The 118,232-nt window shown below is 50.2% G+C and overlaps 1 protein-coding gene across 1 annotated transcript; it reads right to left on the bottom strand.

Moving 5' to 3' along the window:
- Positions 1–852: 852 nt before the first annotated feature.
- On the bottom strand, positions 853–109,234 carry AACS (acetoacetyl-CoA synthetase). Its single transcript, XM_075012846.1, has 18 exons — positions 108,488–109,234; positions 60,237–60,340; positions 57,842–57,962; positions 53,995–54,108; positions 42,642–42,739; positions 35,551–35,665; positions 34,562–34,643; positions 31,717–31,864; positions 26,647–26,727; positions 22,812–22,936; positions 18,164–18,228; positions 17,897–18,019; positions 16,071–16,184; positions 15,000–15,125; positions 11,691–11,760; positions 9,049–9,107; positions 6,395–6,597; positions 853–2,157 (listed from the first exon to the last, which is right to left on the bottom strand). The coding sequence occupies exons 1-18, from the start codon at positions 108,603–108,605 to the stop codon at positions 2,020–2,022; spliced, it is 2,004 nt and encodes a 667-aa protein (XP_074868947.1). The 5' UTR covers positions 108,606–109,234; the 3' UTR covers positions 853–2,019.
- Positions 109,235–118,232: the final 8,998 nt, after the last annotated feature.

Raw genomic sequence — 118,232 nt, forward strand, 5'->3', positions numbered from 1 at the left:
TCACACTGCTTTAGCTAAAGCAACACAACAGGTTTATTAACTGCGCAAAGAGATTTTACGTAATTACAAGTAATGAGGCATAGAAGTCAGAATAGGTTACAAAGAAATAAAAGGATAGAAGACAAATACCTAAACTGAAGCAGCCACGTGAATTCAAAGCAAATATTTCTCTCACCATATGCTTTAATAGCTTTTACTGGCAAAAATCTCTTCAGCCAAGAAACAAACAGGCACATTACATCTCTTTGTCCTTCAGGTGGTGACGATGCCATGAAGAGAGATTAAGGGAGAGATCATTTTGAGGAGTGCAGTAATACAGACCTGAGAGACTCTTCATTGCAGATGGGCTTTGTTCACTGTTAAGACAGGTAAGAGTGGAGACAATGCACTGGAATTTTTACTGGACAGAGTTAGGGGAGGTAAATGTCTTAAGTGGAGAAAACAGGGTTGACCTCTATTAGCTCCACTGAGATAAAGCTCCAGTTGTTTATCGCCATGAGCCTATCTCCATATAAACACACACTTTTGTCATGAAGAAATAGCCTGACGCCCTATTTTATTACAGGGCTGGAATATGTGAAGCCCAGGAGCACATTCTTGCAGGCTTTCTTCCACATCTAGACCCATGCACCATCCCCTACACATGAACATGCGCATCAGACACGTGCCACATGGCCAGTACTGTACATAACCCAAAGATGACAATCCTGCCTTGAAGCCCATGTGTACAACATAGGAATTTGGAGAGGGAAAGGAAGGGGAGTGGGATGTTAAATTCAGAATCAGATTACACTAGAGAAAAAGAGCCAGCCAGATGAGACAACTGAGTGAAATAAAAACCAATAATTAATTAGATCTTTCAATTTTTATTAAGTTTAACATTAACAGCATTGAATGCATTGAACACAATTAATTAAACCCATGATTTTAATGCATTAAATACTTTCCCCACAATATTCAAATAGTGCATGGGATGCTGAAGACCAGGGGTTCTGCATACCTACTGCAATTGTATCTTCTTTGTGAAAACCCGTGTACTATTGTTTCCATTTTGTAGTGACAACTTCCTTGTAAAAGTTTATTTCCCTTTATAAACTGGGAAGATAAATAAAAAAAGTTTTATAGTTTTTCACTTTCAACATCACATTTTAGTTAAAAAGGTTATAAAAACACTGGATTTTATTACATTAATACACTGGAATTGTTCAGTTAATGCAGTACTGGATTTTTACCTCCAGACTCTAACAACAGACATTAGAGCAGGACGTCAAAGTCTATCAGTTACACTGCTATAGCTCCAGAGCAATTCCACTGGAAGTCAGACACTGGATTTACACCAACAGAAGTGTGACAATATTTGGCCCCATAAAAATCTACAAAAACTTATCAGCTAAAAAGCTTAAAACAATGCGACAGTAACATCACAAAATGAAGCAGCAATTCCCTCCAAGGGTACAGTGATGTACTTCAAGACTGTACTCAAACAAGAGCTACAACGAGTTGAGATGTGGCTTTACAGAAATGCATTAAAAAGTATTCCATACTTGTGGATTTCATAGCCCTGCTGACATGCCTTTCCCCTCCTTAACAGCACAAACATCAAGTACTTAAAAGAGCCACATAACCCTGCACCTGGCTCTAACAGTTTTTATTTAAATAACTAGCCTGATATCCATTTAAAAATGGACAATGAAAGCTTTATGAACAAATATTACATTATCAACCGGAAACAGTTTGCTATTCAGGTTCTAGATATAAATCTAGCCAGAAAAAGATGCATTTGTTGTAAGTATAAAACCCCAATAGGCAGCTTCCTCTTCCAGGCTTAAGGGTTGACTCCAAGACACAGGGCATATTTAGGTGGTAAAAAATAGCTAAATTTCACTCAAGCCTCTCATAATGCACTTAATGAAATATTCTTCCTTTAAAACAACCACTGGTATTTAAATAGTTTCTTCTTTACATACAGTATTCATATATATAGTACAAACACAGAACACAGAGAGATGCAAAAGAGATTCAGAAATTCTGAAGCTCAGGAATATTTTGGTACAGGTCCAGCGTCTCTGGATTGGAGAAAGATCCGCGCTGATCAACATCCTTCCCTGCAATGATCTGCTTCACAGCCACTTCGACTTTCTTCCCATTTATTGTGTACTGCAAAATTTTTAAAAAGACAACGGTGAAGATGAATTCTATCTGGTGACTTTATGAACGGTCTAACGTTCCCAAGGCAGGAATGGAATCATTACCCCCAACAGAACTCCTCCACTGCTCCACCTGACACCAAACAGTTATTTAAACAGTTTGAAAAGCCAATTATATCTGATTACAGGTCTGTTTCATTTTTAGTGGACGGTACCATTAATCCAGCTCCCATTTACTTCCATGAAGCAGGAGTGAGTCTTTAACGCAATAATTAAAATTATTTTGAAGCTTTCCACCATTTAAAATTACAAATGATTTTCAGCTTTTTAATAAGCCTCCTCCAGTCCTACATCTTGGAGCATAGGACAGGATGAGTAAATTTTTACATCAGGACCCACTTTGCAGCTCTACAATTAGCTCCCCCCCATACACACACACCTGTGGGAGAACCACAGAAAGGCACACGTGGGGGGCACTCAGGAAGGGGATGCTGGGAGGCTCCGGGGAGTGAGCCAAAGGGGGAGAGGTGCTCAAGGGGAGAATCCCATTAGGGTATCAAGGAGGGACCCCAGGAGATTACCCTTTCAAGCTGGGAACTTGCCAGCTGCCCCTGCCACTTGACTCAGGGCCTCTGCACATTCCGGTTGGCCCTGCAGTGGGGCAGGGGAGGGCCTTCCCTTGGTGGCAGCATCAGAGGAGACTGCGTGGGGGAAAGCAGAGGAGCACTGGCGAGGCAGCAGAAGCCACAGGGTGGGAGGAGAGCCAATCAGGCTGCGCCCCCCCTACAAGATATCACGCCCCCTCTGGAGGGCATGTCCCCACTTTGCACACCCCTGGCATGAGCCATGGATGACCATTTGCCAGCATCCCCTGTCCTGGGTGATCTTTCTTGTTCTGACAAGGTGTATCCCGTCTTTTTAGTGTCCACCTTCAGGTCTCTACGCCATGTGTTTCTTGGGTGCCCTCTTTCCCTTCTTCCTTGTGGGTTCCAATTTAAGGCTTGCCTGGTGATAGCAGTGAGTGGTTTTCTAAGGATGTGTTTTACGTTTTCTAAAAATAGGTCCAAACCGAAACCCTAGATCTAAGAAACCCTGGATACGGGTGTACGTGCACATATTTTGATTCTGTAGGATTCAGAAAGAAATCTCTGCTTCTGTGGAAACAAGACTGGCGGGAGGGCATAAGATGGAGGAGTCAGATTTTCTGTACTTGGGTGTAGGTCACTGTAGCTCACAGAAGCCCTACACCTGTTGTCCAGTGAAGAGTTCCGAATCCAGACTGCAGATCAATGTAATTCTTGGGTGGTAGTGGCCAGTAGGGGAGACCTGTGTCTACTATTGGCAGGGATGGTCAATGCCCATCTGGGGGAGCACAGTGTTTTTCTATTGAGAACACGCTGGAAAAGAGCATCACAAAAAATATCATTTTGGATGCTGGAAGTCAGGCCAATGATCATCTTGTCTAGTCTAATTTTCCTGATGGTTAAGATAAGCCAAGACTGCAGCAAGCAAACTTTGAGCAGACAGAATCTTACATCTCCTTATCAGTAGCATGCAGACCAAGGAGACCACTGGCAGCTTTGATATATCTCCTGGATATGGGCTCAGAAGGACTGATTCCTTTACACTAGAGACCTTTCTGAGCAGGCCAAATGGTCTTTAGCAACAAGTTATTCAGCTATTTAGTCTCATTTTTCTTTGCTTAAATACTACATAGCTCACATCCCCTTCTACTATCCTAAACAGCCACTCTTTTTTCCCCAGTGTCCACCAGCCTGGTTCTGAGCCATGGAGGACCCTAGAACTCCCAGTGAGGTCAGTCAATGGGAGTTGCTGGAAGTTCACTTCTTTTAGAGCTAGGGAGAGGGAACTGGTCAAACAATGTTTCAAAAAGTTGGCAGTAAGGGTTTAACTGAACATATCCTTTAGCACTTTGCTGTATCAAGGACACTGTGCTCGTTCAGTCAGCTATTGCAAAGCTTTCCTAGTTCTAATTCCCTGAATGTTAACTCAGAAAGGTTCTTCCCACCAAATATCTATCAGGCAGAACACTATGGGACAGCCACACAGTTCTGTATCAGTAAGCATAAGCACAGCCCAAAGTCAGTGTCAGTGTCAAAGTGGATCAAGGGTTCTAACCAGATCAAGTGAAAAATTGTACAATTAATTTATGTTTGTGCACAGTCCTTTATCACCACAGATTATCTGTGCATGGGCAAAAACCTTCTTTAAAACAACATTTAATTATGAGTATGAAAATTTCCAAGCTGTTTCGCAAGTTTTTGGCACACCTTGTTTGATAATTTCTAAACTATAGGTCTGATCCTGACTTCTCCTTTATGCCAGTTTCAGTTACTTCCAATTTGAACCATTGTCAAATGAATTCAAGCTCCAGACTTTTAGATGGGGGCAGGTAGTTTGTTTTTATAAATGCAAATTTACTGCTATTTCTAGATATATATGGAAATACTTTTTGCTCCCCAAGTAAAGCCTTCAAAGAAAGCAAGGTGACAGCTTTGATCGTTTTACTGCTGATACATTTTACCTGAAACACAATTAAAATTCATTCAATTGTAAATTCAGTCACAGTGTGAACTCATTAATGATCTAAGCAGGCATTCCTAAGTGGCTGACTGTCAAACACCTTCTTGCCATCAACTTATTTCTGTACACTCAGGTGATTTGTGCATCTTACATTAAATGTAGAAGTCTAAAAAAAAAACAAAAACTATACCATCACTTCAAGAGGTAAGTCACAAGAGTTATTTTTACCGTTATGCAAACAAGACGTCCAGTGCTACTTATTTACAGAAGTGTAAGGCAGACAGAACTCCACTGAAGCCAAGAGATACTAGAATTGGGCCCTTATCTGAAGTACAAACCCCCTTGAAAGGCAGACCGCTCTGAGTTAGGAGCCTACATTTGGCTTTATTTAAGCATTCATGCTTGCAAAGTTGGGCCCACAGCGTTTCAGAGAAAATGCTTAAAGACTTAAGGCCGTTCGCAAATTACCTTCCAGCCTTGCCAACAAGTGAGATGCTCTGGCAGGGCTTTTAAAATGCAGTGGCTCCCCTACTGAGGTGGGAAAAGGACAGCGGTGTACCAGACAGCCTCTGGGAGCCTGGTGTACACTCACTTATAACGGGGTAGAAAACTCCACTGAAGACAGATGAGGTACTGTGCTGTATGGTGAAGCAGAATCAGGCTTGGCACTTTCACCTGCACGGAGGGGTTTGAAAATGGAGGCTCTCTCTCAAACAACTGCATAAAGGTGTTTGCCACTTTGGGAAGGCAGTAAGGTTTTCTTTGGGAAGGAACAATGTGTTCTGCTTTGCAGACAGAGCACCCCTGGTTTAGCAGGGGCACACAGATAATTATTGCCAGTGTACTCTTCTTTGGGGGAGCCCTGCTCTAGCAGCCCTTATTGGTCCTGAATTCCTGGAAGATCCCTCACAATGCTTATATTTTTCTGAATTTAGAGAACAAGCTAAATCCTGGAAAATATTTCTGATTTTCAGCTCTGTTGTATCATTTGAAAACAGAGGCAAGATGGCTCTATCTATATACAGCATGCAAACACCTATTAAGGTGCCATTCACTCACACTTGTGCTCCTAAATTAGAATATTAGATAGATTAGAGGTCATCATTAGGAACACCAGGGACTTCTCCTTGGCTGTGTTAAATATCTTATATTAAGATCACAGATTAATAGCTCAAACTGAAAGAGACTCATTTCTCCTGAGTCCATTCAACGGGCAGAGCAAAATATAATTGTGTTGCATTGACTGTGTCTGACATTAAAATGACACCAGGCTGGATACAGTGTGACCATAAATATAGACATGTTAGACACATGCAGAGAAAGGACTCTGTGTAGCTAGTGCTGTTAAAAATGTGGATGGACCTAGGCACACCTAAAAGCTAAAATTAACTTTAAACTTATTGAGAAAGCATCAAAAGCATTCTATAAGAAAATGCAACCCAACCTTCAGCTCAGCCGGGTACATGTGTATTTATAAATCAAGAATGAGTGGGGATGGTTTAAAATATGATCTGAGTTGAGGGGAAAAAAAAGAAAAAAAGTGAAGTTGCTAGGCAACATGGACAAACTATTTATAAAACTTGAAAATGCTTTTTAAGATGCTAAAATTCCCACGCGTGTGGGTTTGAAGAGTGATGACAACTACTCCTTAATTACTGCTCAAAGTGACAAAAGTTCAGTACTGTAGTGTTTTCACGACATACCGGAATGCCTTTGGTTTCTAGAATGAGGCTGGGAACGTGTCTGGCAGAAAGTGCTACACGTATTGCATTCTTAATCCTTTTCACCAGATCCTCACTGAACACCTGGTCCGACGCCATCTTCAGGAAGAGGATCACCCTCTCCTCCCCCTCTTTGTTGTACTGAGGGACACAGAGACTGTCAGAAACCTCCTCAAAGGCTTCCACTGCAAAAGAAGTGCATGAGATAATATGAAGCACTCTACTTGTCTTTTCCACTAGATGCTTTTATTCTTATTATTTCACCCGCAGACATACCTCCCATCAGCTGGTCCAGCACCGACGCAGCAAACAAGCAGATACTGACTGGGATTCTTGAACAGAATACCTAAGGGAATCAGGCACCACAAATGCTACGTTGTCATTGGCTACCTAGTTACGACTTCGAAAGACGTTTAAGGAAACCAGATGAGTGCATCACACTGAAATTCAGGGCACTCGGTGCCCAGTTCCCTTGGGTGTTTTTTAAATCCCAGTCACTGATTTTTATTTTAAGTAAATATTGAAATTTATATATTCAATAAATTCCCATTTGGCCAGGCCAAAGTTTTGATATAGTTGTTGAACTGATAAATCTTCTTGTTCAACACATTTACTGATTTCTATGATCTACTACTACAGGAGTAAGCACGTCACATTTAATATATATATCCTCAAGATCCAAGTGAGACAAGGCAGTGTTATTTTATCCCCATTTTACTAAAGGGGAATGGAGGTCCAGAGAGGGTCAATGGCTCTCACAGGGTTGTACAGGAAAGCTGTGCTGGAGCAGGGAACTGAATCCAAGGTTCCATGTCCCAGCCCTGACCAGCCTCCCGCCTCTCTCTTTACACAATTGCTTTTCAACTAGTCATGAGGCAGGGTGTCTGCAGCACATTCCACAGGGAACATCTGGATGGCAGGGCGGAGAGGCACTGATGACATGACAAGGCGGCAACTGTTCTGTAGCCCAGTGATTCCAAAGGCCCTTTAAGTCATCTCTGCAGTGCTCGGAGTGGTGTTGAAGGCTGGCAGGGGAAGGTTAGCCCCCGACTCAGTCCCAGGCCTCGCCCCCTTCCAGGAGCATAGAGCTGCTCCCCCAGCCAGCTTGCCCAAGGGCCCAGCAATTCTGTCAGCTCCTTCTCACTCCCTGGCATCTGGATAATCCAGCAGAGACTGTATAGCCCGTATTTAAAAAGTGGGGAGGCATTATCAACACAAGCTGATCACAAACTGCTGCAGTGTTCAACTGAATCCTAAACTGATTACTCACTTTACAGTAAACCCGCAAGTTGCGTTCTTGCAATCTCTGTGTAACTCGAATTTTTGAACAAGTTGAGGGGGAGAGGGACCCAAGCTGCTGCCTGCTGGTTCCCGGCTCCCCTGGGCTTGCAGAAGCCAGGAAACAGACCAGCCCAGCTCTCCGGCTCCCACAGTGGCAGGGTGCCAAGAACCAGGGAGCAGCCTGGTTCCTGTCTCCCCACTGCTTGTGGGACCTAGGAAACTGACTGGGCTGGTCAGTTTCCTGGCTGCTTCTCCTTGTTTTCCTCCAGTGGTGCGGCTGTCATTCTGAATGACAGACGTGCTTGCTGGGAGAAGACAGAGAGAAGGGGCTTTTAGCTTGCATAGCTGCCTGCTAAAAGGCCCTTCTCCCTACCTTCTCCCCGCCGTGCACAGCTGGAGGAAAGCAAGGGAACGCTTTTAAGCACAGCTAGCTGCCCGCAGCTGCAGACAGCCACACAGCTGGGAGAAGGCAGTGGGAAGGGACCATAAAGCAGCATCAAGTTGTGCTTAACTTGCACTGAAGCAAGTTATGCACAACTTGAAGCCCTGTGTTTCGAGGGTTTACTGTACTGATACTTATATAGCAAAGCCCTTGAACACAGGGAGCCAGAATCACTATCATTTCCACCAACGTACAATCCAGATTCTGACCCAGGGTATGTTCCAAAAAAGACAAGGGAAAGGCTGTTCCAATCTTAAGTAAGGCAGGAACCAAGTGAAACGTAGCCAAGGCCAACAGCCATGAACATTCTGAAAGCAGCCACACCACCCACAGAGGGGCAAACCTTTCTGATTTCACACTGTACACGAACAGCAGCGTTTGCAGCAGAACAGTACCTTGATTCAGTGTGCCAGAGGAACATGTGATACCATCACTCTGCCCCCCCTCATTGCAGCTAATTTTCTGCTGACTTCATAGAGTCATACACTGCCTTTGTGCATAGATTCACTTATGGCAGTGAAACAAAATAATAAAAAAGGCACAAGAATTTATTCCAGCAGAAACAACTGAGCACTGTCTAATGGTTAGTCTTGGAAGAACAAACCACAGAAATAAGGGATTCTCTTATAAAGTTACATAAAATGGTTCACATAACTCTCATAAGCCTTAATACGTCAATTCAACATCTTCTGAAGAAAATGCAGTCCATTTTAGTTAGCAACCTCCAACTGCGTAGATTGTTTTGGAAGGCAAGTAATTTCATAGTCAGCAAAGCAGCATTTCACTGTGAACGATAATACGCTCCTCTTTGGAAAGGCCCAATGAAAGAGCTCATATTTCCAATTTAATGCTCACATTTCCAATTTAAGGCTACACAACAAAGTTGCAAAAGTTGGATGAAAGTTCTTCCTACCTATGTTATAGATTTCAGAACTTCCAAATCTCACTCCGTTTGGGTTTAGCGTCCCATCACTGAAAGTTACACACAAACAAAGGAGTATTAAAATGCAATTAGTTTGATGATGTGAAGAAATTGTGTAATTTACTGGGTTTCTCAATATTTGGTGTGGTAAAATATGCATGGAATTGTATTAGAAACAGGATTACAAGAGATTGCCAAAAGTAGCTTTGCACTCATTAAAATGGAAGTTTTGCAGAGAGCCTAAAACCAGGGGTCTGCAACATGCAGCTCTGGAGCCATACGTGGCTCTTTAAAGACTTTTTTGTAGCTCCTGACAGTGTAATTACAAAGTTAAAAAAGCTCTCCTCATTACTTTTGATAAACGGTCAACATCTAAAAGCCCAATAATGAACAACTCATAGCTAAACAGCAAACTATAGGTAATCTTGAAACGCTGGATAACTCCCCTTTAATATGTGCAGTGCACTGTGGGATATGATACTCTATCTGTGTTTTGTTCATGTTGCTAATAAAGTCTTGACTCTGAAAAGGAAAACGAAGCTTGTAGCACTCCTGCTGTGAAGGGCAACATGCATTATTACAAACACAAAAACAAAACAAAATTAAACATGAAATAAAATTGGCATAAATAAGGTGGGTTTGGGAGAGAAAGTCAGGAAGACAGTGGTACAGACACACACATGTAAAGTGTGAAGAAACAGAATACGTAAAAAGTTTGTGAACATCCTGCAGTAAACACGTACCACATTACAAATCATTGAGTGCTCACTGTTCTTAAAACAACGAAGGGTCCTGTGGCACCTTATAGACTAACAGAAAAGTTTAGAGCATGAGCTTTCGTGAGTTAACTCACTTCTTCAGATGCTGGAGCATCTGGATGCTGGAGTTGTCCAGCATCTGAAGAAGTGAGTTAACTCACGAAAGCTCATGCTCTAAACTTTTCTGTTAGTCTATAAGGTGCCACAGGACCCTTCGTTGCTCTACAGATCCAGACTAACACGGCTACCCCTCTGATACTTGTTCTTAAGACAGGGGTTGCAAAAACTATGGTTGGATGTTATTTAAGGGCTGTCTTGTACGCACATGCATTGCAGCTCTCGAATTACCGAGATTTTACCAAATTAGAGAAAAAGTGGCTGTTCTTGCAATTTTGGTTGCTGACTCCGGGCTTAAACAAACCATATTCTTCCCGTCATTTGTTTCCTCAGTACCCCCAAAAGATTCCACTCGTACCTCTCATACACACAGGCCCTCACAAAGCAGCCACAAATACCCAGCTGCAAAGTAAGAGAACCAGTGCCTTCCGGCATTCCTTTGCCTTGCTGTTGTGTTTTCCTTGTTCCCACCACCCAGGGCAGAATATCTCCATTTCAGCAACACTTCTCACTCCCTGCAGATTAAGGACTCCAAGAGCTGGGCCTAAAAACTGAACCAGGCCTGTTGTGTTACAAGGTGGACAAAATCCTGTGCCACTAACTTGCCACTGCTGTTAAAATATAACAATGCTCCTAATCCTGAAGTTCTATTAAAAACCTTCTAAAGGGGCATGGCGACTTGGATTACAACACCTTGCATGTGTAATCTCTAGCTTTCCAAGCAGTTGAAAGGATGGAGAAGCAGCATTGTCTCACAGCTCTACAAGGAAACCGAGGCACAGATTGCTTAAAGCAGACATTTTCAGTTGCTCCATTTTCTGGGAGGTTTACTGCTGAAGCCCACTAGAATTGCAGGTCTCAGCTCTTTTGCAAATTAGGCCTCTAGCACTGCAGATTGGACACACAGGAAAAAAGGAATCCCACCAAACACAATTCAAATTAAAGGGTACTTTAAGAATTGCAGCCCAGTGACTTACTCAAGATTATTCAGCAAATCAAATGCAGAGCTAAAAACAGCCCAGTGTTGGCTCCCTGTCTGGTGCCCCAACCATTAGGCCTCACTGCATCCCATGAAATCCCAGTTTGTCAGCAGCATGTACGTTCAAAACCCAAGAGGCTGTAGTTTTGCAATCCTTCACAAGTACCTTATATTAGCTATTTACAATGTGCTATTCCTTCATTCTGAACTTGAGAGCAACGGAAATGTCAGAATGAAAGTACAGCCATATTGGGTCAGACCTAAGGTCCATCTAGCTCAGCATCCTCTCCTCTCACAGTGGCCAATGCCAGGTGCCCCAGCTTCAAGAGAGCCATCCCCTCTCTCTCATTACCAGCTTTTGGCAACTGGAATCTAAGGACACCAGCCCAGCCCATCCTGGCTAATAGTCATTGATGGACCTAACCTCAATTATCTTATCCAGTTCTGTTCTGAACCCTGTTCTAGCCTTGGCCTTCACAACATTCTCAGGCAAGCAGTTCCACAGGTTTACTGTGCATTGTGTGAAGAAATACTTCCTTTTGTCTGTTTTAAACTTGCTGCCTATTGATTTCATTTGGTGACCCCTAGCACTTGAGTTATGTAAGCACTGACATTTATGGTGCTGAAAGTAACAGGAGTCTAGTATACTTCTTCATCAGATCAGGAAACTGAGCCAAAGTGTTGAGGCATCTGAGACAGGCTGTTTGGTTGCAGCAGAACATATGCCTGCCAACTTTTTGCATATTCCCCCAGAACAGCTTTACCATAATACACCTTACCTGCGCCCTAGCATGACTATTCCTCCTGTCTCAGGATTTATTTTGCAGTAGTCGCCATGGGCCCAAACGCCTGCCAGAAGGTGGAAAAAAGGGTTAACCAGTACATTTGCCATCAAGATTTTCTGATTTTCACCACGCAACAGCGGTTTAGTTAGCAAAGACCAGAAAGGTACAGCACCAGAGTTGGAAGGGACGGAGTTGGGTGGAAGATTACAAGTCAAAGGTAGAGTGTAACTGGAAGATGACAAAGGGGATGCACAAGTATGTAGAAGACGTAAGACACAGAGGAGTCCTTTGATTCTGTCAGCAGGAATATTCCTGGGAACACACAGGGCCCTTACTCACCCCAGGCAGTACCATCTACTCCTAAACATTCCAGGCATAATTCTGATCCTGCATACGATGGTTTAACTCCACTTACTGCAACACAGGCTTGCTTGAGCAAGCTGCAAAACACGCACTCATGTCAGAGCTGGGATGCTGCCCTTCCCCCTTCAGAGAGTGAGAGGGGGAGAAAGACTGGTATGTGTGCTCCTCCTGCTCACTCCACAGGCACAGGTTCGACTCCCCACAAGGGAGCAGGGCTGGAAGTTTACAGGCTAGGAGTCAAGACTCTTGGATTCTAACCTCCATCCTCAGAAATGGGGGTGGGATGGGGCGGAGGGAGGCTAGGCTCTTTTGTTCTCTTCCCTGCGCTCTCTGGGGAGAGGGGGGGAGGCAGTCTAGTGGAGGGAAGCTGGGAACCAGGACTCTTGGCTTCTATTTGCTGCCTAAAGAGGAGAGTGGGAGTCCGGCCCAGTGGTTAAAGCAGGGGGTTTGGGAGCTAGGAATCCATGTCTTACACCTTCCCCACGGGAACCGGGGCTGGCAGTATACTGGAGAGAGGGTAGGCTCTTGGGTTCTATCCCCTACTCCTGGCTCGGGGAGAGGGAATTGGGTGATACATATGGGGTGTGCCATGAAATTATAACAAGCGCTCATGTCTGCCATGAGGTGATAAAGGTTGCTGAGCACTGCTCGACTCCATGGAGTAATTCTGGGGCAGCGGCAACCTGCGGGACTACACAATGTGCGCTAGTGTTCACCGGGGGCTCCCATTTGCTTGACTGAGTTATTCTGGCTTTACACGAGTGCAAAAATCAGAATCAAACCTGTAGAACTTGGGCCAAACACATTAGGAAAGGTGCTTTTCTCCGCTACAATGGGGTTAACACGGAAAACCCCCAGCGCTTGCAATGGAAAGGTCTCTCTTTCGCACACACACACACACACACACACACACACACACACACACACACACACACACACACACACACACACACACACACCACTCCATTCCCAAGCTGACAAGTTTTATACCAAGCTTCAGCCTGAAATACATTTCTACAGAACACAAAAATACTTCCAATAGGTCACTGAAACCAGTACTGCTAAAGGTTTCTCGAGAAAGACTGCTGTCACACACAGTGACTTGTCTGTTTAGAGTTGTGTTTCTACAAGGGCAGGCACACATGCTTTCACATGGATTCATGGGTCCCTTTTGTTCTTAAAGACCCCTTTGGCATTAATGGCCAGTTAAGTGAAATGTACTTCAACTGCCAAAGCATCAGGAGTGAGAGCATAGTACTACAAATTCTAAGAAATACCCTGTTAAAAATAAAAGCACACCTCTTTCCAGCAGAAAGCTTACAATAAAGGACAGAGGATATGTCTCTGTATTGGTAACCACTGCCATTGCTAGGCACAGTGTGGGCTGTGTTTCTCTATGCAGGCTTTCAAACTGTTGTGATACAGCAATGGAAGAACACGGACTGTGTTCTGATTTGAGACTGTGGAACCGTGTGCATGGAAAACTGTCAAAGACTGGTTTTAGGTGTCAGGGCTTTACTTGGAGTTACCATAGGATCATGCACAATGAGATCAAAGACGATCTGCTAGAGGAAGGATTTATAGCAGACTTACAAGTGTCAGGATTTCAAATTTTAACACACAGGTCAGCGACCTTTCCAAGGCAGAGTCTGAAATTTGACCTGTTGACCTCTGTGTAGGGCCTGAGTGCTGGTGATACTTTTTAAAGTCACTAACAGTCCTACGTACAATAGCCTCATTAATAAATAAATGAAGATGCAGCGCTTTGCCATTTTGTTGGTGGTTGGTAGCAGTAGCTGGTCTTTTGTTAATCCACAGGCAGCACGGCTTTGAGCAAGCTCCCAGCTGCATATAGGCGCAGAGCTGAGTTCCCACCTCGCATGCCAATTAAAATCAGCTTGTGTGCCTCTCTTGGCACCCATGCCGGGGGGTTGCTGACCCGTTTTAAAATGTGGGGTCTTGCCAAGCATTGCATCATCAAGCTATTGTCTCCCTTCCTCATTCCCAAGGTAGGGGGCTGGCCACCCAGTACAAACGATGGGGCAGAAGAGGTTGCTAACATGATAAAAGTACCAACAATAGCTTGCTACGGTCTACAAAATAAGAAAAGGGCCTAGGATTGAAACAGTCAACTGATTCCTGCAGTTAAGTGTAAGGTACCCTTCAGAAAAGGAACGAACCCTCTCCTACTGTATGTCATCGCTTCTCACAGTTAAAGGCCCTGCTCCTGGTTACGCATTCGAAACAGCTTTGCCTTTGTGAGGCTGTGATTTAGAAATGTGTCCATTTAGCTCTGAATAAAACTGACTCGAGGCCTTGCTCCCAGAAGGTCTTGCCCAACATGGAGCACAAGCTGCTACGTTCAGCACCAAAGTATGAGCAAAGGCTATACATGGACCCAGCCCTCCAGACTAAGCACAAGCAAGCATCAAACCTGCTGCAGCTCTATCCCCATAGTCTTAGCAGCGCAGAGCTGGTGTGTGAGCTGAGAAAAGTAATGTCGGATGAGATCCTTGCTCTCACCTCACACTAATGAGGTAGGTCAGAGGCAAGCCCTTAGGACTCACTTCTGAACACTAGCCAGGAGCAATCTGGCATCGGTAGAAGAGCACTCAATGGAGGATTGCTCCTCTCATTTCCTTCTCATACTTATACATCCAACTTTGTACCCTTGTGCTGTAACAGTCCTGTCTGTCTAATGACAACAGTAACAGAAAGCAAATAGAGTTTGCCAGCAATTCAGAGTCAGCTAACTCAGACAGAAATCAAAGCCCTAGGGAATAAACACCAATACATGTATCAAATATTTGTTACAATTGTCACCCTAGCAAATCTAGATACAGCTGCATGGGAAGGAGCAGACCTAAAATTTCTGAAAACCACCTCCAGTGCTACGTGCCTGGTCAGTTCAAATAATTAATTAAGTATTTCACTACATACCTGGGAATTTTGAAAAATAAGCTTTCCTGTATTTGCTGCCATTCTCGTCATTCCAGAAGTGTGTAGGCTGACAGGGCATAGGCTTGGTACAAACCAGCTCACCGCTCTCGCCCCAGACTGGTTTGCCTGTTTACAAATAAAGATTAATTCCCTTTTGTAAATTGCTACATAGAAAAGCTAAGCAAAGTGCATAGGATTGTTATCTGCATAATGGTAACACCCAGAGGACTTGTCATTCTGGGCGTGGGAAGCTAATCTGAAGAGTTTCTGGCAATGGGTTAAATTCAATCTTGATTTAACTTCAGGAGTGTAAAGTTATATGATTCCTGGGGTTACCAAAGTCCCCTCTGTTTTAACCTCCCGTTCATCGCAAGCCTCTCCCAGACACCCCTATATTCAACCCAAAGTCTTCAAATTAGACCAGTATATTTAAGTTCTCTCAAGATGAAATTGAGTCAAAGGGACAGAACAGAAAAGACCAAACTGCTACTATTGACTAAGGTCTCTAGAATGGCAGGAAACTAGTTAGATGAGATAAACCCAGATTATCACAGGAGGTAAAATCATATTCCACATCACAGAAGGACGCAAAAATATCAATTGAAGTTTAATGGAATTACATCAGTGATGAATTTAGCCCATCATCAGGTAGACACACTTTTTCAAATGAATGGGAGAGTAACTAGTAAATGCAAATGCAGAGGTTGGGATACAACCTCATCTAACACAGGATCCTGAACAGCCACCAGACTGGCTTAGTTCAGTTTCTTGTGGGACAAATTTCCACACCAAAGACCACCACCACCACCACCACCACCACATGAAAGTGTATTGAGATCACCAATTCATTTACATCTAGCCACTTTGACCTATGCTCTACTCAGAGTGCAAGGGTTTAAGTCAAGTCACTTTGCCAGAAAATGGTTGCCCTTTTGGTCCCTAGGTTGGATTGCCAGCTGATCAAGAGATGAGACAGTGTCTCTCTCTCAGTCCCATAAATCACTGTCCAAATTCCTGGAACTTGGACATTTTAACTAGAAATTCCTACAGAGTTGACTGGAAAATAATTACCTTCATCATTCCATGCTTCCACTGCCATGCCCAGGTTCCTGGCCTGAATCTCCCCTTTGTAAACTGGGATGCTAACATTCTGACCCATGAAACAAGAAATTATATCTGTTCCACCTATAAGAAAAGAGGAACACTTAGAATTTAGACCCTTTTAAAGAATTTTCTAAAACGTCAAATAAAGACCACGTGAAATGTGTCCCCCCAACCCCCCGGCAACAATACTGAAATAAATCCTGTCCACTCTAAGTAACAAAACCTAGAATACGCTGCCAAGATTGTAAAGAAATGGTAGACAATTTACCATAAAGAAAGAGAGGCTTCTTCTTACAAACACTCATACCCTTTGTATTGGCGTATACCTTAGGGAATGAATTTTTGTCCCCCACTAGTTTTACACAACTTCATTAACTCACCAGAGTAAATCCTAAATTACATAGAACATCAGTGGCCATTCAGGTCCCCGGTCTACAGTTAGATCGCAGATTTACAGATGTTTGAGATGAGGGAATTACACTGTATTACTTGGTTCCTTGAGGCAGGTTGCAGTCAAAACAGTAGAGCTGGACTAGACAGTTGCTGCTGGTTGGTCAATTTCTATTTCTTGTTCTTATGCATTAACAACTGCACTTATGTTTAGGATCTTTGCACTCATGGAAAACATTTAAGACGTAATTTACCAAAAAAAGCACTTTTCACTCAGGTAATTCAGATATTTCTATTCATCATTAAGGAAAAAGCAGACTTGCAACAAAAGGCCTCATCCTGCACATTTCACAGGACTATTCTTTGACATCAGAGACTATGAATAAATATCTTCTTAAGGTCCCGACCTGCTGCTATTAAAGAAATATTTCTTAAACTTTTTGAAACTACAGAACATGAAACACTATTTTTATGCAGAACACCTATGAAAGTTTTCTTCAAAAAAAAAAAAAATATTTGTCATCAGACCAAAAATAAATAGCAACAGATGCAGCAAAATCAAAATTAAGTAATTTAATCAGATATCACAGCACTGAATTAGTAACATTCTATCTGATTTTAATAACAGAAAATCTATACCATCAGTGTTTGATAACAAAAATGCACTGGATGCTTGCAATACACCTGGGAGTTGTTCACGGAACACCAATGTTCGGCAGAATATAGTTTAAGAAGCTATACTAAAGTCAGAGACAGAACTCCTATTGACTTTAATGGGGGAAGGATTGGTCTCTGAGGCTCTGGGGTCTATACAAAGCTAGGACAGTTCCTCTAAAGACCCAATCCTTTGTACCTTGCACAACAGGGCTCTTCGTGAGTGCAATTTTACATGAATATTGTCCAAGTGAGCCCTCCTTACACCACACTGAGCTGGATGAGTATTAATTACATACATCACCAGTGTTAATTACATAATCTGTAGACTCGCCTATTAGAAACAGGAACCTGGCAAAAGTCTCCTCAAAAGGAGTTTCCTGACGAACTCAGCTATGCAGAGAACAGTGCATGTGGTAGGTTAAACAGACTCTTCCTACTTCTCACCCCACTGCCTCCAAGGACAGCCAAGCAAAATAAACTCCTGCTTCCTTAGATCTACTTTGTCAGAATAATTCCACCTGAAAGTCTCAAAGTGCACCAAATTCATTATACTAATGCAACGACATGCTAACATTATGCAGAAAACCTGTGCACACGTCAAAGCTATTGCCATACAAGTATAACTGAGGCTGACTGATCCATGACCCCATTTTCCCAGTACAGAAAAGTCGCAAAGAGGCAACAAGGACGTGAGCTGGTTACAAAAGGAATTAGCAAATGTAAAAAGCTTTGGAATAAGTGCTTACCTGAAATGGATCCCAGGAGGACACTGCTCTTGATATGTTTATAGACATACTCGTAGCTTTGAGATTTGAGTGGTGACCCTGTAGACAGTATAGTGTGAAGTGTTTGAAGATTGTGGGTGTCACCTTAAAAAGACAAGAAAACAAAGCATTATAAACATTTCAGTTCTAACATCTTCAAATAAATCCAGGAAGTCAAACGTAACCCTCACTCACTATCTGTGGACAGGCCACAAGGCCAAAAAAAACTGATAGGGGTTTGAAGCTTACATGGTTTTAAATTTCTCTCTTCTAGCACAGCCAGCCACTTTGCACCCGTTCCAAGAATGGTGATCCTAGAGAGGAGAAAGAAATTTCAAGGACTTTGCATGTTCTGCATCTTGCAGGATCAGTCAAACACTGTAGCTGCTTACAGCTCTGAAGATTCTGTGTGTGTCTTTTTGGCAATCAAAATAGGTCACTGGAGTCATTTCTGTAACTTTGAAATTTTTCCTTCTGGCTTTAAATATTAAGCACAGCCTTCCCATCTAGTGGAAAGCATTCCTTACAGTTACAGCAATCCACAGTTACAGAGCACTCCAAATTCACTAGGCAACTGCCTAACATTAATTCGTTAATTTGCCATAATTGTCACTGCCCTGCTTAACAGAGAATCGTTGCCTTGTTATATAGTCTCTCATGTATCGGAATTATGTCATTCCTGTGCATTGCAGTGAAGAATACCTCATCTGCAAGACAGCAATCCAAGTTTTGCTTTCAGATACAAACAATTCCAACTGAAGTCAATGAGAGTTGCTTCCACATCTGAGAATAGAATATGGCCTTCAAGACCTAGGACATTCTGGAAAGGGTAACTCACAGTGAGTATTCTATATCCAGTAAACTCTTTCATATCTGACATTCTATCATCCAGAACTCTCAAATAACCAGCATTTTACCATAAGTAAATTTTAGTTACGTTTTTCATAGGTACAGTAAAGTGAAAGTAAATACAAATAAGCACAACTAATACAGTATAAGTTTACAATGTACAATATGACTGTTGCTGGTAAATAAGGTACTCTGCATAACTCTTTTTTGTTTCTTAATATCTAGTCTTGTTTTTCTTTAGTGTTATGCAGTCCTAGGTATCTCTCTATTCGCCAAAATATTTGAATATCCGTCAACCTCCCAGTCCTGGGGCTGCTAGATATGGAAGAGTTTACTGTATTGCTATGTACTGAATTCTAGAATGGAGAGATTTCGTAAGGAGACAACCCTTGGTCAGCACCCTGCCTGGTTTTGTGAACTGAAATTGATGCTACATGTGCTGAGTTAAAGGCTGAGCGCGGTGTTTAGTATCTACATTCAAGCAGTCTTTTCTTTCTCCCAGTTGCAAATTACAGCTCTTTAGGACAACGCCATCAGCTCTGCAGCATTAGTATTCACAGTACATAAGGTAGTCACACCAACAGTGAAGACAGTGTGAAATAAATATTTACATTAATGTAAAAAACAAACAAGTTACATAGCTGGAAAATATTGTCCAATACAAGAAACAGAAAAGGCAGTTTAAGCATCAAGAGCATAAATTCCTCTCCCCACACAATCAAATTTCACAATATCTATATGAGTTAAACAATCTTCTAATATCCATGGGATCAGGTATTTAGAGGCAAAGTGACTCACAGCCTGTACCAGAAACAGAACCCAGGAGTCCTGGCTCCATCCCCCTGATCAAGTTAATGGACTCTAGAGGCATAGAAGATCACGCAGCAATACGGAAAGAGAAATCCTTCTCTAACTTTGGAGATGTAACAGTGGGTGATCACTGTAGATATAACAGTCTGAAAAAGTTAAACTCTCCAAAGTAATCAAATGAGGCTTAATATCTACATTTGTCTACATTAATTAAAACATAACTGGGGCTGAAATAGACTCTCAAGAGCTTCATTTGCCTTCTGCTTTAATATACGACTTCTGAGAGACCATTAATCTAACCAGGAAACAACAGATTTGTAAATAACTGCATATAACTCACTTTAGCTGTGTCTACACGTGCACGCTACTTCGAAGTAGCGGCACTAACTTCGAAATAGCGCCCGTCGCGTCTACACGCGTCTGGCGCTATTTCGAAGTTAACTTCGACGTTAGGCGGCGAGACGTCGAAGTCGCTAACCTCATGAGGGGATCGGAATAGCGCCCTACTTCGACGTTCAACGTTGAAGTAGGGCCCGTGTAGACGATCCGCGTCCCGCAACATCGAAATTGTGGGGTCCTCCATGGCAGCCATCAGCTGGGGGGTTGAGAGACGCTGTCTCTCCAGCCTGTGTGGGGCTCTATGGTCACCGTGTGCAGCAGCCCTTAGCCCAGGGCTTCTGGCTGCTGCTGCTGCAGCGGGGGATTCATGCTGCATGCACAGGGTCTGCAACTTGTTGTCGGCTCTGTGTATCTTGTGCTGTTTAGTGCAAGTGTGTCTGGGACGGGCCCTTTAAGGGAGCGGCTGGCTGTTGAGTCCGCCCTGTGACCCTGTCTGCAGCTGTGCCTGGCACCCTTATTTCGATGTGTGCTACTGTGGCGTGTAGACATTCCCTTGCTGCGCCTATTTCGATGTGGTGCTGCACAACATCGATGTTGAACATCGACGTTGGCAGCCCTGGAGGACGTGTAGATGTTATTCATCGAAATAGCCTATTTCGATGTCGCCACATCGAAATAGGCTACTTCGATGTAGGCTTCACGTGTACACGTAGCCTTTCAGTACTCAACACAAGAATGAAGAGCAAGCATGTTCCCACACACCAATTAAAAGTTAAAGTGAAGCCTCCCTCCAACTCCATCTATTGCTGGAAGTATTAGTCTGATCAATACATTAACCCTCTTCAAGAAATCCCACTCCCACATAAGTAATGCTCAAGTGATTTGTGGCGGCACCATTCTTTTTACTTATTGGCAATAAACTCGCTTGAGGAGATGCTGAAATGTATGAAAAATATTATTTATGCAAGATGCTTGTTTAGAGAAACACAAATGTACAGACTATTGCAAGAGTGCCCAGGGTATGGAATGGGCCTCTATTAGCATGAACAGTATGTCGCAATCTCTTCCCTACTGCATGTAGTGACTGGCATGAACGCATTCCCAAGGGTGGAAGAATGAACAGCTCCTGAGAAAGTGGCAGAATATCAGAAGCTGGATGCAGAAGTCAGCTTTTCCCACAACTGAAGGTACTACTTTGGTCACTGAATTCCCTCCTTTTTCTCACCCCTTTACTATTAGATGATCAAGTGCACCTAAGACTGTCATTCTTAAGTAATGACAGACACATTTGCACAAATACTACACTCTGACAGAAAGTTACGAACTCGCCCCAGGAAATTTTTCCTGTGGTGAGATAACCAAGCAGTCCTTTGGTGAAAACTCGTCCTGCCATTGTGGTGCCTCATATGAAGTATTTTTACCCTTACATAGTATTTTACTTACTGGCATCCTGAGCTATTTATTACATAGCAAGGATACTCTGTGCTTGTCTCGCTTTTAGAAATTTGTAGAGTAACACCCCCTCCCCTCTCACTGCATTTGACAGTTTACCATCATTGAACCCCTTAGTATGGGATAAACTCAGACCTACCGAGGAGGTTTTTTAATAAAACCAGCCCATTCAAGAAGTTCTAGTTATTCAGTATCACCAATATTAGGGTAAACAATCTCTGAGAGATAATAATAATACAATGTGTCATATCAGTTATATGTAACATACAGCATCTTCATCACAGGGGGTAAAATAACATTCATGTTAGCTGTCAAAGGCTATTTTGGAAAAAACTACATTAGAAGTTTAGCAAACAATTGGCTGATGCCTTCAGCAATATTACAAATATTAGACTTTTATGAAAGCCTGAGCTGCTTTCATTTACCTTCTGCATACCCATGTGATGCTCAGAAATAATCTGTTTTTTTTTTTTTTTGGACTCACTTTTTGCCCCACTGGCTCTGTTCTTGAATCCCTACATTTCACCAGATTTTATTTACCTGCCACTAGAAATAATTTCACTAAGATATAACCTTTAATTATAATAGTCAGTGCCAAAATGTCAAATATTATGCAGCATGAAAGGCAAAGCTGCATTTTAATAATTGGCAAGGGTTAGAAATTAAAGTGCACTGCATTCATTTTCTACCACAAATGTATTAAAATGGAGCACTGAGTAATTTAAACACTCTGAGTAATTGAACAGTAAAAATTTGAAGATTTGCTGTTGAATTCCAGTTTGCAGGATGGTATAATTATATAAGATATATCAATGCCCTGTCCAGTGTGCACAAAGGTAAATTATATCCAAGGATCTTAAAACTGCCTTTGCTTGAATTTTGATATTTATGCACCAACAGAGGGCACCCGCCACCTCATTATGTTCACCAGGGATATATGACAATTAATAAATTGCTTGACAAAGAATGAAATAGATTAGAAAGCAAAATATGAAAATACTTGCAGCCCTGCTTTCAAATTCTATGAAGCACTGTGAAGCTTTACGCTGTGTTGTCTGAAATAAAGGATTATTATTTCACAAATTCTGAGCGCACTGAGAAATTACTCTTTAGACTGCTCCCAATTACTGCCTTTTGAAAAGGCTGCTCCTAAATTGACTATTGAACTGACATTCTTTGTTTACTGGGAATCCAAATGCCTGAATGAATTTTAAAACACACCATTCAGCCCAGTGTCTCTTTTCACGCTCTCTAAAATAGGCCATTTCAGTCTAAGATATCAATAGTTTATCCTAAATTAAGCCAAAGTTTAAACTATGAAGGCAAAGAGCCTCTAATTAAACTTGTTTTTATGCAGGATTAGTAACACACTAATGAGTGAAGACAGCCATTTCTAGGACTTAAAATGAGATGTTCTATAGTTCACTTTAAGATCTTGTTTACCTACCCTAGTCGGTCAACCAAATCCCAGAGCACATTGGGAGAGGGAACAAGCGGCGATCCATCATATAAGACCACTGAAGCTCCTGTAGCAAGTGCAGACACTAACCAATTCCACATCATCCAGCCAGTCTAGAACAGACAAGACTCCCATGTTATTCCTGTTTTTGTGAGCTCATGTACTCTGACGGAGAATCTCTCCCAGCTACTTACTGACCCATGTTTTCAGTCTCTCAGGACTTGTCTACACTTGCCCCCAATTTCAAAGGGGGCATGTTAATCAGAGCGATGGCAGATTATTAATGAAGTGCTATGGTGAATATGCAGCATTTCATTAGGCTAATTCGCCCCCACAGCAACTTCAGAGCGTCAGACTTCGAACTGATGGCATGCATTTAGCTATGGGCACTTCGAAGTATCCGCACAACTTCAAAGTGCCTTTACTCCCCAAAATTTTGAGGAGTAAAGGCACTTCAAAGTGCCCGCGGCTACGCGGCAGAACGTCATTTGTGAGCTCCCATTGCCCTGATTAACATGCCCCCTTCGAAGTTGGGGGCAGGTGTAGACCCAGCCTCAGTGTTTCTTGAGAATACCAGTGCATTAAATTTGTTTACTGAAAGTCAATCCATCAGAATCCATGAGCTAGTTTCAACTGTTACCATCATTGTAAATCCAGGGTAATGCCAGTGAAGCTACTCAAGATTTACACTGGTTGCAGCTGAATCAGAGTCCAGCCCTTGGTTCAGTGACCTTATTTTGGGTCTTCAGAACAACAATGTAGGGCCAAAACTGTGTTAGTTTTAAATTACTTCAATAATATGTTTATAGGTTTAAGTATACAGGGACCATTACCTCAGGGGTGCGCAAGGTGGGGAGCGGCCCCCAAGGGAGGCGGGATACTTCTTTCGGGGAGCTACTAGGGTCAGGCTCATCCATCTCTTTAAAAATGTTGAAATATGTTATTTTTACATATGCATATTCACAATTATATACTGAGAAATAAAGTTTTTTACATTCTACATACTTATTTTCTTACACATACTGAAAGGGTTTTTTTTTTTCATATGAATATAACCAAAATTTCCATCAGTTTGAATTACATTAGACAGGCTGGGGAGCCCTGCTAATTACAGGGATGAAAAGTGGAGCCCTATGTAAAAAGTTTGCTTACCCTGCATTAGATCGCCTGGCCTGATTGCCTGTATAAACACACCAGCCAGAAAGTTTCATCCAGTTGCACTTGTACCGAGCCCAATAACTTGCATGAAATTAGTGCACATCTACCAAAATAGCATCCTGTCTTGATCTGAAGACATCAACAGATGGAGAATCCACCACACACCAAATACCAGAGTCCCATGTATTTATACCCTGCAGTAACTGTAATGTGGAATAAGACCTATCTGCTAACTACCATGCAAAAATAGAGTGCAGTCTTATTTGGTGTAGCAACTGTCACAAATACTTTAGGTGGTACTTAATTTGGTATTTAGCCCCAAATTCTTCATAGAATGTATGTGACAGCAGGTAGCTGACAACTAAAATACCAATTCTGAAATAGTCCGTAGTATTCGTGTGTATTTGATAACAATCCATAGCTGTTTTACACTAAACCCCACCATATGGCCAATGTGATGACTATTTTTAAATTAAACTATGGAATTTCTAGGGTTCACAGTACATCTGCATCTCCTTGTGCAACACAGGTGTGAAGCTGGTGCTTTGAAACACACACACACACACACACACACACACACACACCCCTTGTAGAAAAGTATTCTTTCCATCTCCACGGCCCAGGCAATGAATAGGACACCAGTAAGTGGTCCCATCTGCCCAACTTCGCTGCAAGCCCCAGCACACAGCTCCTGATATGAACGTGTTCATTGCACTGAGCACTAGAGATCATGCTTTTTCAGAGGAGCCTGGAAGAAGGAGGAGTGTCTCTAATTTTTGTCCAGGCCCACAGCAGCTCCTGTTCTTCCCTTCTCATTTCTCCTGCCTCAAACTGTTACAGCCTTAGAGTCTAGCACGAAGATGTGAGTTTTATGCACAACTTTGCAGATCTTCTCTACTTGTATCATCTTGTTTGTCACTAAGGTTTGAGCCTAAACAATAATGGGAGAAGACCCCAACTCCTCAGCAGAGGCTGGTTGTTTCTGCCACAAGTTTCTACAGGCACTCAGGAGGGAAAGACAGCATAGTCAAACAACAATTCCTTTTATACCACGTGCAGTATTACAGACACTTTCTACGTTGCTACTGCTCCAAAATTCTACCCAGACGCTAGAACAGATCAATTTAAACCTTCCTCCACAGCATACAAATGATGGTTGGAAGTACAGAGAGCACCATGATTTACTACGGTATCAAGTGCAAGATGGCAAGTACAATATCAGAGAGCTCTGTATAGCCAGTAGGGTGCCCCAGAAAGACACTGCAGTGGCCCCCTGCTGGAAACTCTGCTCCTTTCCCTTCAAGGAGGGGCAACAGCAGGGAAAGGAGTACAACTCCAGCAGCTCCTCTGGTGGCTGGACTGCCCCTAGTCCTGTCCTCTGGTGGGGCTGCTGACCTGGTACACAGAGGGAGAACAGAGATGCAACTCCGTGGAGCGGCAGGGGCTTCTGCTCGTTCCTCAGCTGCAGTTGCTGGGAGAGCCCTGGCCCAGTGCTTTGCTTCCCCAGCCACCATGTCGCTCAGCTTCCTGCCAGGAAGCGTAAGGCAGTTCTGCCCCCTCTGCCATAACAGCACAGCAGGGAGAGCAAAGCTGGGCTGAGTGCTGGGGACTGAACCCCTGCTGCAGGTGCCAGCCCCTCCCGCATCCCTCTGCTGGCCAGCCCCACCCCACCACGCATTTGAGGGGCATGTGACCCCTTGTATTCTCTCTATACAGTACCCAAGCTGGTATGAAATGGATTTTACTTGCACTCCCATTTTAGGCTTTTGTTTTTTAAAAAAAAAAAACAAAAAAACAAACAAGTCACTGGCAAACCTAAGCCACGCTGTGTTGATTACACTTGCACCAAATAAGGACTGTTAAACTCTAAGGAGTCACAAAGCAGCTACTCCATTTTTTTTTCCTTTATATTATTAGTATTAGAACTCACAAATATAGAGCATGCCTCAGACCAGAAGGTCCACTGCCTCAGAGGAAAAGTGGGTGGGGAAGTCCCAGTGCACTTATGGGGATCCCAAATGGGGCTGAACAAAATTGGTGCATGCCCCAGACCAGGAAGGTTCATAATAGCTTTCTCGCTATCCCCTACACCAGGCTCCTAGAGTGGCACAACAAGAAGTCCTGTGGCACCTTATAGACTAACAGATATTTTGGAGCATAAACTTTCGTGGGCAAAGACCCACTTCATCAGATGAAGCGGGTCTTTGTCCACAAAAGCTTATGTTCCAAAATACTGGTTAGTCTATAAGGTGCCACAGGACCTCTTGTTGTTCTCGAAAATACAGACTAATACAGCTACCTCTCTGATAGAGTGGCACAGATTCTTTCCACTCCACCAAGATAAACAGGTTAAAATCATAACTCATCTCCAGCATGGCCAGATCCCCACATGATGCAAGAGTGGCGCAGTTGAGGATGTCATTGTGGCGAAGTCCATAAAACCCCACAATCCATTGCTTTCACTAATCAGAGGGGACATTTAATACACATTTGGCTTTTCAGATAATGCCCAATTGCATTCTATTAATATATCTGATTTTCCCAACCCAATCCAAGATCAACTATCCTTCGAGGGAACACTAGAATTATGAAGAAGTGAATTTGGAGTAACTGTAGGAAGCACCCTCCCTTTTCACAAAAACAGTGCTTAATAAGCTGTACTTACTGTTGTATAGTACATGATAATATCATGGCTGGTCATGTTGCCATGAAGAATGTGCTCCTTCAGGTGCTGAATTAGTGTGCCCTGAAAAATAAAAGTGAAGGGAAAAAAAGTTTAAGATCTGTTGGCAAAATATACTTTTCAATACCCTACTGCTGCACAGCCCTCATCACTGAGAATATGGTTATGCTAGCAAGTTTTGTCGACAAAAGCTGGCACTTTCGCTGGCAGCGTTCTGCCTCTCAGCCAGGAGGCATAACCCTGCTGTTGACAGACTTTGTCGACAAAAAACGCTGTGTGGACACTCTGGAGAGTCTTTTCTCTGTTTTGTCAAGACAGCAGCTGGGCAGTCTGTCTGCTCTGTCAACAGAGCGGATCGCACTTCCAGTTTGTGTGCGCGCGCGCACATGGGCACCCTCTGTCGACTGATGTTTTGTCAGGAAATGTCTACCAACAACGACTGTCAACAGATCACTGTAGTGTAACCGTAGTCTGAATATTTCAGCATTACAGACATATGCTGAATTGCTCCTTTCCAACTGAAAAAGAGGCAATAACTCCCACCCCTATACACCTCAACACGGATAGCGTTCTCCCCTCCCCTTTCAGGAAACTTTCCATCTTCCTTCATTAGATCTCAGCAGTACCTGTGCTTAACCTACAAAAAAGGGAGCAATTAGTTTCCTACAGAACTGCAGGATCTTTCTGAGGCCAGCCACTAGAATAGCACAGCGCCCTATGTAGCCAATAAGGACTTGTCTGCTTGGGGAAATTGATCAAGAGAACTACAGCAGTAGAGCTCTATTCATGCGTGTGGTATACCACTTCAGTTCTGCTAGTCCATTTCTCCAAGCGGGTAAGTCCCCTGACAATGCTTCATGCTCGCAGTACACCCAGCTGACTGGAAGGCGTGAGGAACCCAAAATTGTTCTGGACTTCAGTGTCACAGCACAAAGCATCCACACTGTATATGAGTCCACAACAGTAGCTCAAGTTGTCTCAAATTTTAACTCTTTACAGACTGCAGACAGAACTAATTACATGGAGACCTCCTCTTAAGCATCTGTACAGCTGGCAGTGTGGAAAATTCCACTGCTCCAAGCAGTGCTGGCAAAGGACGACACACTGAGCTATCCTAATACATAAAAGCCATATTATCTGACACTTGCATAACCTGCAAGTTCTGTTATCCATCACCGCAGCCCAGGAAGCCGCTTGGCCGGTCCCCACTAAGGCTGCCTGCTCTGCCAGCTGCAGCGGTGGAGGTGGTCAAATAACAGGAATATTTGATTACCTGGCAATCACCATTCCCTGGCGATGCTGGATAATCAAGCTTTTACTGTACTTATTTTTCTGGTTTGCTAGAAACGTGGCTACAGGACTTTTTGGATAATCATTCAAGAGAGATTTTCCATGATCTATGAATTTATAAATGATTCCTTGTGTCACTTTACTACAGTGACACATTAACATGGTTGGTTTAAAAACAAAAGCTGTGCTTTGCATTTTTCCAAGTGTTCACAGTAAAGCTATTGAGGACTTCACATGAATCAAGCAAAATGTGTGTGTTGAAAGAAAATCCATTATAGATTAAAAAATTTAAACAAAAGAAACTAAATGTAAATTGCACATGCTTTAGGAGATGGAAGGGGGAAAATATTCAATACGAGTATACAAGCAAATCCAATTTTCCCGTAATATCACACCCAGCCATGTGCGGATTTTACCTGCTAATGCTCCAGTGCACTGATGTTACAATGCTGCCATCTAGCTACTGACTCATTTTCTACAGCCTAATTTTAAAAGCTGAATTTGAGGCATCACCCTGTCACAACTTAAGAGCAGCTCTGCACAACACTTATGCATGTTTAATAGGACTATTCAGTGTGTAAGTGAAGTACAGGCTTAAATCTTTGCAGGAACATGGCTTTTAATGGAAGCCTTATTGCAGTCTTGTAGAACATATTAAGACTACATCCCCATTGGATAAAATTCAATTAAATGTTTGTTTCCTCCATGCTTGCCAATTCATAACTTAAAAATTTCACTCTGATTCTCAGGAGTCAAAACAGAAAAGATTATCCATTATGTGGCTCTGTCTCCAAACTACAAACCACTACTATACAGAAAATGAAGCATAAATCAGGTCAGACTGGTAGAAGACTGCTAAACTTTTAAACAATCTATCCCTTTAGGCTTGGCTTCTAGCTGAAGAGCCCAACTCTCCTTGTGTGTGAAACCAGTGTAAGAAACATTAGAATTAGGAACTATGTTTCTAAGATTTAGGAATCCCTCTCCCCCTAAAATAAGTTACTGGGTAACATGTTAGAGCCACAGTGTCTCAAATGCTCCTTCTTCACCACATGTGGTGAATGTGGCTTGGTGGGCTGGTGCAATGGCTTGGGCACCGGCTCACACAGTGGCTCCTTGGGCACCACACGGTGGCAGCAGCTTGGGCACCATGCCGCACAGCTGTGGGAGCTGCTCAGCTTTCAGTTGACGTGGCTCTGGCTAGTCACCAGGGGCAGAGGATTGGGTGCCTGGCTGCAGGGGCAGAGTGCCTGGCTGTGGGGGATGCCTGATAGCAACTGGGTGTCTTGATTTTGGATATTATTGTTAGAGGATTAAAACAAAAGGCCTACAAATAACCTACATGGCTCCTTAAACAGTAAATACACTACATCTTTGCTTCTAAACAAAACCATATTCTCTCTCTCACACACACACACACACACACACACACACACACACACACACGTTGTTTCTGCCAGTAGCATAATGTATTTTAAATTTAAAAGCTCTGGCTTCCCTACGTTATTTATTTCTGTCTTTTAAATATACATCACAACACATGCAAAGGAAACATGAGTTTATGACATTGTGCACAACAGGGTAAATTAAGTTAAAATTACAAGGAAAACCATTCTCCAACAAAGACTGAGTGGATAACCAAGCTATACCACATCCACTGAAACCAACTTTAATACACCTTGTCTCCTCTTGCATTTTTTTATTTCTAAACTAAATGTCAGCTGGCTCAGCACCACTGAGGGGCTCCAGCCAAGCTGGGAAGATGAGGGAGAAGAGAAGTGAGATTTAGGGCAAGATAAGCAGCCATGTAAATAATCTGGGGATTAAAAGAGAGAAAATTCCCTTCTCTTCCGTCTTCTAACCTGTCCATCTGGTCAACTGCATTTATCACGTTTGACACCTTCTCTGCTCACTACCAGTTCTGACAAGTGCTTATCCTAACTTCCTGACTCCTGTGCAGCTACCAAGAGCTGCCTAAGTGTCACAAAAATATTTACTTCATTCCTTCCCACAAACATTGGACTTGCTTCCAAAGCAACTGCTTTCTGCACAGAATGAGGCTCAGATGATCCCCAGCTAGTAGCGAACCGCAGGCCCAAAGGGTTCTCCTCTCTTCAAATCCTCCACTCCTTCCCACCAAGGGGAGATGGGAGAGTGTGGACATGGACACTTAGGCCAGTTCCAAACCCTGCTGAAGTCAAAGGGACATCTTCCTCAGGTTGCCAGGGCTACACTACCACCTTCCGCTGGCAGTTTAATACAATGTAAAAGGGAAACAAATACATGAGGCATAGAAGCATGGTCTACTCTTAACCAGATGTGCTCTCATTCATAGTTTACTGCTCGCCTATAGATAAGAATCATGCAACAAGTTCAGTAGCTCATAGCTCTTCCTTTTCTAAGTCAAAACCCAGCAAAGGCAGCATTTAATGTTGGCAAAACTAGAACCAGGCCAGATTTCAAGCCTCAAACATATGACTTTTCATTTCAGCCCTGTCTAGATAAGTTTGGTTGGAATTATTTTTTAATTCATTTTTAAGTAATAAGAATATTTTCACTGATCAAATGCAAACATGGCTGGTGGGATCTTGCTCAGACTTAACTGGTAGAGAAGTAGAAGAAAAGTTCAGCCCCAAACACAAAAGAAATATTAGAAATAACAGATGATTTTGGCTGAAACTTCTTTGCAATCTGCACTTCAGTAGACAGACCCCAAAGTGAAATATACTCTGAAATGGAAACTTGTGGCTCTTAAAAAAATAAAATTAAAAACCAAAACAGATCAAGGCCTAGTATAAACTAGACCAGAAGTCACAACTTTTCTGTGGTGGAGTGTCAAAATTTGAGCTTCTGACCCCTATGTACAGTTCTAGTGAAGGTGACACTTTTTAAAGCCACTAGTAGCCCTCCTTACAACAGCTTTATTAATAAATAAAGATGCAGAGCTTTGCTGTTTAGGTGGTGGTTGGTAGCATTATCTGGTCTTTTGTCAATCCACAGGCAGCATGGCTTTGAGTAAGCTCCTGGCTGCATGGGAGAGAAGGGCAGGGCTGAGCTTCCAGCTTCACGTGCCGATGAAAATCAGCTTGCACGCCACTCCTAGCACCCTTGCAAGGGGCTGCTCATCCCTGAGCTAGACAGATAAGTCAATTTAACCTCATCACTCAGGGGTGTGGCAAATCTAAACCAGTGTATATAGTTAAGTTGACCTAACCCCCAGAGTGGACAGTGCTAGATCAATGGAAGAATTCTGCTATACTGCTGTAAGGCTTAACTAAATTTAAAAAACTAAATGAATTTACTAATTAAGATTGTTCTGGATTGACATCTCAGGTGGCTGAAGTCTTCTAGTCACAAAAGACCAGCACTGGCAAACTGCCCCATGTCATCTCTGCAAAGGAGACTCATACCTGACCATGGTCTTCAAGGCTCATTCAATCATTTTCCTTTACCAACAAGGGCACAAGCTGTGCCAGCTGTGGTGGTGTGATGGATACGTGGCCACAATGAAGTGCACCAAGGCACACTGTGATCACAATGAGCTCCAGGTAGTAATGACTTCTGGTGTCTGCTGACTCATATCTTTCGACTACTAACCTAAATGTGATATGTTTCACAGATTTATCAAAAGCCACTGAGCCAACCAGTCCCCCTTCAAAACTATCAGTATTGTTACATCACCATATGCCTTTTAAAGAGGATGGACCTCAGGTGGTTACAGACATACACTGTGGCACTGCAGCCTCAAGAGGGAAGACCTACCCCAGCTGAATGAACCATGCATTTTGGCGCTCCGGTTGTGCCAGATGAATACATAATGAAGAGAGGATGACTAAAGGGCAGCTGTTCGAACTCCAGCTGTGGGGGCTGGTCTCCTTTCCCAGTAGCAAGGAAATCCTCTAGAAAAACACTACACAAAAAAAGAGAGGAAAAAGCAGCTACTTAATTTTGTTTTTAAAGCGGAATTATTTTTAATTGCTGCATAACCAGGCAGCTAAGATCATTTTCACACACAAACCCCTCACCCTTCCTGCAGCACTCTTCCAATAATACATTCTGTATCTGTAACCCTACTTTTATTCTTTTGGTCACTCAGGCCTTTGGTTAAATTGCTTAATTGTTTGGGGTTTTTTCTTTAAAATAAAGTGTCAAAACATTAAAGAATAAAATGTTGCCCTTGATGTGTTAAGAATGTGTCTCTAAATTTGCACATATAAACAGCTGCCAGCCTTAAAAGCCCCATATGGAGGAAAAGGTAGCAGCTTCATACTTGTACAGACCCTACAGAGGGCTTGTCTACATGGTAATTACAGCACAGCTAGCCAAGGTGTCAACGTACAGTGCACCACCTTGCGCACAGTTAGCATCCCATGCAGCCTCTGCTACAGGCACACTGGAAGTCCCTGAGTGCAAGTTAGCTTACTGCCCTTTCAGTTAGTACACTGAGCCATGTGCCAGAAACTCCCCTCTGTCATAGCCATGTCCAGATGGAAGGTTACTGTGCAGCAAGCTGCAGTGTTGTAGAACACCCTGTAGACAGGGCTTAAGATACACACACCTAAGAAAATTTTCAGTGCCTGGAAAAGGAGGACGCAAGGGAAATATTAAATTATAACATTTCTTACAAAATGGGTTCACCTCGCAGTGCAGACAGAATGGCTACCCTACAATCTAGTACACTGTTCTGACAGTCACAAGGGGGCAGTGTTGTAGCTAGGTCCCAGGATTCAGCTGTGAATGTACTTTTGGCTTGTACTATCAATGAAATTGTTCAGGAGTGACAAAGAATCTGATCTTTATCACAGTTTGTAACGTTAGCCATTTCAAAAGGTATCTGGGTAATCTAACGCTAAACAGTAAGCCAGACGAACTACCTCCAAGTGTGCCGTTTAAATTGTTCTTGCTCAGTTCTGGAGCTTGCTTTTCTCTCCCCCTTATACCTGATCTCATTTACATCAACATGTTACTAGGCTATTTCACAAAGCAAACATCATCTTTATGATGTTCAATAAATCAAAACTTGATAGCTGTCATTTTGCTGCTTTTATGAAAGTCTCACGGCATTTTTTCCCATTCAAGCTTATCTGTAGTAGTTAGCAATCAAGAAGTCAACAGCAATGGAAAGCTAAATTCAGAAGGTATAACAAGGGCAGCTTGTTACTTTGCATAAAGTTAAATGAAGTGGATAATGTTAATTTTACTGATGCTTCTGTTTACATCAATTATTGCTCAGATAAAATGTGAACTATACTAAGAGCTACTGCAAATGTATACAGGGGGACAGAATGACAGAGATATAGCCATTATAAATCTAGTATAGACAAGCTGAAAACAGATAAATTTATTTAAGAAGCAAACTAATTCCATCTCTCTTCGTGGAGATATTTCTTACTGTGTCAATACTAATAACTGCAGGGAAAAGAAGTGCTGTAATGAAAGAAAACAAATTAATCACTCATTTAGCTTCCATCTTGTCAGAGCTATACTGGGGTTTCTGTAAATATCAGCAAAGAGTTTACTGACGTACGCAGTTTTACTAGTCTGGCAAAAGTACTACTTGCATCCACACCCCAACTCCCTCCTCACAAGTTCGTGAAAAAATCTGTTGAATGGACAGTTTACAGCATAAGGAGGTTAAAAATAGGAACACCACCACCTTCTCTTTTAAAGTACTGCAGGATCCTCAAGAGGTGCTAGAAACCTAACACATCACTGTGTTAGAATATGCGACACAAAATGAAATTAATTAGAAAGTTAAAGAAACCTGATTAGTCTAGTTAAATTTCCAAGGTGACAGCTGGATTCTAAAGCCCAGAAATCATTCCATAAAGTTAATGGGCTAAACTTTATGGATTCACAAATGGACTAAGTAAAAGCAATGATTCCACTAATTTACTCAAGTATACCTCAGAAAAGCTCTGATTCGAGAAAATTGCTTTATGAGGGTTATATAGTCAGATCTTAAACTATGCGCTAACTCGTGTTCGTGCTAGTTTTAACATTTATGTGCAGAATAAATGTTATGTGGACCAAGACGTGTGGAAGTGCACCACTACAGAAACATGCTGCTGGCTGTGCGTGCTCTGCTAATCAGCTGGGTGACATGAATTTCTCCTGAGTGACCGCCCAAGCACTCAACTTACAGGGAATACTGGTGCTACCTAAGCTAAAAAAACAAACGAAAAAACAAATGAAAAAATGAAAAAAAACCCAAGTGAAACAAATTGAAATGTAAAGCTTTAAAAAAAATCTAATCGACTGAGAAGAAAAGCTGTAAAAATATAGTTTCTTCTGTGTCTTGTCAAGATTATCCCTCAGATCTAAGAAAAGAGTTTCTTTATGTCCATTCTCTTTTCCAAGAGACTTGTTTTACTGCATGCTTAAGATCCTTGTATACAACAGGAGCCTGATCCTTTCAGATTATTCTCAGATGAGATGATGTTGGGCCAGAATATGAAGTTTGTAACTAAACTAATAGCCAAATACTAAAATTTCCTGATATTCAGGGATGCACTGGTGAGAAACACCCAATTAGGGTTCTGGATCTATCCCATCTCTACTTGGGACAGAGACAATATGTTCCCAAAACTTGCTTTTGTTCCATTACCTGTTTGGTATTTTAGAAATATCTATCCTTTCTCTTGATGAAACATACGGAATCACCACCACTTTTTTTAAATCTGGAAGTCCTGGGGGCAAAAAAGGGGTGGGGAGAAAGAGTAGAAAAACCATTATTTATTTATTTCAAGTTACATTAACCAAAGGCCTCTTCTCTGTTTGCATATGTAATGTACATACTGAGTAAAGGAAGCAATTCAATCTTTTCTTAATTCCCATCTTTCTATTTGTCACTGGCAAGGTCAAACAACACCAACAGCAAGAGATTGAAACTTGAATGTAAATACATGTAATGAGACAGAGAAGATTATAACTGATCCCACGAGCCAAGTTTTTCTATTAGAAAAATCCACATAACACCAGCGAGTCACACGTTCATGACCATACATGAGAGCTCAGTCTGGTCATATGAACATACAAACATACACAGCTCTTACAGACTACAGTTCATCGGGAAAGTTCAAAATGCTTTAAGGAATCAGTACAATTATCCCCATTTTACAGATAGGAACCTACGGCACAGAGGTAAACTGAGTTGTCCAAGATCAACCCGCAGGCTTGTAACAGGGATTGGAATAGAACCAGGTCTTCTGGTTCCAGTGCTCTAATTCTCTAGCAGACACTGTTCAACATAAGCACATGTGGCATTTTTCCTCAAAAGGACTTAATGTTCCATGCTTCCTCTGATTGTTAGAGTGAAGAAAGGCCCAACCCCAAGTAACTGAGCCAGGAATACATGGCAGGAGATAGAAGTCAGATCAGCAATATGCTTCTTCCCTGCTAATTCTGCAAAAATCCCTTCCTGAGAATTATTCTGATCAAAAGGAAAGTAAGGATTGTAAACTGCTGACTTCAGTTTAGAAAAACCAAAAGACTAAATAGTGTGGCAATAGAAGTTATGATTTTCTTATCACTTATAAACAGCTTTGAAGTTTCTCACATGCTCTACATGACATAATATGGTATGAAGTGAAATACCTTTTACTAGATTATGAAGTTTTTCCATATGGTTATGTTCTTTGCCATTGTATATGACAGCTTCAACAGAGAAGATCAGCTTAGGCTGAATTTGGGAAAATCGGTCCAGCACGCCCTGCAGAGAAAAAGCAAAGGACCACCAATACAACCATGAACAACACTACAAACAAGAAAAAGCTATTGTTTGCTAAGTCCAAGGCATGTCATAAAATGTCAGGAGAATGGGTATGGTAGCGTACAGAGATAATGTTGAGAGACCAACCTACTCCTGTTTCCTCCATCGACCCCCAACATTTTAAAGAATAGCAGGTGTGAGAACCAACGTGTTTCATAATCCCAATGCCTGCCCCAAAAAGTACTAGCTGTGTCCTGAACTGATTACTCAGAATGTAATAGTAACTCTGTCAGTTGTAGGGCCAAATTTACAGAGGTATTTAGTTGCCTAATAATGGAGTTAGTGCAAATATGCCTAAGTGAATTAAGGACCAAATAACCATTGACGGTAAAGGAAAGCAGGAAGAATTTCTCTGTATCACTCAGTCTCCATCTTCTTTACAAGCAATAGTCATTAGGTCCCTAACCCTCTTAGGTGTGTTTGCACCTACCTCCCTCAACAGGCACCTAAATACCTTTATGAATCTGGCTGAAGTCACTGCAGCAAAATAATGTATTTGTTTACAATTCCCTCTTTTTAAAAAAATGATGCATCCAACAGAAAGGCTTTAGCACCACATCAATTTTAATCCACTAATTCTGCTAATAAAGGTTAGTAAAAAAATATTAACTTAAGCAACAGCATTAGGCATTGTGAAAAAAAAAAAAAGATGGAAGAGAGGTGTCAGTGAAGTTCTTTGAGCCTCTTCCAGGCCCCATGGAACAAGAATTAAGTGTTCATTCAGTGGTTATTCTCCTGATAACAAGGGACTGTTTTTAGCAATGAACCACATCTGTTCTCACATCTGCGTGATGCATCTCTTTGCAGCACTTGATGGACTTCACACCACAAGCTAAAGCATACCTGAAAGGGGGCTTTTGTAATGAACAGCAAGGACCAAATCCCATTGATATAAACATCTCAGCAGATGGCAGCTTCATCTCTATAACTGTGTTATCTGAAGTATGAACATTGTAAAAGCTGCTTGGCATGACAAAATTGACAGTTGGCCAACATCAGACAAATCTCCCAAAATACTGTAAAAACGACAGACCTCACTAGCAGAGCTGAAAGAATAACTGCTTTTTTCACTTTGGTGACTGACCCAAAGGATTAATATTGGGTCAATTATTTCTGTTCAACCCAAAACATGGGCCCTTCCCCCACCAGTTTTTTTTTTTTCTTTTCCCCCTGTGGGGCAGAAGGACGTCACCTTTTTAAAAAAAAATAAGCAGATCAAGCTAAATTTAAAAATGAAACATTTTGCTGCATTTTAGCTTTTTCTAATTTTTCTTTTCTGACAAATTTAAAAAAGGAAAACTATTCACCAAATTGGACCCAAATTTGCAAATTGTTTATCACCCTGAAGTTCTGTTTTTCAGCCAATGAACTATTTCACCAGAAAATTTCACCACAGCTTTGCCCACTAGGAAGTTTATTTTCTGCCAGTCACATCCATCCCTCTCTGCCTGCCTGATGCATATTAGCCCAAATGAAACCCAACAGCTAGTTTTGTAGGAATTCATATAGGGTTCTTATATCCCACACTTAGAGCAATCTCCATAAATCACTTTACCAGGAAGACTATTATTCCTTTTACAAGCACAGTTAAGTGCAGCATCAGCAACTAAGACATTGTACTAAATAATGAGCAGCTTATAAGTTTCATAGACGGAACCAGATCTTGGGACCAAACCAACCCAAGTAGAACACTAATTAGACCACGACAGTAAACCCTACTCCTTCTGCACATAGCCGGCGTAATTAAGCTTTGTGTGAGGTGCTCTGCAAAAGGTTGGAAAAGAGACTTCACTAACTCAACCCCCAGGCACAGTCACACGATTACAGCCTGTGCGTTACTCCTGTTTCATGCTTTGCAGCAGAACACCAGCAACTGTCCCTATGTGGATTCATTAATTCCAAAATCAGAAGGCTGATTTTGCACCACTGAATCTACATAGATGAGGATCAACTTCACCAGATTCTGCTCTGAGGATATTGTGAATAGGAATCAGTGGAGTTATGCTTGCGTAGAACTAATATCAGCAAAATCATAGGTAGTCATCTTGTGGAACTTCCCCTCAGTATCTTCTCCAAGCTGGCCTAATCAGGGTTGGGATGGAACCCTCTGAAAAGGCACACAGACTCTGTCCTGCACCATCTCTCCACTGTCCAAGCAGCCTCACTAGAAGGCTTGGGTTGCACAGGCATCCCCATGCTAGCTCTCCAAAACAGACTTTTCCCTGACGTAGACTCAGCTATTGCTCCTGGGTTTTGCAGACAAGCATAAGCACTTCCCTGTCTCCTTTAAATTCTACTCTCTGACTCCACAACAGTCTCTTGAGCATTTCTTGTCCTCCTAACTTTGATCTGAAGAAATGGGTCTGTCCCACGAAAGCTCATCACCAGATAAATCATTTTGTTAGTTTTTAAAAGTGCTACATTTCTGTTTCTTTGTTTTGTTGGAGTTCAGACTAATGCAGTCACCTCTCTGTTACTGTCCTAGTTACTGTTACTCATCAGCTCTCTGGGCTATCTAATACAGAAAAACATTTCACAGTGCAAAGAGAAGACCAAAGTGTGTTTCTGAGGGAAGTGGATGGAAGAAGGGGAGAGAAAAGGTGAAACACGACATTCAGGCTTCAAGCACAGAACTGTAGGACCAGAGGGGACCTTGAGAGATCATCTAGTTCAGTCTCCTGCTCTCAGGACAGGCCTAAGCATTATCTTCTAGACCATCCCCAATGGGTGTTAGTTTAACCTGCCCTTAAAAACCTCCAGGCCGCATCTACACTTCCAAAAAACTTTGAAATGGGAATCAACTCATTAGCTAATGGCCAAATCGCCTCGTTAGCACCTCATTAGCATGCCGCCAGCTGCACTGCTTCGAAAGTGCCACGTTTCGATCGCCCATGGCTTGTCTATACCAGGGTCCTTTTCCAAAGGACCCTGCAAACGTTGAAATCCCCTTATTCCTATATAGGAATTAGGGAATTTCAACGTTTGCAGGGTCCTTTCAAAAAGGAACCCCGTTCAGACGAGCCGCAGGTGAGCGAAACGCAGCACTTTTGAAGTGCCGTGACCGGCGGCATGCTAACGAAGAGCTGAATATTCATTTCAGCGCTTCATTAGTATTCTTCGATTTGGCCACAAGCATGGCCATTTAGAAGTTTTTCATAAGTATATACATAGCCCCAGTGACATTGATTCTAGAACCTTCCTCGGCAATAGGTTCCACTGTTTAAGTACCCTGACAACTGGGAAATTTTCACTCACATCCAAACTAAACCTCTCTTCCTACAATGTAAGCCCACTGCTTCTTATCCAACTCTCAGAAGTTAACACACATAACGTACCATGTTAGCTACAAAATCCCCAATTTCAACCCAGTGACAGAACAGGTTTTCGAGCTGCTGTAAGACATTCACTGTTGACCCAGACTTGGGCATGCTGATTTAATTATGGATTGGATCCATGGACTATAAGGTGGATAGAAAGCTGGCTTGACGGTTGGGCCCAAAGGCTCATTATCTAGATGGCAGTTGGTTTCAAGCGGAGGGCCCCAGTGCTTGGTTCTGAGGTCGGTGTTGTTCAACATCTTTATTAATGACCTAGATGAGGGACCGGATTGCACCCTCAGCAAGTTTGCAGATGACACTAAGCTAGGGGGAGGGGTAGATAAGTTGGAGACTAGAGAAAGGATCCGGAGTGACCTGGATAAATTGGAAGATTGGGCCAAAAGAAATCTGATGTGGTTCAACATGGAGAAGCATAGAGTCCTGCACTTGGGATGGAAGAATCCCAAGCATTGTCATAGGCTGGGGAACAACTGACTAAGCAGCAGTACAGCAGAAAGGGAGATAGGGGTTATGGTGGATGGAAGGCTGGATATGAGTAAACAGTGTGCGCCCTTGTAGTCAAGAAGGCTAACAGCATCTTAGGATGCATTAGGCAGAGCATTGCAAGCAGATCTGGAGAAGTGGTTGTTCCCCTCTATTCGGCACTGGTGAAGCCACATCTGGAATACTGTGTCCTGTTTTGGGCCCCCTAGTATAAAAAGGATGTGGATGTGCTAGAGCAGGTTCAGTAGAAGGCAACAAAAATGATTAAGGGGCTGGAACACATGACCTATGAGGAGAGGCTGAGGGATTTGTGCTTATTTAGTCTATAAAAGAGAAGACTGAGGGGTGATTTAATAGCAGCATTCAACTTCCTGAAGGGGCGCTCTAAAGAGCATGAAGAGAAACTCTTCTCAGTTGTGACAGATGGCAAAACAAGGAGCAATAGTGTGAAGTTACAGAAGGAGAGGAGTAGGTTGGATATTAGGAAAAACTACTTCTCCAGGAAGGTGGTGAAGCACTGGAATGCATTTCCTAGAGAGGTGGTGGATTCTCCATCCCTAGAGGTTGTAGTCCCATCTTGACAAGGTCCTGGCTGGAATGACTTAGTGGGGGTGGATCCTGCTTCAAGCAGGGGGCTGGACTAGATGATCTCCTGAAGTCCCTTCCAGCCCTATGATTCTATGATTTAAATTACCACACAACACTGACGTCATTCTCCAAAGAGTTTACATTATAGCTAAGTCTGCAACGGTCTCCAACCAGTTTGCCACCTTATCAATTGGTTTGCAGTTTTCCAGAAACTACTGCTCAAGTGTCCTAGTAACAAGTCCACATGCTGAAGACTGTTGTGCTCCCATGCTGAGTGCAGTGTCTAAACAAGCAGCTTTAAAACATTTAAAAATGAAGACAGACCGACCAGGAATGTCCTGTGTTCTACGCAGCAGGGGTTGGGGAAAGGAAGCAAATGAAGTGGAAATCCAAGACTAAGTGAGCTACAAGTTGAGGAGTCTTATCTGTGTCATGCTAACCCACTGGACTGAATTTATTACAAGATGAGACGACATCACCCCAAGCTCCCCTCTGCAAGGAGAGCACAAATAGATGAAACCTGCCTCATGGTAGTACTTGGACTTGAATCTCACCAGATGGCTCAGCATGGATCAGCTCTCAAGATGCATTAGGATTTGCTTGTATTCTCAGACCTTGCACTCAGAACTGCGCAGATGGCTTCCTGTTCCTCCAAGATCTGAATTTAATGCTTTTATGGCTACCTACTGAGATGCACAGGCCAAACTGTCCCCTTTGCCTGTGGCTATATTTCTGATCAGTGTTCCCTGTAAAATGAATGCTTGAGTGGCCACTCAGGAGAGCTTCAGGTGCCACCCAGCTGATTGGCAGAGCACCCACAGCTGCTCAGAGGCAGCAACATGTGTTTCTATTGGTGGTGCACATCCATTCATGCCTTACAGCACATAAAATTTATTCTGCATATGGATGGGAAAAAAAATTAGAAGGAACATTGCTCCTGAGGTATACAGGAGACCCATGGATGGTACTGAAAAGAGAGGGGAGGACTCCACAAAGGAGGGAACACCTTAGTTCTCTATTTGCCTCTGGCAATGGGTTTCTTAGGCTTACCTAAGATTTAAGAAATGAAATGTAGCCTGTTAGTGCAATGCAAGATGACCTCCAATTTTCACAGAATAAACATGTACCTTTAAATACTAAATATTGTTGAAAGCTACAAGTTACTTAGAACCACACAGTTCCACTCCAAAATACAGGTCTGCAAATTTTGTGCTAAGGGTGTTACATGAAGGGCATGGAATGAGAAAGCTACCCTTCGGGCGAACATGGACATTGCCACTTCCCTGCACATCACAACGCCTCAGACTTTGATCTGAATTTGAGCCAACTTGGAGCCATATTTGGGACAGGGAGATATGGTTGCCCTACTCCCTGTGCCTGACTGACTCCCCATGCCCTGCTGCCAGGCTCTTCCTCCCCCAGCTGCTGCTCAGAGCTGCCTCGGAGCCTGCTAAGTTCTGCTCCCCTAGCCAAGGTAAAATGGGATAAAATGATATCCTTGAAATTCAACATTCACAATGGTTCTCAATACTGATCCCTAGCAAATGTTGGGACCCTACAATAACTCCAAAATCCTCAATACTAATATTCAAATGTCAGCCCTCTGAAAGATTAATCAACTGATATAGAGAGGACCATCCACCGAAGAGTTCCTTCTTTCTCCCAATAGAAGATTCAGAGGATTTTTGGCATTTGGATTAATGGACCTTGGTCCCATCCTGCAGCTAATTACTAGGAAGGATTATAGGATAACAGGATAAAATGTAAAACCAGAGAATTCCTGGAAGGAAGCAGATAATGATTTTTCTGTTGCCGTATAAACGCTTGCAAACCCATCCTGTGGTAGTGAATCTTGAAGGCAAATACCGCATTATAATTCAAGGCGATCAGATCTATAAATAGGACTAGCTTCTGCAGGGCATAAATTGATTATGAGAGGCGATCAGAAAGGGGTCTTTCATTATCTACAGTACATTCTTACTGGGTTCATGTGCTGGAGCCATACCGTGGAGAGGCCATCTTGACATCTAAGACTAGCAATTTCCATGGCCTATTCAACCTTTAGCCTCTGTCAACACGAGGCCACTCAATTAACAGATGGCGCTTTTTGTGATCTGTGCTCTATGGAGTGAATTAACCAACGATTCATTTTACACGACAAACAAGTAGACAATAGATAGCTAAGCTTACATAACCCTGGAGTGATTCTGAAGTGAGCCATTTAAGGCTGAGAGTAGTTTCATTTAAAAGTAATTGTTATCAGGCTTCCAGGTCAGTTTCACAAGTCTCAGACTAACAGTTCCCTTTCTTACGCTCCGGAAGAAATCTAGTTTCCAGGGGTTGTGCCACAAGATGGCAGTAGAAGCAAACAAACAATTGGAATATGTACATCTCCTGTCAGCAAGTCCATGCAGTTACATCCCAGCCCTAATCACCACCTGCACTAGACAGGGGCAGGCCCGTGATTCAGGCCCCTCCCCTGAATAGGCAATACTGAGACTACTTACATTAATTCCAAAATCAGGCGAAGTTGAACTCCAAATAGCACCAATACTCGCAGCAGCCAGCATTGCTTCCACTGCATGAATACCATTGGGCAAATAACCTGTAAACAGGATTTCAATAGTTAAATACAGAAGAGACCCAAAGTCTGCTGATCTTAAAACTGTAGCCACTTTACAGATGTGAAAGTAAAAGAAACAAAAATGTCTTCTCAGAAAAGTTACTGCCCCTCCCAATGTCTTCTGCCAGCTGACATTTTCTCCCTTCTGAGGAGATGGGGTGGGAGACAGTCTGATCACAGACATGGTGGATAGTTGGTTGTACCTACTGACAAAAAGTTACTCCAGATCTGATCTCAGAATGTCTCCCAATTTACACTTGAGTCACAAAATCCAGTACTGCTTATTAATCAAAACCTCAGGAAGGGGGAAGCAAATCCACAGGAGGATGGAAAGAGAGCAGTTTAATGGCCAGGGCAGACTGAACTGAAGATATAGGATTAGCCAGTACCAAGCGGCTAACCAACACTTAGAAGCAGCGCTGGAAAATAGTCTGTTCGGAAGAGTGGATTATAAAAAGCCCAGTATTCCAATAAAGTGAATTCAGTTATCAGCATCCCTTTCCACGCATGCATGACGGGGCAGGTGGAAGGAGGAAGAAATAGTCCCTGTGCAGCTCACCACTCCCAACCCACCTTTACTCGCTTAACAAGCTTTGTGCAAAAGTTATCAGGCCAAAGGCAATCTGACATCGCATCTGTGAGCAGAACTGACAAGACTCATGCCTGCCAAAATCAGCTGACTTCTTTCTGGTTCCAGGCACTTAACACTAATCAACATGGGAGTCAGGATCAGACATACCAACTCTTCTTGCAAACTTCCCACGGGTGACAATTTGTTAAGTGAAATTAAGCCTGAATTTGGATCTCACAAAAAACTCACATCAGGACATGAGTCAGGATTAAGGTTACTTAAAAATGGCTGGAGGGGAGGAAGGTGTCCCAGTCTGAGCCATCAGACTAACAGCAAGTGTCCCAGTCCCTGCAAGGAGCTCCCCCTGCTGTGGATCAGCCCCTCATCCAGGGAACATGGAACCCCTGGCCCATCGATGCAGGAGGGAAGGGAGCCCAGGACCTGGCAATACAAAAGGCCTGGGGCTCCCAGCCACAGCCCCAGGCCCGATAAATCATTGCCAAGAGCACCACACTCTGCAGAGCACTGAGGGCCGGGGTCTGGGGAGCACCATGGTCCAGACAGCACTGTGGGCTGGCCTGGCTCCCAAGTCCCCATCCCCTCTGCAGCACTGAGCAGCCCCGCCCACACACACGCCCCTTGCCCAGGAACCCCCCAGAAGCAGGGAGCAGCACAGTGAAGCTGTAGACCATGTGATTGCACACCGCACTCCTGGAGAAGGGGGGATGCAACGGTGGGAGCGATCACAGGGGTCACTGACTCCCAGTGGAAGCAGCAAATGAGCTGCATTTGGCTCCTTGCAAGATTCCCAAGCTCCACAGTTGCTGCGGGGGTCCCCAGAGTCCTGCTGCAGCCAGATTAATACCAAGGAGTAACATTCCTGCTACTCCCCAAGAGACTCTCCCAGTGCAGAGAGCCCAGCCTGCCCAAGACACCCCTTCCTGGGAGAGTGTACCACTGAAGGCAGGGGAAAGCAATCTTCCCCATCCCCACCCCAAACAGCAATTCCTCTTGGTTACACCCTGGCTGCAAGGGGGTGGCTTTAGCCCCAGATGCTCCCCGCTGAGATGGCTGCAAGTTCCTGCCTTGTGCACGGGAACGTTGGCCACCAGCTCCCATTGTTTGCAACCAGTGTTAACAGCCTGTGACATTTGGGGGTGGAAGGCACCATAAGTTATTGTCATGCTCACGTCTGAGCTGCTGTTGGTGGTGGCGGCACCATCTTTGGAGCAGGATGGCCATAGAGCAGTGGCTGCTGGCCAGGATTCCAACTCCGTGGGCTGCACTGCTCCCATGCAGACACTGTAAAGCCCCAGTTGTCCTGTTTTTAAGGTAGAGCAGAAGTGGGGGGGTGGGGGAGATCTAACCCTATTGCCACCCCAACAGCTTTGCAACCCACAATTTGAGAAATGTTGACTCAAGGGCTTTGTGTTCATATTTTTGATATTTTTTCCCAATGAATATTTCTGCTGTGTTACAACTCTGAAATGTAAGGTTTTTTTTAAATGTAAAATCTACAAAAAAAAATGGACCCTGAATTTGGTAGGACTCTAGCTATCAAAATGTTCTGAAAGAATCAGGCTGTCACCCCCCAGCAATGCTTTAGGAAGAGAAGATTATGAAAATGCGTAACTTGAAGGTGATTTAGCAAAACGAGTCATGAAGCTTAAAATATGCTGAATCTGTATGTTTTATTTTTGTGCATGTATCATTCTAGTACATGAAGTTAGAAACTTGAAGTGAGAATCTGTTTAATCCTGAATGTGCTAATGAGAGTCATAAGGGATAATTTATGAGCATATTTCAGTACTCAAAGTTACAACTTGTTAATAGCCTTGTTGCGAACTGTAAGCCCAAACTATGGTCGGTCCTATTCCTGTTGTCTGGTACTGGAATTCATCTTGAATCTTGTATTTTTCCCCATGGGAATTGTTGGCCTGAACAAAGGGTTCCTGCCTTGGGGGTAGAAGGCAAATCTATTTTAAAAATGGAAAGCAGTCAGTCTGTCTTCAGTTGGCTTTTAAGACTCCCTTGCACACCCTAAAGGGAATATACATGAAGAAATCTGGCAACAAAGAACTCTGAAAAAGCTGTAGATCCAGGCCAGAGTCAAGATTAACTCTGACTTGATTTTATCTATCAACTTTTTAGAGTGAGAATTTTCATATAATTTCTCAATAGATTCAATCTGTCTGTTCTCACTTGCAGCCACTTTCTATAGTTAATAAAAACATCATCATCATCATCAAACCCAGTATAAATAATTGTTGCCTGGGAGAAGCAATCACTGCGCATTTATTTTTCATTGATAAGGGTCGCAGTGGTGGTGGTGGCGGCATCAGCTCTCTGTGTAAATCTTACTCTCTGTAAAAGGGGTTGGTTATTTGGGGTTTTGTTCCTGCTGCGGAGCCCTAGGAGCTCAGCCCTCCCAAAGCGGAGCTAAGTTAGTGTCTGTGCCTTGGCTGGAGAAACCTGGAGCCTCTGGCCCAGCAAACAGGCTGGTGAGGAGCCCCAGAGGGCAGGTAGGTGGGCAACAGTGGTGTGGTTAGCACACCTGGTGACAAGCCCAAGGGGATTTCTGTGATCCAAATCTGTCTCTCAGGTTTTCAAAGATGCCAACGACCTGCAGCTCCCGTGGATTTTAATGGGTCCAATTTACAATGCAGTAAACTGCACCATCTCCTAACATGGGCTGTGATACACTTTCCAAAAGAAAGGACAGTCCCTACTTGAGAGGTATGTCTGAAAACAAGGCCCTAGTGGTTTTGTATTTTTTTTTTAAACCTGAACCCAGTAATTAAATGGTTTTTGGCACATACTACAATGAGGTTTAGTTTTACTGCCTTTTGCTAGCTTGCATAGTTTAAATTTGCTTGGCAGGGGATGGAAGAGGTGCCTGATGCAGACTTATTTCTGTATCACCTTTCATGTCACCAGAGTGAGCCACATTAAATAGGTCTGTCCAATCGCCACTAATTCATTGACCACTGGGCTTTTTGACATTAGTTATGGAACATCATATTCACTGTTTGGTCAGAGATTACAGAGGTCTGACATGCCTTGACATAGGGAGTACTGGAACAAATACAAAACTGTTGCTACAAGTCTCCCAGAACACATCAGGATGGTACTTCTTCACATTGGCTACATAAAGTTTATACCGATTTTACAATGTTTAGCTTTGGCTTTTCACATTACAGGTCACATGCCCAAAGGCATAAAGGCTCATTTAGTGCACACACACACACACACACACACACACACACACACTCCCACCCGTGGGTATCAGGACTTGTGAGGCAAGACTCAGTGTTCATGGTTTCAAAATCTCATGTCAGCTACTTTTTAAAAGTCAGAAATCCATTTGGACGTCTCCTTCCAGGCCCAAACCTTCCTTATAGGAACTCCACCATTCAGTTACAAGTGACAATATTAAGACAAACCCAAATTGTCACTGTAATATGAAGGCAGCTGTGTGGCCATTCCCACTCCTGCTCACTCATTCTGTATAGCATACCCCCACCCCAAGTGAAGGCCTTCATGTTTATTAGTACCAACTGGACACCCACATGCCTAAAGAATCTCAGTCATAGTAAACTAGACAGGTCTCAAAACTTCGATATAATTAAGAACATAACAGCAGCCATACTGAGTCAGACCATAGGCCCATCAAGCCCAGTATCCTGTCTTCTGACAGTGGCCAATGCCAGGTAGCCCAGAGGGAATGAACTGACCTAGGAGACCAAGGTGAAAACATGGAGGGCTAGATTCAGAGGAGTCTGTCTCCCAACTACTAGGTGATGTAAGTTATGCTCCCTCACACACTTTAGTGGAGACAATTCGAACAAATAACTGCAGCAGCCCCAGAAGCTTCTCCACAGATGCTACCTCCTGTCCACATACTCAAGGGCCCACAACACAGTATGAGAACCTCTATTTTACTATGTGGGCATTCTCCTCCTGTTGTGTTTAGTGGCAGCTCCTCATCAGGCCCTGTGTACAAGGCTTTGCTTAAATTAGTTTTATCCTGCAGCTGTAACTTGGCATAGAGGCTGCATTCAAACCTTCCAGATTTGACTGTTCTCTTTAGACTATGCCAGATTAAACTGCAGGTTAGGTTTAACACTCCTCACCTTGTATGAGGGGAGTGCAGACTGACAGCCTAAAGAGGCCAATCTTTCTTGTATTTGTCTAGATCACAGAGCATCTTGCTGTGAAAATTTGAAGCGTGCCTCTGCTTGGATATACCACTCTCCAAACACAGCACCATCTGGCCTCATGTTAGTTGTGTCTCAGTTTCCAAATCAAATGCATTTAGGAAAGAAGGTTGTATAAACTAACTGACAACCCTGCAAACTCAAGGAAGACATTAGAACAGCCTTGTTTCTGTCACATCACCATCAGTCAAAGATACTGTCAGGCAAATTATACCCTTAGCTACACCCACACAACTTACAGCTTTCAAATCAAGCTCACCTTAATGTCCCTTGAATCCCCCAATGCGTAAGTGACTGAAACCTGGTCAGGAAGTTTTTACTGATACCCAAAAAAGAACAGAATCAGCTGTGCTGGATTCACAAGGCTAAGAGTAAAAAATGAGCCCATCTGTTGAGTGATAAAGTTTCATTTTTATAATCACTTTAGCGCAGGATTTGCAACAACAGTCACGTAATTCTCATTGATTTTGAAGGGAATAAGCATCCAAGCACCTTGGCCAAGCCTACCCTTGGAACAGAGCTCTTAGACACCAGGAGGAGTGTCAGATCCATCTCCTCAACTGATCCATCTTGAGCATCCAAGAGGAAATTTCAGACTAATGTCCATTTTTCCTATATCAGCGCAAAGAACGGTTACATGCAATCTGGATCTGACTTGACACTGATAGCAAACAAAGCTCAGCATGAGCAATGCATTATTGTTCTCATTTCCCCATCTCGTGAGACCATATTTATAATCTGCGAACACAGGGAAAGTCTAGAAAGCTAAAGACAGACACCACCATTGGCAGGCACTGCGTGGGTAGGGTAGTCCAAACCCCTCCTGTCTCAGGAAACTTTTACATAATCCATTGTGTGGAATCTTGATGAATTTATGAAAGCTATCCCAGGCTGCCCCAGATACTCCGGCTAGAGAAGATGTTGATGTTGCCTCACATAGTCCAATGAGCTATGAAGGTCTTCCCAGATATAGGGGTGATGGAAGATCTCAGGCTCTGCTACCTCTGGTAAGGTGGCACTCTTCACATGGCAGAACACAGATACGAAGGATATTCATTCAAAGCTTACCATGTCACTCCTCTACTAACGTGAAATGCCCAGCATGTTTAGGGTGCCACTCTGCAAGTTCCCACCAGATTTCCTCCTCCTTCTAGAAGGAATTTTTAAATGGTGGATTCTAGAAACATTATGGTATCAAGGACTGTCTCACCATGTTAACAAAAATCAGAGGTTCAGTTCTTGCTTGGCAACATTTCTAAGTTTATTTTATCATTCTCCTCCTGCCACAGCTGAAGTCAGTAAGCATGGACAAAATGGCCCTTGTTGCTGGGAATAGGGAGGAAGGTCTACTCCTTCATTCTTCCTCTGCCTGTAGCTGAGCACTGAGGTGTGTGGGGAGAGATCTATACTATAGAGGTGAGAGTTCAGCTAGAAATTGGAAACAAGAGGGCTCAGCCCGATTTCAGCAACTGAACTCAGCTCACTACTGGTTCAGGGAGGACACAACTTTTACAATTAGCATGGGTTTCCATGCATACCAACAGTGTCAGTAGTATCCATTGTCAATTTCAAAGGGCATGGAAATGGCAAAAATGCCCCAAACCTTGACCTTCATACTCCATGCTACTTAAAAAAGGAGAAAAGGTGGGATTGTTTATGCTAAACATAGACAGATCTGTCAGGTCTCCCCATTTCCCCATGAGTCATGTCCACACCATGCAGATGTTTGCTGAGCTTAAGTTTAAATATATAGCTACGTATGACTGACTTCAGCATTCTGCTGAAAGACATAGGCCAAAATTATTAGAGGAAGCCAGAAAGTTGAGGTGCCTCATTTGCAGTGATGACAAGGGGCCTAGTTTCAGAAAAAGCTGAGCACCTACCTCTGAAAAAGAAACCAAGCCCCACTGCAGAGTGAAGTTGGGCACTCAGGAATTGAAGCACCCATACATTGCTTGTCACTCAGAAAAGGAAAGACTGATGTTCAAGCCAAGGTTTATTCTAAAACAAACCATACAAAACAAGGAAAGCAGCAGAGTTAAGGCTGAAAAATCCCCAAGGCAGCTCCTTCCCTACCCTTAAATGCCTGGTATAGTAAAGGGACAATCCAGGACCAGCACCTCCATGCCCCTTCTGAACTTTAAAGATTTCATCCTCCTATCTGGATTTTAAGATGGCCTCTTGGCTATTATTACTACAGCCAGAGACTATTAGTAACCCGCCAATCCTCTTAAGAAGCTAACTTTAAAGCCACATTAGCAACTGTAGCCCTAGCAGCTTGAGTGCTAGCTTTAAATAATATAATGCAATGCTATTCTCTAGAATGCAGCTGAGGGTTTTGTTGGCTAGTAAGACAAGACTCATGACAGGAGCAGTGCAAGGGGCAATCTGTTCAGAGAGAAAAAAAAATAAAAAGATCAAGTGAAGTTTATTTTATTTTATTCTTGGTCTCAGTCTTAGTTATTTGACAGCTAGAGCTATTTTTCCAGATCTATGTCAACAATGGTATTGAGGTGGTGGTGGGGACAAAACACACCCACACCCACCCAGCCCCTCAGATCCAGGCAGACCTGCATCCCCAGAAAAGGTACCACAGCTGGTAAAACAATGCTTGCTGCTTAATGTCTATTCCTCACCGCCGCTAATTTTTTTTTTTTTTTAAATTACATCTGGCAACAAATGAGATGCTGAAGACCAAGGAAAAGATACCAAGCTAAGGGAGAAAGCCATGATGACACTGTCTTGTTCACCCACCTGCATCTCTACAATCATAAAGATACAAGTGTTCATTGCAATTAAAACAGAGGAATGTTACTTAGGATGAAGAGCTTGTAGTCCACGCATGACACAACTAGGCAAAAGTAAAACATTCACAAGAGCTGTCAGCTGCATGGGCTGGTTACTTTCCTGGACAGATTAGGCTTCCATGGAATGAAGGTTCTCAGAGCCCAACACCCTGCTACTGTGATTGCAGAGCAAGAGCTGGTTTGGGGCCAGAATGATGGAGAGCATCCAAATCACAGAAGGGTGACTAGAAGCATCAGGCAATTCTCACTCAGATAAACAGCACAACTTCCAATTTGAAGTTATTAAGGTTATTGAAGTTATTATAAAGTTATTTCTTCATTAAGGGGAAAAACAGGCCCATTACTCCTGTGCTTAAGTGTACAAAACTGCCTGGCCACATGAAAGGTTTTCTACATGTTTTTGTGTTCAAGGAAATTAGGTGCTGGTGGACGGTGGCAATCTTTGCAGGGACTTGGACTGTGAAACTGTAGATGAGTGTGGAAGTCTGAGCTGCAGCTTCCCCAGACTTAGTAGAACGAGATGAGAGGGGTGTTGAGCTAAGGGTTTGGACAGCTGCCACCTTTGTTTCAGCCTCCAGCAGCGATGTCACAATTCAGACCGTCCAACAGTTGCCAAAATCCTTGAGGGCAGGGAGAGGAGTGGCAAGTCCAGACTTACTTTTCTAACCTAACAAGAGCATGGGATACAGGGGTGGTGGGGTGTTTAAGTTGCTTTTGTACCTCATGAAGAGAGAAGTTATTTGCTTTACAGCACATCTTTTATAGATAAATCTATTGGCTCTGGTTTGAGAACTCAGTCCAGATGAAAGCTCTCTCACACCATTCACCACGCCACTTAAGTACAGTGGAATGTGGGAACCGTTTAACATAGACCAGTTTTAGGAGAGGAAGTGGAAGCGTTTGTAAATCGCTGGCGCTACACAAAAAGCTAGGCAAAGGTCCAAGTTCATTACAACAGCAGGAGTAAAGTAGATGTAGTTTTCAACATTGCTCTGTGGTTTAAGCATTGGCCTGCTAAACCCAGGGTTGTGAGTTCAACCCCTGAAGGGGCCATGTAGGAATCCAGGGCAAATAGAAGAGAAAAAAAATGGGGGGTGGAGCTTGGCTCTGTCAAGAGGGCAGGGGACTGGACTCAATGACCTCCTGAGGTCCCTTCCAGCTCTACGAGATGTATATTTCCATATATTAAACAGACATCTCACTCTCCCTGTCACACGTCTAACAAAAAGATGCCCTCCTGGACTAAGACACCAACTGGAATTTGACCAAGAGAAAACAGTTAGCTTCCCTACTTGCATGAAAACTCAGGTCACATCTGCAGACTACACATCAGGATCTCATTTCACCAAAACACTCTAATATCAAGAGAGGGCACTGGCTCCATACTAACTCAGAAGATCACATCCAGTTGCATCACAAGGTTCTCTAGGAAGGTCTTTCATAAAAGAGCTCGGACCCAGGCCATCCCCACTTATCTTAGGAGACCTGATTCCAAATCATCTTAGTATTTTGAACAGGCATTTTGAAAACCCAGGTGATAAGATGTACAAAATTAAAGGTCAGACATGAAGGGGTGGTGGAGGGGAGGGGAGGGCTACCACAATTTGAAAAAAGTCAGGCCGTATCTCACTCAAAACACAATTTTCCCTAGCACTGTCATAAGGACATGTGCATTATACTATGGCTCCTAGGTAGGTTCTCTTACAATAACTATATTTTAGATAGGAACCTTTGTTAGCATTTTGCATAAAGTCAGAGAAATGTTTCCTTTGGTGCCTCTAAGACCTTAAAATCAAAACCGTAGCCGTTAAGACGGCAGAGAGACTCCCTTTGTATTCATTCTGAAGAGCAATTTAAATTGGTATAAACAGCTTTTCAAATTATTTCTCAGGCTGTTAAAAGGGGGCAGGTTCTATGAAGAGAAAGGAATAAGACTTGCATAGCGAACCTCAGTGTGATGAAACAGATAAATGTCAATAGCTCAAACATAGCAATAAACGTGGTTTCCACTATAGCCCAAGTATTTCTCCCTAAAATGGGAGCGGGGATGCTTGCCACCACGTGTGCCGCTGCCAGCCCCTCACATGGCTGGGTAAATGGCAGTGTCAGGAGAAAGCCTCCCTCTTCACCTCGAAGAGGAGGAGCAAGGGAGTGCAGAGCCTGGAGCCACTTTCCATCTCTCTGACTGCACCCCCCCACCCCCCCGAACAGCCTGTGGTCTGGATCCGTGGTCTGGATCCAGGTAAGTATAAAAGGCAATCAAATATCGTGCCAACAACATGGTCCCCCCCCACCCTATATTAGTACCAAACACTGAGCATGCTGTTGGCACCATACTTTATTGCCTTGGATTCCTGTTATTTGTACTGATTTGACTGCTGGGATAGATAATCTGAACTTAATTCATACATGACCTGCACTTCTTAAAATATACTATGCCCCAAATAAGAGGCGGGGCACGAACCATACAGGTAGAAGCACTAGTGGCAAGCTTCCCTCTGATTAGTTTCACTCAATTTTGTTTCAGATTTAAAGTTTTCTTTAGTCAGTAATGAACCTAACACCAACAGGATACAATCCTAAACCATCCTTAATCTGGACCTCCCCTCCCCCATCTTGTTCCTGCAACCCCCCACCCTCAGCCTGCTCCTACACCCTCCTTCCAGCCCAGACCCTTCACCTCCTGAATCCCCCACTGCTACCCCCAGGCACCTTATTTCCCACCCAGATCTCCAAGCCCCCCACCCAAACAAAAAATTAAATTCATCTGAGTTCAAGTTCTCACCTAACTCATAAGATGCATAATCATTTCATTGTGGAAAATCTGGGTTTGAGTTCTCACTTAACTCTAAGGAAACTCACTCTCACTTATGACTTTTCTCCTCAAGACCAACATAAAAATCAGTGTAGTTGTCTGACACTGTTCAAGAGAGAGATTGTCATGCTAGCAGTGAGGTCAGTATACTGTTAAGCAGTGGACCACAAGTAAGAACTTGAACTTGGATCTTCCAGGATTAAAGGACTGAGCATCATTTTTGCAAGTACCACTAGTATGGCACATGATGTGCAGTTAAAGGAGCTCGACAACCCAAAGATCTATGCTATATTTCAGACATACTATATAGATCAGAAAAATTAATGCAAAAATCACCAATGAGGTACACCAACAGAGCTGAGCAGGAAACACATAACACTTGCCAACACTTTGCTTGAATTTAGCCAGTATAATTTGTTCTCCAAGAGAAAAAGGTACAAAGGGTACCAAGTAAAGACATATGGTAGCAGAGAGTTCAAGGAGAGCATTGGTGTGGTCCAATTGCTATGGAGACATATACTACTAACAGGATAACCAGTTGGCTGTTTATGTCTTGTTCACTTCCAGAGGGCTTACTAAGTTGTGAAAGAGACCTCAGTGTAAAATTATGAATAAATTGTTGACTTTTTTCCTCCAGAGATTGAAAGTTTGAGGCTAAACCAGCTTCCATCCCTCCAGAAGCAAAATTCATGGGAATATAAATGCACTAGCACAAGGGTCTTTTCTTTGGGCTGCTTTTCCTATATTTATATTTCTGCATCTCCAACATCTCACTTCATTTGCTTCAGGGATATTTCCCTGACATTCCTGCCCAAAAGCTTACTCACCAACAACTCTGTCTCCTATTTTAACTCCCATCTTCCTCATGGCTGAAGCATACAAAGCAACATCTTGTCTTAGTTCTTCAAAAGTGACTTTCAAGATTTCTTCTTTGCCTTCCTCTGAAGAAAGAACATTTAGAACAGAAATCAGTTAGAAATGGTACACTGCCATCTAAGAACCAGAGTCCATTGCAAAGTACTCATCCTGGGAGGAGAGAGAGATAAGGATAGTGAGGAGAAAGCTCTCAGACAATTAACGCTGGCCCTTTAATAAAATTTTTGTCCTGTGCAAAGTCTGTGTAAATGAGTGGGATTCGCTCCCTACAGAGCAGAACTGCACATCTGTTCCTGAAAATTTAAGTTGGTGACTGTAGATAAGCAAGAATCAGAGAGCATTTGTTTAAAATTTATAGCAAGAACTGCTTTCCCCTATACCTTTCTGATTTAGAAAAAGCTGCTGCCCAGTTTTCTGATGAGAATAAAATATATATATATATTTGGCTTACTTTTGGCAGTCACAGGGTGACTAAAGAAATGTATGGAGCCTGTTACCTATGTCTCAGGGTCTATTTTTGCGACTCCTAGCACTCCAGCACCTTCAAGATACTGCAGAAAAATTTTCTTCTTGGCATGTCTCCAATGCAAATATACTCATTTGGGCTAGGTTCATCTTGAGAGAACTGTCAGGAGTTTTAATCTTTTGTATTCATGACTCGACGTTACACGAGGCCTTAATAAATTAGCTAAATAAATGAATGTTTAAGAATTATGAAATGTAACTCTATTCTCTCGGCTCCCCAGTCTCTCACTGATTTGCCCTTATACCAAGGTCCAGAATTTCTAACACATACAAACAAGTCCAGGATTCTAGCAATTAAATAGCACTAGTGATACAGAATCTTAAGGTCTTGAGGATTGCCCATGGTCAGTGCATCTCCTTTAGCAGAAAGTAATATTTGCTCTTCCCTCTCTGCAAGTTTAGCTGCCCATGGACTTCATGTGGACTTCTAGAAAGTTCTACAGAGTGGGTGGTAGGCCTCAAACATTCCTAACCAATTGTGTGAGATCTTACAAGAGTCAAGATGCTTCTAACTGAAAGTGTGCATAGAAGAGTAATGCTTTATAAAAATGGCATTTCATCTCCCATCATTCTACAAAACCACCACTGCTGACTGCCTGAAACTAACAGGTTCCTTAAGCTCCATTCTGACACAGCAGTAAGGAGTTCAAATATACTGATTTACTACTACTTCAAAGGATTAAATACAGAAAACAGCCTGGAACACAGCTGCAGCTGTAACCCAATACTCTCTGAAGGAGCAGGACTGATACTTGTTGCATTCATATGGTCCTTATCCATGCTGAAATCAATAGTGCAGATTTATAATATATACGTATATGAGAAAAATAGCCTATCAACCAGGAAACATTATTTCCTCTGCTGCTGGTTATGTTAAATAAAACGACACACCTGATAAAATAAAAATCTCTGCAGAAGTGACATCATATGTTAAGACAACTAATTCACCCAAAGAGTTCATTAACCATGTTTTAGACAGGAATGAAGGAATTTTAGAAACTAACTAACTATACCATTTCACTTTTAACGGTTTCCTTGAGACAATGAGAGCCAAGCCAATTTCACAGATTTACCTATTTTGACCGTTTGCCTTGCAAATGGCTTATCTGAAAACAACCAACTGCATTTGCTCTTTAAATACATGGAAAAAGGTTTCTAATATTCTTAAAATAATCCATTAATGAGTTGATCTTTGAATGCTGAGCTACGCATGCCTTATTTCTATAATTTACCACATAGCTTCTTGTTGCAGCTTTACCTGGTTATAAAGATATTCTCTTCCCCTCTCCCTCCCTTCTCCCCCCCCGGATAGATTTTATACAGATATTTGAGAATTTTGTTTTAACTAATGCAAGAAAAAAAATACATCTGTTATTACTTGTCCTTCTGCATGAGTGTAAACTACTTGCAGTTGCTGTATTTTTAATTATTCTGACTAGCTACGTACTTAAGGAAAAAACAAAAAAAAATATAACTGTTTTCCTTGCTCAAAAGAAAATACTCCATGCAGACTACAACTGCTAAAGTGCCAATAGCAAAGTTTATAATTTAACATTATATTTTGCCTAACTGGAGTGTTCAGCCTGCTGGTCATACGGGTTTGAGTATTATTAAGCAATTAAAAGGTGCATTTGTCTTGACCAGTCTTTACTACAAGGATTAGGTCTGACTAATGCTATAGGAAGAGCTCAGAATACAATTCAGTAAAGTGCTACCATGCACCTTAAATTAGATTATCTCCTTGCCAGGTGTGTAAAGAAAAAAACATCTGGTAGAAGATAAAAATAAAGTTACAAACAAATGTGATATACAGGAGAGACTAGGAAAATTTCCTTTCCTAAACCTAAGCAAGTAATAGAACTGTACCGTTCATGTTGCTCTGCACAGATCTTTCATATCTGCCCATTGACACACATGGAGAAACAAAACAAGTTCCATGACAAATTTAGAGATAAACCTTAATCTTGGTACATGCAAGTATGGTTGAGTGATTCAAATTAGGAATCAAATCCACAAACTGAATTCTTCTGCATTTGTACTTTTAGTTATTTTCCTTTAAAAAAATAAAGTGTCATTATTACAACTCATGGTTCAGATATAGCCTTTGTACTCAACTTGGCACACCTTTTTGCTAAACAGGAGATGCACTGCCTTTGCCATGCATTTATTTGAACACTGACAAAGCATAACTTACACTTAACTGAAGTTCTTAAGGGTGTCAGTGTTAAGAAATGATAAATGGTGGCACAGCAATTACCACAGCTCATGTGTTTGCAGTTGCAGCCCCAGAGCAGTTCTACTCTGGGGAGAAGGAGTTGGCCACAATGAGACAATATTTTAAGAGGCTACAAACAGAATGGGACAGAAGACACACAAAAAAAAAAATCTGCTAACATGCAATAAATGCCACGTAAGTGCCAAGTTTCCCACCCCCCCTTTTCTGGATATGCTTCAACCCCAGTGTAAAAAACGTCCAGATTTTAGCTCAGTTCATATAATTCTCTTCCATGTTAATTAGTGATCTGAAGACTTAAAATAGTTTGTAGAGCTTAAAAGTGTTTGTAGAGCATTTTTTATAAAATCACAACCAACCCTCAATTTCATTAACAGGGCAACAAACATTAATAGAGGATTCTATCCATTACCCTAAAACCTGATTTTCCTCAAAATTATCCCATTATGATGGAGAAAGTTTATTGGAACTGAACTTTAATGTATTCCCCAGTGAAGTTTGGAGACCTCTCCCTGCCCCCTCAACCTACCACCACCACCCGGAAGCCTTTCTTTCTAGGATATATTTAAAAAAAGGATTTTGAATTCCCCAAATCTGACCACATTTAAGGTAAAAGGTTAGGGGAGACCGATCAGAAAGATCCCATTTTAAAGGGAGTGCTTATAATAGAAATCCAAATGATGTTGGAAGGCGATAATTAAATAAAAGGGTAGTTGTGGTGCTAAACAAAACAATGCAGCTTCACCAAATTCCTGGTTCAGCAAAGCTTGAGCAATCCCTAGGGAATTTCCCACAATTAGCTACTTGACACCACCAACCATCTCACTGTCCTGAGGTAGGGAATGTAGACAAATGCTGGCAAATCTGCTGCTCTTCACCTGCCCTTTAATCAAAGCTTACTTTATTCCCAAGGTTTATTGGGGGAAGCACATTTAAAAAAAATAAAAGCGCACAGCTCATAGTGAGTTTGCCCAACTAAAATATCACACGTCAGGAACACAGAGCAATTTTGCCAGTGGAAGTCACAACTAAATACATACTTGCTGCATAGAGAGCAATTTTGTCATTTTCCTTGTGCTTCAGAAGGTTTTCTGCATAGTTCAGCCGACTGCCTTTAAACCACTCTGGAACATCCGCAATTCCCTTTGACAGGTCAACTACCTGCAGAAACAATAGCAGACATCCTGAGAAACTAGGAAAAGATGCAGCTCTTCAGAAGACTTTACAGACATTAGCTAGTGAAGCCATTGCAACAGTCAATTACCACTATTCCCAGTCTATAGAGGGGCAGACAAGCCAGGTCCTGCAACATTGGTCACAAAAGCTTAGAAACATGCCCACTGCCACAAGCAGAATATAGTATCCAAGCCAATATCAGAACTCGAATGCTCTTGTCTGTCCGTCCTGAGTTCTAGAAAGATGAAGAAGCAAATAACTCAAACTAAACCCCTTAGTCACCATGACGAGAGTCTGTGTGACTCCAACAGTACAGGACTAAAGCCTGTCTGGAAAGTGTGTCTTTTGCCATTATCCTACAATTATAAAAAATTGGACACACATAGCAAGACAAACTTGTATTTACATCATTTGTCCTGGCTTCCCCACCCCTAACAAGCTCAAAGATTTATCACTAATCTCAAACTCTTTCCTTTGCAGAAAGGGTCTAACCCAGTACCCAACTGACAGGATGCTGTCCTACCTGCAAGCAGGCAGAGCTCCAGCCTCTTGCTTGCAATATGTTATCTAACACTCCTAGCTCTAGGTATGAAATCCAGAAGAAGGGTTAGATATTATCTGTACATCGCTAACAAGAGGTAGTAATTAACTATACTTTTTTAGGGATAGATGCAAGTAAAATGTTAAATTTAGGGCTTGCCTAAAAAGTGCAGAGGCTACAGGCTATTTTAAGTTGTGCTATATAATTAGACAAACTGATGTAAACTAATTTTGGACAAAACATTGGGGAAGGGCAGTTAAGATGAGTTTGCAAAGGTAGTGCTCTCTCTTTGTCTCCTTTACTCCCCTGTGCACATAAGTAATTTTTGCACCATTTATATTTGCATATAGGTCTGCCGACAGTGTTCATTAAGCACCTCCATACCAAAGACCATCCATCCATGGATCTGAGGCCCTAACAGATTGTTGTTTTCCCAGTAGAAAGGAAATAACCTTTGAAGAAAGTGCAACATACACTTATCTCCTGCAACATCTTAGAAACCTATTTGGAACTGATGATCAGTTAAGTGTCCATCTCACAGTTTTTCCCAAATTATGTTATAGTAAATCTCATTTTGGTAATATCCCTAACATTTTGGCCAGCGAAAGAGCTGCTCAGTTTTACTTCAACCTTTCTGACTGGTTCCAGTGTTTTGATTTAAGTTGCAATGTAGGGTACATGCTCATTATTTTCCAAGTTAAAATGTTCTCATGACCATACAATGTTCTCTCTTTTTAAAGCTTCAATTTATGCCCCCAGGTCCTGTCACATGGAGTTACTATAGTGAGAAAAAAAAACTTCAGGTCAAATATACAGCTGCCTTCTACAACAGCTTAATAAGATTTCAGCTACAGTGCTTTTTCCAAAGAATTTTCACCCTTGTAAGTACTCACCAGAGGCAATTATGAATTTACCATCTAAGTCTTTCTACAACAGCAAAGCTCACAAGGAAGCAGTTTTGTCCAACCCTGTATTTGGGGCCATTAGTTTGAAAGTAACCTCACCTATGCCTGTTTTTGTGCTTGTAATTAACAAGAAAATGTGCTAGCTTTCAAATGACTGAGTAATTAGCAGGAGAAAAAAAATCAGTTGTTTCATTTGCATATAATGTATTGTACTGCATAAACTAAGAACTAGATAGGGATCAACTGCGTCTCCAAAGGCACAACTCTTCTCCTGACACAGCCAGAACTCAGAGTGCAACTAATACAGGCCAGTGCCTTAAAGGGAAAATCTGACCCACAGATAGTATCCGTCCCTGTATGCTTTTACAGGCTGAACACTGCACCAGGTACAGCCTTCTGACAGCTCAGTGAACTGCCAGGATACACATTTCTTAGGTAACTAGCACAGTCTTCATCTTGGTATCTACCCACCTGGCACTAAGAATGGAGCACTGGACTCTGGGCAGACTCCTATTTTAAATAGCTCTCTGAACACATGCTTTGTTCTGTTTACACCAAGAGGGCTAACCAAAGAGTCACTTCAAGTTAGATTAAGTCCCCCTACTTTTGTCCCTGTAAGGTAACTAAGTTATTTTCTTATTAGTTTAGATGACGGTTTAGGAATTGATCCTTTTGTAACAATCAGGTAGTAAAAGTATCTTCATAAAAATTGATTTTGCCTCTCCTTCCTCCACTCCTTTACCTCTTCCAAAGCCTATAGTGGTTATTAGAGCCAAATTAAGCAACATCAAGATTAACTAAGCACTGACTTACCTCATCATATAAACGAGAGAACACAATCCCACTGAACTTCCAAAACTCTGCCCAGAAATCTGAGTAGGACTCCACAGACCACTGATACAACTCATTGTAGTTGGCTAAAAGGAAAAATGTACATTAAATGTACTTATCTACAGTTACGAAAAATAAGAGTGGGAAGCAGAAGACTGACCATGGAGCCACATTAAGAAGTTTAACAAGGGACAAGCTCACGTGGAAATGTTTGCACTGGCAAGTTTCTGCACAGTAAAGTGGCTTTTGGTGCTCCAGCTGCAGAGGTTTACACACTGGTAAACGACCATAGCACTAAGTGCACAGTTGCAGCGCTGTTTTCAAAAAACACCTTGCCGAAAGGCATCTAACTTTGTGCTATCACTACAGTGCCATGGTTCCAGTTTAGATAACTTGGTCAATTACAGCATTGGAAATGGCCTCCAGAAATGACCCTCAATACCTTTTCTTGCCTCTCTGAGGGTCTAACTCTACTACCCCTGCCCTCAGGAGGCCAGTCACCCCTACCCTTTAAAATTCCTTGCAAATTTTGAAACTTCCCTTCCAGTTTGCTCTGCAACATATGCAGTAGTCACAGCGCATCTTTCCAGGAGACTCTGGCTGCTACATGCACCAGGCAATCCCTTGCTTGGACCAATGCCAAGGTACTGGACCTCAACAGCATTTGGAGAAAGTTAGCTGTCTAGTCTCAGCTGCACTCCAACCACAGAAATTACTATACCTATGGACAAATAACACCCTTCATGACTGTAAGGGGCCATGATCAGAACACGCTGCAGTGCAGGGCCCACGCGAGAGAGCTGCAGAACGCCTTCTACAAGGCACGAGAGGCAAACCATTGCTCCAGTGCTGCACTCTACAAAGAGCTGGATGCAATTCTTGAGTGGCAACTCTGCCTCCCTTGCAAAGGCCACCAGGGATACTTCAGTGGCCCAAGGGGCAGTTGGGAGTGGACTGAGGAGGAAATCATGGACAATGAGGACAGGGGAGAGAGATCCAGAAGTTAAGAACAACTCAGTGTTCAGAGGCACATGCAGCCAGGATCTATTCTCCATCCCAGAGGAAGCTAGCCAGTCACAGCAGCCAGAGCATGGGAAAGTGGAAATAAGGAAGCTGCTGGTAAGAGGCTTTGATTTTAGAAATCGCTGAAGCGAGATGTTGGTAGGAGAAGGGTTGCAGAAGGCTGGCTAGTTTCTGTGCACTGAACATGCAGGGAGGGATTTGCAGAAGGCTGCCTTGTGTCTGTGTGACCCATGTTCCCCCACGGGCCTGGCCAGAATGGCAGAAGAGGGCACTGATGGACTCACTCACCTCACAGGAATCTGCCTGAGATCTCCACAAAACTCAGAGTTCGCAGGCAAACCGCTGCTGCAGGTTCTCTGACAGAGCTGCTTTGCTTCTTGCCCCATTAAGGGAAACATTGCCACGATGGATGTTAAATTATTAACCAGTAAGCAGTTAACTGGCCCTTGCCGGTGAACTCCAGCAGCAGCCAGCTGCACTAGAGAAATTTCAGGTGCCAAGGGGCCACCAGGCTAAGCAGCAGGACCCCACGGCCATGGTAGAATCTACATTAAACAGTTAACTGCTTTAAAATCCCAGACGACCATTCTGCCATCACCGGAGGTGGTGGGGATGTCGTGGGGAGACCAGAATGAGGCACACAAGCGACCCATACAAGGGCAGGGCAGAAAATGCTGTGTTGGAAAACACGCTCTTTTGATTCCCAGCTCACCCTTACCAGTGAGGTATCTTCTGCAACAAACACCACCTGTGGAAAACTGGTGACAGTAATGATTTAAGTACCTCTCCTAAATTTCTTGCTCTCCCCAAAAGCCACGTGCCCAGAACAAGTCTAGAACACTGAATGCCCTGGCCCCTGCAGTTAATTGTGATTCTGGGATTTTGTAGCTCATATGGACTTGCCTGAAGCCAGCCAATGACAGGTAAGTTAACAGTAGCTGCGTTTTAAAACATTCAGTGATCTGTGAGTTGCAAACAATAGAGCTCCAGTAAAACGTTGCATTTTGGCTTCACATCTATGACCTCAGGAGACAAGCCTCCCTCTGTGCTATCGCTGGGTGCACATCTGCACAAGATTAGGAAAGAAAGGACTGTCTGCATGGTGCTATACTGCCTCGTGTTCAGAACCATCAAAAAACCCACCCCACACTTCCGCACCTGAAAGGGAGAAGGCAGCATGCCAGAATAAACCCATGGAGCAGCTTGTAGATGTTACAGACTCCCAAGCAGACGTCCTCCAGGCATTCATGGAGCTTCAAACTGAGCTGCTCTGCCCCTGCCCTTCTCTATGGTCACTGCTGCAGCACTATTTCGCATGCCCGGACCCCACCCCCATGCACCAGTAAACACACTCTTAGCAACATCCTAGTTCCAGTCAATACCTGCGGCCTGTCACAGTCCAACCCTGCAGATTCCCAGTGCACACTGCACACAACACACTTTCCTCTTCAGAAGTACAGTACCCACTGCATTCTACTCCCAGGAACAAAACTGCATAGGATATCTTGCCTGCATAGGATATCTTGGCATCCACAAATCTTTAATGATCTTGGGACCCCTGCTCCTCCTGGGATCTGCCCCCTTTTCACCCATACCTCACCCTGCTGATGTGCTCATGTCTCTCCTTATTTTAAAAAGCAAGCGGAGAATTTTTGCTTTGCAGGGCTATTTTCCTAAACCATCACACAGGAGCAGAAAGAGGGAGGCATGAGGGGACACCTGACCTCCCAGACATTGTGGGCGGGAGGGGTCAGCCTACAGTCAGCAGGGAGACTAGTGGGAGGGGACTGGCACCTACCACAGAGGTCTGATCCCCCAGCCCCTGCAACTCAACAGTGGCTGCGGGTGAGGGGAAAGCAGAGCAAGGTAGCCCTGGCTGCTTTGCTCTCCAGGCATGCTGCTTCAGGGTAGGAGGAAGCAGTACTTCCACACTCCCCAGCAGGAAGCAGAGCAATGCAGCTGGGCAAGAAAGGTGAGCTGGCCCCATCTTGCTTCCCAACACCACTGCCAGTGAATCGGGGGATTCCCACCACTCCCCCTGTCCCCAACACCTCTACTACCAGAGCTGATTGTGTAGCCTTGCTAGTCCCCTGAGCCACAATGGTTAAAGACAGGGTGGGGGGAGGAAAGGTTGTCCCACCTCTTCCCCAGGTTTGGGGAAGTGTCATGTGGCCAGGAGGCCCCCTGGCTCCTTCCTCACAAGTTCCCTCTGCCATCACAGTGTATCATCTGTACTACCTGCTAGCGCAGAACACCCAAGTATAGCAACATACACATGTATCAGAGGGGGAGCCGCGTTAGTCTGTATCAGCAAAAACGAGAAGTCCTGTGGCATCTTATAGACTAACTCATTTTTGGAGCACAGGCTTTCGTGGGCAAACAGCCGCTTCATCAGATGTGAAATACATAAGTGGCTTTCAGTTTTAAGTTGCTGTCTCAAGGCATCTTGAATACTTATGGCCCCATCCGGTGCTCCTCTAATAGCCCTGGTTTCTGGCTGTCCGAATCTGTCACGTGCTGAACCCTAACAGTCTGACCTCGAGTGAAGCTTTCACCACTTCCTTCACAAATATTAGGAAGCATACAGCCCATGACTATAAGCATAGGCATGTTGTCATTGGCCAGGTCTAGCTTCCTCTAGAGGCCGCACCAGCAGGTGTATCAACAGCCAAAAGCATTAAAAGAGTCACTCTGCACCTGCTAAATCTGTTGCTGAACTGCTCCTTGCTGGTGTATGGCTTCACAAGCCATGACATTAAAGGGTAGACAGGGTCTCCCAGGAGCACAATGGACATTTTGCCTTCCCCTACAATCACCTGGTCTGGGAAGAGAGCCCCTGCTTGGAGCTTCCTGAACAAGCCAATCCTCCAAAAAATGAGTGTTTCAAGCATCTTTCCAGAGCGCCCTGTTCTTAAGCATGAATGCAGGCTGTTTCCTAACGGGAGGGAGTTCCGAGAGGAGCTTGCCTGGTGAAGGAGGGGGCAATTTACAGCACCGTGGCGTAAGTGGCTGCCTGGAGAGTGGGGGTGTTCGTTTAGGGGTTCAGGGCTTGAGTTCATCTGTTTGTTTGGAGTTTTGAGTGTGCATCTGTGTTTGTTCAAAAGGCCATGTGCTCCGCTGGCAGTTGGAAGTGGTGAGCCTTAATTAGGATTTGAAATCAAAAACTGCCTGCTCATTGGTGGCACTGTAGCCAAAGGGAGGGACTATCAGAAAGGCCAGAGCTTTATAAACCCTGCTAATAAGCGACCAGGGAGCCTGCGAGCAGGAGAGAGTTTTGAGAGGGAACTTTAGAGGGGGGCGTTAGAGGACACCAGTTACTTCTGACCACCTTTAGACATAAAAAGTTTATAAAACTATAGCCCAAACATTTAAATAAAAGCCCCATATATAATCAAATTAATTCTTAGGAGAAAATGCAGGCAGAAGCCCAGCAGCAGAGTGGGGACTATCCTGTTTATTGTGTCCAGTGTAACATGTATGATTACCCGCCCTGTGGGTGGGTGGCATGTGTGCGCACGCAGTGCAAGGAGTTCCTGATCCTCAGAGACAGAGTTTGGTATTTAGAGGCAAGGCTGGTTGAACTGAAGGAGCTAAGGGAGGCAGAGAGATTTGTTGGTGAGACTTTCCGGGCTACTGCAGTACTGTCCCACCTACAGTTTGACAGCCTCGGTGCTGTTAAGGGGGATAAAAGGCTCAAGGGAAGAGAGTACAAAGTGGAAACAGAGGGAAGTCATCCCACTGTTGTGATCCACCTTCCAAAGGATGTTATGGTACCCTCTCTGACTGAGGATACCTCTCTGGGGACCATTTATTAGGAAGAGACGTGTTAGTAGTGGGTGATTTGATCATTAGAAACATAAACAGTTGGCTTTGTGATGACCAGGAGAACCATAGGGTGACTTGCCTGACTGGTGCAAAGGTTGCAGATCTCTTGAGGCATCTAGATAGACTCATGTGTAGCGGTGGGGAGGAGCCAGTGGTCGTGGCACATGTAGGCACCAATGATGTAGGGAGGGGTAGGAGAGATGTCCTAGAAGCCAAATTTAGGCTGCTAGGAAAGAGACGGAAATCCAGGACCTCTACGGTGGCATTCTCAGGAATGCTTCTTGTTCTACATGCAGGCAGAACTTCAGAGTCTCAATGCGCGGATGAGACGATGGTGTAGGGAGAAGGGGTTTAGTTTTATCAGCAACTAGGGATACGTTTGGGATAGGGAGAGCCTATAATGGAAGGATGGGCTCCACCTAAACCAAGGTGGATCCAGACTGCTGGTACTAAACATTAAAGAGGTTGAGGAGCAGTTTTTTAATTAGGGGATGAGGGGAAGCCGATTGCTGCAGAGGAGCACGTGGATCAGACAGAGACTTCTCTTAAAGGAGAGTCCATTGATAGAGATTCTCTAGATCTCAGGAAGAGAGGAGGGGAGAGGATATAATATGCACCAGGACAGGAAACACTCACATAAATAAAACCTAATACAACAGGGAAGGGCAGACAAATAATCAGTGGCAATTTTTTAAAGTGCTTCTATACAAATGCTAGAAGCCTAACTAATAAGATGGGTGAACTAGAGTAGCTTGTATTAAAAGGAGGAGAATGACATAATAGGCATCACAGAAACCTGGTGGGATGAGGACAATCAGTGGGACACAATCATACTGTATCAAAAGGACAATATATTGGAAGGAAAAAATAGGTCATGCGGGTGGTAGAGTAGCACTGTATGTTAAAGATAATATCCAATCAAATGAAGTAACCATCTTAAATGCATCAAAATGTTACATAGATTCACTATGGATAGTAATTCCATTCTCTAATAAGAATATGGCAGTAGGGATATATTATCGACCATCTGACCAGGACAGTGATCATGACTTTGAAATGTTAAGGGAGATTAGAGAGGTTATTAAAATAAAAAACTCAATAATAGAGGATTTCAATTATCCCCATACGGACAAGGTGCATGTCACCCAAAGACGAGATGCAGGAGGTAAAAATTTCTCGATGCTGTAAATGACTGCTTCTTGGAGCAGCTAGTACAGGAACCCACCAGGGGAGAGGCAATTCTTGATTTAGTACTGAGTGCAGCACAGGATCTGGTCCAAGAGGTAACTATTACAGTATTGCTTGGGAATAGTAATCATAATATAAAAACATGTAACATTCCTGTGGTGGGAAGAACACCTCAGCAGCCCAACATTCCAGCATTTAATTTCAAAAAAGGGGAATTACACAAAAATGAGGTTAGTTAAATCTCTACAAGCTGCATGGAAAATTTTCAAGGAGATCATAATAAAGGCCCAACTTAAATGTATACCCCAAATTAAAAAACATAGTAAGAGACCTAAAAAAGAGCCATCATAGCTTAATAACCATGTAAAAGAAGCAATGAGTGATAAAAAGGCATCTTTTAAAAAGTGGAAGTCCAATCCTAGTGAGGTAAATAAGAAGAAAAACTGCCAAATTAAGTGTAAAAATGTAGTAAGAAAAGCCAAAAGAGATTCTGAGGGACAGCTAGCCAAAAACTTAAAAAGTAATAGCAAAATAAAAAGCAGTCAAGTAGCACTTTAAAGACTAGCAAAATAATTAGGTGAGCTTTCGTGGGACAGACCCACTTCTTCAGACCATAGCCAGACCAGAACAGACTCAATATTTAAGGTAGAGAACCAAAAACAGTAATCAAGGAGGACAAATCAGGAAAAAAAAAAAAAGGATCAAGGTGAGAAAATCAGAGAGTGGAGGGGTGGGGAAGGTCAAGAATTAGATTAAGCCACGTATGCAGACGAGCCCCTATAGTGACTCAGAAAATTCCCATCCCGGTTCAAACCACATGTTAATGTGCCGAATTTGAATATAAGACAGCTCAGCTGTTTCCCTTTAACAGCCCAGTTGTCTTTTATATTGCAGTCTTTCATATTCATATTTATATATAGACTAGCATGGCTCCCTCTGTTACTACTTAATAGCAAAATGTTCTTTAAGTACATTAGAAGCAGGAAGCTTGCTAAACAACCAGTGGAGCCCCTAAACAAATGAGATACAAAAGAAGCAATCAAAGATGATAAAGCCATTGCAGAGAAACTAGAAGATTTCTTTGCTTCAGTCTTTACAGCTGAGGATGTTAGGGAGATTCCCAAACCTGCACAGTCCTTTGTGGGTGATGAATCTGAGAAACTGTCCCAGAATGAAGTTTCCTTAGAGAAGGTTTTGGAACAAATAGAAAAAAAAAAAACTAACAGTAACAAATCACTGGGACTAGACGGCATTCACACAAGGGTTCTGAAAGAACTCAAATGTGAAATTGCAGAATTATTAACTGAGATTTGTAACCTATCCTTTAAATGAGCTTCTGTACCCCAGGACTGGAAGACAGCTAACATAACAACAACATTTAAAAAGGGCTCTAGAGGTGACCCTGGCAATTACAGACAGGTAAGTCTAACATCAGTACCGGGCAAATTAGTTGAAACAATAGCAAAGAATAAAATTGTCAGACACGTAGAATATAATTTGTTGGACAGACGTCAACGTGGTTTCTGTAAAGGGAAATCATGTTTGACTAATCTATTAGAATTGTTTGAAGGGATTAACAAACATGCAGACAAGGGGGATCCAGTAGATACAGTATACTTAGATTTCCAGAATGCCTTTGACAGACTCACTCACCAAATGCTCTTGTGTAAATTAGGTTGTCATGGAATAAGAGGAAAGATCCTTTCACTATTGAGAACTGGTTAAAAAACAAGAAACAAAGGGTAGGAAGAAATGGTAAATTTTCTAAATGGAGAAGGGTAACAAGTGCTGTTCCCCAAGGGTCAGTCCTAGGACCAATCCTATTCAACTTATTCCTAAATGATCTAAAGAAAGGGGTAAGTAGTGAGCTGGTAAACTTTGAGGACGATCCTAAACTGTTCAAAATAGTCAAGACGAAAGCAGATTGTGGAGAACTTCAAAAGATCTCACCAAACTGAGTGATTGGGCAACAAACTGGCAAATGAAATTTAATAAAGGATAAGTGTAAAGTAATGCACACTGTTAAAAATAACACTGGAAAAAAGTACACATTCAATATAATGGTGGCTAATTTAGCTACAACTTATCAGAAAAGGAACCTTGGGGTTACTGTGAATAGTTCTCTGAAAACATCCACGCAGTATGCAGCAGCAGTCAAAAAAGTAAACAGGGTGATAGGAATTATTAAAAAAGGAATAGAAAATAAGAAAGAATATTTTACTGCCCCTTTATAAAACTATGGTACGCCCCCGCATCTTGAATACTGCATACAGACGTGGCCTCCTCACTTCAAAAACATTTTAGCATTAGGCAAGATTCAGAAAAGGGAAACTAAACTGATTAGGGGTTTGGAACGGGTCCCGTATGAGGAGAAGTTGGAGAGACTGGGACTTTTCAGTTTAGAAAAGAGGAGACTGAGGGGGATATGATAGAGGTCTATAAAATCATGAGATGTGCAGAGTGGGTGAATAAAGAAAAGTTATTTACTTGCTCCCATAATTTTAGAGCTAGAAGACACCAAATGAAATTCATGTGTAGCAGGTTTAAAAACTAATAAAAGAAGGTTTTTCTTCATACAGCTCACAGTCAACCTGTAGAACTCCTTGCAGGAGGAGGCTGTGAAAGCTAGGGCTGTAAGAGAGTTCAAAGAAGAGCTAGATAAATTCAAGGAGGTTAGGTCCATAAAAGGCTATTAGTCAGCGGGTAGGAACGGTGTCCCTGGCCTCTGTTTGTCAGAGGCTGGAGATGGATGGCAGGAGACAAGTCCCTTGATCATTGTCTTTGGCCACTAGGATGTCTGAGAGCACAAGTGCTGAACAAGCACAATATCCGACAGTCTACTAAACTGAAAGTGTACAAGGCGGTAGCCCTGACCAGTCTCCTGTATGGCTGTGAAACCTGGACCTTGTACAGAAAACATAAAACTGCTGGAGCGCTTCCACACACACAGCGTGAGGTCAATACTGCACATTCGATGGCAGGACAGAGTTACAAACCTGGAAGTCCTGAACAGAGCAGGAACCACGAGCATCCAAGCCATGATTCTGAAAGCCGAGCTTCACTGGACAGGGCACGTCATACGAATGGAGGAGTCAAGAATTCCTAAGCAACTCCTCTACGGTGAACTCTCCCAGGGCAAAAGGAATCAAGGTGGGCCTGGAAACAGGTATAAAGACTGTCTGAAGGCCAACATTGCTCATGCTGGTTTAAAACCAGATCAGCTAGAGCAGCATGCAAAAGACCAAACAGGCTGGCGTGCTCTCGTACGACGCGTATGACAACTTTGAAGAACAGAGACACGTATGCCTCATTGATGCTCGTGAGAGAAAGAAAGCAACAGCAGCAGCTGCACGAACAGAGCCAAGACAATTCCCTTGCCCCCACTGTGAACGCCCATGCTGTTCAAAGCTTGGACTCCTCAGCCACGGGCGAGTCCACAACCGATGAGCCTGTGAAAGCTCAAGATGTCATAGGACACAAAGGACCACCTACTATATGAGGAATGGTGCCCCTGGCCTCTGTTTGTCAGAGGCTGGAGATGGATGGCAGGAGACAAGCCCCTTGATCATTGCCTTTGGTCCACCCCCTCTGGGACACCTAGCACTGGCCACTGTCAGCAGACGAGATGTTGGGCTAGATGTACCTTTGGTCTAACCCTGTAATGGCCATTCTTATGTTCTGTGGAACTCCCATAAGTCATCCACAAGCAACTCAAGCACAGGTCTGCAACTTGCAGCTCTGGGGCCACATGCTGCTCTTTAAGGACTTTTTTTTGTGGCTCCCAATGCTACAATTGCAAAGTTTTTTTTTTTAACTAAAAAACCACACACAACTGCCCATTATTTTCAATGAACAGTGTACATCTAAAAGCCCAAAAATGAACAGCTCATACCTAAATAGCAGACTATGTGGTCTCAAAACATTGGATAACTCCCCCTCGTCTCCTCCAGAGAGAAGGTTTGAGAGTGAAAGTCAGCAAGACAGGGAGTATGAACATGTAAAGTGTGAGGCAACAGAACATGTCAAATGTTTGTGAATACCCTACAGTAAACATGTATTGCATTACAAATCACTGTGTGCTGTTCTTAAAATAAGCATTACAAAATATACAGTTTGATGTTATTTGTTAACATTCACATGCCTTGCAGCTCTTGAATTACTGAGTTTTTTACCAAATTGGAAAATATGGCTCTTCTTGATATTTTGGTTGCAGACCCCTGAATTCGAAAAATACCCTTTCCAATTAACTGTTCAATGGCTGTGTGGCTTGGTGCCAGAACTGGAATAGGCATGCTATCTATTGCTCCTCTGTAGCTAAGGAGCCCTATTTGTGCAAAGTCACCTAACATGTCACACAATTTGCCCAGAGTTATTGGCTTTTGCAAGTGGATGCAATTAATGGCCCCGCACACTTCTGTCAATACAAGCACAGTAAGTCAACTTTCCCACTCTAAACTGGTTCACAACCAATTGGCAGCAGTCAGGAGGAGCTGGCTTCCACTGTGCAGTCACCACGTGCTTCTCCAACATCTGAGCAGCTCTCATTCTCATGTCCTTGAGCATCCGGGCTGGGATGAGCTCACCACAATGTTCCATAAAAGCGGCTTTCCTCATCTGAAAGTTCTGCAGCTACTGTTCATTATCCCACACATGCACGACGACGTAAACCAATAACTCAGTGCTTGCATCCAAAAGCAGCGTTCCACTGCGATGAGCACCTCCATGAATACCACAAGCGATCTCAAGTCACACATACTGCGGGTGGCAAGGTCCACATCAAATACCCCTTGCCTTTGTAGTTCAAGGAATAATTCCACTGCCATTCATAACATATTAGTTAGAGTAAGCAATGTACTGGACAAGGGGGCAGGATCCTTTCCTGCAGACTGATGCGGCTGAGTGAACACTACAAAAACCATAAAACCACTGAATGATGGCATTAAGTGCAGACAGAAGGACAAAGATTCCTGGGACGGGAAGCAGTGCAGCACAGGGGATTAGGACAGGACCTAGAATGTCTCCCCCCCACCCCCGCCTTCCTACAACGTTAGCGGCAGAAGAGGGGGGAAAAAAAAACTCCCTGGACAGGTGTCCAAAGTGCACTACCCTGAATGCCAATGCAAGTACCACAAAAATGAACGCATTATTGTGCAAGCCACTGACAGTAAGAATGCACAACAATGGCTTCCCTTCACCATTCTCTGAACAGCAATGAAACTTTACTGCACAGAACCTTGCCAGTGTAGACTTCCCCATTAGAGAAATAGCTGTGTATTTTGGATGCATCAAGGCACCACCTGAATAGATGACTTCAAGCAGGAGTGACTGACCTACATCGACAACTTACACTACCTTGGCGACAACTTACTTTGGCATAAGTTATGTCTCTGGGGGTGTCGAAAAACTATCCCTCTGAACACAAAATTACTTACCTAAACACCAGTGGGGATAGCACTAGGTCAGTGGGAGATGCTCTTCCACTAACAAAACTACCACCACTCACAGGGGCTGTGTAGTGAGTCAGTATGGCCTCCTGCACCTATTGGTGTTCCTGGGGGAGAGGTGTGGGCAGGCATGTCCTGCCCACGGCTAAAAGGCCCCTCTCACAGTGAGGGGGGGCCCACTAAAAACCCAGTCACCAAATAAATACGGGGGACAACAAAGGAAAAAAACAGGGATGGGAGTGAGGGTCAAAGGTTTAGAACGAGGGAGCCGGAAGGGGATACCGAGCAGAGGGCCCCGGACAGCGCCCACCGCTCCTCGAAGGTGTCCAGGGAGTTGGTGGACGCCGCCCAGAGGAACTCCGCTCGGATTCGTGAGCGAAGGGAGGAACGGAAGTAGGCCCCACAGTCGCAGGTCGCCCCCTCTGCCAGCCTCCTCTCCCTGGTTTTGTAGATGGCCATTTTGGCCGTGGCCAGGAGGAGGCAGACGAGGAGGTCCCGCGACTTTGTGGGGCCGCGGACAGGGTGTGACAGGATAAGGAGGTGCGGGGAGAAGTGCAGCCAGAACCTCAAGAGGAGGTTCTGGAGGAGCCGGAAGAGGGGCTGCAGCCTGGCGCACTCAACGTAGATGTGCGCCAGGTTCTCCCTCATGCCGCAGAAGGTGCAGGTGTCTGGGATGGGGGTGAACCGTGCCAGGTACACGCCCGTGCTCACCGCTCCATGGAGGATTCTCCAGCTGATGTCCCCGGTGGGCCGCGGGACCAGGGTGGAATAGAGGCTGGCCCACCGGGGCTCCCCACCCTCCGATGGCGGCAAGAGGTCCCGCCACTTGTGGTCGGGGCGGGACACGAGGGTGGGGAAGTGGAGCGTGTGAAGCACGAGCGCGTACAGAAGGTGTCTAGGCGCGGTTCGGAAGGGGACCGGCTGCAAGGTATGCAGCCGGCTGGGGTGGTGGAGGGGAGGGGGGCGGGCAGGATCGCGAAGCCGGGGGCCCACGGAGAGGTCCGGAGGGCTAGGAGTGAGAGGGGGGCGGGGCGCACCCTCTCGCAGGACCCGGCCGAGGTAGACGTGAGCAGTGGGCGGCAGGGCGGCCTTCACCTCCTCGAGTACGCGACGGGGAGAGCGTAGGCAGGAGAGCCCCATGCGCTGGGCGAGCGCCGGGGCCTCCATCCAGTCTCCCCGGTCGTAGTCCAGGAGGTCTCCGACCCTGGTGATTCCACCTAGGACCAACCTCCGGCGCACCACGGGAGACTCCGCCGCCTGCACACGAAGGTGGGGGTTGTGTAGCAGGGGCTCCGCGAGGAGGTCTTCCCCCGTGGTGGCCCCTAAAGACCTGGAGGCTGCGAGCAGCCGCCAAGTGCGGAGGAGGTCCTGGTAGAAGGCCGGCAGCTCCGAGAGGCCTCGCGGACGGTCTCTCCAAGATAAATAAAGGAGCTGCCGGTCGTATCGGAGCCCTCGGTGACGGCGGAGGAAAGCATGCGCCAGCGTACTCCATGCCGGACTATCTGCACTGTTGGTGTTGGCGTTGAGAAGTCCCTGCAGGGCCCGGAGGCGGAGGACATGGACCTGAGTGCGCATGCAAGTCAGGCCCTGTCCTCCCTCCTCCGGGGGGAGGTGGAGTACCCCTGCAGAGACCCAGTGCAGTCCTGGCCAGAAAAACTCCAGGATTAACTTCTGGAGCTGGTCCAGGAACTTCGGGGGTGGGACCAGGGTGCTGAGGCGGTACCAGAGCATGGACAGGACGAGTTGGTTCAGCACCAGTGCTCTCCCCCGCAGGGAGAGGCACTGGAGCAGCCCTGTCCACCTCCGTAACCGCTCAGCGACCCTGCCCTCTAAACCCTGCCAGTTTTCCGGCGGAGAGGGATGCGTGGCGGATAGAAAGACGCCTAGATAGAGCAGCGGACCCGCGCTCCACCGGATGGCCTGAAGCGCGGGCGGGAGGCGGCTCGTCTGCCATCCAGTCCCGACCACCAGGCCAGAGCTCTTGACCCAGTTGACCCGGGCGGAGGAGGCCGCCGAGTAGATAGCTTGGCAAGCCTCCAGACGCGCCAGGTCTCCCGGGTCCTGAACCACGAGGAGCACGTCGTCGGCGTACGCCGACAGGACTAGCCGCAGCCCTGCCTCTGGAAGCACCATCCCCATCAACCGTCGACGAAGGAGACAGAGGAAGGGCTCGATGGCCAGAGCGTACAGCTGTCCTGAGAGCGGGCAGCCTTGTCGTACTCCCCGTCCGAAGCTGACCGGAGCGGTCAGGGTCCAGTTGAGCTTGACCATGCACTCCGAGGCAGCGTACAGCACCCGGAGAAACCCGACGAAGCGGGGTCCGAAGCCGAAGGCCTGCAGGGTGCCCAGGAGATACCCGTGGTCCACCCTGTCGAACGCCTTCTCCTGATCCAAGGACAGGAGGGCGAACGACAGGCCGTCCCTACACCCAAGCTCTAAGAGATCCCGGACCAAGGACAGATTATGGAGGATGGTACGGCCCGGGACGGTGTAGGTCTGGTCGGGGTGGACCACGTCCTGCAGCACGGACCCCAAGCGACGGGAGATGGCTTTGGCGATGATCTTGTAGTCCGTGCTGAGGAGCGAGATGGGACGCCAGTTCCTGAGGTCGCGGGGGTCCCCCTTCTTGGGCAGCAGGGCAAGGACGGCACGCCTGCATGACAGGGGGAGGACCCCGCTTTGCAAGGCCTCGGCCCAGACGCTGAGCAGGTCTGGGCCGAGGACGTCCCAAAACACGCGGTAAAACTCCACGGTCAGCCCGTCCATGCCCGGGGATTTGTTGGTGGGCATGAGGCGGAGGGCTTCCGAGAGCTCGGCCAGAGTGAGAGGGAGCTCCAGCCGGTCCCGGTCGCCCGTGCTGACCGACGGCAGTCGGTCCCAGAGCACCCTGCAGGCGTCAGCGTCGGTCGGATCCGGGGAGAAAAGGGTGGCATAGAAGGCGCGGGCCCTCTCGCGCATCTCCACCGGATCCGTAAGAGGGGTGCCGTCCTCCGCAAGAAGGCAGAGGATGTGTTTTTCGGCACCCCTCTTTTTCTCCAGGGCGTAGAAGAAGCGGGAGCCGCGGTCCATCTCCCGGAGGAGTTGGATTCGCGACCTCACCAAGGCCCCCTGTGCCCGGAGGGCGTCGAGGGCCCTGAGCTCGTCCCTCTTCTCCTGGTACGTGCCGCAGAGGGATGGATCGCTGGGGCTGGCGGCTAGACGCCTCTCCAGCTCAAGAACCTCCCGTTCCAGCTGCCCTATCAGCGCATCCCGCCGCCGGCTGGCCCCCCGAGTATAGTCGCGGCAGAAAAGCCGCGCGCGCACCTTTCCCAGATCCCACCACCGCCGTGCCGAGGGAAAGGCACGCCGTTGCTCGCGCCAGGCCAGCCAGAACTCCCGGAAGGACGCCTCGAAGCCCACGTCCTCCAGCAGGCTGTTATTGAAGTGCCAGTAGGCCGACCCCCGCTTCCCCAGCGAGAGGGAAGCCTTCACGGCCACCAGGTGGTGGTCCGAGAAGGGGGCCGGCCGCACGCTGGAGGCGTGGGCCCGGGAGAGATGGTGCCGTGAGATGTAAATGCGGTCCAACCGGGAGTGTACAGATTTATGGCCCACCACTCGGACGCAGGTGAAACCAGCGTCGTCGTCCGAGTGGTGGCTGCGCCAGACGTCCACCAGGGAGCGATGGATGAGAAGCTCCCTGAGGACGCCCGCGGCGGCCTGGCCATGCTCGGTCCCCGTGCGGTCCCGCTCCTCGAGGGTGCAGTTGAAATCCCCGCCGAGGACCAGGCACTCGCGAGGATCGATGGTGTCGAGGAAGGCTGCCGCCTGCCGGAAGAAGGGAGTTCTCTCCGGGTGGCGTGTCGGGGCATAGACATTGACGAGATGGAGAGGCAGCCCCTCCACCCGCACCCGGAGATACAGCAGGCGGCCGGGCACAACCTCGACGCTCCCCAGCACCTCGGGCCGCAGGTCTGGGGAGAACAGGGTCGCCACCCCGGCCCGGTGGGCCGAAAGGTGACTAAAGTGGACCCCGTCTCCCCACTCCAGCCGCCACTTAGCTTCGGCGGCTGGGGTAGTGTAGGTCTCCTGTAGGAAGGTGACCGAGTACCCCCCCTCCCGAAGGAAGGAGAGCACTCGGCACCTACGGAGACCCGACCCGCAGCCCCTGGCATTTAGAGTGGCAAAGAGGATCGGCGCCATTTGGAGGGCTGGGGAGGATCCTCGCCGGAGGGAGTACCGACGGTTCCCGTGGGGCCACGCAGCAAACCGTGACCAACCCCGAAGGCGACGAGGGCGTCACGGAAGCTGCGGGCCCGTTGGTAAGCCGAGGCGTCCCTCCTCCCGGTCCCCCTGCCCTCCTTGAGAAGGGCCCTCACGGATTCCAGGATGGTGTGGAAGTCCCCCCAGCGCTGGAGGGCGAGAGCAACCTTGTTCTTGGAGCCACGAATGTCCTCCAAGAACCGGCGCATCTCTCCCACCAGCGCATGGGGTGCCGAGGCCTCGGGGTCTCCAGTACCCATCGGCCTCGTGTACCCTTGGGCCCCACGGCCAGAGAAAGGATTGGGGTGGGGACTGGGGTCTGGTTTTGGGGGGGATGAGGGCGGCGGAGGGAGAGCAGCCCCGGAAGTGCTGGGAGAGGGCGATGTAGGGGGGGCCTCCCGAAGGATTACGGTTTCGGGGGCAGGTATGAGTGGGCAGGGGTCGAGGGGAGGGGTAGGAGGAGGGGGGGTGGGGGGGAGGGCAGGGGGGATGGGACTCATCAAGGGAGGGGAAGGTTCATGAGGGGGAGGGAGGGGGGGCAGTGGGGGAGGGGGAGGAGGAAGTGGAGGGGGAGGAGGGTCTGGAGGGGGTAGGATTGCAGGTTCTGGGGCGGGGTGTTGGCTGGGAGAAGGTGCGGGGATAATGGCGGGTGGTGGGGCTAAGATGGGAGCAGGAGCGGGGATATGGAGAGAAGGTGTCTCGGGAGGAGGGGCTTCCTCGGATGGTGGGGCGGGGGAGGGGGATAGGGGCGAGGTGCCGACATACTCGGCAGGAAGTGCCAACTGGTCGAGGGGGTGGGTGTTGGGGTCCTCGGTTTCGGGGCCAAAGGTGGGGGGCATGGGGAACTCTGCTTCCCCCAGGGTGCCCAGGGGCTGGCCAACTCCCGTGGGGAAGTCGTCTCTGATTAAGGGGGGGGTCGCCTCCTGCGACGTCCCAAGGCAGAGGGAGGCGGTGGTTGAGGGATCACTGGTAGACGGTGAGGGGGGGAATGGAGGGGGTGGGGGTGAGTGGATGGACGGCCCACAGGCCTCCAGTAGGAGGCTGTCCACGTCCAGGGCCACCGGGGTGAGGCCTAGGGCCTCGACCTCCTGCGAGAGGAGGGCGAGGCCGGGGCTCACCTCCTCCGGACGCTCCACAGCAGTAGTCTGGGTCGCGGCCGGAGGGGTGTCAGGGGAGGGCGCGGGTGTGCAAAAAACCCTCTCAGCTTCCTGAGGCTCTGGCTCCGGGGCGGAGGGGGTGTTGCCGTTCTCAGCCGCCACCGCGGCAGCCCCCGTCGCCCCCGGCAGATGATCGGCAGCCGGGGGTTCGGCAGGTGGGTCTGGGCTGGCGGCTCTTTTTAGCGCTTTGCGCGGCGCCTCCACCCCGTCCTCCGACAGGGTGGGGGTGCCGGGTGCGCGCACTTTTTTCTTTCGTTTCCCCCCCACCAGCACCCAGCCCTCCGAGGAGGCGGGCTGGGCAGTAGAGGAGGAGGGGCCAGGGGACAGGGCCGACGAGGAGGAAGGGAGGTAAGAAGGGGGCGGGGCGGCAAGGGGGGGGGACGACCCGCCCCGGGACGGGCCCTCTTCTGGTCCTGCCGCCGGCCCCTCCTCCCTCTCCTCCGCAGGCCCGGCTCTTGTGCCCGCTCGGGCGCCAGCGCCTGCTTCTTCTTGCCCGGCACCATGCGGCCGGGCATCCTCCGACGCCCGAGCGGCGATGGATCCGTCCGGGACGAGAGGAGGAGGGTCGGTCCCGGGGCCTGTCGCGGTCGGGGCGCCGCCGATCTCGTGGCTGACGCCCCCCGGGTCGGAGGAGGTCCCGGGCTCCCCTTCGTGCCGGGCCAGGGGGCAATCCCTCCGGACGTGCCCCGCCGCCCGGCACATAAAGCACCGGGCCTCCCCCAGGGTGTAAAAGACCCGGTACTGGGCCCCTTGATGGGGCACCAGTATAGTCCCCTCCTGGGCCACCCCGCCCCGTGCTGCCGCCGGCGGCAGTTGGACCCGGGCCTGCCGGCGGAAGGAGAGCACGTGCCGGAGGGCGGGGTCTTTACAGCCTAGGGGGAGGGGACTCAGGACCGTCAAAGGCCGGCCCAGGGCAGTGAGGAAAGGCAGAAGGGCAGAGTTGGGAAGGAAGGGTGGGACAGAAGAAAAAACCACCCGCACGCCCAGGTCCTCCAGCGGCTCCAGGGGCACGTGCACGCCCCCAACCGCCAGGCCCCTCTCCACCGCCTCCTGGGCGGCGGCCTCCGAAGCCAGGAAGAACACGATCTTCCCGAACATCCGGGAGGCCGCCACCACGGCCGCGGGCCCCACCACCCGTGCCAACGCCCGCACGTAGGTCTCCACGTGGGGCGAGGCAGCCACCAGGAGGCAGCGGACTCCGTGCCTCCTGGTGAGCGCGGGGAAGGGGCCGCGACCGTTGGGGATGGTAGTCCCGGCAGAGGCGGCAGGAGTAGGGTGCGAGGCGGCGGCCGCCGCCTGGGCATACGACCTGGGGGCCGAGAGGTCGGGGCCCCCAGGAGCGGTGGAGGGAACAGGGGGAAGGGGAGAAGGGAAGGCTGCACTGGATGTTTGGGCAGCCTGGGGGAGAGTCCCCGCCACGGGAGGTTTGGCCTTCCGGGCGGGGCTCTTGCCCTTTCTTTGCCCCTGGCCCCTCCTGCCCTTTTGGGGGGGGGGGGTTTGGGGCTGGGTCGCCAGGGGGCGCCGCGGCGGAGGCAGTAGGAGCCCCGGAGCCTGCGCCCGCGCCCTCAGCCGACGTGGTTGTGATGTTCTGGGCAGCCCTGGACGAGTGGGCCGCCATTTCGGGGATGGGAGGGGTGACAGTGGAGGGGAGAGGGAGGGAGGGGTCACCAGATGACCCTCCAGTGGGCGTGGGGGCCATATTGGTGGGTTTGAGGGGGAAAAAGTTCATTGGGGGTGGGGGCCTTTAAGAGAAAGCGGGGGAGGGGGAGGAGAGTGGAAGGGAAGGGAGGAGTGAGGCGTGGCTGCCCCTCCCCCACCGGCCGGGCTGAGGACCCAGTCAGATGGGGGAAGGGCAGGGCGAGGGGAGTGAGGGCAGGGAAAGGGAGACACAAAAGAGAGACCACAACTCCCAGCACAAGAGGGTAAGATGGCTCCTGTTTCTGCACTGGGGTGTGGAGGGAGTCAAAGTTTGTGTGTGTGTTGGTTGTGGGGGGGCCTCAGGCGCTTAAGTAAACAGAAAAAAGGGGGGGGGAAGGGGCGTGGGCACGTGGGGGGGCAGGGAGGAGGCACAGCCCGCTTAAGGGGGATGGCGGGGTTAATGGGGGGAGGGGTGTGCCCACGTGCGCCTGAGGGGTGGGCCCGTAGCAGCTGCTGCTGCAGAGCCTCGAGATGGCAGGGGAGAAGGCAGGGGCAGCTGATTGGAGGGGCCCAGGTGGAGGGGGCCCCAGCGGCAGCTGGGTGTGGGGGGGGCAGTAGGAGGGGGGGGTGGCTGCAGGGGTGGGGCAGGGGCCACGCCCTAACACCCCACCCCTGGCTACGCAGCTCCCCCCCGGAGCCCCGGTGGAGAGGGGCCCTGCCCAAGCTCACCCCTCCCCAAGCCACTCCACAGGAGGCTGTGTGGAGGGAGCCCAACCGCCGCTTTGAGAGAGCCCCCTACCTTCTCCAGGTGGTGAGGATGCAGCAGCTGCTGGATGGAAGGTGGGCCCAAATGGGGGCCAGCAGTTTCTCCCCCAAAAGATGGAAGAAGGGGGGGGGGGGGCCCTGCTGTAGGGCAGGGGGCAAGAGGCCCCCACCCTCCACCCACTCAGCAGTTCCTAAAAGGACTGGGTGAGGGTTGGGGGGAGAAGATAGACCCTGCCTGCCCGAGGCAGGAGGGAGGCTGACCCCAGAAAGGGGGGGGGGTGGGGAAGGCAGCCCTGTGGGGGCTTCAGCCAGCCAAGGCCCGCCAGCCCCCAGATGCTCGCCTTCCAGCCGTGGGAGAGGGTCCCACGGCGGCGGCGGCAGCAGCAGCAGCAGCCCTGCAGGAGCACCTGCAGCTGGCCTCCTGCACCTATTGGTGTTCCTGGGGGGGAGGTGTGGGCAGGCATGTCCTGCCCACGGCTAAAAGGCCCCTCTCACAGTGAGGGGGGGCCCACTAAAAACACCCAGTCACCAAATAAATACGGGGGACAACAAAGGAAAAAAACAGGGATGGGAGTGAGGGTCAAAGGTTTAGAACGAGGGAGCCGGAAGGGGATACCGAGCAGAGGGCCCCGGACAGCGCCCACCGCTCCTCGAAGGTGTCCAGGGAGTTGGTGGACGCCGCCCAGAGGAACTCCGCTCGGATTCGTGAGCGAAGGGAGGAACGGAAGTAGGCCCCACAGTCGCAGGTCGCCCCCTCTGCCAGCCTCCTCTCCCTGGTTTTGTAGATGGCCATTTTGGCCGTGGCCAGGAGGAGGCAGACGAGGAGGTCCCGCGACTTTGTGGGGCCGCGGATAGGGTGTGACAGGATAAGGAGGTGCGGGGAGAAGTGCAGCCAGAACCTCAAGAGGAGGTTCTGGAGGAGCCGGAAGAGGGGCTGCAGCCTGGCGCACTCAACGTAGATGTGCGCCAGGTTCTCCCTCATGCCGCAAAAGGTGCAAGTGTCTGGGATGGGGGTGAACCGCGCCAGGTACACGCCCGTGCTCACCGCTCCATGGAGGATTCTCCAGCTGATATCCCCGGTGGGCCGCGGGACCAGGGTGGAATAGAGGCTGGCCCACCGGGGCTCCCCACCCTCCGATGGCGGCAAGAGGTCCCGCCACTTGTGATCGGGGCGGGACACGAGGGTGGGGAAGTGGAGCGTGTGAAGCACGAGCGCGTACAGAAGGTGTCTAGGCGCGGTTCGGAAGGGGACCGGCTGCAAGGTATGCAGCCGGCTGGGGTGGTGGAGGGGAGGGGGGCGGGCAGGATCGCGAAGCCGGGGGCCCACGGAGAGGTCCGGAGGGCTAGGAGTGAGAGGGGGGCGGGGCGCACCCTCTCGCAGGACCCGGCCGAGGTAGACGTGAGCAGTGGGCGGCAGGGCGGCCTTCACCTCCTCGAGTACGCGACGGGGAGAGCGTAGGCAGGAGAGCCCCATGCGCTGGGCGAGCGCCGGGGCCTCCATCCAGTCTCTCCGGTCGTAGTCCAGGAGGTCTCCGACCCTGGTGATTCCACCTAGGACCAACCTCCGGCGCACCACGGGAGACTCCGCCGCCTGCACACGAAGGTGGGGGTTGTGTAGCAGGGGCTCCGCGAGGAGGTCTTCCCCCGTGGTGGCCCCTAAAGACCTGGAGGCTGCGAGCAGCCGCCAAGTGCGGAGGAGGTCCTGGTAGAAGGCCGGCAGCTCCGAGAGGCCTCGCGGACGGTCTCTCCAAGATAAATAAAGGAGCTGCCGGTCGTATCGGAGCCCTCGGTGACGGCGGAGGAAAGCATGCGCCAGCGTACTCCATGCCGGACTATCTGCACTGTTGGTGTTGGCGTTGAGAAGTCCCTGCAGGGCCCGGAGGCGGAGGACATGGACCTGAGTGCGCATGCAAGTCAGGCCCTGTCCTCCCTCCTCCGGGGGGAGGTGGAGTACCCCTGCAGAGACCCAGTGCAGTCCTGGCCAGAAAAACTCCAGGATTAACTTCTGGAGCTGGTCCAGGAACTTCGGGGGTGGGACCAGGGTGCTGAGGCGGTACCAGAGCATGGACAGGACGAGTTGGTTCAGCACCAGTGCTCTCCCCCGCAGGGAGAGGCACTGGAGCAGCCCTGTCCACCTCCGTAACCGCTCAGCGACCCTGCCCTCTAAACCCTGCCAGTTTTCCGGCGGAGAGGGATGCGTGGCGGATAGAAAGACGCCTAGATAGAGCAGCGGACCCGCGCTCCACCGGATGGCCTGAAGCGCGGGCGGGAGGCGGCTCGTCTGCCATCCAGTCCCGACCACCAGGCCAGAGCTCTTGACCCAGTTGACCCGGGCGGAGGAGGCCGCCGAGTAGATAGCTTGGCAAGCCTCCAGACGCGCCAGGTCTCCCGGGTCCTGAACCACGAGGAGCACGTCGTCGGCGTACGCCGACAGGACTAGCCGCAGCCCTGCCTCTGGAAGCACCATCCCCATCAACCGTCGACGAAGGAGACAGAGGAAGGGCTCGATGGCCAGAGCGTACAGCTGTCCTGAGAGCGGGCAGCCTTGTCGTACTCCCCGTCCGAAGCTGACCGGAGCGGTCAGGGTCCAGTTGAGCTTGACCATGCACTCCGAGGCAGCGTACAGCACCCGGAGAAACCCGACGAAGCGGGGTCCGAAGCCGAAGGCCTGCAGGGTGCCCAGGAGATACCCGTGGTCCACCCTGTCGAACGCCTTCTCCTGATCCAAGGACAGGAGGGCGAACGACAGGCCGTCCCTACACCCAAGCTCTAAGAGATCCCGGACCAAGGACAGATTATGGAGGATGGTACGGCCCGGGACGGTGTAGGTCTGGTCGGGGTGGACCACGTCCTGCAGCACGGACCCCAAGCGACGGGAGATGGCTTTAGCGATGATCTTGTAGTCCGTGCTGAGGAGCGAGATGGGACGCCAGTTCCTGAGGTCGCGGGGGGTCCCCCTTCTTGGGCAGCAGGGCGAGGACGGCACGCCTGCATGACAGGGGGAGGACCCCGCTTTGCAAGGCCTCGGCCCAGACGCTGAGCAGGTCTGGGCCGAGGACGTCCCAAAACACGCGGTAAAACTCCACGGTCAGCCCGTCCATGCCCGGGGATTTGTTGGTGGGCATGAGGCGGAGGGCTTCCGAGAGCTCGGCCAGAGTGAGAGGAAGCTCTAGCCGGTCCCGGTCGCCCGTGCTGACCGACGGCAGTTGGTCCCAGAGCACCCTGCAGGCGTCGGCGTCGGTCGGATCCGGGGAGAAAAGGGTGGCGTAGAAGGCGCGGGCCCTCTCGCGCATCTCCACCGGATCCGTAAGAGGGGTGCCGTCCTCCGCAAGAAGGCAGAGGATGTATTTTTCGGCACCCCTCTTTTTCTCCAAGGCGTAGAAGAAGCGGGAGCCGCGGTCCATCTCCCGGAGGAGTTGGATTCGCGACCTCACCAAGGCCCCCTGTGCCCGGAGGGCGTCGAGGGCCCTGAGCTCGTCCCTCTTCTCCTGGTACGTGCCGCAGAGGGATGGATCGCTGGGGCTGGCGGCTAGACGCCTCTCCAGCTCAAGAACCTCCCGTTCCAGCTGCCCTATCAGCGCATCCCGCCGCCGGCTGGCCCCCCGAGTATAGTCGCGGCAGAAAAGCCGCGCGCGCACCTTTCCCAGATCCCACCACCGCCGTGCCGAGGGAAAGGCACGCCGTTGCTCGCGCCAGGCCAGCCAGAACTCCCGGAAGGACGCCACGAAGCCCACGTCCTCCAGCAGGCTGTTATTGAAGTGCCAGTAGGCCGACCCCCGCTTCCCCAGCGAGAGGGAAGCCTTCACGGCCACCAGGTGGTGGTCCGAGAAGGGGGCCGGCCGCACGCTGGAGGCGTGGGCCCGGAAGAGATGGTGCCGTGAGATGTAAATGCGGTCCAACCGGGAGTGTACAGATGTATGGCCCACCACTCGGACGCAGGTGAAACCAGCGTCGTCGTCCGAGTGGTGGCTGCGCCAGACGTCCACCAGGGAGCGATGGATGAGAAGCTCCCTGAGGACGCCCGCGGCGGCCTGGCCATGCTCGGTCCCCGTGCGGTCCCGCTCCTCGAGGGTGCAGTTGAAATCCCCGCCGAGGACCAGGCACTCGCGAGGATCGATGGTGTCGAGGAAGGCTGCCGCCTGCCGGAAGAAGGGAGTTCTCTCCGGGTGGCGTGTCGGGGCATAGACATTGACGAGATGGAGAGGCAGCCCCTCCACCCGCACCCGGAGATACAGCAGGCGGCCGGGCACAACCTCGACGCTCCCCAGCACCTCGGGCCGCAGGTCTGGGGAGAACAGGGTCGCCACCCCCGGCCCGGTGGGCCGAGAGGTGACTGAAGTGGACCCCGTCTCCCCACTCCAGCCGCCACTTCGCTTCGGCGGCTGGGGTAGTGTAGGTCTCCTGTAGGAAGGTGACCGAGTACCCCCCCTCCCGAAGGAAGGAGAGCACTCGGCACCTACGGAGACCCGACCCGCAGCCCCTGGCATTTAAAGTGGCAAAGATGATCGGCGCCATTTGGAGGGCTGGGGAGGATCCTCGCCGGAGGGAGTACCGACGGCTCCGGTAGGGCCACGCAGCAAACCGTGACCAACCCCGAAGGCGACGAGGGCGTCACGGAAGCTGCGGGCCCGTTGGTAAGCCGAGGCATCCCTCCTCCCGGTCCCCTTGCCCTCCTTAAGAAGGGCCCTCACGGATTTCAGGATGGTATGGAAGTCCCCCCAGCGCTGGAGGGCGAGAGCAACCTTGTTCTTGGAGCCACGAATGTCCTCCAAGAACCGGCGCATCTCTCCCACCAGCGCATGGGGTGCCGAGGCCTCGGGGTCTCCAGTACCCATCGGCCTCGTGTACCCTTGGGCCCCACGGCCAGAGAAAGGATTGGGGTGGGGACTGGGGTCTGGTTTTGGGGGGGATGAGGGCGGCGGAGGGAGAGCAGCCCCGGAAGTGCTGGGAGAGGGCGATGTAGGGGGGGCCTCCCGAAGGATTACGGTTTCGGGGGCAGGTATGAGTGGGCAGGGGTCGAGGGGAGGGGTAGGAGGAGGGGGGGTGGGACTCATCAAGGGAGGGGAAGGTTCATGAGGGGGAGGGAGGGGGGGCAGTGGGGGAGGGGGAGGAGGAAGTGGAGGGGGAGGAGGGTCTGGAGGGGGTAGGATTGCAGGTCCTGGGGCGGGGTGTTGGCTGGGAGAAGGTGCGGGGATAATGGCGGGTGGTGGGGCTAAGATGGGAGCAGGAGCGGGGATATGGAGAGAAGGTGTCTCGGGAGGAGGGGCTTCCTCGGATGGTGGGGCGGGGGAGGGGGATAGGGGCGAGGTGCCGACATACTCGGCAGGAAGTGCCAACTGGTCGAGGGGGTGGGTGTTGGGGTCCTCGGTTTCGGGGCCAAAGGTGGGGGGCATGGGGAACTCTGCTTCCCCCAGGGTGCCCAGGGGCTGGCCAACTCCCGTGGGGAGGTCATCTCTGATTAAGGGGGGGGTCGCCTCCTGCGACGTCCCAAGGCAGAGGGAGGCGGTGGTTGAGGGATCACTGGTAGACAGTGAGGGGGAGAATGGAGGGGGTGGGGGTGAGTGGATGGACGGCCCACAGGCCTCCAGTAGGAGGCTGTCCACGTCCAGGGCCACCGGGGTGAGGCCTAGGGCCTCGACCTCCTGCGAGAGGAGGGCGAGGCCGGGGCTCACCTCCTCCGGACGCTCCACAGCAGTAGTCTGGGTCGCGGCCGGAGGGGTGTCAGGGGAGGGCGCGGGTGTGCAAAAAACCCTCTCAGCTTCCTGAGGCTCTGGCTCCGGGGCGGAGGGGGTGTTGCCGTTCTCAGCCGCCACCGCGGCAGCCCCCGTCGCCCCCGGCAGATGATCGGCAGCCGGGGGTTCGGCAGGTGGGTCTGGGCTGGCGGCTCTTTTTAGCGCTTTGCGCGGCGCCTCCACCCCGTCCTCCGACAGGGTGGGGCGCCGGGTGCGCGCACTTGTTTTCTTTCGTTTCCCCCCCACCAGCACCCAGCCCTCCGAGGAGGCGGGCTGGGCAGTAGAGGAGGAGGGGCCAGGGGACAGGGCCGACGAGGAGGAAGGGAGGTAAGAAGGGGGCGGGGCGGCAAGGGGGGGGGACGACCCGCCCCGGGACGGGCCCTCTTCTGGTCCTGCCGCCGGCCCCTCCTCCCTCTCCTCCGCAGGCCCGGCTCTTGTGCCCGCTCGGGCGCCAGCGCCTGCTTCTTCTTGCCCGGCACCATGCGGCCGGGCATCCTCCGACGCCCGAGCGGCGATGGATCCGTCCGGGACGAGAGGAGGAGGGTCGGTCCCGGGGCCTGTCGCGGTCGGGGCGCCGCCGATCTCGTGGCTGACGCCCCCCGGGTCGGAGGAGGTCCCGGGCTCCCCTTCGTGCCGGGCCAGGGGGCAATCCCTCCGGACGTGCCCCGCCGCCCGGCACATAAAGCACCGGGCCTCCCCCAGGGTGTAAAAGACCCGGTACTGGGCCCCTTGATGGGGCACCAGTATAGTCCCCTCCTGGGCCACCCCGCCCCGTGCTGCCGCCGGCGGCAGTTGGACCCGGGCCTGCCGGCGGAAGGAGAGCACGTGCCGGAGGGCGGGGTCTTTACAGCCTAGGGGGAGGGGACTCAGGACCGTCAAAGGCCGGCCCAGGGCAGTGAGGAAAGGCAGAAGGGCAGAGTTGGGAAGGAAGGGTGGGACAGAAGAAAAAACCACCCGCACGCCCAGGTCCTCCAGCGGCTCCAGGGGCACGTGCACGCCCCCAACCGCCAGGCCCCTCTCCACCGCCTCCTGGGCGGCGGCCTCCGAAGCCAGGAAGAACACGATCTTCCCGAACATCCGGGAGGCCGCCACCACGGCCGCGGGCCCCACCACCCGTGCCAACGCCCGCACGTAGGTCTCCACGTGGGGCGAGGCAGCCACCAGGAGGCAGCGGACTCCGTGCCTCCTGGTGAGCGCGGGGAAGGGGCCGCGACCGTTGGGGATGGTAGTCCCGGCAGAGGCGGCAGGAGTAGGGTGCGAGGCGGCGGCCGCCGCCTGGGCATACGACCTGGGGGCCGAGAGGTCGGGGCCCCCAGGAGCGGTGGAGGGAACAGGGGGAAGGGGAGAAGGGAAGGCTGCACTGGATGTTTGGGCAGCCTGGGGGAGAGTCCCCGCCACGGGAGGTTTGGCCTTCCGGGCGGGGCTCTTGCCCTTTCTTTGCCCCTGGCCCCTCCTGCCCTTTTGGGGGGGGGGGGTTTGGGGCTGGGTCGCCAGGGGGCGCCGCGGCGGAGGCAGTAGGAGCCCCGGAGCCTGCGCCCGCGCCCTCAGCCGACGTGGTTGTGATGTTCTGGGCAGCCCTGGACGAGTGGGCCGCCATTTCGGGGATGGGAGGGGTGACAGTGGAGGGGAGAGGGAGGGAGGGGTCACCAGATGACCCTCCAGTGGGCGTGGGGGCCATATTGGTGGGTTTGAGGGGGAAAAAGTTCATTGGGGGTGGGGGCCTTTAAGAGAAAGCGGGGGAGGGGGAGGAGAGTGGAAGGGAAGGGAGGAGTGAGGCGTGGCTGCCCCTCCCCCACCGGCCGGGCTGAGGACCCAGTCAGATGGGGGAAGGGCAGGGCGAGGGGAGTGAGGGCAGGGAAAGGGAGACACAAAAGAGAGACCACAACTCCCAGCACAAGAGGGTAAGATGGCTCCTGTTTCTGCACTGGGGTGTGGAGGGAGTCAAAGTTTGTGTGTGTGTTGGTTGTGGGGGGGCCTCAGGCGCTTAAGTAAACAGAAAAAAGGGGGGGGGAAGGGGCGTGGGCACGTGGGGGGGCAGGGAGGAGGCACAGCCCGCTTAAGGGGGATGGCGGGGTTAATGGGGGGAGGGGTGTGCCCACGTGCGCCTGAGGGGTGGGCCCGTAGCAGCTGCTGCTGCAGAGCCTCGAGATGGCAGGGGAGAAGGCAGGGGCAGCTGATTGGAGGGGCCCAGGTGGAGGGGGCCCCAGCGGCAGCTGGGTGTGGGGGGGGCAGTAGGAGGGGGGGGTGGCTGCAGGGGTGGGGCAGGGGCCACGCCCTAACACCCCACCCCTGGCTACGCAGCTCCCCCCCGGAGCCCCGGTGGAGAGGGGCCCTGCCCAAGCTCACCCCTCCCCAAGCCACTCCACAGGAGGCTGTGTGGAGGGAGCCCAACCGCCGCTTTGAGAGAGCCCCCTACCTTCTCCAGGTGGTGAGGATGCAGCAGCTGCTGGATGGAAGGTGGGCCCAAATGGGGGCCAGCAGTTTCTCCCCCAAAAGATGGAAGAAGGGGGGGGGGGGGGCCCTGCTGTAGGGCAGGGGGCAAGAGGCCCCCACCCTCCACCCACTCAGCAGTTCCTAAAAGGACTGGGTGAGGGTTGGGGGGAGAAGATAGACCCTGCCTGCCCGAGGCAGGAGGGAGGCTGACCCCAGAAAGGGGGGGGGGTGGGGAAGGCAGCCCTGTGGGGGCTTCAGCCAGCCAAGGCCCGCCAGCCCCCAGATGCTCGCCTTCCAGCCGTGGGAGAGGGTCCCACGGCGGCGGCGGCAGCAGCAGCAGCAGCCCTGCAGGAGCACCTGCAGCTGGCCTCCTGCACCTATTGGTGTTCCTGGGGGAGAGGTGTGGGCAGGCATGTCCTGCCCACGGCTAAAAGGCCCCTCTCACAGTGAGGGGGGGCCCACTAAAAACCCAGTCACCAAATAAATACGGGGGACAACAAAGGAAAAAAACAGGGATGGGAGTGAGGGTCAAAGGTTTAGAACGAGGGAGCCGGAAGGGGATACCGAGCAGAGGGCCCCGGACAGCGCCCACCGCTCCTCGAAGGTGTCCAGGGAGTTGGTGGACGCCGCCCAGAGGAACTCCGCTCGGATTCGTGAGCGAAGGGAGGAACGGAAGTAGGCCCCACAGTCGCAGGTCGCCCCCTCTGCCAGCCTCCTCTCCCTGGTTTTATAGATGGCCATTTTGGCCGTGGCCAGGAGGAGGCAGACGAGGAGGTCCCGCGACTTTGTGGGGCCGCGGACAGGGTGTGACAGGATAAGGAGGTGCGGGGAGAAGTGCAGCCAGAACCTCAAGAGGAGGTTCTGGAGGAGCCGGAAGAGGGGCTGCAGCCTGGCGCACTCAACGTAGATGTGCGCCAGGTTCTCCCTCATGCCGCAGAAGGTGCAGGTGTCTGGGATGGGGGTGAACCGTGCCAGGTACACGCCCGTGCTCACCGCTCCATGGAGGATTCTCCAGCTGATGTCCCCGGTGGGCCGCGGGACCAGGGTGGAATAGAGGCTGGCCCACCGGGGCTCCCCACCCTCCGATGGCGGCAAGAGGTCCCGCCACTTGTGGTCGGGGCGGGACACGAGGGTGGGGAAGTGGAGCGTGTGAAGCACGAGCGCGTACAGAAGGTATCTAGGCGCGGTTCGGAAGGGGACCGGCTGCAAGGTATGCAGCCGGCTGGGGTGGTGGAGGGGAGGGGGGCGGGCAGGATCGCGAAGCCGGGGGCCCACGGAGAGGTCCGGAGGGCTAGGAGTGAGAGGGGGGCGGGGCGCACCCTCTCGCAGGACCCGGCCGAGGTAGACGTGAGCAGTGGGCGGCAGGGCGGCCTTCACCTCCTCGAGTACGCGACGGGGAGAGCGTAGGCAGGAGAGCCCCATGCGCTGGGCGAGCGCCGGGGCCTCCATCCAGTCTCTCTGGTCGTAGTCCAGGAGGTCTCCGACCCTGGTGATTCCACCTAGGACCAACCTCCGGCGCACCACGGGAGACTCCGCCGCCTGCACACGAAGGTGGGGGTTGTGTAGCAGGGGCTCCGCGAGGAGGTCTTCCCCCGTGGTGGCCCCTAAAGACCTGGAGGCTGCGAGCAGCCGCCAAGTGCGGAGGAGGTCCTGGTAGAAGGCCGGCAGCTCCGAGAGGCCTCGCGGACGGTCTCTCCAAGATAAATAAAGGAGCTGCCGGTCGTATCGGAGCCCTCGGTGACGGCGGAGGAAAGCATGCGCCAGCGTACTCCATGCCGGACTATCTGCACTGTTGGTGTTGGCGTTGAGAAGTCCCTGCAGGGCCCGGAGGCGGAGGACATGGACCTGAGTGCGCATGCAAGTCAGGCCCTGTCCTCCCTCCTCCGGGGGGAGGTGGAGTACCCCTGCAGAGACCCAGTGCAGTCCTGGCCAGAAAAACTCCAGGATTAACTTCTGGAGCTGGTCCAGGAACTTCGGGGGTGGGACCAGGGTGCTGAGGCGGTACCAGAGCATGGACAGGACGAGTTGGTTCAGCACCAGTGCTCTCCCCCGCAGGGAGAGGCACTGGAGCAGCCCTGTCCACCTCCGTAACCGCTCAGCGACCCTGCCCTCTAAACCCTGCCAGTTTTCCGGCGGAGAGGGATGCGTGGCGGATAGAAAGACGCCTAGATAGAGCAGCGGACCCGCGCTCCACCGGATGGCCTGAAGCGCGGGCGGGAGGCGGCTCGTCTGCCATCCAGTCCCGACCACCAGGCCAGAGCTCTTGACCCAGTTGACCCGGGCGGAGGAGGCCGCCGAATAGATAGCTTGGCAAGCCTCCAGACGCGCCAGGTCTCCCGGGTCCTGAACCACGAGGAGCACGTCGTCGGCGTACGCCGACAGGACTAGCCGCAGCCCTGCCTCTGGAAGCACCATCCCCATCAACCGTCGACGAAGGAGACAGAGGAAGGGCTCGATGGCCAGAGCGTACAGCTGTCCTGAGAGCGGGCAGCCTTGTCGTACTCCCCGTCCGAAGCTGACCGGAGCGGTCAGGGTCCAGTTGAGCTTGACCATGCACTCCGAGGCAGCGTACAGCACCCGGAGAAACCCGACGAAGCGGGGTCCGAAGCCGAAGGCCTGCAGGGTGCCCAGGAGATACCCGTGGTCCACCCTGTCGAACGCCTTCTCCTGATCCAAGGACAGGAGGGCGAACGACAGGCCGTCCCTACACCCAAGCTCTAAGAGATCCCGGACCAAGGACAGATTATGGAGGATGGTACGGCCCGGGACGGTGTAGGTCTGGTCGGGGTGGACCACGTCCTGCAGCACGGACCCCAAGCGACGGGAGATGGCTTTAGCGATGATCTTGTAGTCCGTGCTGAGGAGCGAGATGGGACGCCAGTTCCTGAGGTCGCGGGGGTCCCCCTTCTTGGGCAGCAGGGCGAGGACGGCACGCCTGCATGACAGGGGGAGGACCCCGCTTTGCAAGGCCTCGGCCCAGACGCTGAGCAGGTCTGGGCCGAGGACGTCCCAAAACACGCGGTAAAACTCCACGGTCAGCCCGTCCATGCCCGGGGATTTGTTGGTGGGCATGAGGCGGAGGGCTTCCGAGAGCTCGGCCAGAGTGAGAGGAAGCTCTAGCCGGTCCCGGTCGCCCGTGCTGACCGACGGCAGTTGGTCCCAGAGCACCCTGCAGGCGTCGGCGTCGGTCGGATCCGGGGAGAAAAGGGTGGCGTAGAAGGCGCGGGCCCTCTCGCGCATCTCCACCGGATCCGTAAGAGGGGTGCCGTCCTCCGCAAGAAGGCAGAGGATGTATTTTTCGGCACCCCTCTTTTTCTCCAAGGCGTAGAAGAAGCGGGAGCCGCGGTCCATCTCCCGGAGGAGTTGGATTCGCGACCTCACCAAGGCCCCCTGTGCCCGGAGGGCGTCGAGGGCCCTGAGCTCGTCCCTCTTCTCCTGGTACGTGCCGCAGAGGGATGGATCGTTGGGGCTGGCGGCTAGACGCCTCTCCAGCTCAAGAACCTCCCGTTCCAGCTGCCCTATCAACGCATCCCGCCGCCGGCTGGCCCCCCGAGTATAGTCGCGGCAGAAGAGCCGCGCGCGCACCTTTCCCAGATCCCACCACCGCCGCGCCGAGGGAAAGGCACGCCGTTGCTCGCGCCAGGCCAGCCAGAACTCCCGGAAGGACGCCACGAAGCCCACGTCCTCCAGCAGGCTGTTATTGAAGTGCCAGTAGGCCGACCCCCGCTTCCCCAGCGAGAGGGAAGCCTTCACGGCCACCAGGTGGTGGTCCGAGAAGGGGGCCGGCCGCACGCTGGAGGCGTGGGCCCGGAAGAGATGGTGCCGTGAGATGTAAATGCGGTCCAACCGGGAGTGTACAGATGTATGGCCCACCACTCGGACGCAGGTGAAACCAGCGTCGTCGTCCGAGTGGTGGCTGCGCCAGACGTCCACCAGGGAGCGATGGATGAGAAGCTCCCTGAGGACGCCCGCAGCGGCCTGGCCATGCTCGGTCCCCGTGCGGTCCCGCTCCTCGAGGGTGCAGTTGAAATCCCCGCCGAGGACCAGGCACTCGCGAGGATCGATGGTGTCGAGGAAGGCCGCCGCCTGCCGGAAGAAGGGGGTTCTCTCCGGGTGGCGTGTCGGGGCATAGACATTAACGAGATGGAGAGGCAGCCCCTCCACCCGCACCCGGAGATACAGCAGGCGGCCGGGCACAACCTCGACGCTCCCCAGCACCTCGGGCCGCAGGTCTGGGGAGAACAGGGTCGCCACCCCGGCCCGGTGGGCCGAGAGGTGACTGAAGTGGACCCCGTCTCCCCACTCCAGCCGCCACTTCGCTTCGGCGGCTGGGGTAGTGTAGGTCTCCTGTAGGAAGGTGACCGAGTACCCCCCCTCCCGAAGGAAGGAGAGCACTCGGCACCTACGGAGACCCGACCCGCAGCCCCTGGCATTCAAAGTGGCAAAGATGATCGGCGCCATTTGGAGGGCTGGGGAGGATCCTCGCCGGAGGGAGTACCGACGGCTCCGGTGGGGCCACGCAGCAAACCGTGACCAACCCCGAAGGCGACGAGGGCGTCACGGAAGCTGCGGGCCCGTTGGTAAGCCGAGGCATCCCTCCTCCCGGTCCCCTTGCCCTCCTTAAGAAGGGCCCTCACGGATTTCAGGATGGTGTGGAAGTCCCCCCAGCGCTGGAGGGCGAGAGCAACCTTGTTCTTGGAGCCACGAATGTCCTCCAAGAACCGGCGCATCTCTCCCACCAGCGCATGGGGTGCCGAGGCCTCGGGGTCTCCAGTACCCGTCGGCCTCGTGTACCCTTGGGCCCCACGGCCAGAGAAAGGATTGGGGTGGGGACTGGGGTCTGGTTTTGGGGGGGATGAGGGCGGCGGAGGGAGAGCAGCCCCGGAAGTGCTGGGAGAGGGCGACGTAGGGGGGGCCTCCCGAAGGATTACGGTTTCGGGGGCAGGTATGAGTGGGCAGGGGTCGAGGGGAGGGGTAGGAGGAGGGGGGGTGGGGAGGGAGGCAGGGGGGATGGGACTCATCAAGGGAGGGGAAGGTTCATGAGGGGGAGGGAGGGGGGGCAGTGGGGGAGGGGGAGGAGGAAGTGGAGGGGGAGGAGGGTCTGGAGGGGGTAGGATTGCAGGTTCTGGGGCGGGGTGTTGGCTGGGAGAAGGTGCGGGGATAATGGCGTGTGGTGGGGCTAAGATGGGAGCAGGAGCGGGGATATGGAGAGAAGGTGTCTCGGGAGGAGGGGCTTCCTCGGATGGTGGGGCGGGGGAGGGGGATAGGAGCGAGGTGCCGACATACTCGGCAGGAAGTGCCAACTGGTCGAGGGGGTGGGTGTTGGGGTCCTCGGTTTCGGGGCCAAAGGTGGGGGGCATGGGGAACTCTGCTTCCCCCAGGGTGCCCAGGGGCTGGCCAACTCCCGTGGGGAGGTCATCTCTGATTAAGGGGGGGGTCGCCTCCTGCGACGTCCCAAGGCAGAGGGAGGCATTGGTGGTTGAAGGATCACTGGTAGACAGTGAGGGGGAGAATGGAGGGGGTGGGGGTGAGTGGATGGACGGCCCACAGGCCTCCAGTAGGAGGCTGTCCACGTCCAGGGCCACCGGGGTGAGGCCTAGGGCCTCGACCTCCTGCGAGAGGAGGGCGAGGCCGGGGCTCACCTCCTCCGGACGCTCCACAGCAGTAGTCTGGGTCGCGGCCGGAGGGGTGTCAGGGGAGGGCGCGGGTGCGCAAAAAACCCTCTCAGCTTCCTGAGGCTCTGGCTCCGGGGCGGAGGGGGTGTTGCCGTTCTCAGCCGCCACCGCGGCAGCCCCCGTCGCCCCCGGCAGATGATCGGCAGCCGGGGGTTCGGCAGGTGGGTCTGGGCTGGCGGCTCTTTTTAGCGCTTTGCGCGGCGCCTCCACCCCGTCCTCCGACAGGGTGGGGGTGCCGGGTGCGCGCACTTTTTTCTTTCGTTTCCCCCTCACCAGCACCCAGCCCTCCGAGGAGGCGGGCTGGGCAGTAGAGGAGGAGGGGCCAGGGGACAGGGCCGACGAGGAGGAAGGGAGGTAAGAAGGGGGCGGGGCGGCAAGGGGGGGGGACGACCCGCCCCGGGACGGGCCCTCTTCTGGTCCTGCCGCCGGCCCCTCCTCCCTCTCCTCCGCAGGCCCGGCTCTTGTGCCCGCTCGGGCGCCAGCGCCTGCTTCTTCTTGCCCGGCACCATGCGGCCGGGCATCCTCCGACGCCCGAGCGGCGATGGATCCGTCCGGGACGAGAGGAGGAGGGTCGGTCCCGGGGCCTGTCGCGGTCGGGGCGCCGCCGATCTCGTGGCTGACGCCCCCCGGGTCGGAGGAGGTCCCGGGCTCCCCTTCGTGCCGGGCCAGGGGGCAATCCCTCCGGACGTGCCCCGCCGCCCGGCACATAAAGCACCGGGCCTCCCCCAGGGTGTAAAAGACCCGGTACTGGGCCCCTTGATGGGGCACCAGTATAGTCCCCTCCTGGGCCACCCCGCCCCGTGCTGCCGCCGGCGGCAGTTGGACCCGGGCCTGCCGGCGGAAGGAGAGCACGTGCCGGAGGGCGGGGTCTTTACAGCCTAGGGGGAGGGGACTCAGGACCGTCAAAGGCCGGCCCAGGGCAGTGAGGAAAGGCAGAAGGGCAGAGTTGGGAAGGAAGGGTGGGACAGAAGAAAAAACCACCCGCACGCCCAGGTCCTCCAGCGGCTCCAGGGGCACGTGCACGCCCCCAACCGCCAGGCCCCTCTCCACCGCCTCCTGGGCGGCGGCCTCCGAAGCCAGGAAGAACACGATCTTCCCGAACATCCGGGAGGCCGCCACCACGGCCGCGGGCCCCACCACCCGTGCCAACGCCCGCACGTAGGTCTCCACGTGGGGCGAGGCAGCCACCAGGAGGCAGCGGACTCCGTGCCTCCTGGTGAGCGCGGGGAAGGGGCCGCGACCGTTGGGGATGGTAGTCCCGGCAGAGGCGGCAGGAGTAGGGTGCGAGGCGGCGGCCGCCGCCTGGGCATACGACCTGGGGGCCGAGAGGTCGGGGCCCCCAGGAGCGGTGGAGGGAACAGGGGGAAGGGGAGAAGGGAAGGCTGCACTGGATGTTTGGGCAGCCTGGGGGAGAGTCCCCGCCACGGGAGGTTTGGCCTTCCGGGCGGGGCTCTTGCCCTTTCTTTGCCCCTGGCCCCTCCTGCCCTTTTGGGGGGGGGGGGTTTGGGGCTGGGTCGCCAGGGGGCGCCGCGGCGGAGGCAGTAGGAGCCCCGGAGCCTGCGCCCGCGCCCTCAGCCGACGTGGTTGTGATGTTCTGGGCAGCCCTGGACGAGTGGGCCGCCATTTCGGGGATGGGAGGGGTGACAGTGGAGGGGAGAGGGAGGGAGGGGTCACCAGATGACCCTCCAGTGGGCGTGGGGGCCATATTGGTGGGTTTGAGGGGGAAAAAGTTCATTGGGGGTGGGGGCCTTTAAGAGAAAGCGGGGGAGGGGGAGGAGAGTGGAAGGGAAGGGAGGAGTGAGGCGTGGCTGCCCCTCCCCCACCGGCCGGGCTGAGGACCCAGTCAGATGGGGGAAGGGCAGGGCGAGGGGAGTGAGGGCAGGGAAAGGGAGACACAAAAGAGAGACCACAACTCCCAGCACAAGAGGGTAAGATGGCTCCTGTTTCTGCACTGGGGTGTGGAGGGAGTCAAAGTTTGTGTGTGTGTTGGTTGTGGGGGGGCCTCAGGCGCTTAAGTAAACAGAAAAAAGGGGGGGGGAAGGGGCGTGGGCACGTGGGGGGGCAGGGAGGAGGCACAGCCCGCTTAAGGGGGATGGCGGGGTTAATGGGGGGAGGGGTGTGCCCACGTGCGCCTGAGGGGTGGGCCCGTAGCAGCTGCTGCTGCAGAGCCTCGAGATGGCAGGGGAGAAGGCAGGGGCAGCTGATTGGAGGGGCCCAGGTGGAGGGGGCCCCAGCGGCAGCTGGGTGTGGGGGGGGCAGTAGGAGGGGGGGGTGGCTGCAGGGGTGGGGCAGGGGCCACGCCCTAACACCCCACCCCTGGCTACGCAGCTCCCCCCCGGAGCCCCGGTGGAGAGGGGCCCTGCCCAAGCTCACCCCTCCCCAAGCCACTCCACAGGAGGCTGTGTGGAGGGAGCCCAACCGCCGCTTTGAGAGAGCCCCCTACCTTCTCCAGGTGGTGAGGATGCAGCAGCTGCTGGATGGAAGGTGGGCCCAAATGGGGGCCAGCAGTTTCTCCCCCAAAAGATGGAAGAAGGGGGGGGGGGGGGCCCTGCTGTAGGGCAGGGGGCAAGAGGCCCCCACCCTCCACCCACTCAGCAGTTCCTAAAAGGACTGGGTGAGGGTTGGGGGGAGAAGATAGACCCTGCCTGCCCGAGGCAGGAGGGAGGCTGACCCCAGAAAGGGGGGGGGGTGGGGAAGGCAGCCCTGTGGGGGCTTCAGCCAGCCAAGGCCCGCCAGCCCCCAGATGCTCGCCTTCCAGCCGTGGGAGAGGGTCCCACGGCGGCGGCGGCAGCAGCAGCAGCAGCCCTGCAGGAGCACCTGCAGCTGGCCTCCTGCACCTATTGGTGTTCCTGGGGGAGAGGTGTGGGCAGGCATGTCCTGCCCACGGCTAAAAGGCCCCTCTCACAGTGAGGGGGGGCCCACTAAAAACCCAGTCACCAAATAAATACGGGGGACAACAAAGGAAAAAAACAGGGATGGGAGTGAGGGTCAAAGGTTTAGAACGAGGGAGCCGGAAGGGGATACCGAGCAGAGGGCCCCGGACAGCGCCCACCGCTCCTCGAAGGTGTCCAGGGAGTTGGTGGACGCCGCCCAGAGGAACTCCGCTCGGATTCGTGAGCGAAGGGAGGAACGGAAGTAGGCCCCACAGTCGCAGGTCGCCCCCTCTGCCAGCCTCCTCTCCCTGGTTTTGTAGATGGCCATTTTGGCCGTGGCCAGGAGGAGGCAGACGAGGAGGTCCCGCGACTTTGTGGGGCCGCGGACAGGGTGTGACAGGATAAGGAGGTGCGGGGAGAAGTGCAGCCAGAACCTCAAGAGGAGGTTCTGGAGGAGCCGGAAGAGGGGCTGCAGCCTGGCGCACTCAACGTAGATGTGCGCCAGGTTCTCCCTCATGCCGCAGAAGGTGCAGGTGTCTGGGATGGGGGTGAACCGTGCCAGGTACACGCCCGTGCTCACCGCTCCATGGAGGATTCTCCAGCTGATGTCCCCGGTGGGCCGCGGGACCAGGGTGGAATAGAGGCTGGCCCACCGGGGCTCCCCACCCTCCGATGGCGGCAAGAGGTCCCGCCACTTGTGGTCGGGGCGGGACACGAGGGTGGGGAAGTGGAGCGTGTGAAGCACGAGCGCGTACAGAAGGGGTCTAGGCGCGGTTCGGAAGGGGACCGGCTGCAAGGTATGCAGCCGGCTGGGGTGGTGGAGGGGAGGGGGGCGGGCAGGATCGCGAAGCCGGGGGCCCACGGAGAGGTCCGGAGGGCTAGGAGTGAGAGGGGGGCGGGGCGCACCCTCTCGCAGGACCCGGCCGAGGTAGACGTGAGCAGTGGGCGGCAGGGCGGCCTTCACCTCCTCGAGTACGCGACGGGGAGAGCGTAGGCAGGAGAGCCCCATGCGCTGGGCGAGCGCCGGGGCCTCCATCCAGTCTCCCCGGTCGTAGTCCAGGAGGTCTCCGACCCTGGTGATTCCACCTAGGACCAACCTCCGGCGCACCACGGGAGACTCCGCCGCCTGCACACGAAGGTGGGGGTTGTGTAGCAGGGGCTCCGCGAGGAGGTCTTCCCCCGTGGTGGCCCCTAAAGACCTGGAGGCTGCGAGCAGCCGCCAAGTGCGGAGGAGGTCCTGGTAGAAGGCCGGCAGCTCCGAGAGGCCTCGCGGACGGTCTCTCCAAGATAAATAAAGGAGCTGCCGGTCGTATCGGAGCCCTCGGTGACGGCGGAGGAAAGCATGCGCCAGCGTACTCCATGCCGGACTATCTGCACTGTTGGTGTTGGCGTTGAGAAGTCCCTGCAGGGCCCGGAGGCGGAGGACATGGACCTGAGTGCGCATGCAAGTCAGGCCCTGTCCTCCCTCCTCCGGGGGGAGGTGGAGTACCCCTGCAGAGACCCAGTGCAGTCCTGGCCAGAAAAACTCCAGGATTAACTTCTGGAGCTGGTCCAGGAACTTCGGGGGTGGGACCAGGGTGCTGAGGCGGTACCAGAGCATGGACAGGACGAGTTGGTTCAGCACCAGTGCTCTCCCCCGCAGGGAGAGGCACTGGAGCAGCCCTGTCCACCTCCGTAACCGCTCAGCGACCCTGCCCTCTAAACCCTGCCAGTTTTCCGGCGGAGAGGGATGCGTGGCGGATAGAAAGACGCCTAGATAGAGCAGCGGACCCGCGCTCCACCGGATGGCCTGAAGCGCGGGCGGGAGGCGGCTCGTCTGCCATCCAGTCCCGACCACCAGGCCAGAGCTCTTGACCCAGTTGACCCGGGCGGAGGAGGCCGCCGAGTAGATAGCTTGGCAAGCCTCCAGACGCGCCAGGTCTCCCGGGTCCTGAACCACGAGGAGCACGTCGTCGGCGTACGCCGACAGGACTAGCCGCAGCCCTGCCTCTGGAAGCACCATCCCCATCAACCGTCGACGAAGGAGACAGAGGAAGGGCTCGATGGCCAGAGCGTACAGCTGTCCTGAGAGCGGGCAGCCTTGTCGTACTCCCCGTCCGAAGCTGACCGGAGCGGTCAGGGTCCAGTTGAGCTTGACCATGCACTCCGAGGCAGCGTACAGCACCCGGAGAAACCCGACGAAGCGGGGTCCGAAGCCGAAGGCCTGCAGGGTGCCCAGGAGATACCCGTGGTCCACCCTGTCGAACGCCTTCTCCTGATCCAAGGACAGGAGGGCGAACGACAGGCCGTCCCTACACCCAAGCTCTAAGAGATCCCGGACCAAGGACAGATTATGGAGGATGGTACGGCCCGGGACGGTGTAGGTCTGGTCGGGGTGGACCACGTCCTGCAGCACGGACCCCAAGCGACGGGAGATGGCTTTAGCGATGATCTTGTAGTCCGTGCTGAGGAGCGAGATGGGACGCCAGTTCCTGAGGTCGCGGGGGTCCCCCTTCTTGGGCAGCAGGGCGAGGACGGCACGCCTGCATGACAGGGGGAGGACCCCGCTTTGCAAGGCCTCGGCCCAGACGCTGAGCAGGTCTGGGCCGAGGACGTCCCAAAACACGCGGTAAAACTCCACGGTCAGCCCGTCCATGCCCGGGGATTTGTTAGTGGGCATGAGGCGGAGGGCTTCCGAGAGCTCGGCCAGAGTGAGAGGAAGCTCTAGCCGGTCCCGGTCGCCCGTGCTGACCGACGGCAGTCGGTCCCAGAGCACCCTGCAGGCGTCGGCGTCGGTCGGATCCGGGGAGAAAAGGGTGGCGTAGAAGGCGCGGGCCCTCTCGCGCATCTCCACCGGATCCGTAAGAGGGGTGCCGTCCTCCGCAAGAAGGCAGAGGATGTATTTTTCGGCACCCCTCTTTTTCTCCAAGGCGTAGAAGAAGCGGGAGCCGCGGTCCATCTCCCGGAGGAGTTGGATTCGCGACCTCACCAAGGCCCCCTGTGCCCGGAGGGCGTCGAGGGCCCTGAGCTCGTCCCTCTTCTCCTGGTACGTGCCACAGAGGGATGGATCGTTGGGGCTGGCGGCTAGACGCCTCTCCAGCTCAAGAACCTCCCGTTCCAGCTGCCCTATCAACGCATCCCGCCGCCGGCTGGCCCCCCGAGTATAGTCGCGGCAGAAGAGCCGCGCGCGCACCTTTCCCAGATCCCACCACCGCCGCGCCGAGGGAAAGGCACGCCGTTGCTCGCGCCAGGCCAGCCAGAACTCCCGGAAGGACGCCACGAAGCCCACGTCCTCCAGCAGGCTGTTATTGAAGTGCCAGTAGGCCGACCCCCGCTTCCCCAGCGAGAGGGAAGCCTTCACGGCCACCAGGTGGTGGTCCGAGAAGGGGGCCGGCCGCACGCTGGAGGCGTGGGCCCGGAAGAGATGGTGCCGTGAGATGTAAATGCGGTCCAACCGGGAGTGTACAGATGTATGGCCCACCACTCGGACGCAGGTGAAACCAGCGTCGTCGTCCGAGTGGTGGCTGCGCCAGACGTCCACCAGGGAGCGATGGATGAGAAGCTCCCTGAGGACGCCCGCAGCGGCCTGGCCATGCTCGGTCCCCGTGCGGTCCCGCTCCTCGAGGGTGCAGTTGAAATCCCCGCCGAGGACCAGGCACTCGCGAGGATCGATGGTGTCGAGGAAGGCCGCCGCCTGCCGGAAGAAGGGGGTTCTCTCCGGGTGGCGTGTCGGGGCATAGACATTAACGAGATGGAGAGGCAGCCCCTCCACCCGCACCCGGAGATACAGCAGGCGGCCGGGCACAACCTCGACGCTCCCCAGCACCTCGGGCCGCAGGTCTGGGGAGAACAGGGTCGCCACCCCGGCCCGGTGGGCCGAGAGGTGACTGAAGTGGACCCCGTCTCCCCACTCCAGCCGCCACTTCGCTTCGGCGGCTGGGGTAGTGTAGGTCTCCTGTAGGAAGGTGACCGAGTACCCCCCCTCCCGAAGGAAGGAGAGCACTCGGCACCTACGGAGACCCGACCCGCAGCCCCTGGCATTCAAAGTGGCAAAGATGATCGGCGCCATTTGGAGGGCTGGGGAGGATCCTCGCCGGAGGGAGTACCGACGGCTCCGGTGGGGCCACGCAGCAAACCGTGACCAACCCCGAAGGCGACGAGGGCGTCACGGAAGCTGCGGGCCCGTTGGTAAGCCGAGGCATCCCTCCTCCCGGTCCCCTTGCCCTCCTTAAGAAGGGCCCTCACGGATTTCAGGATGGTGTGGAAGTCCCCCCAGCGCTGGAGGGCGAGAGCAACCTTGTTCTTGGAGCCACGAATGTCCTCCAAGAACCGGCGCATCTCTCCCACCAGCGCATGGGGTGCCGAGGCCTCGGGGTCTCCAGTACCCGTCGGCCTCGTGTACCCTTGGGCCCCACGGCCAGAGAAAGGATTGGGGTGGGGACTGGGGTCTGGTTTTGGGGGGGATGAGGGCGGCGGAGGGAGAGCAGCCCCGGAAGTGCTGGGAGAGGGCGACGTAGGGGGGGCCTCCCGAAGGATTACGGTTTCGGGGGCAGGTATGAGTGGGCAGGGGTCGAGGGGAGGGGTAGGAGGAGGGGGGGTGGGGAGGGAGGCAGGGGGGATGGGACTCATCAAGGGAGGGGAAGGTTCATGAGGGGGAGGGAGGGGGGGCAGTGGGGGAGGGGGAGGAGGAAGTGGAGGGGGAGGAGGGTCTGGAGGGGGTAGGATTGCAGGTTCTGGGGCGGGGTGTTGGCTGGGAGAAGGTGCGGGGATAATGGCGTGTGGTGGGGCTAAGATGGGAGCAGGAGCGGGGATATGGAGAGAAGGTGTCTCGGGAGGAGGGGCTTCCTCGGATGGTGGGGCGGGGGAGGGGGATAGGAGCGAGGTGCCGACATACTCGGCAGGAAGTGCCAACTGGTCGAGGGGGTGGGTGTTGGGGTCCTCGGTTTCGGGGCCAAAGGTGGGGGGCATGGGGAACTCTGCTTCCCCCAGGGTGCCCAGGGGCTGGCCAACTCCCGTGGGGAGGTCATCTCTGATTAAGGGGGGGGTCGCCTCCTGCGACGTCCCAAGGCAGAGGGAGGCATTGGTGGTTGAAGGATCACTGGTAGACAGTGAGGGGGAGAATGGAGGGGGTGGGGGTGAGTGGATGGACGGCCCACAGGCCTCCAGTAGGAGGCTGTCCACGTCCAGGGCCACCGGGGTGAGGCCTAGGGCCTCGACCTCCTGCGAGAGGAGGGCGAGGCCGGGGCTCACCTCCTCCGGACGCTCCACAGCAGTAGTCTGGGTCGCGGCCGGAGGGGTGTCAGGGGAGGGCGCGGGTGCGCAAAAAACCCTCTCAGCTTCCTGAGGCTCTGGCTCCGGGGCGGAGGGGGTGTTGCCGTTCTCAGCCGCCACCGCGGCAGCCCCCGTCGCCCCCGGCAGATGATCGGCAGCCGGGGGTTCGGCAGGTGGGTCTGGGCTGGCGGCTCTTTTTAGCGCTTTGCGCGGCGCCTCCACCCCGTCCTCCGACAGGGTGGGGGTGCCGGGTGCGCGCACTTTTTTCTTTCGTTTCCCCCTCACCAGCACCCAGCCCTCCGAGGAGGCGGGCTGGGCAGTAGAGGAGGAGGGGCCAGGGGACAGGGCCGACGAGGAGGAAGGGAGGTAAGAAGGGGGCGGGGCGGCAAGGGGGGGGGACGACCCGCCCCGGGACGGGCCCTCTTCTGGTCCTGCCGCCGGCCCCTCCTCCCTCTCCTCCGCAGGCCCGGCTCTTGTGCCCGCTCGGGCGCCAGCGCCTGCTTCTTCTTGCCCGGCACCATGCGGCCGGGCATCCTCCGACGCCCGAGCGGCGATGGATCCGTCCGGGACGAGAGGAGGAGGGTCGGTCCCGGGGCCTGTCGCGGTCGGGGCGCCGCCGATCTCGTGGCTGACGCCCCCCGGGTCGGAGGAGGTCCCGGGCTCCCCTTCGTGCCGGGCCAGGGGGCAATCCCTCCGGACGTGCCCCGCCGCCCGGCACATAAAGCACCGGGCCTCCCCCAGGGTGTAAAAGACCCGGTACTGGGCCCCTTGATGGGGCACCAGTATAGTCCCCTCCTGGGCCACCCCGCCCCGTGCTGCCGCCGGCGGCAGTTGGACCCGGGCCTGCCGGCGGAAGGAGAGCACGTGCCGGAGGGCGGGGTCTTTACAGCCTAGGGGGAGGGGACTCAGGACCGTCAAAGGCCGGCCCAGGGCAGTGAGGAAAGGCAGAAGGGCAGAGTTGGGAAGGAAGGGTGGGACAGAAGAAAAAACCACCCGCACGCCCAGGTCCTCCAGCGGCTCCAGGGGCACGTGCACGCCCCCAACCGCCAGGCCCCTCTCCACCGCCTCCTGGGCGGCGGCCTCCGAAGCCAGGAAGAACACGATCTTCCCGAACATCCGGGAGGCCGCCACCACGGCCGCGGGCCCCACCACCCGTGCCAACGCCCGCACGTAGGTCTCCACGTGGGGCGAGGCAGCCACCAGGAGGCAGCGGACTCCGTGCCTCCTGGTGAGCGCGGGGAAGGGGCCGCGACCGTTGGGGATGGTAGTCCCGGCAGAGGCGGCAGGAGTAGGGTGCGAGGCGGCGGCCGCCGCCTGGGCATACGACCTGGGGGCCGAGAGGTCGGGGCCCCCAGGAGCGGTGGAGGGAACAGGGGGAAGGGGAGAAGGGAAGGCTGCACTGGATGTTTGGGCAGCCTGGGGGAGAGTCCCCGCCACGGGAGGTTTGGCCTTCCGGGCGGGGCTCTTGCCCTTTCTTTGCCCCTGGCCCCTCCTGCCCTTTTGGGGGGGGGGGGTTTGGGGCTGGGTCGCCAGGGGGCGCCGCGGCGGAGGCAGTAGGAGCCCCGGAGCCTGCGCCCGCGCCCTCAGCCGACGTGGTTGTGATGTTCTGGGCAGCCCTGGACGAGTGGGCCGCCATTTCGGGGATGGGAGGGGTGACAGTGGAGGGGAGAGGGAGGGAGGGGTCACCAGATGACCCTCCAGTGGGCGTGGGGGCCATATTGGTGGGTTTGAGGGGGAAAAAGTTCATTGGGGGTGGGGGCCTTTAAGAGAAAGCGGGGGAGGGGGAGGAGAGTGGAAGGGAAGGGAGGAGTGAGGCGTGGCTGCCCCTCCCCCACCGGCCGGGCTGAGGACCCAGTCAGATGGGGGAAGGGCAGGGCGAGGGGAGTGAGGGCAGGGAAAGGGAGACACAAAAGAGAGACCACAACTCCCAGCACAAGAGGGTAAGATGGCTCCTGTTTCTGCACTGGGGTGTGGAGGGAGTCAAAGTTTGTGTGTGTGTTGGTTGTGGGGGGGCCTCAGGCGCTTAAGTAAACAGAAAAAAGGGGGGGGGAAGGGGCGTGGGCACGTGGGGGGGCAGGGAGGAGGCACAGCCCGCTTAAGGGGGATGGCGGGGTTAATGGGGGGAGGGGTGTGCCCACGTGCGCCTGAGGGGTGGGCCCGTAGCAGCTGCTGCTGCAGAGCCTCGAGATGGCAGGGGAGAAGGCAGGGGCAGCTGATTGGAGGGGCCCAGGTGGAGGGGGCCCCAGCGGCAGCTGGGTGTGGGGGGGGCAGTAGGAGGGGGGGGTGGCTGCAGGGGTGGGGCAGGGGCCACGCCCTAACACCCCACCCCTGGCTACGCAGCTCCCCCCCGGAGCCCCGGTGGAGAGGGGCCCTGCCCAAGCTCACCCCTCCCCAAGCCACTCCACAGGAGGCTGTGTGGAGGGAGCCCAACCGCCGCTTTGAGAGAGCCCCCTACCTTCTCCAGGTGGTGAGGATGCAGCAGCTGCTGGATGGAAGGTGGGCCCAAATGGGGGCCAGCAGTTTCTCCCCCAAAAGATGGAAGAAGGGGGGGGGGGGGGCCCTGCTGTAGGGCAGGGGGCAAGAGGCCCCCACCCTCCACCCACTCAGCAGTTCCTAAAAGGACTGGGTGAGGGTTGGGGGGAGAAGATAGACCCTGCCTGCCCGAGGCAGGAGGGAGGCTGACCCCAGAAAGGGGGGGGGGTGGGGAAGGCAGCCCTGTGGGGGCTTCAGCCAGCCAAGGCCCGCCAGCCCCCAGATGCTCGCCTTCCAGCCGTGGGAGAGGGTCCCACGGCGGCGGCGGCAGCAGCAGCAGCAGCCCTGCAGGAGCACCTGCAGCTGGCCTCCTGCAGACCCGGAGGCAGGGGAGACTATGCAGAGGCCCTGGTGGGCGGGGCCAGAGCCAGAGCCAGGAGACTAGAGGCCCGCCCCTCAGAGGGCGGGGCCAAGGGCTAGAAGAGCCAAAGGCCGGACTCAGGACCCATTCGGGCCTGGGCCTCCAGGCAGGGAGGACGTGCCTGCACGAGCTCCTCGGCACCAAAGGGAGAGGGCCTGCGGCCGCCCGGCAGAGCAGGCCCCCAGAGGCTCCAAGCAATCCCGGGCCCATATGCCCCAAGGAGACTACCCGGACTTCCCAGACCTACCAGGACCTTCCCGCCGGCGGAGACCCCCCGCCTTGGAAGAGGCCCCGGGAGCGGGCTGCCCCAGAGTCCCGGCGGATCCTTACAGCACTCAGACCCAGGATCGCCTTGCGTCTCCTGTATTGCCGCCGCCTAACTACCCTAATGACATTGTTATGGACGATTGGCCGGAGCCCCCAAAGGTGGATGACCCGGAGGAGACCGACCTAGGGGGACCCCTCGACCAGATGGACTGGGACCTTCCGCCAGCAGAGGGTGAGGTAGGAAGTGGCCCGGGGAATGACGCTCACGAACCAATGGCAGTGTGTTGCGGTCTGGATCCCCACTGCCGGGGTGGCGTGTGAGCGACCCCCAGGGCCCCGGGCCGGGTCGCAGTGGAGTGGGAGGGCCTGCGACCCCCTACCCCCCGCCTTGACAGGGCCAGCCTGTGCTGGGCTTGTGTTTAAACCCTTGGGTTGCTGCGCCGCCCCAAACTGAGGGCTGGGCCTGTGGTTACACCTTGTGTGGCTGCCCCGCCCCAAACTGAGGGCTGGGCCCAGAACTGTGCTAGTACTTGGGGACTGCTGCCCTACCCTGAACTGAGGGCCGGGCCTAGAACGGTACTATTACCTAGGAACTGCTGCCCTGCCCTGGACTGAGGGCTGGGCCCAGAACTATACTACTCTTGTGAACTGCGGCCCCGCCCTAGGTTGAGGGCTGGGGCCTGTATGGTGGTGTAGCGGTGAGCTGCTGACCACCCGAACTGAGTACAGGCTGGTGCTCTAACCCCTTTTTGCTGCCGCCCACCCTAGGCCAAGGGGCTGGGCGTCTCGGGACGTGTTACAGGCTGGATTAGTTAAGTCAATGGGAGAGCTCTCTTCCCTTGGCTTCAGGCATCTGCACCAGAAACACTACAGCAGCACATCCCCACTGTGGTGTTCCTAGTGAAGGAGAATCATAGTAACAGATGGTTTCAGCTCACCTAAGTGCCTTACAAGCCATTAACTAATGTACCGAAAAAATGTCTGTTTATTCAGAACAGATTTGTAGCCCCCTCCCTTCATCAAGCCACCCAAGAAGCATGCATCAACAGGCCTTAGTGAAGGACAATATGTTCTGTTTATTAATGGACTATTTCTATTCCTGACTACTCAGGTCACCAACCGAGACTCTTCATCCCTCAATGGTTCAGATAGGAGTAGAATCCTCAGAACCCCTGAAAAATCAGATGCCAGTTGTTTCAAGGTGGGCATCCCCATTTACTAAACACATTTGAAAACTTGGCGCTCAGCCTCAGAATGCCTGTTTCACCTTCTTGAAATGGAAAAATAGTTGCCCACATTCACAAAGCACTTATAATTTTTATTCTGTATGTCTCCATGTATTATTATCAGCCTCTTCTTTACAGAATCCTTACATAGAACCACCACCACATACTCAATGGGTGACAGAGCTGGAAGTGCTACAACCATTCAGTTCTCATTTTGATTCCTTTGGCTGGGGAGTAACTATTACTTTTTGGCTGGGTCTACATGTGCCCCTTCCTTTCGAAAGGGGAATGTTAATGAGCAGGTTCAAAAATGCTAATGAGGTGCTGCAATTAATATGCAGTGCCTCATTAGCATAACGGCAGCCAGAGCGATTCGAAAGTGCAGCTTTTTGAATCGCGTGCCGCCCGTGGAGACGGGACCTTCCGAAAGGACGCCATCCCCAGTTTTTGAAAGCCCTTCTTCCAATCACAATTAGGAAGAAGGGCATTCGAAAACTCGGGTGGGGGTTGACCTTTCGGAAGGTCCTGTCTCCACGTGATTCGAAAAGCCGCACTTTCGAATCGCCAGGGCCTCCATTATGCTAATGAGGTGCTGCATATTCATTGCAGTGCCTCATTAGCATATTTTGAACCTGCTCATTAACATGCCCCTTTCGAAAGGAAGGGGCACATGTAGACCCAGCCTTTCTGATTTAGGGCTTAAACTGAACAACAAGCAACTTAGAAATAGCAGAGATTGATTGATGGAGGCATGTGAAGATCCTGTGACTTATCTCTTCTATTCTTTCCTCATACCCAGACCATTGCCAAATCCTGCCAACTATTGTTAAATATCTCTATGCAAAATGGAATGCCAGAATGGAAAAGAGCTCACTCAAAACATCTTAAAATCACTGCAGTCTATACCTCTTTGATGGGCCCTATTCTCATCTTTCATTCCTCCAGCTGATCCAAGATATACAGCCACTGCCAACACAACTTTGCCAAATGTTCCAAGGAAGTCTTGCTATTACATTAAAAATAATCTACATTGTCTCTTCTTTTCCACTATATCCAATTCAAATCCCCAAAGCACACGATGATGCAACTTCGCTCACGTATTTTACCCTAATCTTGCCTAGACATCCCTGATCCCACACACCATTCACCGCCCCACATTCCACCTAACCTTCCCTCATTACTACCCTATTTGTTCCTCCGTCAATCCATAGAAATGGGATAACGTTCTTATTCATATAGGACAAACTCCCTTTATCGCCTTCTTCAAAAATATAAGAGATCCACATGCACTCCATGAATCATACATAAATTCATTCATAGGCCTGAGGTTCCCAAAACAGATCAATTTAAACCACTGGGTTTGTGCATGATCAAAGACAGCAGAATTTGCCTCTTGAAAGAGGTTTCTGCCAAACAAAACCTGTACCCGATACTTATGTCCCTGGAAGTCATAGGGGTACAGTAGCCACTAATATTCATGCTACTCAGACTAATACCAGTGGCAGACAGGCACAAAACCAATACATTTTCCGTCTTATTCTCTTGGGAACTAAAAGCATTAGATGCGGCTTTCTGAAGCCTCATCTCTTAGGCACTGGCTGGGTGCCAAAGACAGTTCTCAGCCTGGGCAACTCTCTAGATGTGACATTTCAAAGGTTTCAACATGTTTTAGAAGTTATACCCCCAAACACTATTTGCAGACAATATATTTGATATTTCTTGAAGGGGACCCTGGTTTGTCTTAGTTATGCAATAACCCTAAGACACACAGCCTGGCTCCCACCTCATTCATGGAGTGCAAGACAGTAGCTCCACTAATGCCACTGCAGCCACTCATCAAAAACTAGTGGGGGTTAGATCTTAAGGCCCTTTATTTCTAGGCACAGACAGTAAGTTGCCCTTTAAAGCAGGATAACATGACCCATCCCGGACAAAGTCAGCGCAGCAGATGCCAAACATCCTCCACCTTCCTCTCAACTCCCTGAGCTCAGGGTGTCCAATATGCTTTCCGTTTGCCACGTGTGGCAAACTGCATGCCATGGTATGCTGAAATGTGGCTCCTTAAAGCCACACAAGTGGAGTGCCCTCCACCCACTCACCCCACCACTTGGTGGAACAAGCACACAGTGACAGCAGGGGTAGCTTCCTCCTGTGGCTCTGGCCCACCACAGTTCAAGGCAGCAGCTTGCACAGGGTGTGTACAAGCACACACCTGGCTTGGGGGCAGAGAGGGCCTGTATCAATCCTTAAATTTCTATTGGACACCACTACCCTTACGCTGCGCTTTGCAAGTCCTCGTCCGCCCTCACTTCAGCCACCCCTCCACTGAGCCTCCAAACCACTCATCCCCCCACAATACACCCACTAATGGGGCTGTATCCCTCCAGCCCAGCCCAGCCCTGCACAGCCCTGCCCGCCAACACTGCCCGCCTCACCAACGGGGCTGTACTCCCCCCTAGCCCAGACCCCTCCCCAGCCCCGCCGACGGGGCTGTACTCCCCCCACCCCCCGTCCAGCCGCGCCCCCCGTCCCCGCACTGACGCGGGCCCCAGCAGGACTCCCCCGCCCGCCGGGCGCTGCTCCCAGACGGCCCCTCCCCGCTCACCCAGGCGGAGCCCGCAGGCGTCGGCCAGCGCGGCCCGGAACCGGTCCATGTTGGTGTTGCGCTTGGAGTCGGGCTCCCACATCACCCGCGACTCCAGGATCTCCGGCTCCCGGGACATGGCGGCGGCGGCGGCGGCGCGATGCTCCCGTCAACCGACCCGGACGACAGCTCAGCCGGTACTGCACAGCCCCGCCTCGCTCCCGGCCTATAGGAACGGCGCACCCCTCGCTGTAACCTTCCGCCGGCTGGGCAGGCGAAGGAGTGCGCGGGCCCGGCCCCCAGTGGCTGGCGAGAGCAGCGCGGCAGGGCCGCACTTCGCGACGTGCGGCGTGAGCAGGGGCTGCACCTTTCCGCGCACACAGCGCAGCCGCGAGAGTGCTCAGGCCAGGGTAGCGCGTGAGCGCTCAACGGAGAGAAGCGATGGGTGATAAATCAATGGTGAAAAGGCGCCTATTGCTGCCACCGGCCCTCAGCAGCGAGGTAGTCACCGTAGTCACGCACCACCCCCCCGCGGGGCCCTCCTTGGTGCTTGTGGGGCCCTACCCAGTGCTGTTCATTAAACCAGCGCTGCTGTGCCCAAAAGCATCCCAAGGGAAGAGGGCTGATTTTTAAAGACTAATTTATCATCGTCAGCAACACGCTAATATTTTTAAAGCAAATTTGAAACTGAGGTCCTGCAGGGTAAACTGCCAATAGACCTGTCAGTTGGCTTCATTACCACTTCCGTGACTTGCTGACAGGTTCCATCTTCTGCCAATACGCCTGCTAGATGCTGGTTTTGCTTTTAAGTGTATTGGTTCATCTCCAGAAGAAGACTCACCAAGTTGCAGCAGCCACAGAACCAGGAAAGGAGGAGGCTGATGGATAGACCTTAAGTGCCAGTGGTGACCTACACAGCTGTGTCTTCTTCATATGGGCTCCAAGCTGGCTTGCAGGCGCACTGTAGGAGAAGGACAAAATATTGTCTTTGCCTCATTTTTTGCCCCACACCCTTCTCTCTTTCACCCATACACCATGACTTGAAAGGTGTCCTGGGGCACATCACAGTGAATGACCCCTTGAAAGATGTGTTAGCTGCTTATGCTAAAAATGCAGGGTCTTTGGATCCATAGGGGCCTGCAGTCTATGGCTAAGATTTCCAAAGGGGTCAGTATGGCTATTCAATATTTTTCAGAGATCTGCAAATAAAATGGTTGAAAGCTCCTGGGCTAAACAATCTGTTCTCCTTTGTGTTAGTTGTGACACCCTGGGTATCTGCAATATAGAGCCCCTGCTAGCCAGCACCAGCTGACTCAGACTTACATCTGGGACTGATTACAGTGTGGATGTTCTGGCCACAGCTGTAGCCCAGGCTCTAGGACCCTACAAAATCAGAGGGTCCTAGAGCTCAGGCCTGCACCAAAATTAAACAGTCCCTTAACCCCAGTCTCCACAAGCCTGAGTCAGCTAGCACTGACTAGCCATTGGTATCTGACTGTAGACATACCTCTGAGTACATTTCCTAGCTCTATGTAGCTTGACAGCTTGACATCAACAGAAATTGGTCCAGTAAAGATACTGTATTAATTCACCCAACTCATCTCTCAGTTCAGGGTACAGTAGAAATCACAGTATATTACTTCAATAACTACTTTAGGCACTATTTTTAAACAAGAATACACTCATTTTTAGCAAGTTTGAAAGCTGGCAGAAAATGGTCAGAATGACATTTTAATTTTCCATTTGCCCACACCAATATCTTTGAAATTCTGCTTTTCCTGTGGGCTGAGTGAAACTGGGAGGGGAGGGCACAATGGGATGAAGTAAGGGTGTAAGGACAGGTTGTGTTATCTTTTCTGCTGATCCACTCCTGTCCTGTGGCCACTACAGAGTGAGGGGGTTACTGGGGACTCAGTTCCAATTAAACCATATGGGGATCCCAGGGGGCAGAAACAAAGGGCTTGTCCTCACTTAACCTGAAAAGCAATCTCCTGGGGTTGGATTTAGCGAGTCTAGTAAGGACCTGCTTAAAATTGACTGCTGATGGCACCTTCCTTGAGCCTAGTACTCCACCAGGTCACGAGGAATAAGGGAAATCAATGAGAGAGTTTCTCCCATCAACCTTCCATAGATGGGACACTGCAGAAATTTGTCCTAAGGTGCGTTGACTCCAAGTACATTACTCTCATAGGTGGAGTTGCATATCTTAGGTTGACTTTCCCTGGTAGTATAGACAGTGTAGCTACATGACCTCCATTTGGATGGCTTTGGCCTCCCACAAGTCCTACCAGTTTTGTCATGTTTGGGGTTCTTGGCTTGTTGCTGAGGCACTTTCTGCCTGGAGAGTTCCTGTAAGTTTCTTCCTGCAGCTTTTCAAAGCAGAAATCAGATAATCTGGCTCTGAGTCTCTTGCCCTTCTTGTATGAAGATAACCTTAGAAATCTGGCCAAATGTAAGTTGATATAGAAATAGTTTCTGTGCCATCTTCTGCTATCTCTGAGCAGGGTTTGCATCATTTTATGACCTTCCTAATGCACATGAAAAGATATATCTAGATGTAAAATAAAGGGAAATTATCACTGTCTTTACTTTCTTTAAACCAGAAAGAAAAATAAGGGTACGAAACCCCAATACTTCCTAAATAAAATCAAACACCAAAGCAAAGCAAAAAAATGCCATTTCTGCCTAAAGCACTAGATATGATGCAAGTGGCAGGCCATAAATAAATTCTCTTTGCTGCTGTTGATACAGGAGAAGTGGTCCAGATACAGGATTAGTTACGCACCAAAGCGTAATGAGAATTTTATCTTTGTCCAGCAGCTCACACTATTTTTCTCTCCAATTTCCAGATCAAGCTGTAATTGTTTTACAAACCTATAATTTTTTTCAATTATGCTGTTTCCTACCTCTAAGATGTTCTGCTTGATATGTAACTGAACTGATACACACCTGGCAAAAGTTCACTTCATGTATCTTTGCATGCTTTTAACTAGAGCTGCCTTATAGCCCTTTCACTGGTTTTTAATCAGTTTTGACAGTATTTTTTCTTAAGATGAGTGTGTTGCAATTAGGCATCTCACGTTTCATTCATAGTATCTTGTAATCTTATTCAACTCATTCCAATTTATCAGTCTCGCTCAATGATCAGTTATCTTTTTGCTTTCTTTTCAACCGGAGAGAAAAAGAATTTCCCAGTCATGATCTGCGTGTAGGAGGGAAATACATATTTTAAAAAACCAACCACCCTTTAATTCCCTTTCAAAAAAGCTGGTTGTTTCTTTAAATAGCACCTGTCCCAGGCATGCTGAGCATGGGAACAGTGTAAGGCGGACTGATTCCCTCCGGCAGCTCACCACAATCAACTTACGCTATGATTGGCTGGGTCCACATCGTCCCAGAGCCCACCTCATGTGAGCCTAGCCAGACCATGGAGAAACTGACACAAGAGCAGACTAATTGCCTAATCGCTTTAAAAACACCTAATACTCTGTGAACCAATGAGATGAAGAAGGAGAGTGAGGTGTGTCCAATCAGAGAGGAACGCTCTTAGAGTGTGCTCGTGCGAATGCCAACATTGCCTGAGTTCCCCGAGGCAGCGACTTAGGGAGCGTGTGTAGGAGAGGCTCTAAGCTAGCCATGTCAGCAACGGCATTGCGTGTATACCCCATCTAAAATAACACAAAAGCAGTAGTAGCTCTTTTTCTCTGCTCGAAAGCAGCCCGTACTTGAATAACACCCGCAGAAAATGACTGAGGAGGAATAGTGCAATTTGGCTCTACTGAACTGCTGAGGATTTTAATGAAAAAAGAAGTGATTCTGTTTATATATCAGGATCAAAGCGGGGGGGGGGGGGGGCTGTGGAAATGGGATCATATGTTCTAACCCAAAGAAAAGCTTGACACATATTTTCAATATTTACAGTAATTCCATCTCTGCTTACATCTCTGCCTTCATCTCCCTGATAGATGGTTTCCTTTCTTAACTTGTTTTTATCTTATTTTAATAAATTGCTTAGGGAGGTTGTGGAATCTCCATCTCTGGAGATATTTAAGAACAGGTCAGATAAATCTCTATCAGGTATGGTCTAGACAGTACTTGGTCCTGCCAGGAGGGCAGGGGCTGGACTTGATGACCTCTCAAGGTTGCTTCCAGTCCTAGTATTCTATGATTCTCTGTCTCTCCTTTTCCCAGTCTTATAATTTCAAAGGAGGGTTTGGGAAACTAAGAATTTGAAGGAAAACTGAAAAAGCATGCCTTGAATACGGTTGGATGACTACTTTTATTCATTTATTTTTCACACTATACCCATGTTGTAGCAGCATTAAAGCCTAGAGAAAAAGAGTGTGAAAAGTATTTGTTGTAATTCACCATTTTCATCCAAATACCTTTCAAATGCTGCTTTTGTATAATACTTTCAAAACACAATTCCTCCTCTCACCTGCCCTCCCCGTCAGATTTGGATTAAAGACAGTGACACAGTCATTTAAATATAAAAAGTATGTGATTAAATCTATGCAAATATCCAAAGATTGAGATTTTGAGAACTGAAGAGGTTGTCTGGCTGATACGATGTGGTAGGAGAAAGCAGAAAAAGACACTTTATGGAAGGACTGGAAGGTTAACCCCTTAAGCACTGAAAGCTCATTACCTAATAAATACATTACTTAGTGTTTAAGGTGCTTGTTTCTTCTGAGGATTGTTCTAAAACAAGTCTGTGAACAGACACGACAGGTTCAGTGCAAGTGGTTTTCAGACTTGTTTTGAAGGTGCAGAATTCCCAAAATAGAGATCTCATACACCAAAAAAGATACAAATGCCCTCTGTTCTGCTCCAGACTAGGCAGGGACAAAAGTTTGGACCTTGCTTGTTCTGCAGGAGTGAGGGAGGTCTTCCTCCGATTGAGGAAACTTTCCCCACAGTAATTGAAGCAAATCCAGTTCTTCTTGTGGGCATGTAAAAACTTACACCCAGAATCAAATTCACTCCTAGAATATATCACATACATAAAAATACTGTCATTTCAGATTTTGATTATAATGGATACAAATAATATTCATAAGCATACAAATGAGTTTGACCATTCTAAACACTAGTAATTATCCGTAGGTATCCTCCACTCTCAATATTTAGGGTCTAATTAAATGTGTCCCAGAGGGGCATCCTTAACCACTCTCTACTCCATTTCAGTAATTTGCAGCATTTGGAACTGTGCCTTTAAAATCTGAGCTTTCCAGACAGAGTTTGGACTGGGTGCTGTGAAAGTGTTTGTATTTTATGCGTGGAACTGGAGTTGGACTTAGAACAAAGCAAAGCTCTTGCAAGCACCTTAACCACTGTGTGATCACTGAACACCATGTGCTCTGATAATGTTATAGCGTCGGTCCCTGTCAAAGGTGCAACCACTGTAAGGATGAGGTGGACATGGGGCCCTGACACAGACAGCATGTTTGGGGGGATATAAGAAGCCTTCATATCCAACATTATCCAGCCTGCATAATAATGGCTAGAGGGAACAGCAGCCCCTGTGCTCTGATGACCTGAGGGCCTGCTGTATCCCTATTGCCAGCCTCTAGGGGAGCTCCAACAGTGACAGTGTACCCCTTAGCAAGTATCTGCTCAGAAAAGTACCTGCTCAGAGCTTGTGGCTGTGGGAGGCTTGTGGCTATACTGGCATCACTTTGCTGGAAACATTACTGGAATTAACTCTTATTACCAAGTCTCAACATTCCTTTGCTCTCTGAAAAATAGCTGTGAAATCCCCTGGCAAAGTGTGTAGTCTTCACCCCCTCTGGTGGCAGGTCCAAAAAAAGACTACAGTCACCTATAACCACCAGTTACTCTCAATCCAAGTGACAAGGGACTGTGTGGTGGACCTAAAGATGTCTTGCAAAGCCTGCTGACAACTATCCTAACTCCTCCCCAGGGCACAATCTGTCCAGAGCACTGAATGAAGCAGGGGACCTCTGAAAAAACAGTCTGTGATTATGTACTTAGATTGCATCATAATACACATGCACAGGGGGATCACATTAAGGTGGTACGAGCAATCTTAATTCAAGTATCAGAGAGGTAGTCAAGTTAGTCCATATCTTCAAAAATAACAAGAAGTCCTGTGGCACCTTATAGACTAACAGATATTTTGGAGCATTAGCTTTCATGGGCAAAGACCCACTTTGTCAGATGCAACAGATGCTGGCCATGGCAGCTCTGGCAAAGCAGGTCTTCGCCCACAAAAGCTCATGCTCCAAAGTATCTGTTAGTCTATAAGGTGCCGCAGGACTTCTTGTTGTTTTTGAACCTCAATTCAGGCATTTCCTAACATTTGAGAGCTTGACTTTATGACCTTATCTTTTTTTATAGGGATTTTAAATATAATTTTATAAACATGAGTGCAAACAACATTCATAACATTGGAATACAACAAGTCGATGATACTCCAAGAACACTGAGCAGAAATTTTCCAGGTCACCATATTACATTTTTAAAACTAATATTTACTCCTGGACTACCTGGAAATTTCAAGCCTCTAACAGCATCTCTTGAGTAGAAGCTCTTTGTGGATATGTGCAGGTATATGACAAAGTTAGACTTTTTCTTCATAAATATATAGTAAAGTTTGTTTCATGATGAAGAAATTATAGAGCATGATATTTTTCTCCAATTAATTGCCACCCGTAAGTGAACATTGTTGATTAGGTGAGTGGGGTAATATTTTTATTGGACTCACTTCTGTTGGCGAGAGAGACAAAGTTCTGTGTAGCCCAAAAGCTTGTTTCATCCCCCAACAGAAGCTTGCTCAATAAAAGATATGACCTCACCCACCTTGTCTCTCTAGTATCCTCAGACCAACATGGCAACAGCAGTTTATATGCAGGTTGAATGGTTAACAAATGATTTCTCTGAGCCACAGAAGTACAGTAAATGGCCTTCCTATTTTGCAGTATTTCAGCTGTTTTGCAATAAGTCTCAGACCGTCTGCATCCTCTGTTGTGGCTTTTATAGAGAAAAGTGGGCATCTGAGCAGGATTCCCTCTAAGATGCAGAGCCAGAGGACTGTGCACCTGCCTAAAAAGCCCCATGCAGGGGCTCAGTGCTACCTCACACAGAGTTGCTGCAGCTGGGGGGGAGAGGCCCCTCCCTGCTGATGCCAGAGGAAAGGCATACTCCTCCAGCCCCAGGGAACTGCCTTTGCCAAGGGAGACACGTGCTCCTCTGGCTCCAGCAGGGAGCTGCAATGGCCCTGAGAAAGAGCCACTTCTTATCTGGCCCAGCGCTGCTCCAGTAAGAGAAGGCCAGAAGGAACCCTCTCTCCCAGGGGAGCCTGTACCCAAAAACTCTCATCCACAGCCCCATCCCAGATCCTGCAACCCCAGCCAGAACCTTCACACCTGAACTTACCCTCTGTTCCAGCCTTGAGCCCCTTCCAGCACTCCAATCCCCTCACTCCTAGCCCCACCGCAGAATCCACACCCACAGCCTAAGCCCTCATCCCCCCACCCCGAAATCCTACACACACTCTGAATCCTTCGCCCTCTGCCATCTGTGATCGTCCATCTGCAGAATGAATTTTGTTGTATGTCCCAATATGGAGATGATGTCGAAGCAGTAAGAGGGGCCAGGGTGGGGTGGGAGGAAGGCACAGAGAGGAGCCAGAGTGTGGGCAGGGGTGGAGGCAGGTAGAGGGGCTGGCAGTGTGGGGGCAGAGACAGCGGCCAGGGCCAGGGCCAGGGCCAGGGCCTGGGAAGCCCCGGCCTTCCTGGAGGGTCAGGTAGGTGCACGGCCAGCCCTGGCTTTCCCAGGGGATTGGGGAGCCATGTGGCCAGCCCCCACCTTCCGCGGGGGATCAGAGAGCCACACGGCCAGCCCTGACTTTCCTGAGAGGTTGGGGAACGTATCCTGGGGGATCAGCGAGCAGTGCGGCCAACCACAGCCTTCGTAGGGCCTCTCCCAGCCTCTGTTCCTCAGGCATCAGACTGATGTGACGATGTTATTCTGTCACCTGGGAGGAAAAAAATTCTTATCTATATATAGAGCAAATGTTTGACATATTTTGTTAGGTAATGCAATGTGTCTCCAGACTACATATAAAATATATTTACAAATGTTTATTCTGATTTCATTTTTGATAGGAAACAATGAATTGTTAGGATTTTTCTTTTGCTGTGCTACAAAAACACAGTGAAAGTTCCCAAAACAGATGGAGGGGACCCCACACAAATTTATCCTCCTCAGGATATACTTATCCCAAGTTCATAGGACACTGACCTGCATGGATAGAGCCTGAAGCAGAGAGCAGCATGCACACTAAAATACAAAACTGTACATACAGACAGAGCAAAAGACCACAGAACACACACAGAATAAACAAAGAAAACCAAGAGTGAAGGTATCATGCAACTGAGGATTTTGGACCACAAACAAAAGATGACAAAAAGTCCTGCGGCACCTTATAGACTAACAGATATTTTGGAGCATAAGCTTTCACAGGCAAAGACCTGCTTCATCAGATGCATGAGTGGGGGGGTTTCAGGGGAGGGTTTAAACAGGGGGTCTCAGTCGAGGGCGCGGCTAGAGTTGACAAGGTCTGTTCGGTCACCGAGGACGTGGCCCATTATCAGCAGTTAATGTGGAGAAACAAAAGATGGTGGCCTTCCAGCTTTCAGTCCTGGGGCACACTATACACGACATCACTCCTAGAATGAATCCTATACGAGCCTGGCAGGATTGCTTCACAACACCACCATCTCCAGCCACACATTTTCCCCTCTTTTTATCAGCTTTTTTTCTTCTCAGCCCTAGCCTCCTGCGTGCCTATAATGAACAATGAGTGACGGGTAAGGGTATTTGTGTAGCTGAAATATGTATCTTTTTCTCATATTTAATGAAAATGTCTATATGTAGAAAGACTTTTTCTCACTATACCACCTTTATTTATTAAATTATTTTGATAAAATTTGAAATGCGGTCCATATTATAAGGCCCTAAAGTGTAGCTTAGTTAGTTTATGACTTAAGCTGATACTGTTGTGAAGTGCATGGTTATGTCTACACAACAAAGTTATTTCGGAATAAGCTAGCTACATCTACACAGGCAGCTTCTGTCAACAGAGGTCACTGTCGACAGAGAAACCCTGGCAGTACCTCCGTCGACAGATCACGTCTACACATAAAAGCAGCTCAAAAGAGCAATCCACTCTGTTGTCAGAGAGCAGCTGGACTGCCCTGCACTCTCTCAACAGAACAGCTGACCAGAAGCTCTGAAAACAGGGCTGCTCGGGAACCAGAAGTCCTCTCTGTCCACAAAAGTGTCTACATGGGAACTGTATCGACAAAACACTGACTGGGGAGAGGTATAACACTGCTGGCGGAACGGCTGAGTTTTATCAACAAACTCTTGAGAGAATGCTTTAAAGGTGTAGACGCTCAAGGAGTTTTGTTGACAGAAGTCCAGTTTTGTTGACAGAGGCTGCCTGTGTATACAGAGCTGAAGAGATTTTTCCAGAATAGTTTATTTTGAAATAGTGCCTCCACACACAAAAATGTGAATTAAAATAGCACTCAGCTATTCCCACACTAATTGGACACTGTATTGCATTTAAGACACCCTTCTACGTCTACACTAGCATTCCTGTTTCGAAAGAGACATGCAAATGAAGGAAATTGCAATTGCAAAGGAGGCACAGATTTACATATCTCACACCTCATTTGCATATTATTCTTTCAAAAGAGCTTCTTTTGAAAGAAGAAAAGCAGCGTAGACATGGCTC

Source organism: Carettochelys insculpta, chromosome 18 (genome assembly GCF_033958435.1).
Source record: "Carettochelys insculpta isolate YL-2023 chromosome 18, ASM3395843v1, whole genome shotgun sequence".
NCBI lineage: Eukaryota > Metazoa > Chordata > Testudines > Carettochelyidae > Carettochelys > Carettochelys insculpta.

What these genes read in the sequence shown, in the direction of transcription:
- AACS (XM_075012846.1), bottom strand. Translation starts at nt 108,605, where the DNA reads ATGTCCCGGGAGCCGGAGATCCTGGAGTCGCGGGTGATGTGGGAGCCC. An exon ending in TCTCTCGTTTATATGATGAG is followed by an intron (nt 57,963 to 60,236) that starts GTAAGTCAGTGC and finishes TTGTTTCTGCAG; the next exon opens with GTAGTTGACCTGTCAAAGGG. An exon ending in TAGAAACCAAAGGCATTCCG is followed by an intron (nt 2,158 to 6,394) that starts GTATGTCGTGAA and finishes AAAATTTTGCAG; the next exon opens with TACACAATAAATGGGAAGAA.